This window comes from Patagioenas fasciata, chromosome 8, assembly GCF_037038585.1.
Source record: "Patagioenas fasciata isolate bPatFas1 chromosome 8, bPatFas1.hap1, whole genome shotgun sequence".
Lineage (NCBI taxonomy): Eukaryota > Metazoa > Chordata > Aves > Columbiformes > Columbidae > Patagioenas > Patagioenas fasciata.
In genome coordinates this window covers 42,434,361-42,563,966 of record NC_092527.1, presented here as the reverse complement: position 1 = coordinate 42,563,966, position 129,606 = coordinate 42,434,361, and the positions used below count along the sequence as shown (strand labels likewise).

General features: G+C 49.1%; 3 protein-coding genes and 1 long non-coding RNA gene across 25 annotated transcripts in view; 1 reads left to right on the top strand and 3 right to left on the bottom strand.

Moving 5' to 3' along the window:
- Positions 1 to 1,266, bottom strand: part of LOC139828582 (uncharacterized) — a 2,798-nt gene extending 1,532 nt beyond the window's left edge. Inside the window, exons 1-2 of the long non-coding RNA XR_011740368.1 lie at positions 983 to 1,266; positions 1 to 464 (exon numbers count right to left, since the gene is read on the bottom strand). The exon at positions 1 to 464 is cut by the window's left edge and continues 1,532 nt beyond it. This is a non-coding gene — a long non-coding RNA (uncharacterized lncRNA). The remainder of the gene's footprint in view (positions 465 to 982) is intronic.
- A 10,934-nt stretch (positions 1,267 to 12,200) lies between these two features.
- Positions 12,201 to 75,090, bottom strand: JAKMIP3 (Janus kinase and microtubule interacting protein 3). Of its 22 annotated transcripts, none has more exons than XM_071812262.1 (25): positions 74,987 to 75,090; positions 74,382 to 74,487; positions 48,423 to 48,564; positions 46,385 to 46,596; positions 42,787 to 43,284; positions 35,611 to 35,826; positions 33,478 to 33,597; positions 33,140 to 33,286; positions 32,255 to 32,386; positions 31,785 to 31,820; positions 31,117 to 31,176; positions 29,170 to 29,298; positions 27,648 to 27,740; positions 26,500 to 26,583; positions 25,962 to 26,024; positions 25,538 to 25,636; positions 24,558 to 24,656; positions 24,409 to 24,468; positions 22,441 to 22,506; positions 21,960 to 22,028; positions 21,806 to 21,883; positions 14,420 to 14,623; positions 14,015 to 14,080; positions 13,028 to 13,069; positions 12,201 to 12,476 (listed from the first exon to the last, which is right to left on the bottom strand). In XM_071812262.1, the coding sequence occupies exons 4-25, from the start codon at positions 46,517 to 46,519 to the stop codon at positions 12,318 to 12,320; spliced, it is 2,655 nt and encodes an 884-aa protein (XP_071668363.1). In that variant the 5' UTR covers positions 46,520 to 46,596; positions 48,423 to 48,564; positions 74,382 to 74,487; positions 74,987 to 75,090; the 3' UTR covers positions 12,201 to 12,317. The 22 variants fall into 22 exon arrangements, 21 of the variants coding, with proteins under 21 accessions (XP_071668363.1, XP_071668358.1, XP_071668365.1 ...); XM_071812257.1 differs by having other exon boundaries at positions 27,612 to 27,740; positions 74,987 to 75,089; XM_071812264.1 differs by having other exon boundaries at positions 14,420 to 14,581; positions 27,612 to 27,740; positions 74,987 to 75,089.
- Positions 75,091 to 82,738: 7,648 nt separating this feature from the next.
- On the top strand, positions 82,739 to 90,231 carry BNIP3 (BCL2 interacting protein 3). The gene is made up of 6 exons (XM_065843831.2): positions 82,739 to 82,916; positions 85,343 to 85,520; positions 86,339 to 86,423; positions 88,523 to 88,629; positions 88,777 to 88,926; positions 89,033 to 90,231. Exons 1-6 carry the CDS (start codon positions 82,754 to 82,756, stop codon positions 89,082 to 89,084), a joined length of 735 nt encoding a protein of 244 aa, XP_065699903.1. The 5' UTR covers positions 82,739 to 82,753; the 3' UTR covers positions 89,085 to 90,231.
- Positions 90,232 to 92,663: 2,432 nt separating this feature from the next.
- PPP2R2D (protein phosphatase 2 regulatory subunit Bdelta) lies at positions 92,664 to 116,017 on the bottom strand. Its single transcript, XM_065843494.2, has 10 exons — positions 115,873 to 116,017; positions 115,475 to 115,564; positions 105,292 to 105,389; positions 103,639 to 103,804; positions 101,929 to 102,041; positions 98,595 to 98,772; positions 97,625 to 97,789; positions 96,060 to 96,229; positions 95,880 to 95,971; positions 92,664 to 94,522 (listed from the first exon to the last, which is right to left on the bottom strand). The coding sequence occupies exons 1-10, from the start codon at positions 115,877 to 115,879 to the stop codon at positions 94,243 to 94,245; spliced, it is 1,359 nt and encodes a 452-aa protein (XP_065699566.1). The 5' UTR covers positions 115,880 to 116,017; the 3' UTR covers positions 92,664 to 94,242.
- Positions 116,018 to 129,606: the final 13,589 nt, after the last annotated feature.

Sequence of the window (129,606 nt, the reverse complement as noted above, 5' to 3'; positions counted from 1 at the left end):
TGAAATTGCAGACACACACACACAGTGTGCAAAAGCGCGGCTGAGCAAACAGCGATGGAATGGATCCAGGCCCCTTCCAAACACCCTCCCGGTCACTTGGCATTTAACAACCTTTTAAACATGAAATATAGAAGTAAAAATGTAGCTCATCAATGTATTCCCAACGTTAGTATCTGGCAGAATGCGAATCTGTTAAATTACTTTTACAATATAATCATTTGCTGATATCAGAATCCATAACCTTTGACTTAGAATGTCACGTTGCATCAGTACAAATAGAACGCATCTCTGAACAATTCATTTTCTTACGTTTTTGCAGTTTAGCTCCCTTTGCTGTTTACACTGTCCAGCTCAAACAGACGATTGATGTACGAGTGTCTGGAGAGTTTTCAGAATTACAGTGTGAAGGGATTTTCTTTGTAGCTTTATAAACTCAACACGAGCTTTGGAAGCGGTGCAGGTACCTATGGAATAAAATAAATATGAGGATTAACTACAACTGGGATTCTCTCTCTCCAACACGTGATTTTTAGTCCCAAGCACTACAACATTTCCGTTTCATGGGGTTTGCTAGATTGTGTAAATAGCTCACAACTAAGTGTTCCCGGGATGGGGACCCTGGGGACAGCGAGCGCGTGAGCAGCGACCGCAGCACCGAGACAACAGCACCGCTGCAGCCGGGCTGGGAGATAGCAACCAGGTGGTTTGTTTGGTAATTAGTACTATCCTCCTACCAGAAATTAAAGGAAAAAAGGCTGAGACAAATGTAGCTCAATTCTGAGCTGCCAGAGAGCCGGTAAAGCTGCTGCGTTCGGTGGCAGAACTTGTCCTCCGAGCAGAAACGATCCCCCCCCATTTCCACTCCAGTGGCCATCCCATGTGAATATACAGCCCCATGTGGATATATGGCTCTGTATGGATGTACAGCCCCACATGGGTACACAGCCCCATATGGATTAATGGCTCCGTATGGATATACTACCAGGAGAGCAATCGATGCCAAATCGCCTCCCCAGTGCCCTGGGGACAGGGCGGCACCGCTCCCGCGGGGAACATCACCCCAGGAATCTCAATAAGCGGTTCCTAAACAGACACGGAACTTGGAGAAGCCGCGAGTGAGTAACGCTGGGTGCTGCAGCTGTCGCTTTGTTCTCTGCCGGAGTGTGCGGCCCCGGCCAGCGCAGTCACAACGCGTTTGGGTGACGGCACACGGGGTGCGGGGCGCTCGCTGCGCAGCGGCCGCTGCCACCGCAAATGTCACCCGAACGCTGCCCGGGCACTGTGTGGGGGGCTGGCGTTTGCTTCTTTCTAAAGGAGCAGTTATTCTCTCATCATGCAATCTTCTGCCAAAGAGTTTGGTGGTGGTTTTTTTTTTTCAGAAAGCTGTGAAAATGAGTCAAAAAAAAAGGTTAATGGGCGGAACTTGAATATTTGTGCACTTGAACGTTCACTGCGTCTGGGAAACTGCAGCCTCGCTGAACCAGAACAATCCAGAACTGCAGTTCCTCAAAGATTACGGATTTTATACGGAAAAGGAACGAGCACCTTAGTTAACTTGTGATAACACACGGCCTCTCACCAAGGCTGCAGCAGAAGGCTATGTTATCTATATATCTACACGTTTCTTTATTCACAAATGGTACTAAGGGGATTTGCTGGGGGTTTGTCCAAACACGGCAGGCTGAGCGGTAAATCCCGTTCTGCCCGCTGCGGTGGGGTGTCGCTGGCCGGGGGGACCAGCCCGTTCGGTGACACAGCAGACGGGCCATCTGCCCTCGCACCGCCGGCACCACCGACCAGATGGCTGGAGACGCATCGGCGCTGGACCCGCACCGCTCGCCATCGCGGGGGAGAAGGTGGGAAATGTCCAGGGAATAACAAAAAGGCAGCTAAACCACCAAGGCAGGAATTCAACTCGCTAAGTCAATGTTTTACAGCATCTTGCTCTGCTTACGTTAGGCAGAGTTAATAAGCAGTTACAATGCGGGTGCAAGCTTAAGTTGGCTGAAAATGCGAATTACCATTTGATCGAGCACCCGAACAAGGTGCAGCGAAGGTGGAAGAAGGGACAACCTGGAGTTTTGCTTTTTTGCCCTTTTTTTCTTCCCCCCACCCCCACTTTTTTTTTTCCCTGGCGAGAAGAATGAAATCTCTGCTATTTGCAATGACATTACAGTGATTTACAGTAGCTAAAGATCCAGCTAATAACAGCTCCAGATCTTTCAATTCTGACGGCTGCAAAAACGTGCACCTTAATTTTCAGTTCTTTTTTGCTAATATCCGACTGTGCGAGCCAGACGAGAGCTTGAAGACACCAACACAGCCTCCCCACTCTCTTATTCTCTACTGAGCAAAAACGGGTCTCTGCAAACAGTTCAGAATGTTCCACAGAAGCGTCATCCTGCCCAAAGCTAAAAGTTGTTTGGGTTTTTTAAAAAAAAAAAAGTTTTTAAGGTTTTAAGTGGGGAAAGCTGGTTTGGTTACAAAATTCACCCTCCCTTTTGCCCAGTGTTCACCTGTGAGGGCACCAGGGCCGGGAGCCCCCGGTGCTCCAGCCCCGCTGCGGGTACCCCAGGAACATGTCCGTGGTGCACGTTGGTCCTGATCACACCAATCCGGAAAACTTCGGATTTTTTTCCCCCCCTTAAAATAGTCAAATATACAAACTGAAGGGAAGTTACCTGACATTATCCCTTTTGTTGATACTGAACATACACTACACAAAACAACTGTTCATGAGCATAAAAGCATTTCACTTTATAACTACTGATAGGGCTGACATCCAAAAGGCTGTTCCGGGGGCCCTGGGGACCCCTGAAGCTTGACAGCGTCTTCCTGGACTGGGGAGCCCAGAGCTGGTGCTGGATTGGGGATCTGGGCACCACCTCCCCAGCGAGGCGCAGGATGGGGGCTCAGACACCACCTCCCCAGCGAGGTGCAGGATGGGGGCTCAGACACCACCTCCCCAGCGAGGTGCAGGATGGGGGCTCAGACACCACCTCCCCAGCGAGGCACAGGATGGGGGCTCAGACATCACCTCCCCAGCAAGGTGTAGGATGGGGGCTCAGACACCACCTCCCCAGCGAGGCGCAGGATGGGGGCTCAGACACCACCTCCCCAGCGAGGCACAGGATGGGGGCTCAGACATCACCTCCCCAGCAAGGTGTAGGATGGGGGCTCAGACACCACCTCCCCAGCGAGGCGCAGGATGGGGGCTCAGACACCACCTCCCCAGCGAGGCGCAGGATGGGGGCTCAGACACCACCTCCCCAGCGAGGCGCAGGATGGGGGCTCAGACACCACCTCCCCAGCGAGGCGCAGGACGGGGGCTCAGACACCACCTCCTCAACGAGATGCAGGACAGGAGTTCAGACACCACCTCCCCAGCGAGGCGCAGGATGGGGGCTCAGACACCACCTCCTCAATGAGGTGCAGGATGGGGGTTCAGACACCACCTCTCCAGCAAGGCACATGATGGGGGCTCAGACACCACCTCCTCAATGAGGTGCAGGACGGGGGTTCAGACACCACCTCTCCAGCAAGACACATGATGGGGGCTCAGACACCACCTCTCCAGCGAGGCACATGATGGGGGCTCAGACACCACCCCCAGTCGCCGCCGGCAGCAGCGCTGACCCACATCCTCCAGCCGCCACCTCCCATCACCGCGGCTCCGCGAGACCGCGCTAACGAGGGTGACAACCAGCACGCTGAGTTCTGACCCTTTCTGTCCCCTTCCCTTCCCCGTTCTGTGCCACAAACAGCGCCCACGCGAGCGCAGAACGCCAGGGCTGCCACGCACGGCGCGGCTCACCCGTCTGCGATGGAGACAGAAACCCCACACGGATGCGCTAGGAACTGCTGCTGCCACCCCACAAGATAGCGTTGATCTCTTGAGGTTTAATAGCAGGGGTTTAAAAGCTGTTTCCTTCCATTGCAAATGATCTGTGATAAAATCTTTCTGAAACAAGTGGGTAGTCTCACACATGTAACTGTGCATAGAAGTCTATAGCATTTCTCTTGGTGATGGATTTTGAAGCAGCGTGTAACAGACAATGAGAAGAAGATTAATAAGTAAACCTATTTGGTGATGCCTATGCCATCCACAAAGCAGCACGTGACAGCGTGGCCTTGGTTCCTGTACTCCCACCAGAGCCGGTTACACTACATTTATCTAGTTTAATCATGCTTTGTTCTCGAATAATAGCTGATCCTGCACTAAAAACTATTTGTTTCACCCTTTAGAAACCTGGTTTACATTAAGTGCTGGTATCATCCCCCAATTATGTGCGGTATTTCAAATGGAAAATGGGTGCTCATGAGTGGATTTGTAATACATTTCCATGTACTTTCCATGTAATTGGTGAATGACAGAATACTTTTTAAAAAGACAAATCTATTAGAAAACAGTAATTATGGCAGAAAAATATGCTACAATAGCTTTAAAATATATTTCCATGTTGCATAAGTATAAATTGCTGTATAAAATATGAGATAATATCAGTAGTTGTTACATACCCCCCAAAAATTTGTTTTCCAGCTAAGGAAAATAATTTAAAATATTTTTCTTCTATATTTGCAATAATGTGGATTTTAAAGACTGCCTTAGCGCTTGACCCTTACAGAGATCTCTGTGATGTTTAAGCAGCAAGTTTATGGCTGGAATCCCCTATGCAGCATATAGTGTATGGCTGGAATCCCCTATGCAGCGTATAGCGTATGGCTGGAATCCCCTATGCAGCGTGTAGAGTATGGCTGGAATCCCCTATGCAGTGTATAGCGTATGGCTGGAATCCCCTATGCAGCGTATAGCGTATGGCTGGAATCCCCTATGCAGCGTATAGCGTATGGCTGGAATCCCCTATGCAGCGTGTAGAGTATGGTTGGAATCCCCTATGCAGCGTGTAGAGTATGGCTGGAATCCCCTATGCAGCGTATAGCGTATGGCTGGAATCCCCTATGCAGCGTATAGCGTATGGCTGGAATCCCCTATGCAGCGTGTAGAGTATGGCTGGAATCCCCTATGCAGCGTATAGCGTATGGCTGGAATCCCCTATGCAGCGTATAGCGTATGGCTGGAATCCCCTATGCAGCGTGTAGAGTATGGCTGGAATCCCCTATGCAGCGTGTAGAGTATGGCTGGAATCCCCTATGCAGCATATAGCGTATGGCTGGAATCCCCTATGCAGTGTATAGAGTATGGCTGGAATCCCCTATGCAGCGTGTAGAGTATGGCTGGAATCCCCTATGCAGCGTGTAGAGTATGGCTGGAATCCCCTATGCAGCATATAGCGTATGGCTGGAATCCCCTATGCAGTGTATAGAGTATGGCTGGAATCCCCTATACAGCGTGTAGAGTATGGCTGGAATCCCCTATGCAGCGTGTAGAGTATGGCTGGAATCCCCTATGCAGCATGTAGAGTATGGCTGGAATCCCCTATGCAGCGCATGCACCCACATGCTGCTGGGGCTGAGGATGCCGAGGACACAAGACCTGGGGGCAGTGGGGACCGGGGATCGCACCGGGGGCTCCGCTGGGACGTGCAGCCGGAGGGGCCATCCAGCTCCCTCAGCCCACTCAAGGAGTCAATAACAGGGTTTTTGTGCTTTCAAAATCAATCTGCAGGGAATGCAGCAATGGATGCAGCAGGAGCAGGGAATCACCAGCCCCCCCTTCACCTCTTCTGTGCCACATCGGCTCTGAGGAGCAACGGAAACAAATCACCAAAACAGCTCTGGAAGGTGAAAAACAATGACAACGTGACAATCTGTCCAGAAGCCGGTTGCTCACAAGCGTTATTTCTTACTGCAGATCACCAGGGTGCACACAGGGCTGAGCTGCGGTGTCAGTACCCGCCGGTTCAGAAGGTTTTGGGGCGGTGGGAGCCATGAACACAGAGCCAGGGCAGCAAACGCGGGCAGACAACACAGGGTGACAACACGGGGTGACAACAGGGGGTGACAACAGGGGGTGCTTGGGGGCAGCCGGGGCCCACAGCAGCCCCACGGCAGCGCGACGCCGCTGTGTCCAACCCAAGCATTGCGCTCTCTTCTACATGACCTTTTCGCGGCGGTTTTTAGGAAACATCGCTGCAGCTGACACCCTCATAGATCTGTCAACTTACACATTTACAGCCTTTGGGACCCTCCGGTCGCTCTCTTGGTACAATCAGCGTAGGTCGAAAAGGTTGCTCTGATTTGGCGCCGTGTGAATGTTTCACGCCCGGGGCCGTCAGGGCGCTGCTAAGGCGTGCTGGTACAGCCCCGGCGGCCTCCGACACTCATTGCACCAATGTGTTGTACCCCCAGGGTGTGCTTGTTTATAACACGAAGCAAACAGGCCGTTGGGGCCACCTGGCTTTGGAAAAAGCCATTGACAGAAGAAAATCTCCCACATCTGCCTCCACAGATCCACACAAAGCCCTTATGGGTCTTAGCTGCTCGGACGTGTTCTCTTTTCCCTCAACACAGCATCCTAATAGCCAATAATGCTACATAGTAAGTCAAATATTCATTATTCTCACCTAATTACCTAACTAAAAAGTCTTCAGAATTGTGACTCTTCCCAATCCATCTCCAAACAAAATCTTCACGTTTTTATGCTTCTATACACACATAACAGCACTGGCAGGGATACACAATGTCCCTGGCATGGTACTATCTAATACTTGTAGGAGGTTTTTAGGCCTGTTATGTGAAAACTTCATGAATAAAGAGCACGAATTCACAAAAAGCTGTGCCTAACAGCACTTTGAACCAGTCATTACACATTAAGTTCAACCCAGCTGATTTGCATTTACAGTTAAAATTTGATTCTCCAGGTAATATTCACGTGTTTTGTTGTGCATCTCCCTATCAGAAGTGAAAGGATCAGGTCCCTGGCAGGAACCACGAGAAGGTTCCCGCTAATCCATGCTAGAGTATGTTCAAAAATATATCTTTTTTCTTCCTTCGCTATTATATATCAGGATAACCCCTTCCCCAAAGGTTCTGACTGCTGCAAGCCTTGCAAATTACAGCTGTGCATATATAAACGTATTTATGTGTATATATAAATATATATGGGGAGTGCATACACAAACATGTTAATTTACAAATACAATGCATTTTTTTAAAAAGCTCACTTTATCATAGATTTTTCAGCTATTTATTCATCAGGCCAGTACTGAGTTTGATGCATTATAAGAATCTGTGTCCTTGTTATTGACAAGAACTCAGCAGGAATACAATTAAGGGGAAGAACCCTTCAGACTTAATGACAACTGAAGCCGCTCTGTCTGGGAGTAAATGAACGATTAAACGAACGATTACCTCTAAAAACAGCTCTGTGGACCAGGCTTCTACAATGCAAACCTGTACCGAGTTATGCTGAATGCGTATTTCTATTATAATTATGATTTGCTGTTTTTCCCTAACAAAAGCCTCACAGTGATGGTACAGATGAGACACAACACCCACTGCAGAGTGTGCCTGGTCCCTGAGACACCCCAGAGACGGTCGGTTTGGGCAGAAATGTCTCTGTGGGCATCTGTTCTGCAATTTCCCTCCTGAGAGAACCCCCGGGATGGACCTGCCCGGCTCTCAGGGCGCAGCAGACACGGAATTGCTGCTGTGCGCAAATTCACGGCACGTTTGCACTCCGAGGGAGCTCTTTGCCCCTTCTCACAGGTGTAAGAACAGCCATGAGAACCACGCTGCACCCCAGACACCCCCAGAACAAAACAGGAACGTGGGCTTCTCGATCCTAGAGAGGATAACGTGAAGAATTGTCGCAGGTACTGCCCTTGCCAAACCTGCCCAGGGAGCACAACCGCCGCAATAAACCGGATGTTCTGCTCAGAGGGGAAATCTCAGCAGGTCTCCCTCAAATTATTTTCCTGCGGGAGCTGGCAAAACCGTAACCAGCAGCGTCTTTATAAACGGGGACCTCTCCGTGACCAGCGCGCTGTGCCAGACGCGTCTCATCCTGCCCCGTCCCGCAGCGCCCGCCGCGCTGCCCCGGGACCCCATCTCCGCTCATCTGAAAATGCAGACTGACATTGTCACTTCCCTGCATTTCAGTCTGGAACGGCCCCGAAACATTAAAGCAGAAACACTGTGCAACGAGACACCCTGCGCTTTGATAGAAATTGACAACAATTAGTCTGCCAGAAATCACTTTGCTATTGCTGAGCCACATCCTGCTCTTCACTGAGATCAAGAAAGTTACACAAGATTTACACGGCCATAAAAATGAGCAGCCTTTGAGTACTTTCCTCCGTATCTTCCCACAAATACTGTGTGCTCAACCGGAGCTTCTCGATGGCTTGAATTTCCCTGCACAGTTCACTTTAAACAAAGCTGTTTGGGGTCATCGTGCACAGCAAAGACTTGCCAATTAGTATTCTAATAACGTAGCTCATTAGCTTTGCCGCCGTGCCCCTGTGAAGAAAACCATTCGCAACCCCTTTCAAAATGCATGAATGTATATATTCGGAAGGCAGTTGATAGAACATTACAGGAAAATTCAAGCTCCAGTAGCTCGCCAGCTCCCTTGTGCATCATTTCTGGAAAAATGTGCTGCTGACCTCAAAAACCCAACCTGAAACGCATCGACGGAAAAGCACTTCGACTATGGGACCAGTGCATAAAGCAGCGTAAAGAAAAGTGACGGCTGCAGACCCAATGGGTGACGGGCGCTCAGCACCGGTGCGGGAGGAGGTGACCCGGTGGGAGCTCCTACCACCCATGGATGGGCAAATAACATTGTCTGATTCTGGAGATTTGAAACTGGAATTTCCGACTGCTGCCTAGTGTAGGGAATGCATTGTCTATTCTTAAAAATGTTCAGACCACTTCTAAAATGAATTTGTACTGGTGCAAGAAGCACAAGGACAAGAGGATCTGGGGACAGGTGGGTTAGTCTGAGATCATGGTCCAGGCTGAGCCTAAAGCACTGGTCAGCATCACCAAGGGGTGTTGGGAGACCATCTCCCCATGCTCCTTTTAGACTGAGGTATCCCCTCCGTCCTCCTATCACTGACAAAATGTAAACAGTTTCCTTTTAATATTAATATTTTCAATTATCTAATGAAGATCAAAATAATTAAGGCTGTAATTACAGTACAACCTGGTTACCAACAGGAAACCTTACCGTCGGGAATCAAGCCGGATCCTTCTTCACAGAGGGAATTTGTCTTTGCAAGGATAAGCACATGACCTACTTTTGTCATTCCAGTTGTATCTGTGTCAGTGTCAGCCCAGGGTAACGTCACACAACGCCTCAAATGTATTTATCAGAAGGAATTTAGTTACAGACGACATTGTGCAGTCATGATGGGCAACTACTCCTTCTCCTCAGACATTCCCAGGCTCCTTCCCGTGCCGGGCCCGCAGCTCCGTTCCACATTTGTGTGTACACACACGCACACACACACAGAGTGTGGTAGTAGGTACAGCTTTTCAGCTCCCCGAGTTCACGTAGGGTTTGACTGAATATGCGCTTAGACACTGTTGCTGCCTTCCCGAGGTGTGAGCGTTCAAGCACCAGCCCGTGCACTGGGTGCGGATGTTCCCTGTGCAAACCCCGGCTGCACAAGTCACCCCGTGTTCCGGGGAAGCCCTGGGGCGTCTGTGTGTGCTCCAGCTCAGCACACGCAGCAGGGACGCGCTGCTCCCCAGACACCACCCACACGGGCAGGGAGGCAGGGCATTCAACGGCAGGCTTGCAGGAAAATGTGCATTGGCTGTAGCATAGAGCCTAGTGCTCCGTCATTTGCACGTTTCAATAAGGAAACACTAATTACTGCCTGTGCCAGTCAACGGCCACTGCAGCAGAACTTACTTCTGCGTGTGATGTGAAGAGAAGAAACAGCAGGCGTCCGACAGAACAGGCATGGAGGTTCCAAGTAGAGGTCTTTAAAAATGCTACTTATCTTTGTCAGACGTTCTTCATTTTTTTTTGAAAATAGAGTTAAAATAAATGTGTTTTGGGTCTTGCTGTTGTTTGTTTTTTTAACTAAAATATGATAATTGGGGAAAATATTACAAATCTGGGGATGCTCATGCCCTTCAACATATGTAAAAGTTAGTATCAAGAAAAATATCTCTTAGTTTATCTGGCAACTTTTTTATTTGGAAATAAGCCCGTGCTACCTGTTCCTGGGAGCCTCCTATCTCCAACACGACTTAAACACGCAGCAAAAGAGAACTCACTCCCTAGAGGTGCCGAAGGCCGGCGAGCGGCCCCGCAGCAGCGGCGGTGCCGGGGATGCCGCTCCAGAGCCTGGTCCTGCTGCTGGGCTCCACGGCACAGCCCGGCATGAGTCGGCACCACCACATCTGATCGGAAAAGCAGGAATGCCATCCAGAGCAGCAAATCAAACACCTCAACATCCGGGAGAGGTTCAAACTCAGAGCTGATAGACGTTCTGCTTAGAAGAAGTATGTGGGAAATAGAAAAGAAGGCAAGGAAATGGATGGGATGGTGGTTCTCTGCAGCAGAGCCCAGCCCTGTGCGGGCGGCACAAGGGACAGGTGAACAGGAGCTGGGGCAGCCCCAGCAGAACCGCCCTTTGCCCAGCAGATAAGTGCTTGGATTTGCCTCTCGGTTTGCCTGTCCACAGACTTATCCTGAGCGTCATCCACAGGAGCGACTGAATTCTATTCCAGATTCTTATTTTTTGGAAATTGGAGCATTTTCTCCCATTTTGGGACAGAGAGCAGAGTTCAGCAAGCACTGGTCACTGGTCTTTCTGGGCATGACAGACTCCCCGGGCTGTGGCAGTGGTGATTTCTCACCAGCCATCTTGCCGGGTTCTGGTCCCCTGTCTAACATCTCAATATTCTTCAATATTCTTAAATAAAGGAGCTTCAGACAGTGCTGGGGTGACCGCTGCTACTGTCCCATCACGTTCACCAAGTAACTCATTACCAGCATCAATTAGAAAACAACTGAAACTGTGAATTAAAATACTTTTCTGACTACTATTTGACTTTTCAATCCAAATTGAAAAATATTTTCGTGTGCCGCACTTACATATTTTTAAAAGCTGCATGATTGCTCGCTGTTCATACAGATGTGGCAGTGTATTTCATGACCTCCCTGGGAACTTGTTGAGTGACCACTGATCTAAAAGCATAAAGTTAGCATTGTGATCATGTCATACTGAAACTCAATACCTGAATTACTCAAGTAAGATAGGGGTAAATAAATAATGTCTGCATAAAGACTTTGGTAACTGTGTGATCATCAGAAGCGTTTGAACCTGAGCAAGAGAGACTACCAGCCACGTGAAGGGAGTTACATGGTATATGTAATCACATACAAAGGGGTTTCCAGCTGACCAGTGCGCCTCACCTGCCAGGAGCTGGTGTTTTACTCCTGTCCCATGTCCCCACGGCCCGGCAGCTCCTCCAGTGTCTCCTGCCCCTCAGGAGCTGATCCTGCGTCCCGCAGCCCTGGCTCCGTGCTCCTGCACAGCCCGCACAGTCAATCTCACTGGGCGATTTCTTCTGGGCCATTCTTCTTCACCTGTGCTCCCAGGGGACCCGTTTCGCTGCCGGCTCCGGGCTGGGGCTCCGCAGTGTTCGCGCTCCCGGCCACGGTGACAGCACCTTCTGTTCCCTCTCGTGCGTCCCCTAGCCCGGGGCGTGCAGGTCAGGGACAAGGTGTTTTAACATTAATTCTCTTCCCAGTTGAACTTTTTGCTGGGACAATGTTAAGCCTTTTGCCATCATTCGGGGAGAGCGAGTTATAAATCACTATGCCGTCCTTCTCATCGCGCTGCAGGCCATGGTCTACTGCAAACTCAAAGAAAATTTCCAGCTTGATTTCCTGAACATAGCTTCATGTTTTTCCCTAAAACTGGGCTTGTGGGATATTCAACAAACCATCGGACATACGCTGTGTCGTGAAGAAACACCTTGGAACAAAACACTTCATTTTCATTCCCATTTATCTTCTCATGAGTTACTCCCTCTGGAACTCTTCCCAAAATCTTCTTCCAAGACAGATTTTTAAATAACTATGAATAACAAATACAAATGCGTGACGTAGAAAACAGGACACGGTCACTTCTACAGAGAAGCAATTTACTCCCTGCTTAGCAGGGAACCCGAACGTATTCAGCTGATCTGAATAAGGATACCGCTCGTCACGCAGAGCTGAGAGCGACTTCAAGCAGCAGAGCCGGCCCCGGCGGAGCCGCGGCGGGAGGGAGGGGGTTTTTGGCTTTCCTCTTCGTCGGCTTAGTTCTGGCTTTTCCAAAGGCTCGGTCAGCGATTTCAGCGCTGCAGACGCCACCCGTGCAGATGTTCCCACGGACCCGAGCTGAGCTTCAGTCCCAAAGGGTGAGAAAGGCTGCACCTTCCATCGCCAGCAGCCAAATATGAGATATTCGGGGTGTTTGAAACAGCAATGTCTCTTTTTCTGCCTCGGGAATCAGTGCTGTCTTCCTGTTAAGAATGGCAGAAGCAATTCCAGCTTCCTCGGTAGGCTGGAACAAGAACCGAGATTTAAAAACAGGGATCAAAAAAGAGTATGTCTAGCCAAAAATACCACGCATGAAATTTCTGTAAGATTTATATTTATAACTATCTGTGTGAGCCGTACAACTGATAAAAAAGGATTTCTGCTGTGTTCTGTTGACTCTGATGACTCATAGGGAATGTTCCCCTCGATGTGGTAATTTCTGCCACCTCCAGAAGCGCAGATTGGCATTTTATCTCTTATTTACATGGGAAAAAAGGTGGGCTTGGGCAATATCTTAGGGTCCTAAGGTGTGACGCAGGGAGAAACACATTTATTATAGAAATGACATGTTGTCCCCAAGCCATTCTGGCTTTGCAGCCTGAACACAGGACAAGCTAATGCGAGGGGTTTAATCCAGCTGTTAGCGAGTCAGCCCAGCTGTGCGGCAGAGGGAGCGCTGGCTTTAGAGATCTCCATTTGGGTGATCTGGGGCACCCAGGGAACCCCCAATGCTGCAGAGGGCTCTGGTGCCAAACAGGATGAGGAGGGCAGAGCAGAGGTGATCCGAGCACTTACCTTCCGTGTGTGGCCTGAGGGGCTATGACCAAAGAATGAAAGCTAAAGAGAAAAATAAAAACAAAAATAAAAACTGAAAAGGGGGCGGGGGGAGGAGAGGAAAAAATGGAAGAGAAGAAAGAGAATCAGAGTTTACAGTGTGTTGAGCTGAGAAATAAGCTGTGGTTACAGACAGAGTACAACAAAACTTGCTGTTGGGAAGAAACACGGGGGTGCGGTGAGCGCCGGGGCTGGGCTGGGCTGGGCTGGGCTGGGCTCTGCAGAACCCAGCAGCTCCTGCTGCTCAGTCGCCCAGCCCAGCAGAGCCCAGCCCAGCAGAGCCCAGCCCAGCCCAGCCCAGCCCAGTGCCCCGCAAAAACGGGGAGGAAAATGAACAACAGCTGCATTCTTCTGATACCTCAAAAAATACCCCAAACCTGCACTGCTAAGGTTTGGGTTTAGTTTCAGGTGAAAGTCCAGCTCAGCCCCTGTTGTACCAGAACAAGTTCTCCCATGGAAATGTCACTAGATGGCTGCAGATGAGGGTCATTTTGGGGTGAAATTCAACAGTTATGGCTTGGCCGGAGAAAGCTCGATGACATTGACCGCGGTGGCAGCGACTGTGGCTGCGGGCGGGAGAGCAGAGGGAACCCCGGCTCCCTTGGGGCGCGGGGCTGCAGGAGGAGGAGAGATCCCGAATCCTCTCCCCGAGCGAGACCTCCCCGGCGCAGCCAGCAGCTCCCCAGCACCCCTGCCCGGGCACGGGGAGCCCACGGCCCTGCAAGTCCTGCGATTAGGACTCTACTGAATGATAACAGAAGGAAAGACTCCATTTAAGCTGGTGACCTTTCCTTCTCAGCGGGACTAATGCAAATGCATGATGGTTTCTTGTGTTAGCTCACTGCACTAACAAACACAAACTTCTTATAAGGTGGTTTTCTTAGCCAAGGTGAAATGAATAGATGGTCACGTGCACATACGAACACTGTTTCATCTGCATTACCTTACCTTTTCCTCTAACTCTTTTATTTGTCTTTTTTGGCCTTCAATTCTTTCTTCTAGCTCTTTAATTCTCTGTCAGATTTCAAATAAAGAAATATTTATTAACCAACCAAATACAGATGTACCCAGAAGATGCATTATTTTTGGAGATATAAATTGTATGTGCTTGTGCTTATAAAACAAAAAAAAAGGGGTTTTAAGCTGAAAATGAATCCTCTGTGAATGTCACTATGCACAACAAATTCATGAAAACCAAGACGCCCTGTTCGCAGGGATCATCCAAGGCCACCGCAACCCTGCTGCAGGACCAGCCATCCCTGGGCCAGCTCTATGAGCAGAGGCCGGTGCCCCCGGGTTCATCACGGTCCCATCCGAGGGCCCGTCCCAGCCCCATCCCGCAGCAGCACCCACCTGCTGTGCGTGCTGAATGAGCTCCATCCGCTCGCGCAGGATCTGGGCGTCCCTCTCCCGCAGCTCACTCATCACCTGCCGCTTCCATTGCTCTACGGCGCTCTTCAGCTTCTCTTTCTCCTCTTCTGAAAGAAGTTCGGAAATTTTGGCTCCAGCTTCTTGCTGCAGGGCATCATAGAGCATGGCTTCTAATTCCAGAATTTGCTAATCAAAAACAATATAAGGCTGTCAGCTGGACCTTGTCTCCGGTCGGATGAGGATTTTGTGAGGAGCTGAAAATCCTCCCCCGGGACGGCCAGGGGAGCAGCAGCGGGTGTGCGCTGGGCATCCCGCACGGGGTGGAGCGGGGAGCTCAGCCGGGATCAACCACCGCGGGCTGACGTGACCCCGCGGGCTCCCAAAAACACACCCGTGTCAGCTTGTCCTTTCTGGAGACGGGAAATGGCCATGGGGAGAAAAGGCAAAAAGAACACAAAAAGGAAAGGAAATACAGGAAAAGGGAAAGAGGTTCATAAGAGACTTATTCCGTGAGTCACAGATATTTTTAAATGTAACGCTCAGTCTCTCCATTCACCTCTCCCGGCTGCTGTATCAGCAGCAGGAGAGGATATGGCACCACTTGATACTCCCGCTGAGCACTTACAGTGCCTTGTACCAACGAGATTAAAATGCCCATGTAAAGGCATTTCCAGCACGTCCTCTGGCAGAGCTGCCAGCTCTAAGAGGCTTTATGCTCAAGAAAAACAGATCTGGTAGCTGCGCACTGTTCTGCAGTCTCACGGTGACGGATGCACCCTCCAGATTTACTGAGATACACAGCGTGTGGGACACGGACTGGCAACGCTTCCCCAGGGGGACCCAGCAGGGCACCCTCCTGGGGCAGGTGACCTGGTCAGACAGCATCTCCTGCTTAAAGTCCAAGGTGAATGTTATTCCTGCAAGCCAACAACACAATAGAATCTTTTTCAGCAAGTTTGATATAGAGCCAGACACAAAGCAGCAACTGATGGTATCTTCGCACACCCTCTCCAAAGCTGGTGGTGTCTTGCAGAGCTCTGTGTCTCAGGAGAACATCACTGCTGCAGTGGTGTGGTTGGAACCCTGCAGGGCTCTGTGTCTCAGGAGAACATCACTGCTGCAGTGGTGTGGTTGGAACCCTGCAGAGCTCTGTGTCTCAGGAGAACATCACTGCTGCAGTGGTGTGGTTGGAACCCTGCAGGGCTCTGTGTCTCAGGAGAACATCACTGCTGCAGTGGTGTGGTTGGAACCCTGCAGAGCTCTGTGTCTCAGAACATCACTGCTGCAGTGGTGTGGTTGGAACCCTGCAGAGCTCTGTGTCTCAGAAGAACATCACTGCTGCAGTGGTGTGGTTGGAACCCTGCAGAGCTCTGTGTCTCAGGAGAACATCACTGCTGCAGTGGTGTGGTTGGAACCCTGCAGAGCTCTGTGTCTCAGGAGAACATCACTGCTGCGGTGGTGTGGTTGGAACCCTGCAGAGCTCTGTGTCTCAGAACATCACTGCTGCAGTGGTGCGGTTGGAACCCTGCAGAGCTCTGTGTCTCAGAACATCACTGCTGCAGTGGTGTGGTTGGAACCCTGCAGAGCTCTGTGTCTCAGAACATCACTGCTGCAGTGGTGTGGTTGGAACCCTGCAGAGCTCTGTGTCTCAGAAGAACATCACTGCTGCGGTGGTGTGGTTGGAACCCTGCAGAGCTCTGTGTCTCAGGAGAACATCACTGCTGCGGTGGTGTGGTTGGAACCCTGCAGAGCTCTGTGTCTCAGAACATCACTGCTGCAGTGGTGCGGTTGGAACCCTGCAGAGCTCTGTGTCTCAGAACATCACTGCTGCAGTGGTGTGGTTGGAACCCTGCAGAGCTCTGTGTCTCAGAACATCACTGCTGCAGTGGTGCGGTTGGAACCCTGCAGAGCTCTGTGTCTCAGAACATCACTGCTGCAGTGGTGTGGTTGGAACCCTGCAGAGCTCTGTGTCTCAGAACATCACTGCTGCAGTGGTGCGGTTGGAACCCTGCAGAGCTCTGTGTCTCAGGAGAACATCACTGCTGCAGTGGTGCGGTTGGAACCCTGCAGAGCTCTGTGTCTCAGGAGAACATCACTGCTGCAGTGGTGTGGTTGGAACCCTGCAGAGCTCTGTGTCTCAGAACATCACTGCTGCAGTGGTGTGGTTGGAACCCTGCAGAGCTCTGTGTCTCAGGAGAACATCACTGCTGCAGTGGTGTGGTTGGAACCCTGCAGGGCTCTGTGTCTCAGGAGAACATCACTGCTGCAGTGGTGTGGTTGGAACCCTGCAGAGCTCTGTGTCTCAGAAGAACATCACTGCTGCAGTGGTGTGGTTGGAACCCTGCAGAGCTCTGTGTCTCAGAACATCACTGCTGCAGTGGTGTGGTTGGAACCCTGCAGAGCTCTGTGTCTCAGGAGAACATCACTGCTGCAGTGGTGTGGTTGGAACCCTGCAGGGCTCTGTGTCTCAGGAGAACATCACTGCTGCAGTGGTGTGGTTGGAACCCTGCAGGGCTCTGTGTCTCAGGAGAACATCACTGCTGCAGTGGTGTGGTTGGAACCCTGCAGGGCTCTGTGTCTCAGAACATCACTGCTGCAGTGGTGTGGTCGGAACCCTGCAGAGCTCTGTGTCTCAGGAGAACATCACTGCTGCAGTGGTGTGGTTGGAACCCTGCAGGGCTCTGTGTCTCAGGAGAACATCACTGCTGCAGTGGTGTGGTCGGAACCCTGCAGGGCTCTGTGTCTCAGAACATCACTGCTGCAGTGGTGCGGTTGGAACCCTGCAGAGCTCTGTGTCTCAGAACATCACTGCTGCAGTGGTGTGGTTGGAACCCTGCAGAGCTCTGTGTCTCAGAACATCACTGCTGCAGTGGTGCGGTTGGAACCCTGCAGAGCTCTGTGTCTCAGAACATCACTGCTGCAGTGGTATGGTTGGAACCCTGCAGAGCTCTGTGTCTCAGAACATCACTGCTGCAGTGGTGTGGTTGGAACCCTGCAGAGCTCTGTGTCTCAGAACATCACTGCTGCAGTGGTGTGGTCAGAACCCTGCAGAGCTCTGTGTCTCAGGAGAACATCACTGCTGCAGTGGTGTGGTTGGAACCCTGCAGAGCTCTGTGTCTCAGAACATCACTGCTGCAGTGGTGTGGTTGGAACCCTGCAGAGCTCTGTGTCTCAGAACATCACTGCTGCAGTGGTGTGGTTGGAACCCTGCAGGGCTCTGTGTCTCAGGAGAACATCACTGCAGCAATGGTGCGGTTGGAACCCTGCAGAGCTCTGTGTCTCAGAACATCACTGCTGCAGTGGTGTGGTTGGAACCCTGCAGAGCTCTGTGTCTCAGGAGAACATCACTGCTGCAGTGGTGTGGTTGGAACCCTGCAGAGCTCTGTGTCTCAGGAGAACATCACTGCAGCAATGGTGTGGTTGGAACCCTGCAGAGCTCTGTGTCTCAGAACATCACTGCTGCAGTGGTGTGGTTGGAACCCTGCAGAGCTCTGTGTCTCAGAACATCACTGCTGCAGTGGTGTGGTCAGAACCCTGCAGAGCTCTGTGTCTCAGGAGAACATCACTGCTGCAGTGGTGTGGTTGGAACCCTGCAGAGCTCTGTGTCTCAGAACATCACTGCTGCAGTGGTGTGGTTGGAACCCTGCAGGGCTCTGTGTCTCAGGAGAACATCACTGCTGCAGTGGTGTGGTTGGAACCCTGCAGGGCTCTGTGTCTCAGGAGAACATCACTGCTGCAGTGGTGTGGTTGGAACCCTGCAGGGCTCTGTGTCTCAGAACATCACTGCTGCAGTGGTGTGGTCGGAACCCTGCAGAGCTCTGTGTCTCAGGAGAACATCACTGCTGCAGTGGTGTGGTTGGAACCCTGCAGGGCTCTGTGTCTCAGGAGAACATCACTGCTGCAGTGGTGTGGTCGGAACCCTGCAGGGCTCTGTGTCTCAGAACATCACTGCTGCAGTGGTGTGGTTGGAACCCTGCAGAGCTCTGTGTCTCAGGAGAACATCACTGCTGCAGTGGTGTGGTTGGAACCCTGCAGAGCTCTGTGTCTCAGAAGAACATCACTGCTGCAGTGGTGCGGTTGGAACCCTGCAGAGCTCTGTGTCTCAGAACATCACTGCTGCAGTGGTGTGGTTGGAACCCTGCAGAGCTCTGTGTCTCAGAACATCACTGCTGCAGTGGTGCGGTTGGAACCCTGCAGAGCTCTGTGTCTCAGAACATCACTGCTGCAGTGGTGTGGTTGGAACCCTGCAGAGCTCTGTGTCTCAGAACATCACTGCTGCAGTGGTGTGGTTGGAACCCTGCAGAGCTCTGTGTCTCAGAACATCACTGCTGCAGTGGTGTGGTCAGAACCCTGCAGAGCTCTGTGTCTCAGGAGAACATCACTGCTGCAGTGGTGTGGTTGGAACCCTGCAGAGCTCTGTGTCTCAGAACATCACTGCTGCAGTGGTGTGGTTGGAACCCTGCAGAGCTCTGTGTCTCAGAACATCACTGCTGCAGTGGTGTGGTTGGAACCCTGCAGAGCTCTGTGTCTCAGAACATCACTGCTGCAGTGGTGTGGTTGGAACCCTGCAGGGCTCTGTGTCTCAGGAGAACATCACTGCTGCAGTGGTGTGGTTGGAACCCTGCAGAGCTCTGTGTCTCAGAACATCACTGCAGCAATGGTGTGGTTGGAACCCTGCAGAGCTCTGTGTCTCAGGAGAACATCACTGCTGCAGTGGTGTGGTTGGAACCCTGCAGAGCTCTGTGTCTCAGGAGAACATCACTGCAGCAATGGTGTGGTTGGAACCCTGCAGAGCTCTGTGTCTCAGAACATCACTGCTGCAGTGGTGTGGTTGGAACCCTGCAGAGCTCTGTGTCTCAGAACATCACTGCTGCAGTGGTGTGGTCAGAACCCTGCAGAGCTCTGTGTCTCAGGAGAACATCACTGCTGCAGTGGTGTGGTTGGAACCCTGCAGAGCTCTGTGTCTCAGAACATCACTGCTGCAGTGGTGTGGTTGGAACCCTGCAGAGCTCTGTGTCTCAGAACATCACTGCTGCAGTGGTGTGGTTGGAACCCTGCAGAGCTCTGTGTCTCAGAACATCACTGCTGCAGTGGTGTGGTTGGAACCCTGCAGAGCTCTGTGTCTCAGAACATCACTGCTGCAGTGGTGTGGTTGGAACCCTGCAGAGCTCTGTGTCTCAGAACATCACTGCTGCAGTGGTGTGGTTGGAACCCTGCAGAGCTGTGTGTCTCAGAACATCACTGCTGCAGTGGTGTGGTTGGAACCCTGCAGGGCTCTGTGTCTCAGGAGAACATCACTGCAGCAATGGTGTGGTTGGAACCCTGCAGAGCTCTGTGTCTCAGAACATCACTGCTGCAGTGGTGTGGTCAGAACCTTGCAGAGCTCTGTGTCTCAGAACACAACTGCAACAGTGCAGCTTGAACCTCTAGATGGGCTGTCTGAAAATGCCATAGGTATCTGTTGTGATAATTCAGGTCAACTCAAAATCATCAAGGTTTTCCACCTGAGTCTGCGGGCGGTGTTTTCTTACTGTGTCAGCAGAGTCAGGACAGAAGAACACAAGCATTTACAACACTAACATCACGTCAGGAGTCACAGAAACTGATGGTAACCGAAAGACAGCAACCATGTGGGGAAGATCACATCAGATCTCAGAAGAAGATTCTGCTTTCACTTTTAAAAATAATGCCAACGTCCTTGCTTATTGTGTCTCGATAAAATGCTGCTATTTGAAACGCGGGTTTCTGTTGGCCCCAAGCCTCCAATATACACCTGTCACCCCTCTCTGATTACACTGGCTGTGGAGTACGAGGAGCGTGGGGAAATGCAGGGTCTCAGAGCAGCAGCAGTGTCCGGAGTCTCCGTGTGAGCCAAATCCCCACCAGCAACCAGAGGGAGTGAAATCCGTGCAAGAAGCTTAGCGGTTCCAGCTGGTAATCGTGTTGGCTGTAGGCAGCGGGGGAAGATTAGTGGCTCCTTGTCCCAAAGGGCACAAAGGAAACGTGGAAGTGAAACACATTACACAAATCAAAAAAGCTTTTGCCACTCGAATTTTGAGGCAGAACAAAACTTCCTTGCTGCTTTCAGGCTGCATTTGTGCTGGGAGCAAAGCCCATGGCTCTGCCTGGGGACATTCACTGATGCCGTTAAAGAACACGGGACAATGCAAACCACCCATGCATTGCATGGTTGAATGCAATACATTCGTTATGCTCGTTCCTTCTCCAGGAGAGGCAGCGCCAAGGAGCTTGTTGCTGTTGATCCTTTGGTAGATCTGGGATCCTGGACCTGGAGATCCACCTCCTGGAGCAGGGACGCTGGCCCAAAGCCACAGGGATGCTGAGGGATGGACGGCCAAGGCTCCACTCTGCTGCCATTGCAAGTTTCCGTGTATTCAGATTTATGGATCCGTTTCAGATTTACGGATCTGTTTCAGAGCTCACCCAATGCCCGAGGACCGTCCCTCTCAGGGCTGATCTGGGGACATGAATCCCCCAAACTGCTGCTCAGAGCAGCCCGAGGCTGCAGGGCATGATCTGGCCTTAGGGCTGACACTGCAGGTAAGCCAGGCCTTGGGCACTTCCCAGGGTTTCCACTGTGCACAGGCTGGCTCCAGATAGAGCTCAGCATTTGGCAAAATCAGTCTTAAAAATCTTCCTCAAAGGACAGAAACCGTGCTGAGTAAAAGCTCCCTCAAATGGTCTGAGATACGGATCATAGGTATCCAGAAAAGGAGGCATAAATACTCATGGCTTCCCAGAAAGTGTAAGATTTAAATGGAGCTGAAAGAATGAGATAAATCAATATGAAAGTTGATGCATTTATGTGTTTCATGAGCATATATTGACCTTTTTCCTAACTGAAGGTAACAAGGCAGCTGATGACTGAAGAGATGGTTTAAATGGCTTAGGATCAGCTAAAGATGAACCTGACCTAAAAAAAGTTTCATTTCAACTTCACACAATGACGGAATATCTGCAGCTTTTCGTTACAGAGGCTGTGATCTAAGACCTAAGGAAATGTCTAGGCTAAAATCTCTCTTTTGGAAGGAAAAGAGAAGTTACTGGAAACATCATTTTCTTATCAGCCATTTAGCGAAACCTCTACAAATTAAAACTCGTGTTAAGTTAATGCTCAGGTCCTAATCCTGCAAGGATCACCCAAACACAAGGAACTCTGTCCATAAGGAGCTCATCATTATCGCATGGTATAGAGGATTTGTTAAAATTCAGCCTGTTCAGTCCTGGGGTGACTCCACGAGCAGTGCTGCCCAAAGCAGAGGGTTTGTCTATAGGGAACAGACCACACGTATCAATACCACCCACGGGAGGTCAGTCAGGACGTCGGCCCGGAGCGGCTCTGCTCACCTTGTGAGCCTGGTCCAGGGACTGCTTCCTGAAGTCCAGCTCCTCGTCCAGGTAGCCCTTCTGCTTGCTGAACAGCTCCTGGGGACACGGCAGAGGTGGTGGGTGCGCGGCGCCCGGCTCGGCCGCCCCTGGCCCCCTCCCGCCCCCTCGGTACCTTCTCGTTCTCCAGGTCCAGCATCTTCTGCTGCAGCGCGGACTCCGTCACCTCGATCTGCTGGAGCCACTGCGCACAAAGCAGAGCAAAGTGAGCCCGAGGAGCGGCCGCCGCACGGGCTGGCAGCACACGCGGCAAGTACTGCGGTACAGTCACCAATAAAACGGGAAAAATTAACTATATCATCATGTTTTCTCTTTTATATGTACTGGCGATGGGAAAACAGCATTATTTCAAAGCCTAGCCACTTACCTTCTAACACCATTTAATTAACATTTTAAAATAAGCAACATCTGCCTGTATTGCCTGAATGTTGCCTTTAATATGACAAGAAGTGGTATAGGTGTAATTCCACATAAAGAATAACGGCAGTTGGTGACTAAGGTATCATTTACATCACCACGGCTTCAAGTGACCTGTTCTGAGAGGGTCGGGCGCTTTCACGCTGCGCGTTACTGATGAGCGATGCAGTTGTTATTACCTTTTCGGCCAACGTGAGGACTGTCCTTGCTTGTATGACAACTACTTGCTCTTCGTTGGTCAGATTCTGCACCAAAAGCAGAGTAAAATTACAACAAATCCCAGTGTCTGGTTATTAATCCACTACTTGGGCCACTGCTGTATTAAATAAATATCAAATTAAGTATGTTTAAGGAACAATAAGGCAAAGAAAACTAGTATTGTAATGTGACATTGTTGTAAAAACAATAGGAACTATTCATGCTGAATTCTTATCATACATATAGTTAATTCTTCTAAAATTCTCACATTTACCCAAAAAAAGGTGACACTGGATCTATTTTCACCTAACAGGGGATGAACATACAGTAACACAAGACAAGATCAAGCTCAGTGCAACGTGCTATTGAGAAAACGGATGCAGTCTCCAGGCCCTAAGTTCATTATATGCACAGCAGGTTAGTACACAAACCTTATTTTGCGCAGCCAAGTGAATGAGTTCGGAAAACATTGGTTAAGATGTTAGCTATTCGATCTATGTCTTCTTGTTTTCCTAAAGAACTGAGGTACTGAAACGATGTTTGGCGTTCCAGCCCAAAGTTGGGTCTTTCTCTGACCACATGTACCGCAGAAGAGGTGACTCCTGGCTGGGTGTTTGCCCAGAGCCAGCGAGGCGCTGGCTGTCATTGCTGGGGGTCCCTGGGAGCGGGGACACAGGGTGACAACGGGGACACACCGCTCCCCGCTGACCCGCTCCTAGATGTACTGGCTCCAGGGTTTGGCTTCGTCGGAGCAACAATGAACTCACAACAGCTCAGCTTTACAGAAACAAGTGAGGAAACGAACAGAGCAGCTGGAATCCCGGGTGGGACACGGGTTTGCTTGCCCAGACTCCCCGCAGCCCCACAGGACAATGAGGACCCCGAGTCCGCCAGCGGGGCTGAGCCCGCCATGTCCAACACGTGGAAACAAGAAAATAACACGCGATAACCACAGTGCACGGGCAGCTCAGAGCTGTCGGGAACTCCGCCTGGGGTCGTGTCTGCAAGTTGGCTGTTGTACGGAATGGGGAAAAATACCGCAGGAGGAAATAACACTACAGAGATCATTCGTACAAATAAGGAAGCCAAGAGGAAAGGAAGGGGAATAGAAACTGTGAGAAAAGCTGTCGCTTCCCCTGCTCCTCTTTCACTCCAGTCGCCTGCTTGGGACCCTGCCCGGGACTAACCTGACATTAATCATTTCACTGAAGACAACACTAGTACAGGGATTAATAGATGAATGGGTACTATCTTTCTACACATTAGTAGGGTCAGTCCTAGCTCTCAAGCGATTCAGCTTATGTGTATCTTTTCTTTTTATTCTTTGCATACAAAAGATTGTAGGATTCCTCACACTTCTGCCAGTGTTAACATCATAACTGCAGCAATGGTGGAGATTATTAATGGTTTCAATGTGTTCCAGCTCCTCCTCTGACTGCTGGCTTGACGTGTGGAGCAGAGTGTGCAGACATACAAGGGCACATATATCTCCCATATACGTACATTTCTTCTGTTGTGGTTCTTTTCATGCTGCTGTTGTGACTGTTTTTGTTTACTATCCTGGTTACTATCAAAGGCATATAGGTCATTAGACAAAATTAAAATACACAGCTGCCAAAACGCAAAAGCAAAGCAAAGCAAGTGCAGAGTAAGCAAATAAACAAACCGTGCGTGAACAGTGACCAGGAAACAAACCAAACCCAAACCAAAGTTTCAAAATATTTTCCAAATAATTGAAACTTTAAAAGCAGCACAGTGGCAGCAAGGTCCGGCACGGTGCTGCCACAAGGCTGTAACAAACCCTCCCAAGCCAGCCAGGGCTTGGCCGGCAGCGCCGGCTCTGAGCACAGGCAGCACAGGCTGCGCAGCACCACACCAAGAAGGCTCTGCTCGCTTCACACGAGGACAAATATCCACCAAAGCATGCACAATTTATTAAAGGAACATACACTTACGGCGTTATCCCCTAAAATGTCCAATTTTTTCATCAGCTCTGCTACTACTATGTCCTAACAAGAGAGAAATGGAAAACCAGGAGTCAGAAGAGAGCGGCTGGGTTCGTTTGCAGGGAGGAGAGCGGGAAAGGAGAATCCCTTACGGTGACACCTTCTGCCTCGCAGTACACCTGGAGAGGGCTCTTCCCCTCGGGGAACGGGCCGTGGTGCAGGTTGATGGCAGGCGAGCGTCTTTCTCTCTCCTGAAACGACAGCAAGTGCTCGGGATGACACAGCGCAGCTCCCCAAGAACTCGAGGGGTGCGGTTTGGAAACGGCCACTCTGACAGCAGAGCTGCCGCAGGGTGGCTTTGTTTGGGTGCAGAGCACAGAAACCCTGCCCCTGCAGCCCACGGCTACCGGCACAGCCGGGAGCAGGGGACAGTGCTGCTGGGGACGGCCCCAGCTCACTGCAAAGCAGGGCAGACATACAGACTGACAGCACTGGCGTTATCCACCATGTGTCTTCATTGGGCGCCCATCATGGTCACTTACCTACTATTTTGACTACATAATATATTTGAACAAAACTAAACACTTGTAGCTAGCGTAATATAAACAGCATTTAATTTTTTCTTGTAAGTGGTTGCTTTGTTAATCTCTCTTTGAGAATTTGGAAAACAGTTTCCAGGAGCTTATGGATTCTGTTCATCCAGGTAACGATACAGAAAGCAGATGGCACGGTGGAGTCAACAGAGCGGTCCAGGCCACGCGGTTCCTGCTCTGCAGGTTCAGCGAGAGATGGAACACGGCGATAAGAAAAAAGTTCCTTTTTCTTTTTGCCTTCCCATGTGTGATCTGTTCTGGTTTTATCTCTCTGCATGTTCAGAACGGATGGAGTATAGTGAATCGTGTACCCACGTCATGAGCCAGCCTCCTGGATTTTAAAATCACTCAAGCAGTAAGGCTGCCAGAACAACCTGTCGAGATACCACATTGACCTCTGGGTGTTGGTCTGCTTTTCTCTCTTATTAGCACTTTGTCCCAAACCCTGCGGTGTCCTCAGTGCAATGTGGGTGTCCCAGCCTGCGGTGCCCCCGTCGCTCCCCACCTGGGGCGGCGCTGGCCCTGCAGCACCTGCTCACCTCCAGCTCCAGGATCCTGAACTCCAGGAGCTCGTTCTGATCCTTGGCGTCCTGCACATCGTGTTTCAAGCGAGCTTCCTCGGCTTCCATCTGCTTTATCTGCAAACAAAGCAACGCGTTAGCCCAGGCTCTGCCGCGCTAGACAGCCGGGACGGCAGTGGGGGCAGTGGGGACAGTGGGGGCAGTGGGGACAGTGCGGGGAACGCGGGCTCTTCCCCCCAGCCACATCCCCACAACACCGCCCACTTCATGGGGCGGGAGGGAACGCCAGCAAACCCCTTGTTCTGGCACGTTTACAAGGATCTTGTTATTATATGTGAATTATTTCCAATAGGTCTATGGGATACAGATTAATATGCTGTACTTTCTGCATTGCTTAAGCTACATATATTATTTGAATAATACAAATAGAAACATTGAGCACCTTCTCTACCAGCTCTTGGTTTCTTCTGTACAATGCTTGCTTCTCTTCAATCCACTTCATGTCCTTGAAAAAGAAATGACCAATATTGTAGGTGAAGCACAAACACAGCAGCAAGTATTCCATTAAATCACACATCTAAGGAGGGACAGGATAATATTGCATATGAAATTGTAATTCCATTATTTCCTATGTTATGAAAGCTCACCCTGTCTTGTTTTAACAGTTTGTTGTATGCAAATAGAATAGAAACACCACAATGATTAAAAGAACCCTTTAGGATATAAGATTGGTTTGCATTAAAAGGGGATATTTCTAGCTACGTAGTTACTATTGAATTGCAATTATACTGAATGAAAATTACATATTTTGGAACACTAGGCAAAACAAATCTCATTTGGGAGCTAATGTCTTTGTTTGATGGACACATAAAAGCCAGGAGCTCAGACATTGTCCATGGGCAAGGCCGACGGGCAGCGCGGCGCGGCGGGGAGAGGACGGGAAGGGTTCCTGGGCCAGGGCGGCTCTGCCACGGCTTTACCTGCCCCTGCTCAGCAAGGGCCTTCTCCAGGTCTTCTATCTGCGCCTGGGAGCGGTGGATTTCTGCCTGCAGCTGCTCGCGCGTCTGTAGGAGAGCAGGGAGACAGCAGAACAACACATCAGACTTTCTCTAAAAGACGGGAGCTAACGCGGGTACAGGAAGTACTTAAAGCATCCAATACTTCTAACGAATAAGTTTTAAAGTTCTTTGGCAGAACAACACACAGCACACAACACTGGCCACCAATCGCAAACAGGAGCCTGCAAGAAAGGGCGGTAATTTTGAGACGTGGGTCCAGATTAACACCAGCAGCATCCTGCGAGCTGGACGGCAGGACAGCAACGGGTCAGGGGCTCCTGGAGAAGGGGCTGGAAACAGAGTCACCGCCCCATGGACACAAAGGAAAACTACTATGCCACAGTTCTGGGCACACCTGATTCCTTTACATTTTGGAAGAGTTGAAAAGCTCAGAACAGACTCTGCACATGTAACGTTACAAACGGGCAAACTGCGCTCCTCCATACACATCCAGTACCCTGTCTTAGGCTCTTACTGCACTGTGTGCAATTTTTCACCATTGAAATAGATATCGCCTTCCTACGCGTATTTACTGGAACAGAATTTGTCCCTTGATTTACTGTATTTGCCCTTGCATTCCCTGCACAAGTCCTGACAACTCCTTGCGATATACAGCATACTTACGGCAAATGTCACATCTTATGCCGTGTTTGAAGCCACATGGGCCGGGTGAGGCAGTAACACAGGCCACTTTGCAATTTAATTATGAAAGAGAAACTCAGCTTAAGCCTTCTAAACATTTCATGAGGAATCATGTAATCTCACAGAATGCAGAAGGAATTAAACACCGAGGATTATATACCTAAGGCTACCTGTCCCAGATTTTTGTAGAAAAAGAGCTCAATTGTAAGGATTTCCCGTACAAATTCCCCCTGGAATCTCCGTGAGGCCGATCCCAGGCGCACAGGCTGAGCGCAGCACGGCGGTTCCAGCCCGGCCGCCCTTCCCGGGGACGGGGGACACGCGGGAGCCCCAGCCCCAACACCACGCACAACCACGCTCCTTTATTGCCACGTAATATAAGCCATTTAGACCTTAACTTCTCGCTCTGCATCCAACGTTCCTCCGACCTGTTCTTGCAATAGGGCGTAAGCTCGTTGCAGAGCCTGGTACTCCATCGTCAGCTGCCGAAACCGCAGTTCTGTCTCTTCCTTGGCCATGCCCTGCAATTAAACACAAATATGCATTGCACCGGTTGCTTTCTTCCGCAATGAGAGTATAAAAAAGTATAAGAGTGGATGGCATTTGCTTTCTCTAAAATGTGCCAAGATTATGACTTCCAACGTGCACTTTGGGAAGCGCAGCACTACAGAACTTGTTTATGTGCCCTCAGACTAATTCTCTTTTGTTCTTCAAAAATCTCTTGCACACACTTACTTCAAGAAAAGTCAACATAGAAAAAAAGAGATGATTCTCCCCACCCTGGAAAGATCAGTCTTGCTGTCCGTATAACACGCTAATGACTGAATCGCCCTTTATTGCAGTAACAGGCAAAGTCATCACATTTAAAGGTGAAAATACAACTTTCTTCAAACAACAAACGTTTTTGAATCTGGAGAATAAGCCAAACCTGACAGTCTCACTCCATTATTAATAGGCTAATCTAGAGTTAATACTTGTAGAAATGGTGACATGGACATGAAAAGAGCCCTTCATCTTCACTCTCCTGACAACGCCCAGCATTGAGTGCTTTATGATCGGAGTAGTTCATTCGACATGAAATGAAATGCTACTGCTGGTTGCACGCATAAACTCCGGACTGTCTGAACGGGAAAATCGTCAAGATAGGAATGAAAAATAGATAGGTTCATACATATAAAACCGCTTTCAGATTTCCTGCAGCACAGCACGCACCTGGTACCCAGCCATGGATCTTTTATGATGGAGAGCGGAATCCTCCAGCTTCCCTTCTAACAGATCTAATTACAACCCATGGAACAGGTGATAGAGCAGATGAAAACTCACACGCAGCAACCTATAAAAAGGCTGCAAGTCTTTACGAGCAATTTCTTGTTTATTACAGGATTCTTGTTAAAGCCAGAACCATGTAACGGTTCAGAGACCTGACACACACTCGGGAACACATTTACAGGGAATAATGTTGATTTGTACTACCGGCTCCCTCGTGCACTTGGCATTCAAAGCCTCTGGAAAGTCCCAATCCCGACATCCCGGCGAGGAGCCGGGTGCTGTGTGACCACGCCGCTTCCTTCCAGAACACAACCGTAACACCCAGGGCCGCGCTCTGCCGGGGTCACAGCACCAAACAGAAGCACCTGAACCAAACTACACGTGCACAAACCTGCCGGAAATCTCTGTGCGAATAGATCTTCCCAGCGTTGTCCAACTTCATCGTCTTTATAGACCTATACGCTCATTATAAACCCAACATTCTTAGGATTGAATATTTCCAACTCGGCTAAAAGTTGTGAAATTACTGAAGGCTTGAAATCCAGAGATATCAACCAACACACACAGTATGAAATTTAACATAAGTTTCAAATTTTCTGGTCAGAGGTGACAGACCAGGAATTTAATTAAAAATCAGTAGCGAGGTTTCAAACCAAAATAACCCGTATTTTTCATGAATACCTCTTCCAAGTCATCCTCAGGAGTGCAAGGGGTTTGGTCTGTCCGGTCAGTTTGGTACGAGATAGAGGAACCGTCAGACTCCAAGGAAGCTTCTTCGTCGTAGCCGAAAAACGTCTCCACAACCGGCTTCTGGCAGAGACAAGGGGTCAGCGAGCGCAGCTGTGACCGCAGCAGCGGTGCCAGAGGTGCCATCGGCCGTGCCACCAGTGGTGCCATCGGCCGTGCCATCCTGCGGCAGCAATGCCAGCAGTGCCATCAGCCATGCCACCAGCGGTGCCATCGGCCGTGCCACCCTGCGGCAGTGATGCCAGCAGTGTCATCGGCCGTGCCACCCTGCGGCAGTGGTGCCAGCGGTGCCATCGGCCGTGCCACCAGCAATGCCATCGGCCGTGTCACCCTGTGGCAGCGATGCCAGTGGTGCCATCGGCTGTGCCACCCTGTGGCAGTGGTGCCAGCGGTGCCATCGGCCGTGTCACCAGTGATGCCACCGGTCATGCCACCCTGTGGCAGTGATGTCATTGGCCATGCCACCAGTGATGTCATTGGCTGTGCCACCAGCGATGCCATCGGCCGTGCGACCCTGCGGCATTGCAGGGATGGCAACACCTCTGGACACACGGCAAGACCCCGCGCCTCTGTAGGGCCTGAACATTTGTACCTTTGGAGGAACCTGAACCCCAGATTACTGGTAATTCTCGCTCTGTTGGTTTTGGAAAAGCACCTGGTTCTTTACACGCCTTGGCAAAGCTCTCTGCCCGACGGCAGTGCTCTAGAGACAGCTGAACCCATCCAAAGCGGGAACCGCCGTGTTTGTCAATGCTGTGCAGCCCCAAAGCCCTTGCCTTGCTTTAACGTATTTTCCTCCCAGTTTCTCTGGCCAAGGCACATCGCCCCTTTCACTGCCCTGTGCCCTCACCTCCCAGGAGGTGGGACACATGCATTCAAATGTCTCTGTTAACCCATCCTCACCGCCACCACGTCCCTCCTGTCGTTACCATGACTGTCACATGCAAAGTCACATTTTCAAGAAATACTCTGCTTGGAAATGTGGAGCTGGTCACCACAGCAGTGTTTTTGCAATTTGGAGAAATTAATTTTTCCACTCAAATCTGCTCTGTTTAAAAGAACGTGAGGTAGCACTGGCAAAAAGAAGATTTACTGTCAAATGCTTGAAAGTCAAAGATGACATTTCAAACACAGTTTTTAAAGATATTTTTATTGTTGATGTACAAAAATACCCATTTCTAGACTTGGGTTTTTAAATTTTTTCGATTTGCAGCAGATAACTTTTGGAGACAAAGCCCAATTCTCCTTCAAAGGCCCCGCTGCCATTCACAGGCTGCCAGGAGCCGAGCATTTACCTCACATAGCCCACAATTCATTGTCTATAGATTCATCAGCTCCATCGCTGCCCTAATTGTTCATATGTAGAGCACAGCTTTCTCTCGGGCCCCTGACAACATACCTTACGGCATCATTTCAGTGATAATATTTATATTAACATCCCGGCCAGTATTCATTAGCTAACATTTTCTTTCTCCCTGAGCTCCTTGTAACCAGCAGTTTTTGCGTGTTACTAAACTCTATAGTGAATTATTTACAACCTACATGTGTTTTCAGGCAGTGCTGTTAGAAGACCACTCAGAGATGGGCTGAGTCACAGATTCTGTCTCGCTTGGGCAGTCACACACCATGGAGGTCCCACGGGACAGCGGGAGCGCTGGGGTAACCGCAGAGCACACAACTGCTCATAGTGCACACTGCAAACAGTTCCCCTGCTCCTGCCCGACCTGGTCTGAATTATCCTGACGCTATCTCTGAATGTCCTCCAAGCCAAACTTCAGCTAGGACCCGTTTCTAGACCCCCGAGGACGTCCCTGCGTCACTCAGAGCATCCCGAAGCCAACATGCCCATCACCACGCCATGATATAGACTTTTTTTTTTACCTTAGGAATTCTCGTCATTTTTTTCCTTTGCTTCCTATACCTTAACAGCTTATCACGTTCCTGAAAGAATCAGAGACATACGTTAGACGTTTTCAGAGAGCTCTGACTTTAATTAACTATGTCAGTACTAGCAGTCATTAGGCAATCAAGACCCCCTCTATCTTTCATTTTAAGCGCTTGGTAGAAGGACGCGATGGCTCTGTGGGACAATGACAATGTGTCACCACCACCCGCCCCATGGCAAACCCTGATAACAGCAGCAGCGACAGCAGAAAACGAAGCGCTTGTTTTGCTCGACAAGACAAGCTTTGCTGCACACCTGGCAATGAAGAACAAACCGGTGCACGTTTTATCAGCACACGTTAGCGGCTTAACTTCACAAATCTTTCCTGATACGAGCGAAGGGGTGAGATGGTGGAGGGCAGTGACCGAGAACGTGCCCGTGTGGTGAGACAGAGCGGCGCTGCCGCCAGAGCTCTGCTCCCCACCATCACTACGGTTTTCTCTGCTGAACAAGCTCTGACAAACAGCCTTTGATAACGGCTACACGGAGAGCTCGCTTGCTGTCTGAATAGAGATGCAAGTGGTGATGAATACTAGTACACCCTGCCTGCTTTTCGTCAACAGCAGTTCAAAGCTTATGAAGATAAAGTTAACTTCGTTCTTACCATGACACTCTTCACATAGCCGGCAGTTTCCAGTGTCTGATAAAAAAAGAATGAAATAATGTCAGTAAATGTAAAGACATTAAAAACAAATGCTTGAGGTGTGTTATGATTTCAGTATTTGCTCTTTCCGAAGGCTGAGAACACCGCTACAGAACACTGCTACAGAACACCCCCCGTACACAGCGACCTTCAGCCCTGGTGCTGCCTCCAGCTAGAGCAGCTCTCCTGGTCTCTGGCAGGTGCAGGATTGGGTACCAGCACATTTACTGGCCACGCTGCAGTGCTCGTCATGAAAGTACAAAGTGACCGAAAGGACTTTTCCAAATGCTGTACCACAGATGACTTATATTCCATTCAATCTCTGCTGATCACGGAAATATTTACCATGTTTCCACGGCTGCGAGCTGTGCCCGTTAGCCCACCCCTTTCCTCCATCGACCTCCCATGGGAGCGGCGGGGCCACATCTCACCTTGGAGAGTTCATCGATGATGTTCTGCTGTTCGATGACTTGCAGTCTCAGGATATCCACTTCTCTTTCTTCCTGGCTGTGGTCGAGGTCATTCAAAGAGCTCGGTCTCCTTATTGTTCCAGCTCTTTGCCTCTACAAGAAACGCGGAGGGGAGCTGGTGCGAAGGCTTTGGGGCAGGACGGCGCGGGGACGTGCCCGGCTGCGGCGGTGCCGCCGCTGTCCCGCTGCCCTACGCTGGGACACGTGCCAGCTCCTCCTGCTCCACCGCCTGTAACTTGTGGCCATGGGGGAGAATGGGGGATATTAGGGGGAAAATAGGAAATTTGAGGGAGAATGGCCTGGAGGCTTGCTCTGGGCAGAGGGGGAATCTGGAGAGCTGGGACCACGGGCGCTTCCCCTGGGTTCCCCTGGTTGGCTTTGAGCCGCAGCACCACGGGGGCGACCTCAGCCCCGTCGCATTAATACCAAGCCATAGGTACTTGCTGCCAGCTTTTGCCCACTGCCAATATTCTAATGGAAAAAAGGATGAGTCACAAGTGCCGATTTCCTAAGGATTCCGAGGCGATTCTGGTAAAAAAGTCCCAGGCAAAGCGGGTGATTTGTGCTCATGGGAAGCTGAGCAGCCAGCGCCTGACCAACACATGCAAAGCCCACACGATCTCTTTTCTTCAGGACTATTTCTTTTAAAGGTAAAGCACTTTATGTAACACAAAGCCCGTGGAAGGCACAAAGCGCTGGGCAGTGCGCCACGGAGCACCTCTGCGAGCGCCCCAAGGGGACGGCTCCTACGGACCTCGCAGGTTCGGATGGCGCCCGACCCGACCCGACCCATGCCGTCCCGTCCCGAGCGGGACCTGCCCGTCCTCCTGGGCACGCCACACTCACCATCGCCAGGTTTTCTTGGGTTACAAACTTCAGTTTGTTTTCCATTCGACGTAAGGCATGTGACAGTTCTTCATTCTTCCTGCTAAGGCGTTTATTTTTGTCCAAAATGGGCTTATACTGACTCTCAGCTTCTCTAAGACGTTTTAACTGAAAGATAAAGAGAGAATTAACACCTTATTTTTCATCAAATAAATTAATCATTTTTGTTTAACTATCGTGCTAGCGGTATTTTCTCTGCAAAGCAGAACTGATCAAAAACTCCTGGTGTTTTCCATGGGGAAGCATTTCCAACGGGCACAGGGAAAAGTGCCGACGCTTGGCGCCCCGTGCGCACTCACCAGCTCGTTCCTCTCCTCCGACAGCAGCGCGTTCCGGTCCTCCAGCTTCCTGATGATGGAGCTCAGCTCGGCGATTTTCAGTTGGAAACGCCGGGCGTCCTTTTCATCCAACTGCTGCTCCTAAAACAAAGATCAACTGCAAATAACTGCTCGTAAGCGCACGTGCAGCATCAGCATTTTTCAAAGCTCAAGCGTTTTCTCATCCCACGTCCAAACATTTCACAGCACCGTAGGGCAGAGTGTGACCTGTGTGGGCTGACTGACCGCTAAAGCTGCGGGACGAGACCAGCGGGAAGTCAGGAGTGCAAGTGGAACAAAGTATGCAAATGCAGGAGTATGGATATGCAGATACAAATGGTGAACTCGGAAATGGAAAAGAAAACACCAAAAATTAAGGCAATGGTTCCGATGTATGCCGCTGTTGAACTGAGTGCGTCAGACACAACACCCGCTCTGAGGACTTTGTTATAAGAAAATGATATTAAAATACAGAAGTATAAATGGGGAAAATCCATGCAATTATATCATTGCATAAGCTCTGCTTCCATAAAGCTGTGGCCCTTGTTGGGTTCTAAAGGGTCACTCACAAAGCCAAAAGAGTAGCACTTTATCCGAGTTAAAATGCTTAAATCAAATTATAAATGGAGATATAGGTAGACATTCTCATCCAGAATCAGAAGTTACAGCTATTCACAAATGTGACACTTTTTCCCCTTCTCTGGAACTTGTTCTGGTGTTTGGCAGAAGTTGAGTACAAATCAAACGAATCAGTGTCTGTGGTGCTGGTGGCACTTTTGGGCTGCCCAGGGTTCCTCATTCAACAGGTGCAGGAGAGGCTCGGGGCAAAGAATAAAATGCATCGCTTGGCTCGTGTGTAAGTGTTCACACTTCTACGCGGGAAATTAAGGCTGTTGCAAAAGCAATCTTGATGAGAACCAGCAATGGAGATAATCTGCGTACGTCAGATATACGAGGTCAGTTAACTGAGGGGTTTTTAATATTAGCAAATTAAGGCAAAAGCAGAAAGGACCCATTGTTATAGTCAAAAAAATTGTGAAAGGTTGACTAAAATTTAATGTTCTGGATATTGCAGTGTAAAAAATATAATAGGAGAGAAGAGGTTAACAGGTGTTTAATTTACTTTCTGGTGCATGGAAAGCGAGACAGCGGCAGCAGGAGATCCCGAGCCCGCAGCTGTGTTTGGGGACGGGGACATCCCAAGTCCACAGCTGTGTTTGGGGACAGGGACATCCCAAGCCCACAGCCGTGTTTGGGGATGGGGACACCCCGAGCCCACAGCCGTGTTTGGGGACAGGGACACCCAGAGCCCACAGCCGTGTTTGGGGACAGGGATATCCCAAACCCGTAGTGGTGTCTGGGGGTGGGGACATCCCGAGCCCACAGCCGTGTTTGGGGACGGGGACACCCTGAGCCCACAGCCGTGTTTGGGGACGGGGACATCCCGAGCCCACAGCCGTGTTTGGGGACGGGGACATCCCGAGCCCACAGCCGTGTTTGGGGACGGGGACATCCCGAGCCCACAGCCGTGTTTGGGGACGGGGACACCCTGAGCCCACGGCCGTGTTTGGGGATGAGGACACCCCGAGCCCACAGCCGTGTTTGGGGATGGGGACACCCCGAGCCCACAGCCGTGTTTGGGGACATCCTGCGCCTCATGCACTGTCACTTCCCCCAGCTCCCTCCGAGCACTGGCCTCGTACATCTGCTCCCAAAGCCCGGCCTCAGCGGTTCCGAAAGCGAGCACACAAACGTCACTTGGGTTAGAAATGCATTTGCATCATTTGTTGGCAAAGGGTGTCAGTGTCAAATCAAGGCAGGTGGCAGCAGCACGGTACAGTGAGGAAAAGGAAGAGATAAAGAACAGAAAAAGATCCCCCACCAACAAAATCAAACCAAACCAACCAGAACACAAACCAACAACAAAGCAAAAGCTCTCCCATAACAAGGTTGGGTTCTAAATCTGAGTTTTGGCTCACAAACGAGAGCAAGACCCGGGTGTGCGGCTATGGGAAAGCTATTGCTCCGGGGCGCGCTCATCAAGATTCTGTCACTTGGTGCCATTTGGTCACTCTCTGCTCGTTTGTGTAGGTGAAACCACGTGAAAGTGCTTACGGGGCTTCCCGAGTGATCTGAGGCGTCTCCTGCACCACTTGGATAAGGAAGTTCCCGCTTGGGGCTGCTCAGATGCCGATCGGCCTCTTTGATCTGGGACAGCTGTTCATCTAAAGCCTCCTTTTGGAGCTGCAGTCTCTGAGCATGCCCGGCTCGCACCCCTAACTCTCTCTCCAGCACGTAGACTGCTCTGTCTTTAAATTTAATCTCCTCCATCTACAAGGAGAACAGAACACAATCACACAGGCAGCAGCGGCTCGAAACAACACAGCATCTCCCGACCCCACCGGAGCACAGCACAGACCCCAGAGCCCTGGGGACATGGTGTCACTCTGTGACCGGAGCACAGCACAGACCCCAGAGCCCTGGGGACACGAGGACACTCAGCGACTGGAGCACAGCACAGACCCCAGAGCCCTGGGGACATGGTGTCACTCTGTGACCAGAGCACAGCACAGACCCCAGAGCCCTGGGGACACGTACATTATACGTGAATATAGAGCATTAATTACACTCACACACCACAGGGCTGCCCAACGTGCTTAGACAGTGATTCAACGGACAGAAAGAAATCACATACACCCCTAAAACGTCTGGTGAGCTGGTTTCACACACCATACACACAGAAGATTTTTGGCACGAGTTTCTGAGACTTTACACATTTAATTTCAATGATCAGTTTTTAAAATGTGGCCTGCTTGAAATAAGAACATCTTGCCTTGTGAGAACTGCGTTTGGTACTTTTATCTTCGCTGGTTTTGTCTGTGAGCCTGGAGAAAACACGACCTGTGAATTAACACCAGGTCCCTCAGAGTACTTTGCTTCCAATAACTGCAAAACACTGCGAAAAAGGGCAAACCCAAGCGCTGGGTGTCATGCGCAGGCAGCAGGAGAAGTGGGGACAAACCGGGGACAAACGCGGGGTCCCACGGCGCCCGGGCACAGCCAGCGCAGGACAGCTCAGAAATACCCGCACAAGAACAGTGCTTGAACGTCATGCAAAATCGAGATTCCTCTAGTAAAATGGAGCAAATCTAATGCACTTCGGGTGCTTTCAACAGTCTCCATTAGGGCAACAGTCTACCAACTTGGAATGAAACAAAGAGATGCCCACTGAGGTCTTTCTGCTAAACACCTATCAGGTAGAAATCTGAATGGGTATATAGATGAAAAGGTAACACACCATCTAGTGGAGATTTGTTTAAAATAAACAGAATATTGGGTAGTTGATCCCTATTTACATGAAAACAAAGACATGGTACAACACAAGCAACACTTCAAATTAAGAGGAACAAAGAAACTGGAGGAAACACAGAACATTTCACAGTATTTCATTAACGGCTTGTACCTCAGAAAAACCCCTAAACATAACCTTCATAAGCAACAAAGGAAACATCAGTATTCACATGATTAAATATCAGCCTTTATACGATTAAATTCACGAAACATGCACAACAGTTTGGTGTTTGCAGCGCATTATTAAACAGAAATGCTGTAGGGACAGTATAAATTTAAGGAAGTATTCACTGAAAAATATTATTTAGCACATTTCTTCCTCGCATTAGTAACGTTAAGGAAACATAAAGACGAGAAACAACTTGCAACTCACTGGCAGAGGCGCCGGTCCCCAGGTGCTCCCCCCAGCCCGGTGCCACGCACCCCGAACTCATCCTGCACGGGGAGCGGGGCTGGTGGGTGTGGGACCGGTGGGTGTGGGACCGGTGGGTGCAGCAGCAGTGGGAGCGGGACTGGTGGGAGCCGGACTGGTGGGATCGGGACCGGTGGGTGCAGCAGCGGTGCAATCGGGACCGGTGGGTGCAGCACTGGTGGTCCCGCTTGTCCCCACCCATGCCTGCCGCTGCAGACACGCAGCGCTGGGGAAGGCGTCACCGGAGCATCCAACCCCCGGAGCGGCCACCCTGCTGTGGATGTTCCCCCCTCGACTTGGGATGAATATTTATGTGGGAGCGCTAATTAACAGCCAGCCCGTGAGCACAGCTGATGCCAATTATGCAAACATCACCCCATGCAAAGTTACGTTTGTTATTCCTTCTTTGTGTTATCCAGCGCAACGCCTAGCACGGCATGACATGCAGCCAGTTTGAAGCTGTGTGATTATTATTTTAAAATGTATTATTTCCATCACGTAGGTTCCCTGGTTGGGGAATTTCTCGTTGTGCTGTTCCTGGGGTCTCTGCAGCCACTGGGCCATGGTCACCTTCCCTCCCAGAAATGAATGTGATCGCCTCTTGGTCCTGCTGACACAGCACTGAGCAGCAGAGCCAGCTACGCCAGGTTAACCAGCTTTTGCCAAATACTCCACAAGAATAACTGGTCAGTGTTCTGATCCTGAACATTGATATCAGCTGCCATGACCGATGTTTACACAGAATCCCAGAATGTCAGGGGTTGGAAGGGACCTCAAAGCTCATCCAGTGCAATCCCCCCATGGAGCAGGAACACCCAGCTGAGGTTCCACAGGAAGGGGTCCAGGCGGGTTTGAATGTCTGCACAGAAGGAGACTCCACAACCCACCTGTGCAGCCTGGGCCAGGCTCTGACACCCTCACCCCCAACAAGTTGCTTCTCGTATTTAAGTGGAACCTCCTGTGTTCCAGTTTGCACCCATTGCCCCTTGTCCTGTCACTGGGTGTCACCCAGAAGAGCCTGGCTCCATCCTCCTGACACTGCCCCTTTCCATATTGATCCCCAGGAATGAGTCCCCCCTCAGTCTCCTCTTCTCCAGCTCCAGAGCCCCAGCTCCCTCAGCCTTTCCTCACACGGGAGATGCTCCACTCCCTTCAGCATCTTGGTGGCTGCGCTGGACTCTCTGCAGCAGTTCCCTGTCCTTCTGGAGCTGAGGGGCCACAACATTCAAGTTATAAAGATTGAAAGACTTTTCCCGCACTTGTCCTATTTTGCATTCCTCTCTTTCGCTCTACTTTCACAAAAGGAAAAACTGAGAAGTAGGAGGATTATTCACCCTCCAAAATGTAGGAACAGTGTTGTACAGTTGTTAATATACAACAAAATCCTCTGTGGTCCGGGTTTAGTTGGAATAAATACTGCTGTAAATGAGGTTCAAACCACAAATGATGAAAAAACTCCACATTTGCAAGAAGGAATTATTCACCTTGAATAGTTTATCTACCTTTCGGTATAGGATGACTGCTGAGATACCTTTATAACACCAAATATGGTATATTTTCACCATATAAGGGAATAAAAAGGAGAAGATAAGGACTAAATCAGTCACCAATAAAATTAATATTTTAAAAGTCAGCTTCCTCCAATTTTCATCCCCCAGCTTCCTTTAAATCAGACATTTTCACTCATTTGCCACTGCCTGACAGGGAAATCTGAGGACAGCTGGGAGCGACACTGGACCACTGGTCCCTGGGGTGCTCATTGCCTTCAGGAAGCCACAAAGGTCTCGCCATACAATGGTCTTATGTGAGGCATTAGAGCAGGTTATTGAACCTTTTGGTCACCATCATCAACTAAAGTTGGTCTTAAATTGAAAACAAACACTTTCCAGCCTCTAACAAATCTCATCTCTCCAGTTTTTCTGATTTCTGTTATATTCCCTTTATAAATGAAACAGAAGAGAGGCTGCAGTGGCCACTGCTGGTCGGCACTTCCATTTTTGACCCATCTACATTTAAGGAAAATTTAAATGCTCTTTTCCACATGGAATTTTAGTGCCCATTAAGTAAAAAGGAAGGCCAGCTAATGTCGGGGAGTTCTGACCATGGGCTGTTTTCCCTGGACAGGCACACACTGACACAGGGAGCGCAGCTATTAGTGGGAGATCATAGCAATGTAATTAAATACTTGTGTGTAGCACTTTAAAATGCACAGTTTTTTAAACAATAAAATTAAGAATCCTTTAGAAAGGAAATAATTGTCCTGTTTCCTTGTTACCATCTGCCAGGGACCTTCACCTTTGACACCAGCGTTTCTCAAGGTTCTGAGCCAGGGACAGCGTATCGGGTCAGTTGTGCCTCTCTTGCACTTTGCGGACACCAGCAGCACAAGCTGTGTGTGCGAATGGAAAATGCGAGGCCAGAATAATCTGAGCACAAACACGTTATTTCCTCTCCCCCGCTGCTCACAGGACCGGCAGACGCTGGCTCTGCTGGACAGGATGGCACCCAGGGCACCGGTGGCACCCGGACAATAACCAGACACCTACAGCTTTGATTTGCAAATGCTAAGCGGGGGCTGTCTCTACCAGAGCTTACACCTTGCCAGCTGTTACAGCCTGCAAGGTTGTGTGCCCATAGTGCAAAACTCCCCCAATGCCCTCTGAAAACACCACATCCCCGCAGTAACAGCTGTTTGCTGTGTGTGTAGGGTCTACCGTAAATGTGCTGTGGCACAAGAGCCCAAGCCGGGGAGAACCCTGTGTGCAGTTGCATTTGGCAGTGTCCTTTGGAGCACAGGCACATTTTGGGTTAATTTTGCTGCTGCAGATGCACACAATGCACAGACAGGCACATTTTGGGTTGATTTCGCTGCTCTAGATGCACACAATGCACAGACAGGCACATTTTGGGTTGATTTCGCTGCTCTAGATGCACACAATGCACAGACAGGCACATTTTGGGTTGATTTCGCTGCTCTAGATGCACACAATGCACAGACAGGCACATTTTGGGTTGATTTCGCTGCTCTAGATGCACACAATGCACAGACAGGCACATTTTGGGTTGATTTCGCTGCTGCAGATGCACACAATGCACAGACAGGCACATTTTGGGTTGATTTCGCTGCTGCAGATGCACACAATGCACAGACAGGCACATTTTGGGTTGATTTCGCTGCTGCAGATGCACACAATGCACAGACAGGCACATTTTGGGTTGATTTCGCTGCTGCAGATGCACACAATGCACAGACAGGCACATTTTGGGTTGATTTCGCTGCTGCAGATGCACACAATGCACAGACAGGCACATTTTGGGTTGATTTCGCTGCTGCAGATGCACACAATGCACAGACAGGCACATTTTGGGTTGATTTCGCTGCTGCAGATGCACACAATGCACAGACAGGCACATTTTGGGTTGATTTCGCTGCTGCAGATGCACACAATGCACAGACAGGCACATTTTGGGTTGATTTCGCTGCTGCAGATGCACACATTGCACAGAGAGGCCCAGCAGCTGCTTCCCCAGATCCCTCTGCTGGGAAAGGGCAGAAATGCAGGATTCCCCTGAGAACCTGGCGAGGACAAAACCGCAGCCCCTGGCATCAGGTGTGGCCTGATGTGACAATTGAACTGCCCTCAAAGCTGGAGCGAGTCCCCCAAACAGGAGGGCCCTGGTAGAGCCGGTTCTTTCAAAAGCCTGAGCAGGTACCCCCTGCACCTCCCTTGGCAAAAACCCCATGAAGAGGGTGATGCTGAAGAGCAAATCGAACTCCACCTGGCTTGAAGCAAATGTGACGCTGCACAGCTCCTTTGGGCAGAACGCTGTCTCTTTCTGTCACGCCTCTTACTTTAAAGGCCATTGAACATTGTTCCAAAAATCTGAAGTGAGACACTAACAAATGCATTCCTGTCTGCCCAGTTAAAAACATCCCAAAGAAACCAACCAACCAACCAACCCACACCAGCCAAAAAAACCCCACAAAAAAAACAAAATAACCCCAAACAAATAAAACCTACAAGAGCTAGTTCTAATTTGAAAGGAGAATCATGGATAGTACTAACTCACCTTTGTAAACCAATCTTTCTTTGACTATGTATGGAAGCATTTTCCATAAGCCAAGCCTGCATAGATGGACTTGACTTGGAAACGAAAATCTGTACTTTCAGAGATAAATAACTTCAGTAAATTACTTCATGTTAAAGGACTCGACATCAGTGCAAAGCTGAACATGAATGAGTACAACTTGCCTTTCTCTTTTCTGGCTCATCAGAAAAAGCAGGCGTGAAGTGGTAATTTTTGCATAGGTTACTGCCCCCTTGGCTAAAACAGCTCAATAATGCATGGGACGGGAATCACAGAAACTCCCCGGGTGAGCCCGCTACCAGCTCAGGGCTGGCGGGGCCACAGCTGTGCCTGGGGGGGCGGCCCCTGCGGGGTGGAGCTCCTGTGTGGGGACACCCAGAGACGAGGGGACACCCAGAGATGCTGGGGACACGCAGAGACATGGGGACACCCAGAGATGTTGGGGACGCCCAGAGACATGCAGAGCTGCAGGGACACCCAGAGATGCTGGAGACACACACAGGCATGGGGACACGCAGAGACACCCAGAGACACCCAGAGCCATGGGGACATGCCGGGACACGGTGGACACACCAGTTCTGCCGGACGGATAGATGGACCCGCTCCCCTTGGGTCATTCTGTATTTCTCTCTCACGGCAGCCCCAAGAGGGCTCAACAAATGCACTGTATTGATGGCCTCTATCTTAAACAGGGGAAAAAGCCCTGGTTTCTAGCACGAGGTGAAGTGAATCGCGTCATTCCCAGGCAGGAGAGCCCACGCACAGCCCCCCCAGCCAGGTGCCAGGGGCACACAGCGCCCACCAAAACCAACTACAGTCAGCCAGAACTGCTGAGAGCACCCCGAGCCACTCAGGAAGCACTCAGGGCTGGGTAGAACGATGGCATCATGTAATTTCATTAGTACAGTTAGATAATGTGATTCTTTCATCAGGAACTAAAAAAAAAAGTTTGATTTTTCAAAGGCAATTTAGAAAACATAACATCAAACCACCCTATTCCTTAGAACTAAGAACATACTTATTTTATAGCTTCTACATTAGAGGCCATTAGCGTGAACTTTTCACGTAATGCAGCAAGTTTATTTAGGATGTACGTTATCCATCCTTTCCTTCTGATGTATTAAATCAATGCATCTAGTAATGCATGGTTAGAGAAGAAAGTACTTACACTGCGGGATATTTGAACAGTATCAATCCATCAGTTGGTTATAAATTATGTTAATATCCTCTTGATAAAAATAAAATAATCTATGAGGGGGAAAGAACCCTTAACAACCTACAGTCTGAGAGAACGGGTGGGTAAATGAAGGGTGGGTGACACTAACTGAATCATGGGGTTGTCTGAACACCCGTCCTCATCCCCTCACCCAAGGCCAGCACCGAACTTCCATTTCCTATCAATAACACGAGCGTTAACAAATGCGGATGGCAGCACGTACCAGTCTACGAATTTCTCTCTCGCATTCCCTCTTAATCCTGCTGATTTCCTCCTGGTGCAGGTGATACACGCTCCTTATCTCGGCTGCCTTGATTTTGTCGGCCTGGATGACCATGGTTAAAGCCTCCTCCACTTGTTTCTTAGCCCCCTTCAGCTCCGAGATTTCTTGCTGCATTTTGATTTTCTCCACCTCGAAGCCCCTCTTGGCCTCCTCCTTGGCCTCGGTGAGCAGCACCGTTTTCACCTTGTCGGGAGCCCCATCGCGTACAGCGTTGAGGAGGGTCTGGAGTCTCTGGATTTCGTTATCTTTGATTTTTATTACTCTAAGAAGTTCAGCTTCGTGCTGTCTCAAAAGCGCCTCCCGAACAGCTTGGAGCTCCTTCATCTTCTCCTCATGGAGTTTGACTTTGAGCTCCGTTACCACCACTGTACTTTTATGCTGTTCGTGCTCCTTGATCTGCTTGACTTCCTGATTTTTCTCTCTTTCCAACTTGCTGACCTACAGGGAAAGTCAAAAAATGTATTTTTAATCAACAGAATGATTAACACAAGTTAGAATTTATCCCAAAATGATATAGATAATTTTATAGTATTAGACCTTAATGTTGTATGTCCGCGCCTTAGAGCCTTAGTCAATTAGTATCACCTCACGCAGAACTACATATTCGGCATTTTGTTCATTCTTTATGAGCAAATACTTTATTACATTTTAAGCATTGCTTTTTTTAAAGAGGTTCTGGGTGAAACCAGGGTCACTGAGCTCTGCCACAGAGCTTCTTGCTGTAGACACAGAACAAGGAAACTTCCTCCCTTTGACGAAAATACACATTCTGCTTCACAGGAAAAGGTGTTTGGAAGTTACAGCCGGTTCTGTCAATGCACGGTCACGGCTGCCCTGGACTCGCGGGGTCCCCAGTGCCGCGGCTCATCCGGCGACGCAGGCGGGAGCACTCGGGCTGTGCGAGCCACTCTGTGATAAATCTGCCACAAATGCTCTGGGCACAGCTCTGCCTGAGCACAACAGACCCATCCTCGCTCCGGAAGCACCGGTGAGCGTCCACCTCGTCACCGGTGAGCGTCCACCTCGCCACCCGTGAGCGTCCACCTCGCCACCGATACAGTCACTGCAGCTCTGCGTGGCCACAAGCACCAGTGACAGTGACTGGACGCCTTCTGATGCCACCTGTCCCCAGCGGCCGTGGCCATGAACCCCCATGCCGAAGCACCAAGGCACGGGTGCTGTCTGTCATTCCGGCCACGGCTGCAGCGCCTGCTCGGCAGCTCACACACAGCGGCAGAGCTGGCGGGCAGGCACCGCTCATCCCTGGGCTACAAATGAGAACCCTGTGTCTCAGGGGAAAATCTGGCCCGCTCCAGCTCTTTCTTGAAGTGTTTGCTGCATAACAGCAGGTGCTGCACCAGAAAAGACCCCCAGCAGGTATTTGCGGGGCACTTGCAGCGTCCGCCTGTCTCCTCCGGGCAGGTTCACCCGCGGCAGGGAGCGCACGGCTGTTCGCAACACCTTTTCTGCCCTGTGGTGTTTACCGGAACAGACTGCACACACATTTAAATGCTAAAACCGGAAAGCGGATATTCACTACATGGTAATTAATTACTGAAGTGTTCATTGGGAAAAAAAACCACGTTCAGGTCAATTCTGCTTGGTAAAGATGCGTTTTTCTTCCTCAGTTGACACAATAAGGTTTCCGTGCTAAGAATACAGCTCAGCCTGCCTCCCCAACGAGAACAGTCTGCAGAACCAGAGCCTGCAGGTGTCAGGAAAACGTGTGACATGATGGGGAGCTTGGGGGGTTCTCCTAAGGAAAATGGAATTTGTGAAAATAAGGAAGAGAACCCTGAGAAATTTGTTGAAAAGATTGTAGAAAAATCTGTTTTCTTTCACCGGAGATCAGCACAAGCAGAAACATCTGCGTATTTAGAAAAGGAGAAACAAAAACATATCATCGTCATTTTGCAAATTATTGATATTGAGGATAAAAGTCTAGACACCAATGCAGATTTCAGCATCATATTTTGGTTTTATAATTAAACAATAAGCCCTTGCAATCTTGTGGGCTCTCTCAGTGCCCTAAAAAGCTCAAGTTAACACAATGTAAGTATCATCAACGCACACAAGAATCAAAGCCCAGCTCTACAGGACGGACGCGCTCAGGACCCGGGCTGGCGTGAGTGGGGCGGAACAGCCCGGTGCTCCAGCCAACACACAGTTCAGAATTAATCTGCGTATCCTGGGTAGGTCTGAGCCCTTTATTTTTCAGGTGGGTACCTGCAGCCGCTCTCGTACCGTCCCCAAAACCCTAAGCCATTATTTGGCACAGAGATGCAATCTGTGCCGTGCGCACACATACGCAAGACATAAAAAGCTCTGTGCAAGCTGCTGTGAAGCCCCAAGCAACTGCATTTTATCAGATGCTTTTTCAGCCATGAATTATGCATTACAAATAACTAACTGAACCTGGCCACAGAAGGGTCAAATGATATTTCAATATAAAACCGTACCATATGCTCAAAAGAAGCCACGATGTTGTACCAAAAGGACTGGGGAGGACAGGGGGATGGGAAACAGGGTCCTCAGTCTTAAAGCTGCAAATGCTGCTTCACAACAAAAGGATTAAGAGATGTTCTATTTAAATGTATATACACACACGCCCCTAGAAGCTTTCTTAAAAATTAAGATTCACAGTCTACAATGCCTAATGATGATGCAAATGAATGGCAAAACGCAGAATATCATTCTGTCCCTGCACGGTAATGCACGTCTCCATTGGCATTCCGGAACCAAAAAGCCCCGAAGTTTATCTATGGAAACTAATTTGGGGCTTAGGGAGCAGCAAATGAACGTTTCCCGCCGTCGGTGACAAGCGGCCTGAAGGATGTGCCTGGAAGCGGGGAAGCTGAGGCTGGAGCTGCACCGAGCCCGGTGCTGCACACCTGGAAGTCCTATGCAGCCAGTTTGAAGGATTTTGAGCATAAAATCCAAAAGAAATCAGTGCAAATGTGCAAGAGGAGAATCAGCGAAGAGAATTTCTGAGTAACATAACATTGCTAACAACCCTTGAGTGCAGACATCCTCGCAAACAGGTGAATATTTACTAGAGAAAATTCCAGCCAGAGAAACAAAGGACACAAACAGCTTTCAGCCCACCGCTATGGTTATGCCATCTGTTCTGAGCGGATGTTTGTTTTTCCAGGTCCCTTGCTGGCATTTATCTACGTGACGTCTCAACTTCATCTCCCAGGTGCCGGGAGCCAGCGCGCTGCCCGCAGCCCAGGACCGGCCGTGGAGCATCGCTGGGCAGCATCGCTGGGCAGCACCGCTGGGCAGCACCGCTGGGCAGCACCGCTGGGCAGCATCGCTCGCAGGGGAGGAATTGCTGTCCCACACGTGTTTGAAACACAAGGAGAACATTTACAAATCTACAGTAAAGGGGCTGCCCCGTTTTGCCACACCAGGCTAACTCCTGGTGCACACGCTCTGCTTTCCAAGTCACGTACAGATCAGCTACAAAGAGTGCCTGGCAGTCACAACCAAAAGAATGTACTTTAACTCCTGGGGAAGGGAAGGAATGGATGCACACCTTACTCTTTTCCTGCTGGAGCTCTATCTGGATGTCGGTGAGCTTGGCCCTGAGCTCCTCGTTGGCAGCTTGCAAGGCGGCCAAGGCGTCCGGCTTGTCCCCCCGCGCGCGGCCGCCGGGGCCCTTCTTGGACATGGTGAGGCCGTGGCAGGGACGGGGTCTCGCTCGGGGCGTCTCGTCCTGCCCTGCGCCCGCTACATCTTCTCACCTGCCTGGGGAAAGCACAGCCCGTCAGCGCCGGGGGGCAGCGGGGACGCAGCTCCCGCCAGGAGCAGCACGAGGCGCTTCGCACTTCTCCAAAGCACCGGGGCACGTTGGCCGGCTCCAGCAGCTCTTCCTGCATTAAGTAAGGGCTGACGGCATTCGGGTGCAATAATATTCTGTATTACACCTGTACAGAGCAAGACATTTAAATGACAAACTGTAAGTGTTTTCTGTCGCTCCGTTTGCGCTGGAATCCGCACGGAGCAGGGACGGGATGCTCGGGAGGGACACCCAGCACCACCCGCTGGCAACGCCACGGCCTGGGGACAGCAGCAGCTGGGAAAATCGCTCTCAGCACCATCAGAATGCTTTATGTGCTTTAAAACAAAGTCTTGAGAGGAAAAAATGCTTGGTTTCCTATCAATACTTTCCAGATATTCATGATGGAAGTAATAAAAGTGATAAAAACAGTAAGAAGCTACAGAAGCAAGCGGAGGTGACACAAAGGCAACAGCAGCTTTCCATGCAGGAGTGTGCCGTGCATCATCAACACAGCAATTGAGGCTTCATTTACCAAATACAGGTTTATGTAAGTCTGGTAGCAGTATCAGAGTTTTGCTCACACTAAGAGGTTTTGAGTTAAATCTAAGAAAAAAATAAAACCTGAGACAAGCCAATCCATTCTATTAAACGGCAGAGCACTGGGCAAAAGGGGATCCGAATTCACAGAATTCATGTATTAACAGATTATAGTTTGCACTCTATACCAGCCCATTAATCCCAACACATTTAAATTATACAACATAGACAGTTTATAATGATAACTTCAGATTTGTCAATAAAACAGATACTGTACTACTAAATATAACACTAAAAGCTATATGCACTTGTTGATTTTTATCTCAAAAGCCTCCAACAGAGACTTTGCCCAAGAATGAAGAGCAGTGTTCTGGAATGGGGAAGCATCACTGAGGTCTGGAGAGACTGTGCCCAAGGTAGAATGTCAATGAAAACCAAAGGCCCTTCGTAGTCAAAGAAAGAGCATAAGGGTTATTAAAGACTCATATCCTTGAAAAGAACATATTCTAGCTTACTATAACCTTCAGGTGCAGGTAGCCTAAGAACAAGACAAACTCACTCCAAAGAAATTGCAATCTGAGACAGATAAAAGTAGGGAGAAACATAATATTTTTGTCTGCTAATGCTGTTTCCTCGGTGGTTTTGTCGGTTTGTTTGCTTCCTGAAGGGTGTCCTCACCACTTTGTCAAAGCGCTATGGCAGGAGAACCCACACTGCTGCACAGGCTCCTTGGGAACCACCCGGGGACCTTTCGGTCTGCGGGTACGGAGCGTGGCTGCGCAAACCCAGTTCCTTCCTACCCAAAGGACAAACAGCAACGCACGCAACGGAACCGCTGCCGCTGCTTCTCTAGGCAAAGCCGACCCCTCTATCCAAGGTTGGTTGGGTTTTTTTTTGTAATGATCAATGGAAAAAATGAACGGGAGCAAAATAAGGACTGAAATGCCTAGAGAATCAGCTACCAAGCTCACACAAGAGGTACAGACAGTAACGCTAAGTGGGGAAACACCGAAGAGAAGGATCGCAATAGCGTTCAGAGCGCATGATGGTCCTGAAGACTTGCTTAAACAGAACTATATCCTGAACAGGTTACGTGTACTTCACACTCAAAAACTTATTTGGAATCATTTTTAATTGTCACTGCAATACCAGCTTGAAGCAAACACTTGTTTTAAAGATCTGTTTGATTTATACTGTGAAAAATGAACAAAAAGTTCTAAATTGGAAAAATATTCCCAACCTTGTTCATACCGACCTCGTTAGCGTGGGTAACGATCCTCCCGGATGCCGACCTTCAATGCGCTGCTCTATTCATGCTGCCTCGTGGTCGCAACCGCACCAGAGCAGCGCTGTTCCCTGTACAGGCACGGGTGAGGGGGCTTAACGCTCCAGAGCAGCTGTAATCATAAAACAACCGTATGATAGAGTAAAACAGCAACACGATAATAGTAAAATAACAATATAATGACAGCAATAACAATAATAATAAACCAGGGCTGACTGGAGTTCTAAAAGCAAAAACCTGCATCCATTAGGGAGAAAGGAGCCGACAGAGGCGGCTGCCGCATGGGACGTGGCAACGGGACTCGGAGCGGGAGAGCCGAGGGTTTGGGGTGACAAGGAGGACACGCGGGCACCACAAATCCCCCTGGGGTCAGCGCGGGGAGGCTGAGATTGCAGAAAGAACATGGGGGGAAAAATTCCTGGTATTAGTCGATCAAAGCAAGGTAGTGCAGTCTTCATTTTGTTGATTCCCGGCCATGCTTGACAACATAACCTTGAGGTTTCTATAAAAAGAAATGTGTTTGGTTGGTCAAAGAAATAGGAACAAATGAAGTTTTACAGATATTGTCTGAAAAACCTCTGAACAGGAGTAGATGTTCTTAGTATTTACAATTCTTGCCTCATACATCAGTGATTGTTCTGCAATGGGGGTCTCAAAACCCTCCTTACAGATAAAAACCAGGGCAGTCTATAGCCACAGGCACTGGATTCTATCTACCACAATGAATGAAGGATTTATGTGTATTACGATTATTTTCTTAAATCATGTATTACAAGGGCAGACGTAGTAGGTGGAGTCAGGATATTTCACAACCAGAGGAAACGGGAAGCAGCGTCATACAGGCTTTGAACTGCTTGCCTTCCAACGTCAGACAAATAAACTGAATGACACGGGCATTCGTGAAAATCATCTCAATCAGAAGGTTTATTTTGACAGACAAGGGCTATGATAATTTGTTTGTTTACTTGCAGAAAATAAAACTAAGGAATTGATACAAATAAACCACTTAAAATGTTACCAAGGTTTAACTGTACGAGTTGACACTTCTCATGCCAAGCAACTGCCCAAATCTGATTTTTCTCTGCTAAACTACTACAATTTAAAACTGCTTAGCTGTCAAGAACAAAAGGCCTGTATAGCAGCGCTTGTCCTGAGCGGGTCTACAGAACCTTTGTGGAAGGTCTGAGATGCTATGAGCCGGGCGATCGCTGTTGCCCGTACGAGCACCTTGGTGCAGTGACACAACAGCTGCTGGAGCCCGCAGTGCTCGCCTTAAACCTCGCACCTTACACCTTAGACCAGGCTTTGCTAAGGCTTCACCACCAAAGTCCCCGCCTGGAGCTGGTGTCCACCCGCAGACACCAACACCAGGGGACTCTGCCCTGCAGGCTGCGCTGTGGCTCGTGTCAGCGCGTCCCACCTTAGGTTAGAGGTGACAAAGAATGGGACAGCAGCGATGGTTGGGTCCTGCAGGGTCCCATTGGCACAGCGTGGGCAAAGGGGCCGTTGTTGGAAACATCTTCCCGGCAGGAATGCTGAATGAAGCCTTAATGAGCTTTGCCCGCACAAAAATCAGCTCCCTTGCCACCTCTTAAAGTAATAAGACCGATTCAAAAAGAACTTCATGGGAATTAGCTGAGGATTTCCCCAATTAAATCTTTAAGGAGGAAAAGGGACAGAATGATAAAACTTGAATGTAGTCAAGAATAACATCCAGGGATTAAGAGATCCAGACAACAGGAATGTGATGGGCTCTGGTAAGGGTCTGTCTGCACAAACACGCTAACAGTACAGGACCTGCAGCGCGATGGAAACCGGCTCAGCAGCCGCACCTCCCAAATCCGGGGAGGATGCTCAGAGAACACCTGAAAGAAAGCAGCACGTTTCCCTTCCCAAGGCAAACCAGGCTACGTCAGCTGGAGATGTGCTCACACAGAGAGGATGGAAGGCAGGGAGCAGTGAAGGGAACCCTGGCTCGTGGGAAGGGCTGTTGGGCTCTGGAACAGGCTGCCCAGGGCAGTGGTGGAGCCACCATCCCTGCAGGGGTTTAAAAGGTGTTTAGATGAGGTTCTCAGGGACACGGTTTAGTGCTGGGGTTGGTTTAGGTTACGGTTGGACTCAATGATCCTGAGGGTCTCTTCCAAACGAAACGATTCCGTGATTCTCGCTCGCACAGACGTGTCCTGCTCCAGGTTCACATTGAGCCCGCACGCTGCAGCGCGTCAGTGGGGACACCGCTGCACATCAATGGGGACATCGCCGTGCACCCATCCCGGGGCAGGTTCTGACCAAACATTCTGAAATGCCTGGGCTGCTGCATAGACCGAAGGACAAAACCCAAAAGCAATGGTTTTATTTCCAAAAACTGGCTCCCTCCTGTGTTCATTGTCCTGGAGAACAGGAAGGGATTTGCAGTTTGGAGTCCTCGGTCCTTTTGCTGCATGCTGGGTAATTATTCCCAGGGATGATAACGGCAAATCAGGCTGGGCGGAGTAGGGCAGCTTTCTAGTGACAACCACGAGCTCCTGTGTGCGCGCTGGGACAAGCGTCGGGAACCATGAAAGTAGTTACTCGTATTAATAAAGTGCCGCTCTCGTGGTTCAGAGGCAGCCGTGTTCCCACAGGACTGCGGGACAGACACCGGGCTTCGAACAACATTGCTCCCAAATACTGGGAGAAAATCTTCCTGCAAAGGACGTTTCCGAGCCAACATCCCTGTGCTGATGCAGCCCCGCAAAGAGGCGGGAACGCAGACCTGACAGCCTTTTCCTGGGAAAACACTTACGGTGCCTTTGGATTTCTGTCTCTTTTCCTTCCCCAGTGAGTTATGCGAGGGGGGCATCTATAAGACACGTTTTAATAGAACAGAAAGGTCTTCACATTTTTGACTCTGGAATAATATATTATGCATATGATTCCTGGCATGTTTGATATTGAAAACAGCATTAATAATGCATCATAAGCTGCCTTTCGCAGGGCTCATCATTCTTCTTGCTCCTGACTTGCAATTCAGACATCAAGGCTAATTGGAAAATGTGTTTTCTAGATAGTAGTTTCTGAAACAAATGAATAAATCCCTACCCAGAATACCAATATTTTAAGCAAAACATAGCTTAAGGAAAACGCCATTCTTACAAATACTGACAATTTCTGAACACTGAACACTGGTGTTTTCTATTTTTGACAAATTGTTATAATTAAGTAATTTAGACAAAGGTTTTTGAGCCCTTGGTGCATCTCTAAATATCATAACAGAAAGCTAATGTAATATTGTCTACAGCTGAGTTCTCATTTCCTCACACAGGGAAGCTCTTCTTGAGAAATCTCAGTTTCCCACTCAGGATTCGAGCAGCCTGTCGATCCAACCGCAAGAAAAGGAGTTTTCCTCTGCAAAGGTGTTTCATGCTAAGCCAAAGCGCTCTCTCTGCCAACGGAACCACATCCCGCGCTGCTTCCGCGGCTGTACAGACATCTCTCACAAATAGGGCGTTATTCACCCAGCCGCAGCGCGAGGAGAAGAAAATCTGTTGGAAATCACATGGAAAAGTACAGCAAGTAGGAAGTCTTGAAAGCACTGAGATCCGTAACCGCCAAGACACACTGTCACGCACATGTGGTTGTGTTGCGTATTTCCTGTATACAGCCCAGGAGGGTTTTCATCTCTGCTGGGTAGAGAATGGTTAAATTGAGATGAGTTTGATACAACACTTGGGAAAAAGAAATCAAACCGAATGTGGGTAAGCGAGCTCGCAGGCCCAAAGGAGCGCGCCTGTCCTGAGCTCGACCTGTGCCGAGACCGCTCCGCGTCCAGAGCAAAGCTGCTCCCCAGAGCAGCAGCGACACCGTCCCGAGGACACGGGACCCTCCAGCACCAGACAGGGCTCCTCTGCAGGACTCCTGCTTCACTCGATGAAACAATCAAACACCAAACACCACACGGCACCGGGGCTGCGGATCAAGCGCACCCAAAGTTTTGCTGAGGATTAGATGGATTCCAACACCGGCTTTAACAGACACATGTCAAACCCTGACTGACCTGAATCTTCCCTCAAAGATTAATCCTTCCACCACAGCTGGCTTTAACTCATTGCTGGGTGGACCGTGCTCACAAACCCCATGCAAGCTCCTGCGCCTGGCAAGCCGCGCCAACGCAGCCCGCATGGACCCAGCGCACGGGGCCGCAGGCGCCTGTTTGCACCACACACACGTACGCGTCTAAATCACAGCCCCTGATTTGTCATCTCAAGTTTTACAAAGCTTGCCTTTTTGTTTTATTAACACAAAACATCGTTGAGTGTCAATTATGTGCATAGTTAACATTTACAGTACAACAGAATTGATTAATAGGATTTCAGTACTGCAGGACGTAATTGCTACTGAATCTCAACACACGTATTTTCACGCCACAAGTTTAATGTCACCTTAGCACGCCACCTGCTCAACTGCTATGTTTCTTATGGCTAAATTGCAGAATGTGAAATAACCAATGACAAACAGCAGCTATTATGCATGAAGCTAATTTTTCTTTTCTCTCAGATACCCCACAACGCTTTAGGTACAAAAATACACCGGAGCTATCGCAATAATATTACAACAATACACCTATGCAAATTCCCAGTTAAACTGGAGCAACTCAGAATAATTCCACTGATTTGCAGAGGATTATTAGCAAGGAATGCATTTCAGATTTAATTCCGTTGGTTTAATATTGTGTCATTCCATTATCTTGATCACAAACAAACTGTTTGAGTAATGCCATCCATTTTCCCAAGGAATTCATGCCTGTATAATTAACTACAATCAAGTGTAACACAGATGGCATCGTATGATCCAAAAGCACTTTCTGGAAACATTATAAGCGTGTTATTAACATCCCTAAATAACTGTTTAACACCAGCCCTCCAGCCCCCTTCTGCATGAACACACAACACAGCTGGGTTTGAGTGGGAAAGGCAGCACTTAACTGCACCACTCTCACAAAAGATTTTCAGTTCTTGGATTTATTCAATTTATAAATGAGCTTGAAAATAACAGACTCTACCGTGGCAACAAAAACAGTGCCTCTTGGATCTCAGAACTCAGGCTGATGTCCGGAGTGGCTCATCCTCGCCACGCTGGGCTCCGGGGAGCGGGGCGGCGCGGCAGGACGCGGAGCCTTTCTTTGGGCTGACCGCGCTCCTCCAAACGAGATCTGTAGCCGGCAGTTTGGTTCATTGCAGTCGGAAGAGACCTCGGGATCACCAAGCCCAACCACAACCCACTCCAGCACTAACCCGTGTCCCTAAGGACCTGCTCAGCAGGCACGTGCCGATGTCTACAGCGAGATCAAACCTTGCACCTCACAGCAACTGACAAGAGTTTGAATGGAAAGTCACATAATCTCCCAAATCAAAATATTCACAAATTTTTAGATGCCCATCAAGCTCTAATAAAAAACTGCTCCTTCAGCCTGAAAAAACTGAGGATTGGAGTGTTTCAAATCTGATCTTTCGTTGCTAAATATCCTAGCTGAAGCAACCTGACAGCTATTGAGACTCTGGCAAGAGCATCGCTAGAGAAGATGAGGCTGGGAGAGACATCCAACCCCGAGATGACAAAGGGGTTCAGAACAGAGCAGCTGTTCAAATACCACATCAGCATCGCTTCGTGTTCAGCGCTCGGCGTCGCACAACGGGGCTTTTCACTCGTGAAGCGGGCGGCACTGAACTAATCCTGGGTGTGGGACGTGGATCTAGGGTGGGAAAACCATCACGGACCCAACGATCCTTGGGATGTATTGGCACACAGTGATCTGGAATTGCTGTGGGTACACGCGTTTCTATCACATGATAACGTGACAGCACATGGAAGGGAAACAAAATCCAGTTCTGGAAGTGATTGTGTGCTCCGGGGGTTATGAGCTCAGCCTTACATTCCTCCCTGAAGGAAGCTGGTAATTCGGTGTATCAGAGCTCAGCAGGGTTCATCCATGGACCCGTACAATCGCTCATAACAAATACAGCAAAGTTTGCTAGAAGTTCCCAAGGGAGACAAGGACGACAACAAACAAACCAAACATCCACTTATTTGTAGATCTTGCTGAAGAGATCAGAACCGGTATAGTTAACTCACACATTTGGCCACAAAACAACAGGTTTGTATGCTTGTTTGGAACATGAGAAATGCCATGGGATTCCCCGGTGCTGCCCTGGGGACAGCAGGTCCTGTTTCAGATGAGCTGACAAAGAGCTATTTGTTCTGTAAGTGGTCAAAGATTTCACAGCAATCAGCACCTGAGCAGGGTCTTCTCACATCTAACCAACATTAGGGAAAAACAAGAAGCCAAAATATCCAGCTCATTTTAGGTTATCCACTGAGTAAAATACATTTTAAGAGAAAACATAGAAATATTTAGCAGCAAGGAAAGGATTTGAAAAAAAGGAAAGGGGCAAGAATACTGTTATGTCTGTTAACACAGAGCTGCGCTGCATGTTGAGAAAGAGCCTGTGTGCAGGAACGGGGGTGCTGGGGAGGGATGCAGCCATACCCCAAACCTGGCTCTGCACAGCTCCTCCTCGGGATACGAATGAGGCATTGAGCCAAGTTCCACTTCAGCCAGCAGGAAACTTTCCATCCAGTGCAATGATCTGGTCATTAATATACCCAGGGGTTAAAAATCAGTGCCTAAAAGCCACTTCTCTAGAGTTTCAGTCTGAAAGCAGAAGATCCTCTCTCCAGAGATGGACCAAGGAACAAGGACAGCAGAGCTGGCCGAGCGCTTTGAAGAAAAGCGCTGTGTAAAGCTTTAAGCATAACACTCAGTCCTCGTAACACCAAATAGGATGAGTTTATTCCCAGATGACCATGAAAAAAATATTGCCACCTTGAGAGAATTTTTCATGTGAAAGCAAGTTTATATTTAGCCGTGGTTGTAGTGAACCTCAGCTAAGCTCCCTTGGACACATTTCTTGTGTTTGCTGTTGGTACATAGAGGGCCCACTCTGATCAACCATTTCTTGGCAGGTAAACTGTGAGCAGAACTGGGACCACTGCTGTAAGCTCAGACTGACCTGGCACTGGGACAGGGACCCACTGACACTCACGCTGCGAACACCAGAGCAGGAACCATCAGATCCCACAGCCGTGACACGAGCGCAGTACTGGCGTAGGAAGGGAGGGGTACTCCAGCTGTATCTGCTTAAGTACGTATTTCCAACCACAAATATCCACTTTTCAAAAGATTTTATAAAACGCCAAGCCAGCCCGTGGAAGACGAGCGAATGAAATCCTAAAGGCAGAATGGTCTCCCAGATAACAAAACACTGAAAACCTTGCTGTAACAAAGCTCGAGTTTCCCAAAGGGGAGACAGAGCAATGAGCAGGAGGGAAGGCGCTGGAGTCACGCAGGAGAGGACACAAGGAGGAGCAGGAACCGTGGGTGCGACGCGAGCCAACCCTCCTGTCCCCGCGGACGGAGTCACGGCCGCGTGAGGACACACGGACGCGCTGGTGTTTCGCCGACCTTGGCAAGGTGACGGTTGGTAGTAGGTGCCTTGTGCATTAACCAGATGCACATGGCTGAGAATTTTTAAGCTATAATCTGATTTTTTTAAAGCTGATTTGATTTGAGATGCTGCATCAACCTTCCCATTCGATTCGCTTGGCGTGCGGATCGGCATTTTCCTGTAGTTTCCCAGAACAGCTCCGTTCCTTTCAGCGTGGCACGACCAAACCCGTTCTTCAATACTTCAGGCTTTTAAGGGAGATGAAAAGGGTAAGGGTTGTTTCAACCCAGCTTTAACGTTTGAAGTCAAAGGATTAACTCCTCTGGGAAAATCCTATTTTCAACATGAGAGGTCTGTAACTTTTTTTAACCAGGACTAACAACCAGAAGACTTCCATGGAAAACCACAGTTTGGACGCATTATCATACTCAAGATACAATTTCAGTTACTAACAAGAGTAACATAACCTGATCCCTCTAATGCAACACTTGATATAAGCAGCATTACCTCGAATGTAAATATAATTGAAATATTTTTAAAAATGTACAAATAATTGGAAGGAGCAGCTCAGGGCAGACCACCCAAACCACGTGTGTATGTGATGAAAGATCATGAGTTGTAATGTGTTAGAGAGCTGCCTGCTATCAGCACCAAGAATGACAAATGTACACAGAGAACTGAATCTCCAATAGCAACGTGCGGCTCAGGTGGCCTCTACCTGCCTACAAGAGAGACCCAGGGACCAAGATACAAATTATTTTAAAAACAAACACAAAACACCCCACCACAACAGCACAACTGCTGCCAGAGCAGGTTCATTGACTAAAACTGAGCAGAGGTTTGGAAAGTTCTCCCGATCTCGGCCGCTCAGCAGCTGCGGGTTACACAGGACAGGACCCTGGCAGCACCGCCGCACCAGTCTCCATTGGCTCAAGTTCAGATTGGCTTGCTGAGGGACAAAACCGGGGCAACCTCAGGATCTGTACGTGTTCGGAAAAGTCTCATTTCTCTATTGTGAAGGGGGGAAAAAAAGGAAGGAAGTGGACCTCGGCAGCTGCTCGTGCTCTCTGTTGTGTCACTAAACCAGACTTGCTGGAGTTCACTGCTGCGGCCAAGCCACCCAAGATGGCATCTTTTGGCAGCTGCGCCTGCTGATGTCTCACTCGGGAGAACTTCCTCCCCTGCACGTATCTCCATCCCAGAGCTGTCCTGATGGTTCGGAAAAGCGCTAGAGGAAAGAGCTGGGAAAACATTCTCCCAAACATCTCCATTTACAGATGGGAACAGCCAGAAGGAGCTCTGCCCTGGCTACCTGTGTAATGCGGCATCTGGGCCATCCGGGATTTGCATTCAGGATTTTCCCATCTTTTAGCCCCTGCACTTACTCCTTCAGAGAAAGTGGCTTCTCACATGGGCCGCACCATCCCGATCTCAGGCTGAAAGGATGCGTCCATCTGGCTCCTGGCTCTCCGGTTGATGGTTGCTCCCAGAGGCACAGAGCGGCCGGCACGGGGAGCGGAGCCACCGGCTTCTGCCTGCACAGCAGGGCACCCGGAATGCTGCTGCCAGGCCCTGTCCATTCCAGCTGCTGGGGTCCCTTCCCTTCCAGCTGCTGGGGTCACAGCTGGGCACGTTCTCCAGCAGCGGCAGAGGCTGGAATTACGTGACCGCAAAGCTCCAGAAGGCTGGAGATACACAACATGATGTACACCAATAGCCATGGCTGCTCTGCTCAGGGGAACCTGAACTTCTTAAAGGTTGGACAAAAAAAATACATAAGAACTGTGCAAATACACACAGAATATTAAAGCTGTAAGAGAAGTCCGTGCCCAAGCAGACGGGCTGGTGCTCCACCTGCACAGACACCTGCTCGCCAGCAGGCAGGAGCGTTTGACAGCCTGAAACACGAGCGGCTCTTGGGCTCCAGACATGACCCCAGTGGAACCTGGCATGTCAACCTGTACAGGACGTGAGAACATAAACGAGAACATCAATGAAACCTGGCACGCCAACCTGTGCAGGATGCGAGAACGTAAATGTCAACATCAGTGGAACCTGGCACGTCAACCTGTGCAGGATGAGAGAACGTAAATGTGAACATCACTGAGACCTGGCACATCAAGGTCTAAAGAACGTGAGAATGTAAATCTGAATCTCAGTTTCACAGCATATACTTGAGGGTTGGACGCTGATGTCATTAACCGTATAAGAAGATTTAGTAACACGATGTGTAAGACAGTCACAGATGGGGACAGAGACAACGGGGCAATTACTACTAAAACATGGAGATGTGCAGCTGCAGGCTCCAAGGAGCAGAGCAAGGGCTGGCAGTGATTGATATTCTGCTAGCGACCTGTAAAAAACAGTAAAGGGTAGGATATCAAAACCTCCTGATAACAGAGGATTATTTAGGTCAATCAAAACGAGTAAGGAGTATCAAACAAGGAAAAGGAAGAAAAAATACAACAATAACCTCGAACTAGAAAATTAGGTAACTAAGCAACATGAAATTCAGTATGGGAGGTACAAGATAATCTATATTTAAAAATACAGTTTGACATATCCTCCACACAGAGATTTAGAAGCAATCACGGAGGACATCTGTTGTGCACGCAGCCAGGTAAATAAGATACTAGATTGTAATAGCAGGAGATGGGAAATAAGACCAAAAGCATTATAATGTTGCAGAAAGATAAGTGGTAGGTACTCGTTATTGTACTTGTATTCATCTAAAAGAAACATAATAGGTACAGCCGGGTAATAACGGAATCAGGATCTGTGATTTTTTGAAGAGACATTAAACAGGCATTTATGAAATGATTGACATTGTGTAGGCAAAAAGGGTTTTCATTCAGTTTTTCGTACTAACGCCAAGAACAAGAAGCCACCCCGCAGCGCACGGGCGGGAGGCGCTTACAGGATTTTCCAGCGGAAAGATGAACCCTCCGTACTTTGCCCTGCACAGCACACACCCGGGCGGCCCTTCTGCCGCTGCTGGGGCCGAACCAGCACAGGTTAGAAACGCTCCACCGAGTCACCGCGTGCAGCCGCAGCACTGGGAGCAGCCAGCCCAGCACCAGCGTTTATACCACAGCTAACAGGACTATTCTGGGGTTCAGTCTCAGTAACTAACGTGGCAGCACAAGAGGTTTTGCTGCCGGTGCCTCCCGAGCACCGTCGAGAGCAGCCCCGCACTGCCTTGAAACCCCTGCCTAGAGCATCCACCCTTCACCAGAGATGCTGCTGGGGCGAGCGCTGGAGCCTCCACCACCCCAGTCACAAATCAGCCCACCCCATAAACCCTGTGCTGCGACCTGCTGCAAATAGTAACGCACAGTATGGAATGGACACCTGCCTTAGCTGGCAGGTATGGCACCCCCAGCAGCCCTGAAAGGCACAGCTCTAGCAGATCCTCGCTTCCCCGATCTGTTCCAGCTTTTTACATACACTCCCTGTGGAAGGATGCTAAAAGAAATCAAAGAAATAGTATTAAAGTGATGCATTCTGCCTTTGTAGCGCACAGCGTTTGGTGGTGCGGGTCTTTAAGAGGTCTATAGTAAAAATATTGCACATTTCGCTTTTGGACTGCGGAGCTCCATGATGGAGGAGAGAACGTGAATATGAACACAATTTACAAGTATTTTAAGCCCATTTTGTTTTGATGGGCTGATGGAAAGGAGCACTATGTGCACAGAATCGGGCTCAGAAGTTTGCCTCAATACTGCCCTGAATCAGCCTGTAATCAGGTGAGAACTCAAATATTTACATGGCCAGGAAAAATATGTACGTTACATCCAAGACAATATTTTTCTTTGGCAACTGTTTGCTACCGCAATATAAATAAAACGATTGTACTGTTTCTACTGATGTCAACTACAAAATCCATCCCCCCAGCAGGCACAATAAAATAAATAACATTGTATTACGGCTGTAACAGCCCCCGGGATGGGCAGGAGAGCACAGCTCGGGACACCAGCACCATCAGGCCCTGTGGATCCAGCCAGCCCCAGCAGATCCTTTCACCCCCAGCAGATCCATCCAGCCCCCAGCAGATCCATCCAGCCCCCAGCTCCACTGCCCTCCCAAGACATCGCTCTCAGCTTCAGGTCGGTCCCCATGCACCTCTGACTTTGCTAAAACAGGCCAGCTGCTAAACATTTTTTAAAAGGCAGCAAAACATAGAAAACCATGAGTGTCTCCAATGGACTTTCAGAGAGGGTGGTGGTTCCCAGTGCTGCTGGGCAACCCTGGGGGGCAGGTGCAGGAGAGATAATCACGGAATCATTTTGATTGGAAAAGACCCTCAGGATCATCGAGTCCAACCATTCCCCAGCCCTGCCCCATGTCCTGAGACGCTCATGTCCGTCTGTCCAGCCCTCCAGGGACGCCGGCTCCACCGCTGCCCTGGGCAGCCTGTTCCAGCGCTGGCAGCAGACGCGCTGCGTCCCGCCCGGCCAGGGACCCGGAGCAGGTGGGACACAACTGCAGAGCTGCAGGTTCCTGTGCTGCAGCAGCCGCAGCAGAGCTTGCTTTTCCAGCCCCTGAGCCAGGCCTGGATGGGTCACAGCCCCCCTGCCTGCACTGCGCAGCCAGACGGACACACAGACGGGGCAGGAACTTCTGCTCGGGGGACCCTGCTCGTGCTGCGGAGTTTGAGCTGGGTCGATCACCCGGGCAGCAGCAAAACCACGGCCTCTAAAGGTACCGCTGAGCTTTTTGTTTACTTGGTAAAAACCTATTAAAAAGCAGATGGAAAACAAATAGTCATAGATTCTGAAGTTCAATATTTGCTTTGAAATGTTCTTATTCTTAAAACACAAATCTGCAATTTACAAGTAAAGTGACCACAAATTAGATGTCCATGTATATTTCGATATAACAGCAAGAGATTATTTTTCTCTCTAGATAATACATACTTCAGCAGCATTTCAACAAACCCAGAGTGATTTCAAATGCCAAATGCTCCATTTTAATGGTGACCAGCAAAGGCTGCTGTGCTACCTGCAGCTTCCCTGTTGTAAGGAAACCCGGCCGGCTTCCCCCGCCAACCACAACTCCCTCCTTCCCATAGAAACTCGTTCTCTGGATTTGACACCCAGTTCTGCAGACTTAAGAAGAACAAAAAGCCTCAGAAAGCAAACAATCTTTGATTGTGCATCTGAACCACTAAAACACCGTATAGAAGCAAGAATAAATAAAGCTGTTACAACTACAGCAAATAAACAACAGTGCAGAGCTTGGAAAAGTACCAGGCCTTAGCTACGGAGAGATTTATAAACGCGAGGAAAGCAGAATAGACTCAGGGCACTAAAAGATAATCATTGCCTGCTTTACCGCGACTCTGTTAGCAGGGCAGGAATCAATGCACCTGCCTGCCCACCACCTCACCACTGGGAAAACAAACCAAATTTCCCGCTCCATCAACCAGAAACATCCCCAGCCACGCGGGTCACCCCCCTCCCCAGCAGAGTCGACCCACGGGCTGCTGCCTCCTGGCCTGGCAGGTCTGGGCTCCCTGACCACAGAGGTAGCGCCTGGGACAGGGACAGGGGACGTGCTGCATCCCGACAGGAGCAGGGACACCACAGCCCATTCTGGGACATGGGGACACACAGTGCTGCATCCCGACAGGAGCAGGGACACCACAGCCCATTCTGGGACATGGGGACACACAGCGCTGCATCCCAACAGGAGCAGGGACACCACAGCCCATTCTGGGACATGGGGACACACAGTGCTGCATCCCAACAGGAGCAGGGACACCACAGCCCGTTCTGGGACATGGGGACACACAGTGCTGCATCCTGACAGGAGCAGGGACACCACAGCCCATTCTGGGACATGGGGACACACAGTGCTGCATCCCAACAGGAGCAGGGACACCACAGCCCGTTCTGGGACATGGGGACACACAGCACTGCATCCTGACAGGAGCAGGGACACCACAGCCCATTCTGGGACATGGGGACACACAGCGCTGCATCCCGACAGGAGCAGGGACACCACAGCCCATTCTGGGACATGGGGACATGCAGCACTGCATCCCAACGGGAGCAGGGACACCAGGACATGCAGCACTGCATCCCGACGGGAGCAGGGACCCCACAGCCCGTTCTGGGACACGGGGACATGCAGCACTGCATCCCGACGGGAGCAGGGACCCCACAGCCCGTTCTGGGACACGGGGACATGCAGCACTGCATCCCGACGGGAGCAGGGACACCACAGCCCGCTCTCCGCCCAGGGATGCGCTCTGCCTTCAGAGCCCAGGGTACCACCGGGATTTGCCTTAGAAGAGCCATGCAACCCCCAACCCTGCAAGACAAATGTAGCTGCACGCTTCGACATGCCCGATTTAACTTACAATATACTTTGATGAGATTTTGAAAATCATTTCAGACAAGAAAGGCACCCGAGAAGGATCCTGGACGGCCCTTCCTCACCTTTGCTTGGACTCGGCAGCGCGGCGGCTCCCGGCTCGTGGCGGCTCCAGCTCCGAGGGGCTGTGACTCAGCAAACGGAGCAGCTTTTTATTTTTCAGATGGAACTTACCAAACCGTGCCAGCGCTACGGGGAGGATCCGCTTCCCAGATCCACTGCTCTGCCAGCCTCTCCCGAGATATTCCCACTGAACCCTCCCCAGCTGGGTACGTTATGACAACAGGAAACAGTTTATTTGGAGAAAAATCAAACGCAAGCCTGCACAGGAATCAGGCTGAGCAAGAAAGAGAAAAATCCCAACCTCTGTCTACGCTGTATTTAAAAGAAAAGCTGGCGTCTTATCATTAGCCCAGGAGTTATGCTGCTCCTGGCCAAACACCCTCAGGTCTGCGAGTACCTGCGGTGCAGCTCAGCCCGGCACCGCAGCCCCAGCCCCAGCAGCTGCCCCATCCTGCCCTGTCATCCTTCCTGCAGACGCAGATGGGCTGGAGGGTCGCAGGGCACCCCATTCTGTGATTCTGTGATACCCCACGGCTGGGTCTGGCACCCTGCAGGGCAATGGGGTGCACGGAAAGGGCTCCTGACCCTGCTCACGGGCCAGACCCGCTGCCTCTCTCTGTCCTGCGCTCCCAAAATCACGCAGAAACGGCATGGAAATCTCTGCGTAGAATTTCAGGCGAGCCGTGCAGACTGAGATCGCTCTCCGTTAGGCTCAGCCTACCCAGGGCGCCAGTACTTTGTGCTGCAGGTACAGGGCGTACGCCCCAGCCGTGCAACCCGCAGCTCTCACTGTTAACTGTGAGCTCCAATGGCTCGGGAACAAAAAAGCTGATTAACACCTTAAAATCCAAAGCTTATTCCAACGTAAAACCCAATCTCTTACACCAACCTCAGCAGCCTAGCTCAGCATCAGGCGATACACGCAACACATATTCAGGTACAATGAAGTGTCTCCAGAACCGCTGAGCACCCCCAGCTCCCGGCCAGCCCCGCTGCCAGCCCTTCAACGGGTCTGGACACAAACCTGTGATCCCGGTCCACGTTGGGTTTCCTGTCCCTGTGCTGTCCCTGCCAGGAGGACGCTGCTGTTTGGGATGCGTAGGGCTCCCCCAAGCCTTGGGAACCCACAGCAGCTCCAGCAGGATCTGGGGTGCTCCCAGGGCCACTGTATTGATCCAGCAAGATTATTTTCCTTGTCCAAGATGTCCCAGTGCCCCATTACACCAGATATTAGAGGACTGAATTTTTGCTTCCTCGGGGTTATTTTCCAATTATTTTCTTACTATCTCACTTTAAAACAGAGACAAGAAAGATGTTGTCGCTGCCACTATAAACTCTACTTGCTAATAATTCACAAAAGCAAGCGCAAGAGAGAAAGCGAAGGCTCCAGGTCCATCCCGTTCAGCCCTGGCGCAGCAGGGGTTTACGGGCGATGCTCAGCGAGGTGATGGGGACGTCCCCGCAGCCCCAGCCCCGCTCGCACCGTGACCCTGGGAGCCCTGGCCCTCGGAACTGAACACGGGGACAGGCGCAATTGCTCGGCTCAACCATCAGCCCGTTACTATGGAGAATGACAGCTGAAAGTCTGCATCCAGAAGCATCTAACCAAGAAGCGCTTGAGAATTCAGCCCCTGACAAATGATCAAATGTAGTCTAATTAAAGTCTTTCCCTTCAATTTTTTAATTAGAAGATAGATGTCATTTACATGCAAGGATGTTCTTGTTTTCCTTCCACTGCTGGCACAACTGAATCCAAATCGCACCCTGTGTTGGGAACAGGCTGCCTTCCTTATTGAATTATTTGGTATCCTGCTTCTTACAGAACTTGTTTAGAAAGGGCTTGTACAGAATTTGCTTAGCGTGAGTCTGCGCAGGCTGCGAGCTCTGAACTTCTGAACTTTCCGCCTCGTTAAGCAAGAAAGGCCTCAGAAGATAAGGGGAGCTGGTCCCTGGAGATAATCAAAGGGAGCAGAGCATCTCAAAGGCAGCAAAACAGAAGGATTTTCGGTTATTGCCAAGAACTGCTTTTTCTCCCCAACTACAGGTGCGAAATAACAAGGGAAGGTCAGGACTTCGACTGACATTTGGTCTGTGAATGACAAACAGCTACTGGTAGAGATAAGAAACCACCACCTGGTGAAAACGAAGGAATCCAATGAAGAAGTGGGAGACTCCAGGCTCTAATTTTACAATTGGTCGCAATTGATGTGTGAGGGGTGGGGAGCTTAGGGTGTAATTGCCTGGAGTTATCTGTTTGAGGTCCTTCAGGAGGCATCGGCTCGAGCTGCTCTACGCTGTACCTTGCAAATCAATTGTTCCCTTAAGAACCGTTTCTGGAACCTGTACCTGAGTCTCCATCGGGGAACCTGGGGAAAGGAAACTTCCTCAACACCCTGCACATCTCAATGGGTTTATTCAAGTCCCTGGGTTACAAACGCCCGACCACCAGGCTTTTGAGGCGCAGGGTGCTCCAGCAGCAGCCAAAAATCGGTGCAGAAAACATGAGCATGCGAGTTTTAGATCTCTCTGCACCCATTAATCTGCTTAAGTCATCAGAATAATAAAGGTCATCGGCTATAGTTTGGCACATTTTACCAGTGGGAACTTCAAATATTTCTTCTAAGAAAGAGCCTTGACCCCATCCATCGCATGGGAGAGCCCATGGAGGGGGATGTGGGGTGAAAAGCAGCACGAAGGAAACCCCACAAGCCCCTGAGAGCCCTGGATCCCAAACCTGCTGCTGCTGCCCTGGGCCCTGCCCGGAGCGCCTCCAGAGCTGGCACTTTGTCCCCTGCCCCACCGCCAGCAGCGTCACAGGTGACACACCAGGGCCACGGGCCAGCAGGGGGATGAGGGGCAGCAGGAAGCCATACAACCATACAGCAGTTTGGGTTGGAGAAGAACTGTAAGATCCAACCATTAACAATCTTGATATCCAGCTGCTAGAAGGATGGTGCCTGATCTCAATGGAAAATGGTGGCTTTTCTCTGGAAAGCATTAATTACATTCACACAAATTGAAGTTCAGTGCTGGCACGTCCATTACTATGAAATTTTAGAGCCCCTGTTACGCAGGATTTTTAAATTGCTTTTAACTTCACGATTCCGAGAAGCAAGTACATGCATTAATATGAACTTCAGCTAGGTGAAACTGCTACATTCATCCACATTCAAGTTGGAATTAAATTAGTCAAAGAAAGGAGACTAATAGTGACTTCGTGCTAGCAGTACAATATTGATCTAGGGATGAAGCTGGGAGTTTTATTGTTTGTAATGCTCTTCCGTTATTATAAATACAGCGCAGTGAAAAAGAACCCATAAAAGCGAGTCCACGTTCAGGGCATGGTGAACTCAGAATCTGATGCAGGTGAGAAGCATCTGTGCACTCAGCACAGCACGACGGGGAACACCAGGAGCCAGCGCAGCGATGGGATGAACAGGAGGAGCCTGCTGGTGCTGACTGGTCCGTACTGGGAGCAGTGTCACCCGCTGTCCCCGGGAACGTGACACTGCAGCACTGAGGAGCTGCTGGTTCTGTCACCAGCTGTATGGCCAAACAACTGCATAGATACAGAAACACCGGCCCAGAGCCGGTGCAGGCACTGGTATTAAATGAGAAATAAAAGGTGCAGCTGGGAATTTTAGAATGAATTCAAGCAGTGAATGAGGAAGAGAACAGAATAAAACTCTCATGGCATGCTGGAGACCATGAGGTGAACGCTTCAATAAAAAATAATAATAAAAAAATCAATATCAGCATGGAGTGCTATAGAATCCCAGCTTAAAACAGCAAGACTCAGCCCCCCGAGGAAGCGGCAGGAGCTCTCGGGCAGCCTGCTCCTCCTGCAGGAGGTGCTGCCCACAGCGCTCAATGCACCAGCACCCCTCAGAGCCACGGGAACCACCGCCCAGCCCTCCCAGGGACAGACCCCACCGGATTCACCCTAATTACACATTAACTATGGCAACGTCTCTGGGAGGGAGGGACGAAGATGGGAAAAAAGGCCCTAACATCTCCATTTCTTCCTCAGAGATTCTGCGTGCAGCCTGGCTCCTGATCTCCACTGCTCTGTTTGTGTTACGATATCCTTAAGATGCAAATAAAATATCCTCTTTTGAGCTAAATAGACATGCTCTATGATCCAAGCTTGCTTTGTCTCACCCTCCTGCCCTTCCTGCTTTTCTTCATACTGCAGGTTAAGGAAAATAAAAACATTTTGGTTTGACCTACAGTTTGACAATTTCTTTAGCTCACAGCTGTAACCATGGAAAACAATTTTTCTCACGGGCTCCTGCAGACACAAGTGTTTGTGCCTTATTGCCAGGCGAGAGTTTCTATTCCCTCCCCAGCTCATGCTTCAGGGCCCCAGACGCGAGCAGGTCCCGTCCTGCGGGGCTGTTTCCTCCCCAGCAGAACCGTTTGGAGCCGCAGCCCGGGGGGACACGGCCCGCGCGGGGACATCACCGCCCGTGCTAACCGGGTGTGGCGATGACGCTGTTCGCGAGGCTTCGAAAACAGCTCCGTGCTCGGTCGGGACGAACCACGCAGCGGCTCTAACCCGAGCAGCAGCAGCTGGGGCCGGGAGCAGCTCCGTCGCCATGGAGCCGGGATGCCCGCCCTGCTCGCTGCGCTCCGGAGCACGGGCACTCGCTCCTTCTTTTCCTCTCTCTCTAACAGATCAGTAAATGGTATTTACAGTCAGATCTCAAAGGGCCATAGGCAAAAGGCAACATCTGAAACACACAGCTACCGTGATGAACTTTGCTGACTGAAGAGTTTTCATGATGGATTTATTTCTCAGTCATTTTAGTCAAAATATTAAGATAAAAATGTGATGATTTCAAAAAGGAAGCTAAAATATTTGAGGATTTTTTTTATAATTGCTTAGTTTTATTTTTTTTTTTAGAATAGTTTAAAAGCTCTACTTTAAAATCTTTTCCAAGCAGTGTGAATTTGTGTCAAGTCAATCACAGAATCCCAGAATATCAGGGTTGGAAGGGACCTCAAAGCTCATCCAGTGCAATCCCCGCCCCGAGCAGGAACACCCAGGTGAGGTTACACAGGGAGGGGTCCAGGAGGGTCAAAATCAGAGAAAATCAGTTTTTCTTTTGTACAGTTTGACTTCCCTTATCCTAAAGGGTTTATACTCTTTATAGACAGCTTAGATAGCTATAAACTTCTGTGCTTACGTATCCCAAGTTATTCCAGCAAGTGCCACTGAAAACACCTGTCCCACCACTACACTGTCACATCCACACGTGACACGACGTGCCTGGAGCGGTGGGCACAGACACAGCAACCCCAACACGGGATTCACACCTTGATAAACAGCCAGAAGAGCTTCCAGTGCTCTTCAAGCACACCCGGAGTTACCACGTACACCCCTAGAAACCGCGGTATGTAAAGAAGCCATAGAGAGCTAATGGATGCTCAAAGGGAAGGATGCGCGTTCAGCCTGAGGGCTGCCTGGAGGCAGCAGTCATGTCTTTCACCATTTCCAGGAGAGCTTTTATTAGTAACCAAACTACCTGCTTTCACTGAGTGCTGGTAGACAGTAAGATCTTCAAACTCGGTCCCAAAGAGGCATCTGCTGTTCCCTATCTTTCACTCGGGATTTGCAGCTGTACGTGTACATGTATTTCCACGCAGACATTCCTTCCCAGGAGGTGCATCTGCTCCCGAGCTGACTAACGCTACTTGATACCACCGCTTGCTGATTGACACAGAAATACAAGCAGAAGAAACAACATTCGTGCCTGTATACTATTATTCAGTGTCAAATGCAGTTGTTGCGTGACTTATTTTTAAACGACAGTAATGATATTTTTAGCAGAAGCACCTATTTTTCTTTAGTTTCACACATTTATTCATGAAGCTGAGTTAATCAGCAACTTTCCCCACCCCGTATAACTGTTACTGCTCTTACAGTAAAACACATCCGAACATCTCTGATGGCATCAGGGCACAGAACACAGCTACTATGCTGAGGTGGACAACGAAACCGGACCCTTTACTGATGCCCAACCCCCTGCCAACACCAATAAACAGACCAATGCCAATTAATACGTGCCTTGCTTGTTGGGAGCCATTTCAGACTTTTCCTCCACCGCAGCCTCACTTTCCACAGGAAAAAATATTTCTCCCATTGTATTTCTCCCATAAGTGGTGTGTATTTTACAAGTAAACGAGGGAAAAAGTTTCATGCTAAGAGCTTTTTCCCAATTTTTACAAGACATTTATAGCATGGCACACGACCCAGCAGCAGCGCCCGTCCCAGCCGCCCGCGGGTGCTCTGAGGGGTTCACACAGCATCTCCCGTGGGCTTGGACGTGCCATCGCTGCCCACACCAAAGCCATTCTGGCCATCTACTGCCATTTCACACACTCCGTACTGTGGATTTGCCCTTTGAACAAACAGAATCATTTTAAAAACCCAACCAAAACACTCTAAAACCATCAACAAATAAACAAAAAAATGCCACCGCCACCAAAGTCAGAGTGAAAAGGAACATAGTTCTGTTTCCTGCCCCCAGTCTGGCAGGAGCTGGGCACCCTGGACACCCAGCCCGGGCGCCTGTGCTGCTGTGCCCATCTGGCCCGGCCCGGCCGCCCTTACCCGCTGCCCAGTTCCTGCAGCGCAGCTCCAGGAGCAAACCAGCCGCCCTGCTCTTCTCCATCTTCAAACCTCTGCTAACTCCCGTTTGCTGGGTTGCTTCCTTCTCCGCTTTGTTCTTGCTTAACTTGTGCTTATAAAAAAATCTTAATCAGGCCAAAGCCATAAGCTGGTCTTAAGCAACATGCAGATATTTTAGTAAGAGAGGAAAGCAAAAAAACAATCACCCCACCCAAAAAAACACCAAACAATCAACCGAACTGCCTGTATTTCTGAAGAGACACCCAACACAGCTCCTGCGGGCTGTGCCCCGAAGCAGGTCAGCCCTGCTGGGCTAATTGACAGTGTAACGAGGGGCACCTGGAGCAAATCACCAGGACCCCACTCCTGCTGAGCTCCAGCGCGTCCTCAGGGCAGCTGAACATAATGAGATTTCCCTTCCACTACAAACTTGCAAACCAGCAAAGTTCAAAGCTTTGGCAGCAATGTTTTGTCCCTGTAAATCGCATGAAGTGGCATCAGCAGTATGTGCAACTGGAATTTCGGCATGTGCAAACCCAGGAACTAGGCACGTCGTCAGGAAAGCTTGGGGAAAGTAGAGAGAACTAAACTGAAACACCTCCCTTCATTTCAAAAGGTTGCTTTGATTTTTCTCTTAACTGTGTTGCTGAATGTTGTCACCCCAGGAGATAAAATCAGCCTTGACCGCCCTTCTGGAAGTGAACTATTTATCAATGCCTGATCCAGGGTTATCTGAGCCGCTCAACAATGAACGTGCAATGAGTTTGCAGTGTGTGCTATGGAGCAGGACACAAACAAGGCGGGAGGTGCGGGGACAGAGGCGGCACAGCCGTGTTTGGGGTGACAGGCGCACCCGCCTCCCCCTGCACCCTTCGCAGCCACCGCGGCCAAACCCAGGAAACAGGGGAAAAAGGAGGCACAAGTAAGAGGTGAAGCTGTCAGACTGTACAGTGAACCCTTATCCGAGCAACAGCAATAATCACCAATTCACCGCAGCGCGACAAGGCTGCCCTGGCCCTCCTGGACCCTGCAGGCACCTCCGCGCCCAAGGGGCGTCTGAACAGCAGAGCTGGGGCCGTTGTCACACAAACAAAATCCGTCCTGCTTCCTGCAAGGACAGCTGCTCAAATACAGAACTTATGCAGTAAGAAGTGCTTGTCCACCCGCAAAGGAAACTTGTAAGTGGCCATTCAAAACACTAGAAATCCCAAAACTGCTTTGGTTGGAGAGAAAAGGCTTTTAACAGCTGCAAGCATTGTTTGAGCTAAAATGGATTAGTAAGTCAGTGTATTTTCCATTTACTTATTATTACTACAGCTCAAGCTAACAAATTTCCCTGTAAGACCCTTTGCGTTTTCTCTTTACTAATTTCTTGCTGCCTCTGACGTTGCTTTGAATGCAAACTGGAGATCCCGAAACTTCGGTGGCCACCACACATCACCGCAGCAAGACCTGACCCGACCCTCCCTCACGCAGCATTTACTGTCAGCTACATGTATATATATCCATATATACGTATGCATAACCTGCCTCCCCATCCAGCATTTCCCAAGGAACACTGTCAAGATGATCTGGCCTCACCCAGCACGCAAGAATTAATCATGATATTAGACAATAATGAAATAACGAGTCGCAATTAATCATTTCATTTTGCTAACAACAAAAGCAACATGTAAATATAAAAATGCCGACAAGCGTCCCGTAAAAGCTACGGATATTTACCAGGATGGGCCAGACACTCAGTGCTTGAACCACAGCAAAACTCTGAGATCACATGCGGTGCACAAATCTCTGCAACTCTCCAAAGCAACAAAGGCCCTGGCTATAAATTATTGTCACTTCAACATATAAACATGACCATATCAACTATTTTTAGGGATTTTTTTTTCCTGCTTCTGTGAAAATACGAAACTTTGTCTTTGATGTAAAGAAAAATCCGTGTTTTGCGTGGTTTAGATTGATAGCTTCCCTTCAGGTTTCTCATTAACTTATTTTCCCAGTATTTCTTTACAGATAGAGTAAGAAAATAGAACATTCAAGAATGAACCTGGTATCTGTAAAAAGCCAGCATTAGGGAACATTTTGATGGAACTTCAAACTCTGGTGTTACGCTGCAGTGTGAGCACTGGTTACCGGTTGGAAAACACCTGGGTTACTTTTATCCAAAAGGAATCCGGGTTGTGGATGCTGAGACCATAGCATGATGCAAACCCAAGCGCAAACAGCTTTCGTCAAGAGATCTGCTCTAAAAGCACTGTCCTCCTCCAAACCAGACACGTTCTTCCTAGACACCATGGCTAGAATTCATTTGTTACGGAGGCAGCAATCCAATATCAAATGAATCTAATCATTATTTTAAGATAGAATTAGTTCAAACACAAAACCTAGCAAGAACTTTTCTGAAAGGCCGTGGGAATATGAGTATGAGCCCTACTAGAGGGTAAAGCAGTAAATCCGCAGGCTCTTCGGATATTTAGCAAAGTTCTCCCTCTGGGCATATCCCGAGTCCCTGAATTCAGTAAGGTTTCTGACATTGACTCAGTGGCATCAGAATCAGGCCCTTGGAGTGCAATTCCTATTTCAATTCAGCACCATTAATACAGATTTACAGCCCAGTAAAATACCCTCTGTGCCATCTGGAGCTCATGAGCGCTGCCCTTCACCTGCACTGGGTGCCAGGGGACACACCTCTCAGGGTCGGGCGGGACAGAACAGAGCAGTCAGCGAAAACACGAGAAGTCTTTCTGGTATTAAAGACCCAAATTGAATTGGTTCCATCTCTGATGATTGTCGAGGGGTTGAAATAGCACCCAGCATGGTTTGGGCAGCAGCTTTCCAGAGCAGGTGCGGGTTCCTGTTAGTGCTGGGACACCCCATCCCAGCTGGGCTGGGAAAGCTCCGGCGCCAGAACCCAGAGAGAGTCACTAAAATGATAGAAAAATACACATTCTGCACCTTAAACTGACTCTTCTTGTCACTCAAGCTTCATGAAAAATAGGGTCTCCGTTTGCATGTGACCTTGTCAAGGTGAAATGACTGTGGCCCCGGTGGAATAACTCAAAGCAGCAGCACATCAGGACATTCATTGGGCTCAAAGGCAGACAGCGCTCCCCACCCTGCCGCTGCGCCCCTGCGTGAGGAGCCAGATTTGTCCTCCAGACATGGTCCCCAGCCTTCCCAAGCTGCTTCTCTTCAGCCGCTGCTCTGCTTTCCCAGAGCACAACGGGAGGCTCGGGATGGGGATGTAAGAAGCTGCACAGATGGAATTTATTGAACCTGCATCTTGATTCCGCATCATCGGTGAATAACAAATCCCTAACCACGTGTTCCTGGAAATGATGGCTTGTGGATTTGCACAGAACTGAAGAGTTTTAAAAAATCTACATGGATGTCATTCTCCATTAGAATAATTCCTACAGAACTATATTAAATTCCTGAGACCTTTTCGGTTTTAGGTCTATTTGACTGCAGAGCACTTGGCTACAAGTGCCAAAGAAAAATCAGGGAATGGCCTTTCTAGGTTGGACAACTGGCACAAATTGCTTAGTATTACTATTTTGCCACCAATGAGAGCCAGCACTTGATGCTCTGGGGACAAACTCGCTCCCCTTTCCCTTCCCATGCAGACAAACGCCACTGGCCAGCTGGGGTCAGATAAAGAGAGGATTACGGGAGTGATTTAGGAAGTCTGAAGTATCAGCTAAAATTTGCCAATTTGCTAATTTTGTACAATCACTCAGGGATGTTAGCGTCTCACAACCAGAGTACTTGGACAGAATAGCTTTGTGTCCAAACCCTACATCCCCGGCACTTGTCTGTTTAAGTTTTTAGAACCCTATGAAGCTGAAGCTCTGCTGCTGATTATCCATGGAAAGATGCACTGGAGAAGATCATAAACTTACAAGACGTGTTTTAAAGAAAAGTGTTAAAAAAGGTCATTAAAGGCCTTCACTTGTAAACATTCATTTGCTAGCACCATTTTGAAGTTGAGCTATCTTCAATAAGAGGTAATATTCCAGGCATGCATTTGGGGGGGAGTGAAGCAAAGTATTATACTTCATTGAAATTGACAGTGCGCTGGGAAACTTCCTGAAACTTCCCCAAGTAGGAGGTGTTGACAGCTGTCACTCCCAGAGCATGTAACAGAGAGAGATCTACAGGCACACAGGTCCACAAGTATGTTCAGGACTCCAGTTTTTGAAGACAACCAATGGGCCTTATTCACATTCTTCAAAGACACCTTAAAATGGGGTGTCGTTTTTTCCATCAGGGCCCTGGTGACACATGCAGCTTCCTCTGGCCGAGGCGCTCGTGTTTCCTCATTCCAGTGCCATTTGCCTTCTAATTCACCACTACACAACTAAACTTCCTACTGGCCTGATACAGCCAGGTGAAGAACAAGCAGTCACCACTGGGGAGCTGACAACGGCCAATACAAAACAGAAAGTCCACTGCAAAACTAAGGTATTACAACAGCCCCACACCAAGGTTTCCATTTCTGAGCACACTTTGAGCACCTACCATGCACTTTGGCACAGAGAGAAGAGCGAAGGTGCAGGGCAGGTGGCAGGTTCAGGGCGCTGTACGGCAGCTGGGAGCTGCCAGCAGCGAACGGGTCCTGCAGGGAAGGGTTGGTTTATACTATACACATTGCTCTGGAAGTGTCACGATGTGAGGAATAACAGACAGAGCCAGCCTGACTCCAGTGTGTTTGTTTTCTAATTCCTGATTTTTAAACAGTGTCAGTAGGGGTGCAGCCGCATTAACTGCAAGGAAAAGAAGTCTTGATGAGATAAATGACTCTTAAAAGCAGCAAGGGAGCAAGCAGCTGGGAAAACATGAACTTGCATTCTTCAGTTTAACAGGTTAAACAGAACGGAATAGGAAGCAGCTCTCAGGATACGTGGTATATGCATTGGAGTTAGAAAATAGAAAATGTCCAAATCAATTAGTGAGCAGAGAAACCAGATTACTTTGTTACAGAAATGCATCATAACGTGTATTGCCCTGAAACGCCATATTCCTGGCTGCACAGGGCATTTATCAGCGATTACAGACCCTGATATTTCAGCTCAGTCACATATGACGGGGACTGGCTGAACATGCTGAGGAGTAAATGGAGCAGGAAGGTGCAGCCCACGTAGACGATGGAGGCAGCGCCGGAGCGGGGGCCCGGCTGCCGCAGAGCAGAGCGGGCTCAGAGCTCCTGCAGAGGCACCGGGGAGATCCCAAACACCGAATGCAAACCAGGACCTTTGGAAATGGATCATACAAAGCCTTCAGGCAGATGATTCATGCGGAACATACAGAGATATATATAGCACACATTATGTACATATTGGTACAGGCATGAACACATATAGAACTAACCTCACAGGCACGCTCCATCATGATGCACACTGCTCGTCTGCTCTACCTGAGGACAGCATCGTTCCTTGTACGCAGTGCACTTCATTTTAAAACCTGTAGGCTGTTCCTAGCAGACAGATTTAAAAGGATGTTTACGATTCATGCTGCAAAAGGCTAAAAAAATTTAATCCATCCCTGCTGCACAAGATTATATTTTCCATCTCTGTCCTCTGAATAGTGGAATCGGATGAGAAATGATTCATCAGTCAGTCCAGGGAAGCATTTAGAGGACAGAGAAGGAAAAAAACAAGCGTACAGTAAAATCAGCTCACCATGTACACACCCCCAGTGAAGAACCAGAGCAGGCTGAGCAGGGAGAGGCTGGAGCCGCGGTTCAGAGCAGGTGCCGGTGCAGGCGGCGGCTGTGATGCTGCTCGGGGGAGGGTGAGCTCAGAGCGCGGCTCCGCGGCCGCCCCGCAGCCATTGCGGTTCGCTGCAGCTGCAGCTCCGCAGCGCGTCAGCACCCACGGACGGCCCTCCCTCCAGCGACCCACGGCCTCCCTCCAGCAGCGCCCGAGTCAGACCCACGGCCTCCCTCCAGCAGCGCCCGAGTCTGAGCCGCTCACCCCTCGGAACAGCAGCCAAGTCAGAGCCGCTCACCTCCCCGGCACCGGGATGCTGCTGGGACTTGCATTTTCAGCTTAATTATTAAGCCAGAGATTTGCATCCAGCACAGACTGAATCTGAAGGGAACTCCTCCTGAAGCAGGGGCTAAATTACTGAAAGGGGCAGAGAAAATTGAAAGGCTATTGGGATTTAAAACCAGCCAGCAGCCTTTGCACTTACTCCTAGCAAAGGAGACAGAGCCGAGTCATCTGGAAATCCTTACATAAGCGCAGGGCCGGGGACTGGAGCTTATCTCTGACAGCAATGTCATTACCGAATCAGAGAATCAGAGAATCATTTTGGTTGGAAGAGACTCTCAGGATCATCAAGTGCAACCATAACCTAATTCTGGCACTAAACCATGTCCCTAAGAACCTCGTCTATGTGCCTCTTAAACCCCTCCAGGGATGGTGACTCCACCAAATAATGCAACCCCTACTCTGACACTATGTGGAAATGGTGGAAAAAGGCAGGTTTCTTTGCAAACTCTTGTAAGGTATGATTTGAGATGAAAAGCTCATCTTTAACGCCCAGCTTGCAGCCTCCCGCTGCTTTTCATCACTGAAGAATTATTCATCTTCAATATTCAAACTCACCACACTGCAAATTCTCCTTTACATCAGAACCGAATAGCAAATCCAGATAAAATGCATTTTGTTAAAAACCTCACTTATACTAGCCCCATACTGCAAAATTATCTAGAAGTAAAGAGGATATACAGCCTATCTATTTATTTCTTCCTGCCAGGGAAGGCTGGGACCCATTCCAGTGAATGCCAGGGAGCTGCTGGCGGGCGTGGAGAGCGAGCTGAGCACGGGCTGCAGAGCAGAAACCTCCTCTCAAGTATATTCTCAGCTTTCAGAAGGGAGGGAGGGTGTGAGGTTGTTTCCCCTTAAAGAACGGGAATGCCTACATATCTGGAACTTTCCATTTAAAAACCTAGTTTTCCCCAGCCCAAGGCCCTCAACTCTGTGCAGCACTTGAATGCAAAGCCAAGAAATTTGTGTGATTTCTAGCTAAATTCCTAGAAAGATGTGTCTATGTTTGTGGTTGCCCACTGCTGTGTTTCTCATGGCCCTGCTCTGCAGTTTAATTATCGTTTGACAAACGTACATGAAGTGGCACTTTGAGAAAATCATTAGAACAAGTTTCTATTGGCTTCATAGAAACACCTAGAAAGAGAAAAGTATGACGAAACCTGTAGGGATAGGAAGCTGCAAGAACAGAATCACTTTGTATTTTTTTGTTATCAAAGCCACAGAGTCAATTTATTTCTTATTTTCTGTCCATCCATCCTGTGCTGCGTGACGTGAAACGGTGACGTTATTCCCAGACACGGACCCCTTCCCAGGGCGGTTTATCCTGAGCCCCAGCCCTGGCTGTTGTTGGCACCTGGGTTGCTGTCCCACTGCGGTCGGTGAGGCTGGGGACACGGGGCCAGGCTGCAAGAGGTGCTGCGGGATCAGGGCTTAACTCTGCAAACAGAGCTGCCAAACGTAGTGCCAAATCTAGTGCCAAACACGGGCAAACGCGCTGCCCACTCCAGAAATCGCTGTCTGCAGCTCTGGCAAAACCTCAGCACTTCTTCTTGCTCCTTTATCACACAAATCCTTTTGAAAATCAGAGCATCTGGCTACAGCTCAGCCCGCTCCACGCTGGGCAGACCAAGTCCCCACGTTCCAGTGCCCCAGCTTAGGCACGAACCAGCTCCCCAGGGCGCAGGGCCGGGCTCTGGCTCTGACCAGAGCTCTGCAAACAAAGGCTTTTCAACCCTTGCATAAAGAAAACTATTTTCTATTTTTAGAGCTGAATTGCAACATTTTGTGGGAGTAAGTAAACCAAATAACATTGGAAGCAGTGTTGTAAGCGATATAACGCAAAAGGCCATCATTAGTTTACATCACTCGAAGAATTGGGTTTTGTTTTTCAGCTGGCAAGTGCTGGGCAAAACATGTTCTTCTGGCGACTTCCATTTTCTGAGCTTGTCCAAAGCCCTCCATGCACAGTGCTTTACCGTGCAGAACAAAAATGCTAATGATCGTTAAAAACTCGAAGTTAGCAAGTCAATGAGAGAGCTGAAAAAAACCGTATTTGCTCCACTTTTGTGATTCATACAAGATGCAGTCAGTATCTCTTACACTTGAGCGACTGAAAAGCAAGCCAACAGAGGTCTGGTTTTTGTTTCAAACACTCTGATTCCTGTCTCTCCCAGCCATGGCAGCACACTGTTTACAGCTCATCTGTAACGCAGATCCGCAGGTCATCCAAGTGAGTGTACACAGTGCAGGTATCTCCAGAAACTGGGCAGGACTCTTGTCCTCAGCCTGTTCCTCAGCAATTGCTGGAGATACATGTGCAGGACACTGTACAAGTGCATGGTGAAAGCCCAGGATTGCAGCGGTTCTGCCAGAGGCAGCTTTGCTTTATTTTTGTGCTCTCCAAATGGAACAAAATGAAACGTCCTTAGTCGAGACAACCCTGCGATGGGTCCTGCTTCCTGCACCTGTCCAGGCTGCAAAGCCAGTGGATGATTCTGTAAGGAATGAATGATAATAATGACCAGATTTTTGTCACTGGGCCATCGGAAATCGCTGTAGGAAAGAAATAACACATAGAAAAGACAGCACATGCAAGAAACAGTGATGCACGCTCATAAGTTAAACTTGAAGAAATCAAATCTTGCAAAAAGTAACAAGATTGGCCCAAACAGAAGACTCAGGCTATTTCGCTCTTCTTTCTTTTTGCTTTATTTCACCCATAAGAGGATCCCATTTCCTCTGTCCTCGACTCCCGTAGTCCAAATGCCTTTTAAAACTTAACATTAAAGATTACACAGAAGTGTATCTGTTAGATCTCCTCATGTCAACAGCCTGGATAAGCATAAGCTCAGAAATGAGTATCTGCGAACATTTGGGTAGTTAATGATGAACACCATTCCCAGAAATGCTCAGCATAAAACCGTGCACGCTGCTTTGATCTCCAGAGGCAGCCCGGGAGGTTAATAACTAACCATTGTGGGCAGTGAAAAAAACCAGATGGAAACGGGTAGTTCTTGCATTTCAGCAGCTTTTGAGGAGCTGAGTTTTGCAGAGGTGAGCAGGAGGCAGTACCGCGCTGCAGAGAGGACGAGGGCTGCGAGCGTGGTGCCTTGTGATGTGCAGAGCGATGTCACAGTGATGTCACCGTGGTGTCATAGTGATGTCACAGTGATGTCACAGCTGCTGTCACAGTGATGCCACAGCTGATGTCACAGTGATGTCACAGCTGGTGTCACAGCTGCTGTCACCGCTGATGTGGGCACACGCTCCCAGCTGGGTCCTGAGGTTGCTCTCTGCTTGCACCAGGTCTTACAGCGGATTCATTGTAAAGTCGGCACAGATTACTTTGATTTATAGCAAAAAGAAAACAAGAAATCTTAAATCAATGTTATCCACTTTAAAACTAATTTAAGATTATAATCAGTTTGGGACTACAGACAGTTTTTGTGTGATGCCTGCCGTAAGTGTCCATCACTACTGTTGCACCCTGCCACAGCAGCACGAAACACACGCTTAGAACTAAACAGAGCTGAAGTTGTCTGAGCAGCAAGTGAGACCTCATCACTACCCCAAATATTGCCCCTTTGCTCAGGGGAGCAGCTGCCTCCCTGCCTCTTATGTAAAAGGAACTGATCAATACATGTTTGTTCTGTTACATGCAAGTAAACTAAATTACACGGGGTTCCAACCCGAAGGAGGACGGCAGCTTAACAAATCGATAAGCTTTTCAAGATTTCATCCGATACAGTTTGCCATTCTCCAGGATCACAGCAGAGTGCTTTTCTGGCAAAACCCAAATATCTTTTACCTTGAAGATTTATATGAAAATAGATGCATCCATCCAGTTCCTAATGAAAGACCCCAGTGGCAAGCTGTCACAGCTGCACTGTGTTTTCTGCTAGTACAGAAGATTAACTTGACCCTGGTTTATACCTGCCTTGAAGCAGAAAGGGCTTCTGGTGAATCAGTTTCCTGAAGAGAAGATCTGTCCACAGAAAACGGGACAGGGAGATGTATATTTGTTATAGCTACCTACATAATTACACCTGCTACACCCACAGCAGTCAGGTTTTTCCCATTAACTCAGGATGACCCAACTCAGAGCAGACTCCTACCCACGCCTTGCAATGTTAATTATTTTTCAAAGGTGAGAAGCGTTGAGAGAAAAAGTCCTGAAAATTTAATTTGAACACTTCAGTGTTTGGTATCCAAATGATACCTTTCTCTGCAATTTATGACATTTTCTCTTAATGTATTTTTTTTTTAATTGAAAACTCTTGTATTTCATACTTAGGATAACAAACTGTAAAATCCCAGATGTGCATTCAGAGGTTATACATAATGCCCTTTCCCTGGTGCTTTGTTGTTATAACTTTGCAACATTGTAACAATGTTGCTCCTTTTGTTTCAAAAACAAATCCATTTCCCTTCCTGCGAGGTGGAGAAAGTGATTTTATGTAGAAAGAAGCCCTGGCAGGATGCGCTCTGAGGTCCCCGGTCTGCCCAGTGTGCGGGTCCCCAGCGCTGGCCCGGCCAGGAGCCCTCGCGGGGACACTGAGGGAGACCTGCCCAGTACTGGCAGAAATGGTAGATGTTGTTTAATTATGAAGGAAATGCCTGCTTTGGAAGAATTTCCCCCACAACCCGCACCTTCTCACGCCAGAACATTGCTGGACATCCTTCAGGGGTCTCTGTGCTGATGGCAGCGGGCAGTGCGTGGCTCAGGTTCCCTATTACACCTCTGTCCCTGCACCCAGTGTGCCTGGGCAGCACCTGGAGCACCTCGTGGCCTGTAGGCAATTTCAGTACGCGGGACACCAGCTGGACATTTCCACCATGCTGGAACAAACAGTGGGCTTGAAACTACAATGCTTTGTCTTTCTAACCTTCTCATGCAGCTGCTCAGTTGTGAATCGTATCCTGCAAAGAGGATGAGGTGGGGTCAGCTCCAGTCTTCATCCCACAAGAACAGGAGGAGAGCGACTTCATCTGGAAACCTTAACAGAGCTCTGTGTGTGCCCACATTCCCCCGGAGAAGAGCCCCTGGCTGCCGAGAAGCCAGTAACAGAGGAAGCCAATCTGGAGACAATGTGATATTTGTGTTGCCCACAGCAAGCACCCTGCTCCGCATGGGACGTGTGCAGGGTTTGCACAGCACCAGAGGATAAAATAGTTGTCAGGGGTTTTGTGCTAGAGCGAGACACTGTCAGAGCACATCTCCACTGCCACGAGTATCGTGGAGTTACTGCTGGTTCCAGAGCAGAGGAAAACGCTGCTGGTGACTGGGGGAGATCCTGTGGCTGTAAATCTCCCCAAGGAGATTGCTTGCAGTGGGAGAAGACTGAAAAGGTGGTTGTGTTAGCGGGGTCACAGTTGCTCTGGTGCCCCCTTCTCCCTCTGAGCCAGTCAGCCCATGTCTGTGTGAACACAGCACTGAGCTGCCTGTCCCTCAAATGCTGCCATAGTCCCCGAGGCAAGTGAGTGTAATTTTCACACGGAGAAGACAAACACTTCCCTGGAATGATGAACTTGCTCTTTGCTGGAGGCTGCCGGGCTTTCCTTTCCAAGCGAGGTGCAGAGGGAGGACTGCGGGGCAGCAGAGAGCAGCAGTGAGCTGCAGCGTGGGCACCAGGGAGCTGCAGCGTGGGCACCAAGGAGCTGCAGCATGAGCACCAGTGAGCTGCAGCGTGGGCACCAGTGAGCTGCGGCATGGGCACCAGTGAGCTGCAGCATGGGCACCAGAGCTCTCAGAGCCGTGTCTGTGCCCGTGTCTGTGCCGTGGCACACAGGGACACCATAAATCAATGCACAAACATAGGGAAATTGCTTCTTGAACAGTTCTTCAATTTAAAATTGTTTTGTTTCGTTTTTTTCTGACGAGGACAAAATTGCCCTGAGTTCCTAAGCAGAACAAAACTGAATTTTAATCATGCGAATTAAATACAAATTTCTCAGCAGATTTCCTGCGGTCAGGCGTAAGAGAAGATGCTTGGGGCACTGGCGTGCTTGGCGAGGCTGCTCTCTGAAGGGGCTGCATGCACACAGTGTGCCCCGGCTCCCACAGCCACCCTCCAGCTGTGCCCAGGTGTGCGGTGCCAGGACAGGGCTCTGCACGGTGCACGGCTCCTGGGCTCCTCTGAGAGCTGCTCTGTGCTTGTGCAAATGAAGGAGCCCAAGTAAAGTCCCACCTAAAGCTCCCTGCTAGTCGCAGTAAGTCTAAGACTGAGGTGTGGAAAACTCCTGTGTTAAGGATGGACTAAAAGCTGGGCAACTGACCCCAAAAATGTCTTTGCTCCACTTCGTCTGATAATCCATTGGCTGTACTGAGTATAATGCACATACAACTAAAATCCTGACCTCACCTTCCCGGGAAGGCTGCAGGTTGTCACTCCTTGCTGTTCCAGTAAGTCACTGAAAATTGACCAGAATGTGCATTTACTTGGCCTGCAGAAAGGCACAAATGAAAACAATTTCCACCTAGAGAAAATGCCTCTAATTCCATAACCAACACTTCACCCATCCTCTGGCTAAATAAAGTTTTATGTATTTGTCTTCATGAACTCGCAGCAGTCAATCAGTATCTGCTTTCAAATGGCGGCACCAGTCTTTACAAAGTGGTTTTCTGTATGGAGAGCCCCTGCTGTCTGCTTGGACAGCAGTGCAGCCTCAGTCAACATTAAACAAGAGAATAAATTAATTATTATCTATTTTCAGGGCCTGTGCCATTGGTTTAAGGGCTGTTGGGGTCTGGTTTTGAGGCCAGCGCTGGTCCTTTTGCAATCAGACACGGTTCCCCTTGCTATCCAAGGGCAGTTTTCTGCTCTCTTGTGTTATTCCATGGGGCGGTCACCCCGTTATTCAGCTCAGGCTCTCCGGGGTCCAGCACTGGGGGATCTACAGTAGGTCAGAGAGGTTCTCCTGCCCCTCTGCTCTGCCCTGGGGAGACCACATCTGGAATATTGTGTCCAGTTGTGGCCCCTCAGCTCCAGAAGGACAGGGAACTGCTGCAGAGAGTCCAGCGCAGCCACCAAGATGCTGAAGGGAGTGGAGCATCTCCCGTGGGAGGAAAGGCTGAGGGAGCTGGGGCTCTGGAGCTGGAGAAGAGGAGACTGAGGGGGGACTCATTCCTGGGGATCAATATGGAAAGGGGCAGTGTCAGGAGGATGGAGCCAGGCTCTTCTGGGTGACAACCAGTGACAGGACAAGGGGCAATGGGTGCAAACTGGAACACAGGAGGTTCTGCTGAAAGAGGAGAAGCAACTTGTTGGGGGTGAGGGTGTCAGAGCCTGGCCCAGGCTGCCCAGGGAGGTTGTGGAGTCTCCTTCTGTGCAGACATTCAAACCCGCCTGGACACCTTCCTGTGGAACCTCAGCTGGGTGTTCCTGCTCCATGGGGGGATTGCACTGGATGAGCTTTGAGGTCCCTTCCAACCCCTCACATTCTGTGATGGATTCTGTGATCGCGCTGCTCCGGGAGCTTTGGGGGGATCCTCCGAGCCGCAGCTCATCTGCCCCGGCGGGTCCCGCCCCCGACTCACCGGGAGGGAGCACGGGGGACCGCGACCGAACGGGGCCGAGCGGAACAGAACGTGACGGAACGGGACAGAACGTGACGGCCCGTGAGGGGACGCGAGGTGCCGTGAGGGACCCGACGCACAGCTCCGCCCCCCCCGCCCCGCGGCGGCGGCCAATGGGAACGGGGCGGCCGCTGACGTCACGCGGCCGGTCCCGCAGCCGCAGGGGCGGCGGAGGGCGCGGGGCGGTCAGTGCGCGTCCCGCCGCGGCCGCAGCTCAGTGTCCAGAGTGTCGCTCCGCCATGTCGCGACACAGCTCGCAGGACGAGAACCTGCAGGGTAAGGGCGGTGGCGGTGTCCGGGCTCCCTCCCTGCGTTCCCGCCGGCCTGCGCGGCGCTGAGGCCGTCGGTCGGTCGGTCGGGCCGCCCCCTGGGCCTGTCCAGGCAGCGTCTGTCAGCGGCCCCGGGAGCGTGGGCCGGGCCGGGGTGTCCGGGGTGACGGGTTGCGCTCCGTTAGCCCCTGACCGCGCACCCCGGCGGGGATTGCTCGTTAAACCGAGTGCGGAGCTGCCTGGGACCGCGGAGGTGAGCGTGGGGAGAACGGATCGGTTCGGCAGCCGCGGTGCCGCTGCCGAGGTCTGTGTGCTCCGGGATGGAAATGCCCTGGGGGCAGACCAGGCTCAGCCGCACGGATCGGGTGTTCAGCAAGGGCTGGAAGGGAACTCACCCCGAGAGATCTGCGTGCGGCGACACAAACTGTGATTTACACGGTGGTGTTAGCATTGAGGGAGGCGTTCTCATCTTCCTGGGGCATTTTGCTTCTTTGTTTCCAGTTTTGAAAGCCATCTGTTAAGAAATTCAGATTTCCAGAGGTCACTGAGTGCTTTTTTTAATGCTGATCTGTACTCCCACAGTGTGTATCCTGGGCTGGAACATCATGTAAGATCATTCTCCCCAAAAATCCATCCCTACAACTCAGTCTGTTCTGTTTGCGTTGCCACGCTAGACGTGCTCTTATCTCTTTATATTTCCAACTTCATAAAAATATAGGCTTTTTTACCTTTAAAGATGATACAAGAGCATATTCCTGGTGCACTGGCACAACCTGACCCTCAAGAGTGCCTAAAAGCAAAGTGTACTGTGATCCTTCTGTTACAGTTTTCATCCTCTTCATGTTTTATCGTGCATTTTTCTTTCTTTTTTTCTTTTTTAATCAGAAGTGAGGCTGAATTTCTGTATTCACCAAACAGCAACAGCATTTGAGTTTTCAGGGTCTGTAAAGCCCATTTATGCTGGATCCAGTAGGATTGCGGTCGGCAGCGCTGGTTTGCTGTATGAAGTGGTTCTGTTTGCCTGTAGTGCTGATGATTGTTGCGATGTGATGGTACCTCCGGTGCTGTGTGTCATTCCAGGAGAAAACAGCTCCTGTAGTGCAGCACATGGGGTTCTTGTGCTTTGGGAGCAGGGGGGATGTGCGAGGAGCAGGAGCCACAGCTCCAGTTGGACACTGTCTCCTTTAAACTTCAGTGGTCGTGATGGTTCTTTGGTAACAACTTGGGCTTTCATCAGTTTGCTGGGGGAAAAGTAGGAAAAAGTTGGTGTGGGTATAAACACATACCCAGCCACATACCATACACGGTCACGTGGAGGGGAAAACAAAACAAAACAGTTGTGAAATAAAAGAGGCTATCTGGAAAAATGCTGCTTCAAGACTCAGTAACCCAGTATGTTTCCATTAAAAAGATACTGTGGTTATCTGGCTTTTCAGAAGAGAAGAAATAACTTTATTAAAGTAGATTAAGCAGTTTGGCTTGTAGCTGTTTCCATTTCATTTGTGAACCTTCCCAACCAGAGTATCGCTCTTCATTTGATGTTTCTGTTTCACGCTACATCTCTGCATTGGCGTCTCCCCCCGCACGCCGGTAAAACCTCTCCTTTCTCCCTCGTGCTGTTCTAACGTGGTTTGCTCCCCACGCTCTGCCCCTGTCTGTGCGTCTGCCCCTGTCTGTGCATCTGCCCCAGGCTCCTTCTGCTCTGCACACCAGAATCCCGGGAGTTTCCCCTGCTGGCTTGCTCCTGCAATAACTGTTGTTTTTCTTGCAAACTGCTGTTTACACACATAAGCATGTTACATAGGTAAATTCCGCTGACGTGTATAATTCAGATATTATCTGTCCCTTGAGCTGGTTTGTAAACGAGACAGCAGATACGTTGTGCATGGGTTGCTTGTAGCCCAGAGAGAGTTGTTGTTGAGCACGCTCCTAAAAAAACAAAGCAACATGTGACCCCGTGTTAAATATACTGCGAGTAGCAAACACGTGATCTGGTCGTTGCCACATATCCTCTGTTGCCTAACGGTGACACCTAAAAACGCTTACTGAAAAAAGGCTGAACAAAACGCAGTTATGGGATTCTCGAGCCTAAAATACTTTCGATAAATGGATAAATAAACTTTGGCAGAGAAAGTCCTTGAGATTATTTTATTTGCCTGCCGCCTATGCTGAACAATAAAAACGAGGCTTATCCTGCAATAAAAGATCTTGAGCTGCAGGAAGAGACACGATGTACTGCCCAGCCTCTCCGCCGCTCGCACAGCACCCCGCGCTTTGGCACTGCACCGTGTTTGTGAGCGAGGCGTCAGCGCTCCTGCTTCTGCCTTTCCAACTGGCCCGTGGCGCTGGGGCGGATCAGCAGCCTTGCGGTTTAGATGCCTTTCACACGAACCCCTTGGTTTATTCTGGTTCTGTTTGCAATTCTGCCACCAGGTTCCTGGGTAGAGCTCCACTTCACCAGCAATGGCAATGGCAGCCCCGCCGCCCCGCCGGGCCAGGAGCAGGTGCCTGCCTCCATTTCCATTCACAACGGCGACATGGAGAAGATTCTCCTCGATGCTCAGCACGAGTCTGGAAGAAGCAGCTCAAGAGAAAGTTCTCATTGCGACAGGTAAGCAGAACGCTATTGCACAAAGCCATTTTCCTGCACAAGAGGAAAAGACAATAACAGAAGTGCTGACATACATGTATGTATATACATACACACATGCATGTACATATATGCAGAGAGAGGAAAATTTCATGCTTAAAAGGCTGGTATTTAAATACCAGAGTAACATTTGGGTAGAAGCCTGTCCTGAAACCAGAAAGAAGGTGCAGGGAGGGGACGCTCAAAGACTTCCCGCATCTCGTGGAGATGCCGTGGCGGGCTTTTGGTGCCATGGCGGGCTTTTGGTGCATCTGGGTGGAGTCCAGTGGCAGCAGCTCACTGTGCATGGGTGTGCTGCGTGTGTGCAGGCAGCAGCCTTGTCCTAGTGCATTAAATACTCCTGGGCCGTCATTAATTCATGTGTCTGATTGTAACGGGCTCTGAAGTCTGCAGCCTAAAGTTTAACAGTAGGATGCAGAACTTGCTAGTTTGAATTCAAACCAAACCCCACTTCCATTCCCCATTTTCTGCCCATTGTTATTTAATAAGTTGCACTGGCCAAATCATACATCTCCCCAGGCATATCTGTGCACTGCTGAAAACCAGCCCTGTGCAGCAGTCTGCTTGGCAGATTGTTAGGAAATCAAAGATTAATTGGATATGATGGCTGGATTGTGTCACCCGCTGACAGATTAATCTCTTAAGGTAGGGTCAGGGCACTCCAGCTCTTTGGGAGAACTCTTCATACAAGCTTTATTGGCTGGCTTTTAGTTCATACCGCAAACACCGTCACACAGAACGTAACGAGTTGTTTCTTCCTTGCTCTGCTCTTTATCAAGCCCTCCTCGTTCCCAGACGCCTCAGGACAGTCACCGAGCTCTGGAGTTAGAGAGTCACAGCAGCGGGGAGAAGAACAGCTTTCAGGTACACAGCTGCTAATATAGAGACTTCAATAACTTAGTAACTTTGAATAAGGTTTGCAGAATCAGGCTTTGGGTGTTTGCGTCTGACTTGCATGGAGTTTGTTTTTTAAACCAACCTGAGATATTTGAGAAGGATTGAAGTGCCCTGATTTCTTGTCTCTTCAAATGGGTGGGTTCTCAAGCGCCTCTTGCCCAGCACAAGCTGCAAGCGCCAACCTTCAGATCCCACAAGTAGCTTCTGGAGCAAAGCTGCTCCGGAGCACAACGCTGAATGAAACGGTATTTAAATGCACAACCTGTGCATTGTGAATGTAAAACGGGAATTGGCAGCAGCAAGAATGTCTGGAGTCACCTAAACACGACAGCGAGTACTGCACGTTTTCATAGCTTTGTGATTCCTGTTCATTTTCACAACCAGCACTGAGCATTTCCCCGTGCTGCTTTGAAACGCTCACTGGTATCCTGCTTTCGCTCTGTGCCTTTGTTTCCCTACGTGCAAAGAAAGTCAGTAAATACATTTGGGAAAAGAACAGGGAAAGGGATACCGTGCATTAACCATGTTTTGTCAATGTGTAGCTTACCGCATGATGACGGGCTAAAATCTCAAGTCTTCACTGTAATTAGATCCTAGCTTTAATATGAAAAAACACCTTTTGAGCAGTGAAGTATTAAAAGTATTTAAGTGCAGTGCTGTGTTATCTTGGGTAAGCCACTCTGCCTGCGCTGTTTATGTACAGAGATACTATTTTCTCCTTAAATTGGAGTATCTTTTGTGCCTGTGCCTAATGGTTACAGGGTTAGCAGCCAGCAATTAGAAACCAAGAGAATATTTTACTTAGAGCCTCTGTGTGAAAAGAAATAGCGATGTACAATAAACTGGCAAGAGTCAGCAGCACCAGGTTATGCTCCAGTGTGTGACATTTTTTAATTCTAGGAAGAACTCAGGCCCTTTGCATTTTCCCTTAAAAAAGCCTGGTTTTTTTCCATTAACTCCCATTTTCAGCGACAATTGTAGCTCTGGTGTAGCTGAGGGGGCGCTGGGCCTTATCTCAGGGTCTCCTTGGCTGTTAGTTCAGGGCTTGTCTTCTTCTGCCCAGTCTTTTTAAACCAAGTCTGTGTGTTGGCTGTTTGTACGGCATTTACAGGATTTTATGGGGGTTTAACTTCATGCAGTTTGTAGGTTTTACAGCTGTACCAACAACACGCAGGTGTAGTCGGTTCTCAAAACGACAAGAAAAGCACTTGTTCCCCTTGCCTCGTCCTTTAGCTGCAACTCCATCATGGCTACAGCCCCCACAGGAATCACCAGCTCCGGGTTGGCTAAATACATGGCCGGAAATCAATTCTATTGCCAAAGAACTCCTCAAAGTTTAAAGATCATTATTTAAGCTTTGAGAACAACTGATCAGGAGTTAGAAAACCATCAGAATTCAAGTTCCCTGGGCAGTTTCTTTTCCATTCCTACGTGTGTACGTGTGCATGTATAGCTGGTTTAATTCTGTGATCAGATGCTATTTTTATCGCAAGGCCCCGGCTCCATTGAACGCGTGTGTAAGAAGCGAGCAGCTGTATTGTGATTCAGCTTTTCTGCTGTAACTCATGGGATGGAAACGGAGCCCCGGGTTGTCCGGAGCTGATCTCCGCACAGATAGAGCTGGGCTGGCTTACCTGCTCCAGCGCCGGCCCAGCAGCTTTACCAGGCTGGGATTAGAGTATTCACAGTTTCCCTGGCTCGTATCCCGCGCTCAGGGATGGTCAGAGGCACGGCGGCCGGTTCCGGACACAGGCAGAAAGCTTCTTGTGCCAAACGCCGGGCAGATGCGTGATTGGAGATATTTTCAGGTCCTAGATGGAACAATCCAATGCGGGGCTCTGGTGTTTGATGCCCAGGGTGGTCTTAAGCAAATATGGGCTGTGGACGTGTGGTACAGACTTTTCCCTTCGCATCTGCTCTGAGGACAGACCTCCCTCGGCCCCATCCTTAGGGGGAGATACTTGAGAACCAGGGGTCTGGAGAGTCCCCAGTGGGAGGGGACGAGAGGGCCGAGCGCGGAGCTGTCCCGGTCCAGCCTGCCCTCTGACAACGGCTCTTTGTTTCAGTCTGAAGAAGATTTCCTGGAGAGGAGGAGGGAGGTGGAAAGGCTCCTGAAGAAGAACGCGGACTGGATATGGGACTGGTCCAGCCGGCCCGAGAACATCCCCCCGAAGTGAGTGCTGGCGCTAGGCAGTGGGTGCTGGCGCTGGGCAGTGGGTGGTGGGTGCTGGCGCTGGGAGCTCGGCCGCAGCTCCGCCGGTCTCGGCGCAGCACAGCTCGGTAACGGTAACGCCGTCACTGTGTTTGCTCCTCACACCAGGGAGTTCCTCTTCAAGCACCCGCGGCGCACGGCGACCCTGAGCATGAGGAACACCAGCGTCATGAAGAAGGGAGGGATATTCTCAGCCGAGTTCTTGAAGGTTTTTCTCCCATCTCTGCTTCTCTCTCATTTGCTTGCCATTGGACTAGGGTGAGTTCTAACTTAAAAAAAATAATGTGTATTTTTTTAGCTGTTTTCTCTGGGGCCTCATTCTGACTCCCAGTTCCCACACTGAGTGTATGCTGTTGATCCTCAGGGTCTACATCGGGAGACGCCTCACGACCACGGCTTCGAGCAGCACGTTTTAAAGGCCCCGGCGTTTGGAAGCAAAGCAAACGCTGAGCTGGGAGCACAGGAGGGCAGAGCAGAACGGTCCGAGCCCGCGCTGTGTGATCTGCAACTGCTGTGTTGCTGGTTCGGGAAGAGGGAAAGAGACAGCAGAGCTGAGGGATCAGATGCAGCCTCCGGCTCAGTTCACAGAGCGTGGTTTAGATGCTGTAACATCCGCTGTATTGCTTTGTAGTGAAGTATCTTTGAAAATTCAACCGCTTGGTGTTTCAGAACAAGCCTGGCTTTAATAGAGCAGTTGTGCTTCAGCTGGGTATTCACCTGCGCTGCTGTCCCGTTGTGCTTCATCCGGGTGAGTGTTCGTCGCTGCTGCTGTAATCACGACAATAAGGGATTAGCCTAAACAATGTGTGGCCTTATGTATCTATAGGGGAACCCGGAGCCTTCCCCTCGCTGGGGCAGCTCCCCGCTCGGTTCTGCGCGGCTCCTCGTGGCCGTGGCACCGTCAGCCGCGCGAAACAAGCGGAGCACAAACTTCCCTCGGTTTCACCAGTTCAGGGTGTGGTGCACAACAGCCTGCGTTCAAATTGGGACTTTAGTGCCTAATAAGTAGTTTCTTTTGCAAAGACACTTAATTAACTCCCCAATTATTAGACGTTCCTTCTGTTGTACCTACTTGCAGACTCCCGCTTCTCAAGTCTTCTCGTCTGTAAAGTAATAACATTTGCATCTTATATTTGCCTCCTCCTTGTATAGATTTAAAAAAGGGTTGCTCGCTTATTTGTTTTTACTAATGGAATGCTTTTTCATTCAGTGATTTTACCTTATTTAATGAGAAGAAAATGAACGTTTGCCAAAATATCATGTTTTATATATTTAAATAAAAAGGTTCCTTGTGGATTCAGAGTTCTCTCATTCCTTTTTCTCTCATAATTGTTGAAAGCGGCTGACAATGCTCTTTGTCTTTAAACGAGAGCTTCACCCTGCTCACTTGCATAACTGACCTAAGTTTCTGTAGAAACAGCTTCGTTGCTTGTTCTTGGAGCGGCCGGCGGCTCGGCCGGCAGCAGAAGCCACTCGGTGAACACAAATCACTGAATCCGCAGATGCACATTTGGCTTTGTACTGTCACCATCATTTACAAAATAAATTTGCTACTTTATCCTTGTTTCGCAGTGCTGACTCTTCCTTCTCTGCTTGCAGCAGAACCCCCAGTCCCACAGGTACAGGTGCCCGTGTGCTCCGAGCCGCGGGAGCTCTGGGCTGCAGCGCTTGGGCTCCTTGTGCCCACTGGATCACACGCCGTGTGAGCAGGACCAGGGGCTTTTACTGTATGTGCAATAGAAAACAGGTTTTTAGGAGTATTTTAATTCTGAATAATATTTCTCACACGTGACATAGGACACAGGCAGAGCTGAACCTCAGTGTCCCACCCCAGCAGTATTAAAAACATGGGTGTTGGGGTGACGGTCAGATCAGCAGCTTCCACCTCCTCTGGCAAAGCAAAGGTTTTTAAATACATTGCATCCAACTGTAGATGGAAGATTCCCCATCCGTGCTGCTGGGGTGGGTTCCTGTCTGACCGCGGGCAGGGGGACCCCAGAGCTCCCGCGTGGGTTATTGAACCTTTTCCTGCATGTAGCGTGGTTGTTGCATTCACAACAAAGATGAGCCAGGGGCCGGCGCCCCTTCCAGGCTCTGCTCCTTGGGAACCGCTGTGTGCCAACACCAAACCCAGCCCCAGGCTCCGCTCACTCACCCACGGCTCCGCTCACCGCAAACTCAGCCCTGGGCTCCACTCACTTACCCACAGCTCCGCTCACCCCAAACCCAGCCCTGGGCTCCACTCACTCACCCACGGCTCTGCTCACCCCAAACCCAGCCTGGGCTCCGCTCACTCACCCACGGCTCCGCTCACCCCAAACTCAGCCCCGGGCTCCGCTCACTCACCCACGGCTCCGCTCACCCCAAACCCAGCCCTGGGCTCCGCTCACTCACCCACAGCTCCGCTCACCCCAAACCCAGCCCTGGGCTCCGCTCACTCACCCACGGCTCCGCTCACCGCAAACTCAGCCCTGGGCTCCACTCACTTACCCACAGCTCCGCTCACCCCAAACCCAGCCCTGGGCTCCACTCACTCACCCACGGCTCTGCTCACCCCAAACCCAGCCTGGGCTCCGCTCACTCACCCACGGCTCCGCTCACCCCAAACTCAGCCCCGGGCTCCGCTCACTCACCCACGGCTCCGCTCACCCCAAACCCAGCCCTGGGCTCCGCTCACTCACCCACAGCTCCGCTCACCCCAAACCCAGCCCTGGGCTCCACTCACTCACCCACAGCTGCGCTCACCCCAAACCCAGCCCTGGGCTCCGCTCACTCACCCACAGCTCCGCTCACCCCAAACCCAGCCCTGGGCTCCGCTCACTCACCCACAGCTCCGCTCACCCCAAACCCAGCCTGGGCTCCGCTCACTCACCCACAGCTCCGCTCACCCCAAACCCAGCCCCCGGCTCCACTCACCCCAAATCCAGCCCCAGGCTCTACTCACCCACGGCTCTGCTCACCCCAAACCCAGCCCAGGCTCCGCTCACTCACCCACAGCTCCACTCACGCCAAACCCAGCCCCCGGCTCTTCACCCCAAACCCGGCCCTGGCTCCGCTCACCCACCCATGGCTCCTCACCTCAAACCCAGCCCCAGTCTCTGCTCACCCACCCATGGCTCCTCACCCCAAACCCGGCCCTGGGCTCCGCTCACCCCAGCAGGTTTGGTCTCCAGCCGCTCCTCATGTCCACGAGGCGGTCTGATCTCAGTCTGTGTTTGTGTGCAACAAAACAATTCAGTTTCGTCTTAAATCCCATTCCTGGCACACGCAAACCCACCCGAGGAAGAACTGGACCTTTGAGAGGCGGGTCCGTCTCCTCCCAATATTTTTCATCACGTAACCGGGGATCAGTTGTCACAGACACCTACACTGCTGATTGAAGAACAACCGCGCTGACAATTAAAAACACACGCACAGGACCTGAGAAGCGAGGGTTGTGCGGGAAACTCCTGCAGGTTTACAGAACAGCGTTGGATGGGCCACATCCAGCACAGCCCCGCTCAGCGGGGTGCTGGGGACTCGGCCCAGCCAGACCGCTGTCTCTGCAAAACAAGCTCCAAAAATCTTACCTCTAATTTCTAGCAAAACCTTTGCTGTGCTGGTGATCTCCTGAGTGAGCTCAGCGCCAGGCAGCGTCCGCAGCGCTGTGGGTCCGTGCCCACGTACCCTCAACCTGCCTTTGGACAAAATGAAGTGATAGAAGTGTCACGAATCATCAAAAACTATTTAATTGGAAGTGGTACAAGCAAATAATCTATATAATAGAAGATTTCATTATATGCTTTTCCTTTTTCCTTGTATCCCACTTACATTTGCTGAAAAAATAGCTGAAAACTAGACAGCACTAGAATATTCAGCGAGTGTGAGCAGACGGGCTCCGCGTTAGAGGTAAAGCGTTCACAACTGACCCTGGAGAACCGAGATACAAACACCTTCGGGTGCCCCTTTGGCCAATTATCTCAAACACAAGAAATCGTCAAAACACACAGAGCAAGTCCAGGTAAACATTTAAAATTTATTAAACTTTTTGGTCAAAATAATTGAACAAGTATGTACAATCCCACCGTATTAGCTCTAGTACGTATTTGAGGAACGAGGTCAAATTAACGCTTTAGCGACCCGGGAGTTCCACAGTTTGAGACTTTCCAACAGTGTCACAAGCAACGCACAGAACGAGTTGCGAACCCCGTGTCCCCGGCTCGGCCGCTCGCACAACGCACCTTCGGTTCCAGAGCCGCACGGCTCCGCTTCCTCCGGAGAGCCCAGGGGACCTCGCTTCCCACGAGAGCTCCCGATTCGCAGGCACGTTTCAGAGGGACACCCACTCGGTAACGCCGCAACGCGCTGCAACAGCCTCACGAGTTTGGCAGCCAGGCCGGGGCCAGCGGGTTCGTGGATTTCAGGCCTCTTTTGGGGAAAAGAAAAAGAAAACAAGGTACCCAAGGCTCAAACCAAAGCGGAGTCCCAGCAAAGGCAGAGCCCCGACCACGGGGCTCGGCGCTCCCCACGTCCCGCTCTTGGAGCCGGAGACCACAAAACGCGCTCAGCAGAACCCACAGTTTGTTTGCTGGCCGGAACCGCAACGTGAAATACAATATATTATGTCGAATATTTAAAATAAACTGTATCTTCATGACAAACACTAAAAAGGTTAAAAAACGTAATGCACATAAGGTATGTCTCTATCTAACATTGAGAGGCATCAGATAAACCGGATTTCTCCTCCGACTGTTTTTCCCCTCGTTGCTGTTAAGGCTGCGGATGGCTCTGCACTAACCTGTTCCTTCGGCCTGGGACACACGGCATTTTACAACAAAACCAGTGCAACTCAAACTAAATGACAATCGAATGGAAACTCTAAATTTAGAATTGGAAACACTACACAAAAAAGTTTGTGTTAGTCCGTCAACGTTTTGGGGCAAACATTGTCCAATCTGCCCATCAGAATTGGTTTGCACAGTCTCAGTACATGCAATAAAAAAATAAAAAGACTGAATACATACCTTCAGATTTAAAAACACTTTTTATAGCTTGTTATTTTATTAAGTGGTTTACACCAGAAGGTGTGGTTATAGATACAGTTGGTGAGTAAATATCCATGGAAACCTGTCTACGAACCCAACTCAAGACCTACCTAAGTGCTCAAAGGTAAAAACACCTAAGCCTAGATACAGGCCAGAGGAGGAATGTTTACAGGCATTAAGCACAATATATGTTTGAAAGGCCCAAATATTACAGCAGAGAAAGAGCGCGAGAGATAGAAATTACATTTTTATGACAATTTGTCTTCTCGGGTGTTAATTTTTTGGTCTATAAACTGGAAAGGAAGGCTCAGACTTCAATAAATACAGGTGTTTGGAGACTGGCCTCGCTGAGCACCGTCCATGGGCTCTGCCGGGGGTGTCCGAGCGCGGCGCACACGCTGCCCCTGGCAGAGCCAGCGCCAGGCCCGGGGCAGCCAAGGGAGCGAGGGCACCAACGATCCGACTGTGGGACAACAGGCCTTCTCTTTCACAGACAAACAACTCAGCTCAACTATGCAAGACGACGACTCGGTCCTCAAGTCAGGCATCTTTAGTTAATTTTGTCCTGGAATATATACAAGTTATTGGTGGCAGCTACGGCAATGATGTTCTCCATGGGATGCCATGCTGTATGGAGAATCTTCTTGTTGAAGTCCAGACTGTCAACGCTTATTTCATCCTTCTTCCTCTTGCCCCCCGTACACACTTTGCGCGGCTTTAGGATGGCACGAGGTTTGCTGCTCTCCCTGGACGCTTCCAGAGTGATGTCCCGCCGCGTGTTTCGGTCGAACATTCTAAAGAAATTGTTGTAAGATCCAGTCATGATAGCGCTGCGGGAAAGCAGAGAGAGGCAAATCTCACTAGGTTTCCAGAAATGGCATCATCACCCATCATCCCCCTCTGGCCCAGCGCTTCCCTCCCTCCCTCCTCTCCCACGTGTGCCCCGGCTCAGATCAGTTTGGAATTGCTGTCCCGGCTCTTCCCGCTCCCCCAGTGCTCAGGAGCGGCCTCGGGCTTGGCTCATCTCGCTGTGAGCAGAGTGCCTTGGTTCCCCCATTGCTCCTCCATCCCTTTGTTCCCCCATTGCTCCTCCATCCCTTTGTTCCCCCATTGCTCCTCCATCCCACTATCCCGCAGCAAGGACAGGCCACTGTAAACCATTCCAGCAGCGTCACCAACGAACGCGCCCTCCTTGGTGCTGTGCACACGTTGGTCAGGAGCACGGCAATGCATCAATTACAAAAAAGTATCTATAATTGGCAAAAGAAACCCCTTGGGTGAATGTCTGATGCAGCCCTGCAGGAACGAATCACTGTCTGTACAGCATCAAATTCGCTTTTGGACAAGGCAGAAAACCTGCACCCGAAAATGCTTTCACATATTTAACCTCCAAACAGCTTGTTTGTAGCTCACAAAAAATATATTTGAGGTTGAGGGCAAGTTGTCCATTATTCTCTGCACTGAACACTTCTCTCCACTGCCTGGAGGTGGAAAAGCCGTTTCCCAGGTGGCAGAAGTCCCGCAGATGGTTAAAATCACAGCCACCTCACTTTGTCACCTTATTTGCTGAGACACATTGTCCTCACGGCATTAGAAAGTGAACGAGCCAAGGAGAATGAGATGCTCTTGCCCCACCACACACCGCTCGGTCACGCTTGTCAAAGGGCGGTGAGCAGCACAACTGCCACGACAACTTCTCTTCCTATGGATATGTTCAAATGAGATGCCCTTGCTTTGACTTCTTTTCCCCCTTCAAAAAAAGACTGACCAGAGTTGCTTGGGAAGAACAGAGAGAAGGGGCAGTTTCTTTGCATTTTTGCATGGTTAAAGACATACAGCACTTTTTAAATGCACCCTATGTTAGGTATTGTAAATACTGCTAGCGTTTTTTCTTTTGTAATGTGATGGATACGGTACGAGTTCTCCCCTCAACACCTCCAAGCCAACCTGCAACCCGGCATTCAGAGTGCCCGATTTCCTTTGGCGCTGTTCACTTGAGCACTGGGTGCGGCAGCAGCACGCAGCGATACCTGCGGTCTCAACTCCCACCGCAATAGCGCCGTAGGGAGTTTTTCACTTTCTTAAGTAGTTCAGTACTGCTTATGGCTTTTGAGACTGGAACTCAAATCCCTAAAGCCGAGGGAAAACAAGGAAACCAAGGGAGCCAAAACGAATCCCCCAACTTACCTATCGGAACCGTTCCAGCAGCATTCAAACTTGTCGAAGATGCAGTCATTTTCGTACAGAGAACAAAGTTTGCTTCGAAGATACTCGTGAACCTTTTGGAACATTTAAATGGGTATTAGATATAAAGAAAAAGAAGAAAAGGGGCAAAAAGGGATATTTAAGAAAGCTTGACCGCCATACTTGATATGTCTCTACGGGCCTGTTCTCCATGTTGAGGTCCCAGACCTTGACTGAAAGGTAGTCTCTTGTCATCATGTATCGACCGCTGTGACTGAATTTTACATCAGATATCGAGGATATTATTTCTGAAAAAAATGATCTGCTGCTAGGATCTTCAGGTTCTTCGAAAACTGCAGACAGAAGACACAATTACCAATGAAACCAACACCAAGTTTTACATTTTGAACATTTTTTGGTACTTGGAAAATTTTAAACCAATATACTGGTTTGTTTTTAAAGAGAGTTGCTGTTAAGTACTTTTAAAAATAATCTCTTTATAGACAAGGCCATACTCTTAGTGACCAGACTGCTAGATGCCCATCTCCAACGTTTTCAACTGGAGCACAGCATCAGCAAACTGCAGTTCACAGCTCTTAGGGATGAATCAGAGAAAACACCTTAAAACCCAGCATGTGGGTCCAGCAAACACTGCAACTGATCTACACATCGTGTTGAACAAGAGCCCATGCAACCAGCAGCATCCCAAACACCGCCTCTTAACGCATGACCCATGCATTGAGACTGCTGCACAGCATCCTTTTCTTTACATCCAAACACGAGTTGTACAACACAACCTGCTGGAATATTAGTAGCTACATTTGAAATGCACTTGGTGTGGCTCGATAGAGCAGATAAAGAAATGCATTATTTAAATTGAAGAGTCAAGCTTTGAAGTCAATGTTTCATGATGGAATCTACCCAGAACTATTTCTTTCAGTTTTGAACAGACCCCTTTCAGCAGGACATTATTCAGTGAAAGTGGTTAAAAAATACAGTGCTTCTAATAATTTAATGCAATACTACGTCCAACAGCTGAAGTGGCCTCACATTCTATGTTTCCTATTGCGTATTTCCTTCCACCACCAAGAAAGCCCCCTCTGTGCCCCAGAAAGCTCAGCTGCGGGTATCGGTGCAGCAGCTGACCCCCCAGGACCCATCGCACTGACACACCGGCCCTGTTCCACCAGCCAACAGAAGGCAGCGAGGCAGGGCAGCGATCCTTGGGAGCTCAGCACCACCGCTCCCTCCCGACGGGATGGACGTGGCTCAGCAAACTAAAGAGCGTTCACCTCTCGCCCCTGGAAACTCACCTCTAACGCAGCGCATATTGAGAGCTGCAAATGCTCACAAAGTAAATGGATTCTGGCAGCATCAGCCCAGCTTCTAACACACAAAGGTGAATAAACTGCCCTGAACTGGCATTTGATAAGCAGATACCTTTGAGAAGCACCAAGACTGAGTGTGGACAGCAGACAGGTCCCACTGGTGCCAAAAGCACTTGTTCCCGTCAGTTTATGATGCATAAATGGGTAAACAGGAGCAGAGTCAGATCATCAATTGGCTCATGCTACACTTCTGCTTGTTGATGGCCTAGAACAAGACAATTAAAATGTTCCATTCTACAAAACTACCACCCCTTACCTGAACGCTCTTTCCCGCCAAGCAGAGCTCGGTACGTTTATTTACACCTATAGGCTCTATGGGTACGAACGCACAGAGGAACCCGGCAGCGCGGCCCGACTCACATTTGGAGTGGCGGTCGCAGAGCGCCGAGGAGCGCATGTCGCACAGCCGGATGGTGCCCTTGCTGCTGCTGTACACGAACACGTTGCAGTGGTGCGGGTGGAACTCGGCCGCCGTGATCACTTCTGTCAGCTCCTCCATGTTCGCAGGCTTGATATCTACAATATCTGGGAAGGGTTTTGTAAAGGCACGAACACGGCACATTCAAATTGCTTCCAGCGGACAACTATTAGAAAATACTACAAATACCACTTCGAAAAGCAGTACATTGCCATCTACAATCTATACAAAGTGATCTGAGCAGATTACACCAAATTCTAGATGGTACAAATCAGCTTTAACAGATACAGGAGATAATTTCAGACTCCCCCCAAGCCTCCTTCTTAACGCTTCCCATTGAACACTGAATACACTTCAGTTATTTCTCTACAGCTTTAGAAAGCTTCATAATGACCCTATTTAATATTCGGTTTCTCTGCAACTTCTATTGCACTGCAGATTTGCCAATATAGGATATACTATTAGTTTTGGATACACGCGGTTGCAAAAAGATTGGAAAATTATTTCTGCAGTCGATATCTTTTGACATAGAAAAACCCCTGAAGTTTGTTTTCTTTAAGAGAAGTGTCACTTAGTTAAGAGACCTTAAATTCTGGAAAGAAGCACCTACAGTAACAAACAATCTACTTTTCAAACCTTTCAAGTCCTGTTTAAGTCACCTGAACTCCACAAATAAAGGGCACTCCCAAAACTCCTGGACTTCTTTTTAGCAATCAAACTACGCTGTTTCCAGTGGCACTTTTCCACGGAGGGAGCGCCTGCACTGCCGGACGAATGAGAGCATCCTCTGAAATCCTGTATTTTAACACCTACATTCAAAAGCCTGCTCTAAATAGTAAAATTGAAGTGATTCTCTGAAACGTCCACAACGCGGATGTGCCCCAGTGTTTGCAGAGAACAAAAAAAGGATACTAAAACTCCTATCTGTGATTTCTAAGTGCCATAGGTTAATTCTTAGGTCATCTGCAGAAAGATATGTTTCGTGATCACTATTTACTGAAATGGAGTTTATGTGGTAAGTATGTGCATTTGCAAATATCCTTCTGGGACTTGCTTCTACCATTAGGTCCATGGGTTTCAATATTGGCACCTGAAACATGAAAAGAACAGTCAATTTTGGCATAGAACTGGCTTCTAATTCAGGAGATATTAATTAGTTGCACATCACAGATTTCTGGTTTGATTTAGTGACTAATTTTTGAAATCTACTGAGCAAGAAAAGTAATCAAATAAGCTCTGCATGCTACCTTTGCATGCTACCACCCCAGAACCTCGGACGCCCGCTTCTGTGTCAGGCACCTGCCGTACCCAGCAGCTTTGTCCCTCCTCCCCCAGGAAAAGGGGGTGCGTGTGGAACGACAGCTGAAGATTACGGTCACTTGAAACAAGCCCCCCACACCTCAGAGGGGTAAGAGTGGTTTGCACAGCAAGAGCCCGATTTGCTGAGGGAACTGGAGGAAGGGCTGGGTGCCACAGCCCGCTCGGGAGAGGGTGATGTGGCTGTTGGGGTGCAGTGGCCTGAGCCCCCCGGTTCGTGTTGGTGACCAGCATGTGGCAGGCTGAGGTGGCCCAGGGACGCCCTGCAGGCCACCAGGCCACCGACTCACATCGCCACCCAGAAAAGAGCTACGGCAGCGCCCAAGGTAACCACCTCACCCCAGAGCTCTGGAACTGCTTTCGCAATGCTTCTATCTCACACTGTTTATAGCAAACTGTAATGATTCAAGTTCATCCATTATGTTTTATTAGGTAATTTTCCTATCTCACCACGAGTGTTCCTGGCCTGGTTGTGAAATCAAACATGCATCATCTGAATTATAAGGAATGGTATTTCTAAATGCCATGGTCTCTATGCACAGAATGCAGCTCTCAAGTGCTGCTTCTCCTCTGTGTCTACTTCTTTATAAACAACTGGGGAGTAACTTTCTGTAACAAAATACATGAACAAAGCCCCACATACATCTGGTCTAGATGTCCAAAATCTGATCATTTGAACATACAGAGGTAACTCCAGGCCAGGGGTTGTCCCCTCTGCCAGTGGTGGCTCAGCCTTGGTTCCCTCCCCGCTCTCGGCAGGGTCTGCAGCCCAGCCCAGCCCAGCCTGCCTTGCCCAGAAAGCCAGCACATTTACAACACTACGTTTTAACAGAGGCTCTTGCTTTTTATTGCTTCCCCCCATTCAGCCTGATGACTCGCAAATGTATTTTGGTGTCTGAAGAAGGTGCTGACGTGCTCCTCTGCAGGTACAGCCAGTGGCAGGTAAAACCCTCAGGTCACATTCTGGACTCTCCATGTTCCCAGACGGCTTTGAAAGCGGTGAGAACCTCAGTTCAATTTCTATTTATGGTAACAACAACAACACAGAAAAACCCAAGAAAAACCCCAGCCCCACAGAATTACATTTCTCGAGCTCATGCTTAAAATGATGCCAAGTTTGGAGCACTAACCCTACCGCTTCATCACTGTGCAAGTGCAAAAATGTCAAGACTATTCAAGTATACATTTTACAAATTCTCAGAATTTGCCTCTAACAAAAACACATTCTACCTAACCATGGAACACCCAGCACCCTGCTCAAACTGGGGAGTCTTGTTCTTAGATAAAAACACCAAGCATGTCCAACATGAGCATTATTGAGGGGAAAGAAAAAATATATACCAACACATCAAATCTGAACTCCTCCTAAATTCAGAGGGGCACGTGCTTTACAGCACCAGAACGCTGGAGCTGGCAGTGCCACAGGGCAGCACTCGGGGACATGCGAAGGTTCCTGCTGCTCCTGCAGTAAGCAGCACAGACCCACACACCCCCAGAGCAGTCACTGTGTTACGGGCTGCTCAAACCAGTGTGTGCTCCTGCACCCTTCTGCAGGGTGCTCTGAGCCTGCCCCGGTCAGCGTGTCCCTGCACCCTTCTGCAGGGTGCTCTGAGCCTGCCCCGGTCAGCGTGTCCCTGCACCCTTCTGCAGGGTGCTCTGAGCCTGCCCCGGTCAGCGTGTCCCTGCACCCTTCTGCAGGGTGCTCTGAGCCTGCCCCGGTCAGCGTGTCCCTGCACCCTTCTGCAGGGTGCTCTGAGCCTGCCCCGGTCAGCGTGTCCCTGCACCCTTCTGCAGGGTGCTCTGAGCCTGCCCCGGTCAGCGTGTCCCTGCACCCTTCTGCAGGGTGCTCTGAGCCTGCCCCGGTCAGCGTGTCCCTGCACCCTTCTGCAGGGTGCTCTGAGCCTGCCCCGGTCAGCGTGTCCCTGCACCCTTCTCTGCAGGGTGCTCTGAGCCTGCCCCGGTCAGTGTGCTCCTGCACCCTTCTCTGCAGGGTGCTCTGAGCCTGCCCTGGTCAGTGTGTCCCTGCACCCTTCTGCAGGGTGCTCTGAGCCTGCCCCGGTCAGCGTGCTCCTGAACCCTTCTCTGCAGGGTGCTCTGAGCCTGCCCTGGTCAGCGTGTCCCTGCACCCTTCTGCAGGGTGCTATGAGCCTGCCCTGGTCAGCGTGTCCCTGCACCCTTCTGCAGGGTGCTATGAGCCTGCCCCGGTCAGTGTGCTCCTGCACCCTTCTGCAGGGTGCTCCGAGTCTGCCCCAATCTCCCGCACCCTTCCGCAGGGTGCTATGAGCCTGCCCCGGTCAGTGTGTCCCTGCACCCTTCCGCAGGGTGCTCTGAGACTCTGACTATTTTAAGAACACAGCCGGGCGAGCCCACGCTGTCTAAGAACGGAGCAGAGAGCAGTGCAGCCCCACAGATACTCAGAAGTACCGTTTTTGAATATCCTGAGGTGGAGCAATGCTGTCTGTAACAAAATACTTTATTTTAAAAAGCAGTTTAAATTTCAAATCAATTTCAACAGGAGCCACATCAGCCTTGTGGTTGCCTTCAAAGGGTCCAATGTAACTTTAGGACTGTATAAGTGTAACTACTCCCACATTTAAACAGTCCTAAAATTACACTGGGCCCTCTGAAGGCAACCGTGAGGCTGATGAAAAGGAGTCTGATATCCCTGTGCTAGGATGTTCCAATAAAAACAAACTATTGGGAAGCTAATAATATAACATTCTAATAATGAAAGTTTGCCTCAGGATTTCCAGAGGAACAGTTATAGATGTATAGATGTATAATAAAGTGTCTCCATGTTCTATGAAAGTTTTCAGTGACCCTGACCAAAACATCATTTTTAATCTGCACACGTCAGTTGACAGCGTTGGTAGTACAAGAGTAGAGAAGAACATGCACAGAGATATTTGAAGACAGAGCAGAAACATACCCGTAGTGCTGTGATTCTGAAAGGATCCCTAAGTCTTCCATCTTCATCTTTTAAATTATAACCTTCGGCTCTTTTATCCCTTTCACTTATTTTCCATAATTTAATAGTTTTATCTAAAACCAACAAAAATTCACATGCTTGAGAATGCACTGAATTCAAAACAAAATCACCAAATAACGGAGTCAGCAGAGTGGATATGATCTATCTGTCTGGGTTTCCACAGCAGGACCCTGCGGGAGCCCTTTGCACAGGAGAGCCACACTGAGCACAGCGCTCCCTACGCACACCAGAGGGGTCTGCCTTCCAGCTTCTTGTTTAGCAGAACTGATACGGGAAAACCAAACAAATTATATACCAGACACATAGAACTGGAGGCTGTGCATGGGAAATGCATGAAAACATCAGGAAATGGAGAAGACAGATTCCATCTTAACTCCAGTGTCAGGTTCAGTTTCAATAGCACACAAGTTTCTGCCCGTACAAGGTGCTACCACCCCCCAGAATGACCCATCGCAAGGAAAATTCACACACCACTTACCAGAACTCACCAACCGGCCCTGTCTGGCCATCTCAATTATTTTTAACAGGCAAATGCTAGGGAAAAACCCAACAAAGGCAGGAATCCCTTGCACTACCCACATGAGGAAAGCCCAGGCTGTCCCGGGTGTGCGCCAGGGCCAGCGTGGGCCTTGGTCCAGGGGCCGTCCCCAGCTGGTGCTGGCCCAGTCTGCAGGGCAGGAAGGTGTGACCGGAGGGAGATCCTGAGCTAACGGGAACAAACCTCCCAACTGCTGCGTTCTTTAAAGCTTTTCAGATCACACACTTTAAACACTGCTTTAAGTTCAGTGAGACTTAGATCAAAATAAGATTATTTGAATTTCAAAGTCCAGCAGGCAGAAGTCGTTCCCACTTTTACAATTCCATACAGCAGGGAGGGGATCAGCCCTTACATCAGGTCATTGAAGTACAAGGCAGAAAATGATCCCAACTGTTAAGAGCGAGCACATCCATCCGACAATAAGTGCAGGTTTTTCCACGCACAGCTCTGCATCTACATTTACAGCTTGTTCCATGATGCAAAGCTAAACAGACCCAACATCCAACAACCACTGCCAAAAGAGTGGAGGAAATTTTTAAAAAGCCCATGAAAACTTGTCATTTCCAAGTTGTCACTTTTACTTTTCTGTATTCTAAGGTACACAGTAAAAATAGTACAAATATACTCCTCCTAGCGTGACTCTCTTCTCTTAGAGTTGCTTTTCAAAGCACACAGGATGTTTTGGTGTTGGAAAGGCAAAAAGAGCATTGTAACCACAGTGTTCCAATTTCAAATGCTTTTATTAAAAATTCATCCGGGATCACAAAAAACCCCTTTTGAACATTAGGATGATCACGTCAAATTCAAACTTCTGCTCCAGTTCAGCACACTGGGAACCCATTTATCCACGAACTAGAAAGCAGAGTAAGGGGTATGGGAAGCACCATCAGGATAGCCACAGAGCAGAGCTCTCTGTGCCTATTCCGTTGCTCTTCATTGTTTTTACATTCATAAATCAGGTATTTACAGAGTATTATAATCAAAACATATTTTGCACATAATTAGAAGACATTAAAACAACCCCCAAACATTCCAGAAAAACCCCCACAGTGGATCAGAGGTGAGATTAAATAAAATCAAAAGCTCTTTGTGCAAAAAGAAAGTGTCCTTACCATTCGTAGACAGCAGGAAGTGAGCAGCGTTCTGTTGTGGTAACCACCTAATTTTATTAATTTTTTCCTCAATTTCTAGGCTTTTCAAGTAGTCAAACTCAGGTTCATGACTCTGAAAGGTACTGTAAACGTTGTATTCTCCCCTAGAATGAGGACGGCTCTTATTCTGCAAGGAAACAGAATATTTCTTGAAGCTGATATTACTCGGTTCATTAGGAATTGTACATACAAACTAATGACTAAAAATCATTAATTACAAAGTAAAAGTATTATGTATTTTTGATTTTTTTCCTCCACTCCCGAAATTCCATGGTTTTGCACAAGAAGATAAACGCCCCTTATGCCCAACTCTTCCCCCAGTTTGCGTGAACTCCAAGAAGCCCGTTAATACTGCTGTGTGAACAGTTAGATTTTCTTATTTACCACTGCGGAAATGACGTGACAGCTGGGTCTGACTTACAGACCAAGTGAGCTCTAACAGCTGAGCGACAACCCAGAATAGCTCTGAGCGAGCCCGGAGAGGCCAGCGAGCCCGGGCAGGCAGACACTCCTGACCTCGCTTCAGTCTGTGCAGCAGACTAAATGATAGATGAGCTCGGGCTGGCTCGGTGCAGCAGGATAACATTTCAGCTGCTTTTGCAGCAGTAGGATTTTCATTTCACTACTTCTCAAAATCCTCCCAGTAAAACCGATAATTCACCTTCGGTGAAATGTTTTATAAATGGTATCACAGTGAGGATGAAATGCAAAACGTTGGATGACTGCTTGATAAGTGAGCATCATCTGAACCACAGCATGAAAGAACTGGGATTCTGCTGAACAAAACCACGGCACTATGCACCCTGTTTGTGCAGAGTTCATGCACAAACACGCTGAATTTAAATTCCATGGCCAATGTAGGTATCTGTGACCCAGCAGAAGGCTCTTCCAAGGCAAGGACAAACACTCCTGGGTGGCGGGGAAGCAGGAGCACTGCCATGTGAACCCTGGCTTTGGAAAGAACATGCTTCCACATTTCTCCCTGACATGACAAGGCATGACAGTGATTTTCCAGCATACAGTGCACTTTTCCAGTACCTGCTACTTCTCTGGATATAAAAAGCTCAGTGATGTATCCGAATACATCACAACGTTATCACGCAGTTGAATACCATTGCAAAGGGCCTTCCGAACTGAACACGCTCAAGCGTTTCTAGAGAAGTAGCTGTTCCTGCTGGTTTTGACTGGGAGGATCCAAACCACATCAGAAGCTCAATCCTTTAATTTTCATGCTGCTGTCCTTGAAGTTTAACATGTATCCTTTTTTAGAATATTTTCTGACATTATCTTCAAAAACATTACAATTTGTTTTCGATCAACCTGACCAAGCGCAAAGCTTCGGAGAAAGTCTGCAAAGTGATAGTGAGCATAGCAGGTACGTATATAAACAAGTCATTGTATGTTTGTGACTTTTCATTTTTCGAAGGTGGGAGGGGAACCACCAAACAAACTCCACAAGTTCAGCACAAGGCAGATATTTGGAAACTTGGTTAACTTAGTTTTCTCAGAAAACCCTATCTGACCATTTAAATCTCCCGGGATGAAAAGGTGAAGTGAGACTGTGCAACACAAGAACAGTGTAGTAACAGCACTTTTGTTTTTCAAGTCACTGACCTCTTGTTCCCTTTGAAATATAACCACTCTGCCACCTTTGTCTCCTGTTGCAAGAAGATCACCAGAGTAATTAAATTCAACTGTTGAAATAATATCAGCTGTAAACAGAACAGAAATAAAACAGCACTGTCACGTGGAAAGCAAATCAAGATGTTTCAAGACTTGAACACAAAACAAAATTGCAATTTGTATTAATTTAACAGCACAACTTCTTGATTTACATCATTAGTATCCAGAAATTCTGTCATGTTTTAAAGACTAACAAAACTTTATTTACCATCTAAACCACTTCCTCAATTCTCATTTTTTAAGCTCCTGAGTACCTCCCATGCCAGAAGAGGAGACACAGGGGCCTGTAACGCGAAGCCGAGCTGGGGTGCAGCGCTGCCCGGGGCAGAGCCGCCAGAGCGCCCTTGGGACCGAGCCTGCCACACAGCCATGGGCCACAGCTCAGCCTTGGAGCCGGCACTAAGGAAGTAACTGCCATCAAAACACCTCTAACCAAGGGGCAGAGAGATAAGGGGCTATAAACATCTGTCACAGGTTTTCGGTGTACAGTAACCAAACCAACAAACCGCTCGACATGAAACTGTAAGCAGACATTTATCCATACTGGTGCTTGCTGGCCATGCAAGTATTTCGTTCATGCAGGCATAAGAACTGTACAATTTGAAGTATACAGTATCAATTAGTTCAGAGTTTTTCAATCGGAGACTAGATGAAAACTACTTTCCTGTATTGATTCTGACATGCTATCTTTTACATTCCCTTCAATAATCCACCACTCTTATGAGGAAGGTGATTAGTGAGTCTCATCAGTTTTCCCAATATATAATTCATATTTCATCTTTTATTAACAGATGCCCTTTAAGTAGTTTTTTCCTAGTGTATAAATATCATTATTTCCTTTCTTTGATTTATTAAAAGAAAAAAAATTAAAAGCTTTTATACGGACTTATCCCAGCCTTCAAATATCACACTACCGACCTGCTTCTGGACACGTCTATTTTTATACTCACCCTCCTTTAAAAGGTTATGAAAAGATTCCGTTTCAGTAAAGAACAGGATGGTGGCTAATCCCAAATCCCCAACAGAGCCAGAACACGAGAGCGCAGCCCAGCCCCTCGCGGCAGGTACTCCAGACCCCAAACACCCACCTTTCCTCACCCCTCTACCGTTCCAATGACACTGCTGCTGGTTTCTCCCCAGTGCCCCCAGCCGGGTGACCCTCACCTGCCACCACCTCCCAGCGTCCCCAGTCACCCAGCTGCTCGCAAACCTGACCCTTGTTATCGGCCCCTCCCAGGTAGCTCAGAAGAAAACTCCTCTGGCTTTTCACCGCACACACCGGCAGAACAAACATCACTTCCCCTGTTCTCCTGACTCCCATTCCACACTCGGTGGGCAGTTCCTGGCACAGGGACCTTCACCTCCGGAACAGACTATGGAGAAAGTACTGAGAACACACCCCCCAACAATCCTTTCCCTCTCCAAACCACCCATGTGAATTTACAGCAATAAGGACACACACAGAGAAAACTGCATATGGGATAAAGGTTTCACCGGTACTAATGATCTCTTACTTCAGAAATTGTCTTAGAATTATGAGCTTCTAGGAGCACACTGACAGAATTTTACAAGATATATATATACACACACAGATATACACACACGACCTTCAAAATATTTGATACATATTTTTATACACACACACATATATAAATAAGACTCAGACCACAGAGAGTGGTGCAACGTGTGCTCAATCAAAACGTAACTAGAAAAGCTACTTATTTCCACCTGCCACAAAGATCCACTTTGTTAAACTCTACAACATTTCACTCAACCTCAGCGGTGAAATAAGCAAAATACTCCAGTTTAAACAATGATCAAAGATCCGTCAACTCGCATGTGAACGGATCTCTGTGCCTCTCTTTGAAAGGTTCTGATACACTAAAACCACATTAGCAATATGAATACCTGCCCTTCCCATGCTACAAATCAATGGTGCTCAAGAGCTGATGGACAAAAGGTTTAGATGGCTGTAAAGAGACCAATTTGTAGTTTACTAATTTCCTCGTGAATCACAGATCCTGTTCACACTTTTTACTCCAAGTAAGTAAAAAGAACATACAGGTTATCTTGTAGTTAATTTTAACCATTTCTTAAATACACTTTCTATCACAAATAAGAAAACAATCTGTCCACCTGTAACACTGACACGCTATTTCACTTTCCAGAGTTTGCCACGTTTTCTGATGTGAAGTCTCATGCCCTGCTTAGGTTCTCAGCAAAGAATTCCTACATCAAACAGAGTGGATGAGCTGGTCCACGTACAGCTTTTTGTTCATGTGGAACTTTTTGCTTTCTTAAGAAAGAAACACTTGACCAAGGCCCTTTCCTGGCCATCTGTAGAACATATGGATATGGTAATCATGAACGTGTCTTATAGCCAACTCATTCTTCCTGCCCGATAATCGTGGGGAAAACAAGATGCATAAGAATTGAGATTCAATTTAAAAGGAATCCCTGTGTATCTGGCTAATACTGCTGTTGGGCTTTAATACTGATCCATGCTAATTATTTTCACAATTAGATCTTTCCTTTGTGCCCAAAACATACCTAAACTGTGTGAAAGTACAAATTACAAGCCATGACAAATGCCTGGCTAAGAGGTTAATAGTTTCAAATACCAAATATCATGACATAAGCAAGGCATTTTGTACTAAGATGAGAAAGCGAGTGAACTGGCTGGCCATGTCATCTTAATGAAACTTTAATCCAAGACCGACAATAGTGGGAGAATCCAGAACAAATTCCCACAGCCCAGTATCACACAATCACACCAGGACAAACCAACCCAGGAGTGTCCAGAGGCACCAGGGGAAAGGGGGAAACTGAAGAACAAAGAAACACTGATCACCAGCAGATTAATCAATTTGCAGCTGTAGCTCATGCTAGCAACTTCTCCCTCATTCTTCTAAGCTATGTAAAGATTTGTGTCAAAAGCCCACTCCTGAGACACTGAATGAACAAGGGAGTCAAACAGCCACTGGTTTTGAACATGATCTAAAACGGGCTGCTCCAGCTTCTAGGGGATTCCAACTTAAAATTTCTAAATATGTAACGGACAACATAACACTTCAGATTCAGTAGGCAGACTGACAAAAGAATGTGTGTCTGCAAACCTGAATCCCATCCCTCGCTTTGGAAAATCTTTTGACTGCGCAGCACCTTCGGCCACGCTCTGCTGCCGAGTGCTCCAAGGAGCAGAACCAGCTCCCGCGCTGGAGCCCAGCCAGGGCGCTGGCACCGACCGCCGGGAGATACACATAGCAACACCACCTCTGTGCCTGTGAGCAGGATGAAAGGTGACACACCTTGCCCTCCACCACACACTGTTATTCTGGCTAGTGTTTTATTCTACAGTTGCAGAAAGCCGCAGGAGACACTGTGTGGTCTGCTACAGGTGATGGGAACCAAGCAGAGACCAGAGAATGGGGCTAAGCGCAGGTTACACACTCCTAAATCAACCTGGAAATCAGAAGCTGTGATCTCCCCCTGACGTCGTGCTGAACTGCAAGACATGACACGAGAACAACCAGAACAGGCAGTGACAACACAGCCCTCCCAGCGCCCACTGCTGAAAGCACAGGCAGGGCCCAGAGAACAGCAGGAACCAGCAGTGGAGAGCAACCAAGGCTCTAGTGGAGTCACATAAATACAAGAGGTGCAAGTGAGATTAGTGATAGAAAATAAAGATATGGAGACATGTGAGGGGGAGCAGATTATCAAAGAGAATGAAGAAATCCATTATTTACTGCTAAACAGTAAATAACAGAAAAAGCCTTTGAAAAACCAATGCCATGTTTGAGCTTAACGAGTTACTGACACACAGGGCCTTAGAACATGTTAATTGATTTGCAGTAACTGCCAGAGAACTCTGGTCAGCCAGCCCAGCGCTGCCTGCTGGCCCTGAAGGGCTGCTGGGCAGGGAGGGGGCAGCCCTTGCTGGCAAGTGTGACACCTTTGTTTTCACTGTGCAGTTAGGACAGACTAAGATGGGCATGTCTAAGCCCTCCTGAAGCATTTCCTGAAACACTTTCTTAATTTCTATCTCTGAACTGTACTGAAAGGTGAGCTGAACTTTTATGCGTATTGTCAAGTGGTTATTGATAGCTCTGAGGTTACTCAAAACCAGCTATTTTTCAGAATATGCCACTTCATGTAGTCAATTTTTAGATTTCCACTTTGATGGTTTGAAGTTAACTCAGAAGTGAGATATATTAGGAGCCAGGAGAATAAAGCAAAGGTGGTATAGTTTTGCTTAGACCAAATTTCTTCCAGCTCGCGCTGCTCAGCACTCTGCACACTGTAACTATCCACCAGCTCTAACAACTTCTTTATGCCCTAATACTGAAAAAACTTGCACAATGGTTTGAATTGTCTTGAAGTAGCCAGTATAGTTTAACTTAGTCCACAATAACCGGCAGGGCACAGCTCATCATTTGATGCTGTAATTCCTTCAAATAATATTAAAAAAATCCTGCCTTCCCCGAGTTTCAAGCGCAGGTCGTTGTCTGGCTGTGTTAGCACAAAGGGTAAAGCAGCAGCAAGAGACTATCAAAGCTGCAGTTCAGTGAGACAGAAATAACATCACCTTCATGCTTGCCAAAGCTCACCATGCCTCCTCTTACAAGCAATAAGGACTTATGGATGCTATTTATAATATTCAGGACACAAAAGTATTCGGTATGCAAATCTATTGCCTCAGTATTATTTATTTTAACCTCCGCAACAGTAATTCCAATAACCTGCCTCCTACTGGAAGCATATTTAATCAATTTGTGATATTCTGTTAATTTTTCCTAAGCAGTTAATTGTCATGCCTTTTTTTAATTAAGTGTTATTAAAAGTCTTAACATGATGGGTAAATATTTTCTTCGTCTAGGTACGGTTTTCACACTTAAAACAAATTAAATAAAGGGTTTTTTGTCTTTTTTTTAAAGCTCTTCCCTGGCTGTTAAAACACCCAAGAAATGGCCCAGCGGCAGCAGCTGGTGCCGCTCACACATCAGCGGGAGATGGAGAGACCGGGACCACCTCCCGTACCGCACGGCTGGGAACGGCTCAGCACGCAGCCCCAGCTCTCAGCCCACACTGCCCGCTTACCAGGCTGCGTCACTCCTGCGTGTGCTACACATTCCTGCAGCTTCACATTTTAATCAAAATAGCATCCAGCTACATCTACTAATCTGTCTTCTATTGTAGCACAGGGGCTGCTTTTCTTTTTAAAGCATTTTCTTATTTGTTCTTTAATATTTCACTTGCCATCTTTTACTGGTACTGAGAATTTTTTCCCCCTTAGTGCCCATAAACCTACACCTCTGTAGTTTTTTTTGACAAGATAGGCCTAACTTTTTTTAATATATCTGTACCTGGAAAAAGATGCTAGATACAAAGGCTATGGGTGAACTCCAGCAGTGAAATAAGACATTTATGAACCACTTCTCACTGCCTTTAAGGTCTCCCCCTAGGTCCTAACTTTCCCAGTCTCCTTTACAAAAACAAATAGATAGTATTTTTCAAAATTCTCAGAACACTAAACATTTTTGTGCTTATATTCATACTCCCCATCTGCACATGGAATTCCATTAACCCATCATGTGCATGTGCCAGAAAAAAAGAAGATTTGATACCATAGTGAAGATCACCAATTTAAATGCACTGTAAGTATGATCTGGCAGGACAGATTCTCTTCTCCACAGACGACCAGGGAGACATCACTTGCCATGACCACTTCTATGAAGCCTGAAGAGCAAATGGAGCTTTTTAGCTTTTTAAAGCCCAGGTAAATCTGGGCCCTCTCACTGTGAGGGATCGTACTCTAAAGATCATGAGAAACTTCAAAAAACTCACTAATACAGCATTTCTCAAACACAACACCTTTTCTTAACAGTCTCCAGAGTTACTTATACATCAATATACAGTGGCATAACACACTTTTTTTTGTCTGACAGAATTGGAATTCAAAAGAACACTTATTATTAAATACTGCTCCATGAGAGTACCATTTTTACGGAATGAAGTGTTGCAGAATAAAAGGTAAAGAAATTCTTGGTCCGTGGGTTGTATGAAGACTCGGGATTAAGGTGTTCAACCTGAAACACTAAGACAACTTTCTCCAGCAGGAAACCACTACATAACATGTACTCAGGTCAAAACTGTTTGCAAAATATGACTTCTGCCCACACTTAAACACCCCAAAACATTTCCCAAAGTTGCTATTTGTCGCCATATGTATTATGCAGAATACCATACACAACACACAGCATGAGCAAGATCAAGTCCTTGGGGAGCAGAGCAGTGGTGGAGGTGCCAGAGCACAGTGGGACAGGGACCAGGGACCGTGCAGGATGGGTCAGGAGTGCAGCAGAGCAGCCAAGTCCTGCGTGTGGTCAAACACCGCTTGTCATGGCAGAAATCCAGCCCACAGCCCATCTTCTGCCCCTTCAGATAACCAGCTATGTACCATGAGAGGAAACAATACACAGGACTGCAGAAGAGAGAAAAGGTCTTAGCGATAGCAACCAATTCTATCACTTCTTCTATGCAATTTTAACCCCTTTCGGGCTTTTTTTTTTTAAAGAAGCTGAAACCATGCCAGAATTTGCTTTAAAAAGAGAAAGGCCAGTTAAATTCCTGAACACATAAGAACATTTTTAAACCCCTGATTTGTAAACACAATGTAACACTAAGAGTGTTTTTAAATCACTTGTATCCGGATTTGAGAACAATTACAGGATTATAGTCCAATATGTTTTTATTAGATCATGGTTTTCTACTCACATTGTACATTTTGACAAACTTCAGAGGGGACTCATTTAGCACTGTAACCACCTTTAAGAGAGGGAAATAATTGGTTGAACTGATGATAACAACATAACTTTTAGTTTATCAGTGCTGTCAAGGCCAATTACTAGCTGGAGAATTTGAAAACCAGTACTTTTCTCTGATCTTTACACAGAGATACAAGATTTCTTCACAAGTAGAAAATCCAACACAACAATACAAGTCTTCTGGAAGCCAACAACAAACTCATTTCAGGAAGAGAAGTTCTGCTCACATGAAAGCCCTTCTGAAGGTTCATCCTCAAGCGAAGGAGCCGGAGCTTCCAAGGAACTCCCATCCACCAGGAAAGGGCACCACGGGCAGCACTTAGGGGCAAGACTCCGCTTTACACTCAGCTGCTCCAAAAAAGGTTCCAAGTACCACATTTAAACCAGGTTAAGAGTTGAGCTGACGAAGCTCCACTAGAAAAGTATCACTCATTTCATTTAGGGCAGTAACCATACAGAACATCCGGCTCAAGGGAATTTGGGCATACCTGTACATTAGGGAATAAACTGGTTCATCTTTCGCTTGCAAAAATAACCCCAAACTTTTTGAACAAGTAAAACTAATTAAACACTGAAATCACAAAACCGATTAGGTCTCAGGCGGTATTATATAAAAAAGTGCCTATATTTAGAAAGCTGCTTTCTACCAAAAAAGGTAATCCAAGAACAATAAGTTTCACAGGCAATCAGTATAATGTAGTAATCACACGGTTTCACACTAACAACAAAATTACAAACCAATTTTAAATGACTTTTCATTAAAAATTAAGCTAGTTGCCACCCTCCATTATCAACTCTTTCATTCAATACCTGCTTTATCCTTCAACCCTCCTCCTGGATCCAATTAAACTTTTCTGCTTTAGAAAACTACGTATTTCACTAATTGGCATATATTCCTGATCTTTTTGAAATAGGCAGATGGGTCATACAAACATTGCTCTTCTGCTCATTTAAAGAGAGCATTGTACAGATTGCAAATGGTACTCACTGGAGAAAGGGGAAAACACAGGAAAGACAAAGTGATTTTCTGTATTAATTACCCTGTTAGAATAAGTCCTGGGAATGGAGGCAGCAGTTGTGCATCTAACTACAGCAATTTGTCATAGCCACGTTAATAGTTTTATTAAAGCAATACACATGAGAAGCTGTTGAATATAAAATGTATTCCGGAACTGCACTGCAAAAAGAACTGACTTTTGGGTTAAGTTGCCTATCAGGCTCTGAAATTTCCACTACCGAATGAACTGTTTGTAAGAACACTTAGCAAAAGAATCCACGTTTAATATGTTCGACAGCTAGTTTATGTTGTTGTTTTCAGATTTCCTCTATAGCGCTTATTTTTCACAAAACAGAAACGTACCTGAAATTCATAGTGGTTTTATGGAATATTTGCAGCAAGGCTATTTCAAGGCAACCGTCGCCCAAATAGGTTTAGATGTGCAGTTCAGTTGAAGGAGTTTTAAAAAAAGGTAATAAGTAAATAGTTACATAACAGGGGCTAAAAATCTAGCAATGTAACTGCACTCTTATTGCATACTGCTGCATCAAATTCAGGCAATTATTAGCAAATAAATTGTATGTTTTCCCTATTTAACTCCAAGGTAAAAACTAACAGGAGGGGAAATCCACAAACCAAAATAAAGACAATAAGTCACAAAAACTGTGAGCAGCTCTCGTATTCCAGTAGGAAAACCAGGTGCTGAATGATCACTTATATTAATTGCCCTATGAAGAAAATTAAATTCCTCCTATGTAGTAGTAGCATCACACACAATCTGCAGCCCTGACTCCAGAAGAAGCTGCATTAATAAGGCACATCTAGGAAAATCCAGGGTAAAAGCGTTGAGCATCTTTGCCAATATTTCCCTTTCCCCCTCCTGGAGCGCTCCCCTCTCAGACGGAACTCAGCCCCGGTCAGTGTGTCTCATCTGAAATGGAAGCTCCTCTGTGAACAGTCCTGCTCTGTACTTCGGTAATTCACTGAGTCTGAGACACTTTGGTGTTTCAAAACCAAGCAGCTCTCCAGCTCTACACAAACTCCTGTTGCTCAGGAACTGCCTGAAGAGTAAGGTGCTCACACAAGTATATTTTTTGCAACATGGAGAACTGACTTTTAGTCTCACAGATGGTAGATCCTGAGAAAAAAAAGGACCGTTTGGCCATAAAAGTTACTTAAACACATTTTCGTAAGAATTGTAGGAACTTCAGAACAATACTACAAGTTATAAAATATGTTTAGGCGGAAAAAAGGAAGAAAACAACAACTGAGTCTCAGTACCAGTTGCTCCAGCAGTTTAAGTCTGTTCTTCCCATAGCTATTATTTCAAATGGAATGCCAAACAAGTGGCATGAAAATGAAAACACTGTCAGCATAATTCCCCTGTGGCAGACAGTAAGAGAAAATATTTACTGCATCCAGTAGAACAAAATCCAAAAGCCAAGACGACCACACACTGACACTGCAAGTTACTTCACTTAACACAGTAAATACAGCTATTTCAGTTAATGCAGTAATGATCAAGTAAACAGCACAGAATCACGTTTCACACACATTTCACAACTTCTTTTCTAAACAGTAATGCCAGCCTGAACAGTTTGAACACAGAAAATTTAGGAGAAAAAAAGTCACTCCCTCATCAAAGTTCACCAAAACTTCACATTGTTTCCACACACCACACCAACCCTTTTTCTAATTAAAAGACTTCTACTCATTCCGAAACACGCTGTGCTTAGAAAGTTTCAGAGAAATGAAAGGTGTGCCCATTTTCCTTACCTAAACATCCCTATTTATAGCTTCCAAATGGTAACAAGCAGGAATAAGATCTCTCCACAGCTGCAGGAAGCCTTTAAACTCTACTTTTTAAATTAAGCACAAATGACAGACCTGCACACTCTCTCTGTTGCTCTCTTTGCGTCAGAGTGAAACTTGACAAGCCTGACAGACTCCATTTGTGTGGTGTTTTTTTTTCCCCCCCCTGTGTTTTATCACTGTCATTACCTCTTCTCCCCAGCGATCGGAATTAAAGAACAGAAGGCAGCCACCGTGCCTTGTCTATTGTGCTCTCCCCGGCGAGCAGCACACGGCGCTGGGAGCCCAGCTTAGTCATGGCCACGCACACGCGTGCCCGCCCGGGAGCCGCTGCAGCTCCGCCGGCCCCGGCTCCTCCAGCGCACGGATGCGGAGGGCGGAGAACGGGCCGCAGGTGCCCGCGGAGCGGGACCGGGACCCGGCGGCTCCAGCTGCGGCCCGGCCGAGGCTGCGCGGCCCGGCCCGGCCCTCCCCTTACCTTCCGCCACGTCCTCGTCGATCGCCCCCTTCACCTGCGAGAAGCACCACTGGAAGTCGTTGCTGCCTCCGCCTCCACCTCCTGACACCCCTGCGGAGGGACGAGAGGGCGCTGAGGGGACGGAGGTCCGGCCCGCGGAGCCCCCGCCGCCCCCCGGCCCCACCGCCCCCGGCCCGGCCCCTTCCCCAGCGCGCCCCGCTTCGCCCGGCCCAGCCCAGGCCAACCGCCCCGGTCCCCGCCGCGGCTCAGCCCGGCCCGGCGCCCCGCGGGGCAGCCCCACTCCCACAGGCCCTCCCGCCGCCCGGCCCCGCGCGGTGAGGCCCGGCCTGCCGGCCCGGCTCCCGCGGCGCCTTCCGCCCGCCGACCGGAGCGGAGCCGCGGCCGCAGCGCGGCCTCACCTGCCATATCGCCCGGTACCGCTGGGGCGGGGGCCCGCGGGGGGACGCGCCGGCCGGGAACGGGTCGCAGCCGCCGCCGCTCGGAGCTGCCGCCGCGGGAGGTTTCGGGGTTTCAAAATGGCGCCCATTGCCGGTCGGCCTGATCCGGTGACGTCATGGGCCCGGCTCTCCTGACGGGGCGGGCGGGGAAGAGTCGGGCCGGGCGGCGGCAGCGGCGGCTGCTGGGCCGGGGGCGGCCGCTCGGGCTGCGGCGGCCCCGCCGGGAGGGCTCGGAGGGGCGGCGGAGGAGCCTCCCGGGCAGCGGGGGCTCCAACCTCACCGTTACACCCTTTACGTGAAGGGGCGCGGCGGGCGGGGCTGCCGAGATAACCTGTTGATAACCTGTTGATAGCGGTGCGCCTTCCGTGAATCGGAAGTTTTACTTCCCCCAGCCGGGTGTCCAATTGTGATGTTTCCCGCAAAGACGAACACGCTCTCGCTTGTTCGCGCTGTGGCTGCGGGGGCTCCGGAGAGCCGGGGTCGGGACCGGCCAGCCCCGTTTTTACCGCGCCCTGGCGGGGGCTGAAGCCGCGGGGGTGCCGGGGCTGTGGGGGCGCGCAGCCGGTGCCTCTGAACGAGGGTGGTGGTGCGCAGCCGGTGCCTCTGAACGAGGGTGGTGGTGCGCAGCTGGCGCTGGAGCAGTGCAGCAGTCCGGGGAGCGTGTCCGCCTGGCACCTGCGGGGCCGCCAGGATGCTCTTCTGGCTCGTAAGCTGTGAATAGTGCTGGTGCTTTGGTTAGTTTGGGCCGCTTATGCTGATTGTGGTGGTTTTTTTTGTTTGCTTGTTTGTTTTTCCATAGATACTGAAGGCTGTGAAGATGCAATTTTTGCCCCTAAACCCCAATCAAAATTCCTTTTGTGTTTTTCCAAAAACTCCTGTCTTAGTGTATTTTTGACCTATAAGTCCCTCAGAAGGCGGTGCAACATAAACTTTAAAGCCCTTATCGTTTCCAGGGAGGTGCTAAGTGCTTAGAGAGGTAACAGGTCCGTGTTGTTGTGTCTTAGATGTCGGGTGTGTTTCCTAAGTCACGGCGGTTGTAGGAAATACAGGCAAAGCCGTTGAACAGGGACTTGGTTGTGATCTCGACGGCATATGACAAAAGAAGTATATCCTCTGACGGAGTAGGAGGCTCGTTAGCGATAACTAACACTCACTAACGTGCTCTGCGGAGTCTCCATCTCTGGTTGATCTGATGCCTCAGGATCCTGCCCAAGGGCTCAGGTGCAGCCTGAGCTCCGTGAGGTCCTGTCCCAGGTGATTTCTGCTCTGGGCTTGCAGCTTCTGCCTGGTACCTTAGATACAGAAATGTGTTTGACTTCAAAACGTTCTGAACTTCTTAGTCTGATATCTCTGTTCGTTTAAGAATTCATTGCTTGATTTGTGTTGTTTATTCCTTATGCAGTGTGTTATGTATTTAGGAATTTACATGAAATTATTTTCAGCTTAGCCCTTTGGATGTGTCTCCTTTATAGGTACAGGAAAGTCATCTTTTAAGACAAGCGGGTGTTAGCTGTGTGTTATTTGCTGTTCAGTCTCTTGCTCTTCAGGAGCAAGTTCTGTAATTAGCAAAACTCGTCTGGTGAAAGTTTGTCATTTTATTTTTTTTTAATTGACTTGCATATTTGCACCATAGTGATTGGCCAGCTATCTCCTTATATAAAATTTATCCGTGTGTCATCATTTTATGGATACCTGAAATTTCTGTGTTGAAAAAATTAAGAGCATTTCACTAGTGGAAACCCAAGTGGTTTTAATTTTGTTTTTAAAGGAACTCAGTCTTGAAGTTTTTGTCTTTGAAGGGTCTTTTATTGTTTTGTATTAGCAACAGAAGCATTTCAATTAAAAAACGGGGTTTCTGCACGCTGCGAGCGGAATGGACACAGCCCAGCTGGCAAGGGCTTTTATGTCACGCTGCTGGAGCTCGATGACAGCCGCTGCTCGTCACTCAGCTCTGGGACGTGAGCTTCGAGGACGTTTTAACAAGATATAACGATTTAAAAGGAAAAACGTCAGCAGAAACTCTGTGTTCTTACAAGCTCTTCTTGCCTGTGTCACGTTGGCACGATGGTGAGCTGTGTGTGCGATGGTAAAATTAAAAGAAAGAAATAAACCTGTTGGCTGTTTGTCTGTGTTTTGGATGTCGCAGCCCTCTTGGGTGCTGGGACAGCGCAGGGACAGGGACGGGGACGGCGCTTGCAGCCCAAGTCCATCGGTGTGAGCTGCAGCGAGGGAAATTTGGGCTGGATGTGAGGAAAGGAGGTCGGCCGGGCTGCCTCCAGCACACTGCGATACACAGCACTCTGCATTCTCACCTGAGCGCTTTTGTATCTCTCTAGGGGATTTTCTCCACTCTTTTGTGCACTGATGTACTCTTGGAGCGAACTAGATGTCTTTGTGTGTCGTACGCTCATGCAAATCAATGAGTATCTGTAATCTGAGGGAGAATTCAAAAGTTGACAGGTAAATTGTTTTGAGGGTATTCTGCTAATTGGAAAACTGAAGTTAAAGTAGCTATTAATTAAGTTAGTCTCTTGAAGTGGGTACATGGATTTGTTCATTTTCTTATGTATGCAATTTTAATGAGCAGGATCTTTTTAAAAGCGTTGTTATATTGTGAACTACTTTAAAAAGAAAAGTTGAATTCATGCAGAATGCACCTGTTGTCATTGATTATATTCAAATAACAGGTTAATTAGACTGAAGGAACTAGTTAGTTTTTACAAGCTTTCTGAAGCTTGTAGCTCAAACTCAAGAGACTGTGCTGACAGAAGACAACTCACCCCGCGGTGATCCTTGGGGTACTTCACAGTTTGTAAACCTGTTGTGCGACACTGGTGTGGGGCGCTCTCATGGTCTGGCTCAGCTCCTGCGGGGGTTTGGTTGGCGATGTGTTTGGGGTCCTGGGGGGTATCCCGGGTGCTGGGGGAGACGCTGTTGCACAACCTGCGGGATGGGGGTGGACGCGATAACTCCAGCGTGATTCTCAGAATCGCAGCGCAGCGCCTGCAGCGGCGTTTCCAGGGCGGTGGGTCCGTGTCCTGCCCTCGAAGAAAGGGACGCTTTGCTCTCGCCGCATGCAGCAAGAAAAGCCCCTGGCAGCGATGTTTCCAAATGTTCTCCCGAAATAGCATCTTGCCCACCAGCTGCCTCGTGCCCCCTGACATATGCCGTGCGAAATGTTGCCAACTCGTCAGCAGTTGCTTCTCATCGTATTTCCCATTATCTGTTTATGATTAAACAAAGCCCTGAACTCCGGTGGTCTGTAGTAGCCTTTCCCCACTGTTGCTTGGAAAACAGAGCGTGCTGAAAGTGTATTTATATTTTCAAAAGACACCGTGCGAGCCATAGAAAGAGCATTAATCATAGAGTGAAATACGACTGGTTGGCATAGAGGATCAATTTTCTCTAATAGATGCATATCAGATGCTAATTGACATAAAAACATCTGATTATTCTTAGGTGAGAACAACAACAGAGTATTTTTTTTCTCATGGAATTTTTGTCAGTTTTCCAAACTTCAGCGAGAATCTGTGGGTTAGAAGTTGGCAAGGTTCCTTGTTCGCCCTGTGTTTGGTTGTATTACCTGTAGTTTTTTACACTGTGTTTATCAATATGGTCTATAAACGTATTCTGGACTTGAGTCCGTAACCTCAGGCTGGTCTGTGTTTAGCAGGGCACTTTGCTGCCCTGTCTTTGCCCCCCACCCTGTCCCAGGGGGTACCTGCTCTCAGACCTGGCCCAAAACCAGAGCACAGACCCCGCTCCCCCTGAACGTTGTCAGCGAGGCTCTTTCTGCACCGCGATCCTCGCATGCAGGCTCCTCAGGAAAGCAGATTTCTTTCTTTATGCCCAGCCTAATGTCCTAAAGCCAGCTGCTCAGCTCTTGTCTGGCTCCTGCTGTCCCGCACCCCAGTCCGGGCAGCACCGTCCTGTCCCCGCTGCCGCGGGCCCGTGTCCCGGGGCCGTTCCAGGAAGGAGCAGCACAACCTTTATTCCTGGCACTGCCCGTGTGTCCGGGACAGCTTCTGTGGAGGGACGGTGCCACGAGCTCTGCTTACAGCCGCGGGGGCCAAGCCTGCCCTAGTTAGTCACGGTTTCTTGTCCTGTTTGCCTTCCAGGAGCGTCGGCAGGCGTTTCATATGGCTGTTCAGAGGGGAAGGAATCTGAGGAGAAGGAAAGAGCTGCCGAGAGCTTTGCTGCAGCGAGCAGTCGTGACCGCCGTGCCTTGGGAACCGCAGCTTTACGCTGCTCAACGCAGGGAGTTTTCACAGTATCACAGTATCACAGTATGTTTGGGATTGGAAGGGACCTCAAAAGATCATCTAGTCCAATCCCCCTGCTGGAGCAGGAACGCCTAGGTGAGGTCGCACAGGAATGTGTCCAGGCGGGCTTTGAATGTTTCCAGGGAAGGAGACTCCACAACCTCCCTGGGTAGCCTGTTCCAGTGCTCTGTTACCCTCACTGAGAAGAAGTTCTTTCTCAAATTTAAGTGGAACCTCTTGTGTTCCAGCTTGATCCCATTGCCCCTTGTCCTATCATTGTTTGCCACTGAGAAGAGCCTGACTCCATCCTCGTGGCACTCACCCTTTATATATTTATAAACATTAATAAGGTCACCCCTCAGTCTCCTCTTCTCCAAACTAAAGAGCCCCAGCTCCCTCAGCCTTTCTTCATAAGGGAGATGCTCCACTCCCTTAATCATCTTTGTTGCCCTACGCTGGACCCTCTCCAGCAGTTCCCTGTCCTTCTTGAACTGAGGGGCCCAGAACTGGACACAATATTCCAGATGGGGTCTCACCAGGGCGGAGTAGAGGGGAAGGAGGACCTCTCTCGATCTACTGACCACCCCCCTTGTAATACACCCAAGGATGCCATTAGCCTTCCTGGCCACAAGGGCACAGTGCTGGCTCATGGTCATCCTGTTGTCCACCAGGACCCCCAGGTCCCTTTCCCCTACACTGCTCTCTAATAGGTCATGCCCCAACCTATACTGGAACTTGGGATTGTTCCTGCCCAGATGCAGGACTCTACACTTTCCCTTGTTAAATTCCATCAGATTATCCCCCGCCCAACTCTCCAGCCTGTCCAGGTCCCGCTGGATGGCGGCACAGCCTTCTGGCATGTCAGCCACTCCTCCCAGCTTAGTGTCATCAGCAAACTTGCTGATAGTACACTCAATTCCCTCGTCTAAATCGTTAATGAATATATTGAATAATATTGGCCCCAGTACTGACCCCTGAGGCACTCCACTAGATACTGGCCTCCAACTGGACTCCGCACCATTGACCACCACTCTCTGGCTTCTCTCTTTAAGCCAGTTTACAACCCACCTCACTACTCTATTGTCGAGACCACACCTCCTCAATTTAGCTGTGAGGATGCTGTGAGGGACTAGTTTTCTAGCTGTGAGGGACTAGTTTTCTAGTTTTCTTTTTTCCCCTCCCCAAAATAGAAACCAAAAAAACCCCTTTGACAGCCGGATCACCCCCTGACTGAAGAAAATGTTCTCTTGTGTTTCTCACGCTGTGATCCAATAATTGCTCGCTGGCACTATAAGGAAAGATCTTGAGCTAAGCAAAAAATTCAGGTGGCTTCTCAGCACCCTGTGAGCGCTTCTGTATAAAACACCTTTTTAGTAATGTCAAAACTATTGCTGCTGGGAGAGCATCTTGGGGATGGTTGCTTTGGATTGAGGAGCTACAAGAGTTTTCTGCTAAATTGCATTGCTGTGGTTTTGAAAACGGTTTTGCGTCCCCTCTCTCCTGCCCGTGGTGCCTCTCCAGGAGCAATGCTGGTGATGGTGATGGGGAGCAGTTATTGCTGATGATCCCTGAAGGTGAGTTAGTGCCTCAACGGTGGATCGTTCGACATTTAGCACAATCTTCTTACAGCAATTCCCTGTGGTTTTGCATGTTTGCACTCCTCCTGGCCGATTCGGCTCACACTGATAGTTTTAGAGCACAGAGGACATGAAGTACGGCTGTGGATGTGCTCTGTTTGATTGTAGTGAGCTTGTAATCGCTTCCATCAGAGCCACCCTTAATTTTCCGTTCTCAGATGAGTTCAGATAGTGTGTTCTGTGAAGATGCGAATGCGTTTCTGCATTTCGGCTTTCTCCTGTGCCAGCGAGCCCCGGATGCCGTTTGGTGTTTGTGCTTTCCCCGGCAGGTAAAGTCCTCTGCAGACCCTCCTGTGCGCGCTGCTCGGTGCTCAGCACTGCGGAGGGCTGCGTGCTTTATTGGTATGGAAGTCAGGAGTTCTGTCTTGTTTCAAATGAGATTCGTCTCTGTTAACTTTAAGGTTAATATTTCCCTTGACCCAAGCGGATCTTTGCTTTGTCCTGCCCAAGCCGGTCCCTGTCATTTTGCTTTGGGGCTCATTCGTCGTGGTTCCAGACATGGCACTGCAGAGGTGCCATCCTTCAATTTCTCAACCGTAATAACTAGCAAAAGGAACCGGGGGTGTCATTGCGGTCTTTCAGTTTAAAATGGGAGCTGGATGTTCACCGGCTTGTAACAAAACCCAAATAAATCTCTGCTTTGTCACTTGCTGGTTTTTCTACATGTGGTGTAGAAGCTGGCTCCCCTGAACACACGCTTATCTGACTAGAACTGGTTTGGGGGACAGTCACTGTCACTCTGTGATGTGCCGCACATCTAGAGACGGCCCTTTGTGCTATTTTAAGTCCTGTGCAGCTGGTGAACTATGAATGTCTTGCTAAGATATTCATTTTCAAGTTATCTTTGAAGGGAACGTGTCTTATTTGGTTTGAATGGAATTGCTCATCCCTCTTCTCTCAGATTCAAGTAGAATTTCCCAGGTTGGAGCAGATGGATGTCAGACACAGAAGCGAGTGAGTCATATCTGTGATAGCAAGATTCCTGTTCCGTGACACCTTCCGAAATGTTGGTGTCTAATTTTCCCACCCGGCCGCAGCTGCTCCACTCTGGGAAACTGCCGCCTGGAATAATTCCGAACATTTTTGGGTTTGTCCAGCCTCACCCAGTTTTTAATTGTAACCTGTGCATTTTCCACTGGAGCAAGAAGCGTTCAAAGCCTGTGAGAAGGCAGCTGTGAGTCAGCCCCTGCGCCAGGTGTGGCTGCAGATCCTCCCGGGGCCGCCAAGGGTTCCTCCATACCTGCATCTGGACTGCATCGCAAATCAGCGTGGGATAGCACTTATTCACCTCGGAAGTATTTCTTACTGCGTAAAACTGACACAGATACCTAAGGGGGGTATAAAGAGAGAAAGAAACGCTGCTCTCTGAAAAGGAACTATTTGAGTTCTACTGTAAACACTCCAGTTAGGAAAACCCCTATTTACTGAATGCTGGAACAGGCTGCAAAGAGCTGCACTGAAGACCCGTGCGTGGGGATATGCATGAATGTAAGAAATTATGGGTGTTTTCTTGATGCAGCTTTTCTGTTTGAGACACAGGAGGCTTGAATGAAGACTATTTTCTCCCCTCTTACCATGCTGATTGCATCGTATTATTTCAGGAGGGTCAAAAGACCAAAGGGCCACAAGGACCAAATTAATGACCTGAACACAAACACAATTCCCAAGCCATGCCCCGTTTGCCGTGAGCTGCTGCAGGAGATGCGTGTTCTGGTGGCAGTGCTGCCGTAACCCTGGGCTGTCTGCCCTGGGGCCTTCGAGTTGGGAAAAGCCTCAAGCAAAACTCTTCAATGTGGGTTTTTAAGAGAGATGGGACCAGATGAGATATTGAAACCTCTTCACAGCCAGACGAGTGTTCTGCCCGCTATTTGTCCAAAGAGGTGGTGGTGTTTGGTTGGCTGCCAGAGCTATCGTCCTCTTAAACTGATTGACTTTTCAGTAAGAATTAAAAGTATACTGAAAATAGCGTCAAAGTGTTGAAGTCATGGTAAAATAACGGGGAAAATTCACTGTTGGAGTGAGTAGCACTAACATATACCAGAGCTAAGTCTGTTTGGAAGACTTAAAAAGGGTATTTGAGATGCTGGGGAGATTGGTTGCACAATATGCGCTTGACTACAGGATCAATACGCTGACATTTAAAATTATTGTCAGATTCTCCTGTCTTAAATCTGTCTTGTGCACCCTTTAGCATTAGCGGTGTGTGAGGAGGAGGAAATTCCAAGCCCGTGGAAGCTGTGTCCTGGCAGGTTTTACGGCCCCGGCTGAGGGCTGCTGCTGGGACGAGGATGCTGCTCTGGTGGCCGCTGTAGCGCCCGGAGCTGGGGCGTTGAGGGTGCTTTGTGTGCGCGCAGGGGACGAGGCCGATTGGTGCCCCGCAGAGCTGCTGTCCCGGCACCAGCTGCGCTTGGCAAGGCTCCTCTCTGCCGTCTGTGGACGCCGGCAGAGCCTCCAGACTCCCTGCTGTTCCAAACACACGTGCCAGCAATGCACCGGTCTGCTGTGAACCTCACACACGCGTCGCAGGTCTTCCGCAGGGCTAACCCTAAGTTTCTGTCGAAAAAAGAGAGGAGCTTTTTGTGTACGATGGTTGCAGTTTGTCCGGTAAAACGTGCCAGGAAACTGACGGCTCCTGGGGTGTTCCCGCCGTGGACCGCGGGTGATCTGAGCAGGACTGGACCGCAGGGGATGCTGTTGTGCGCTGGCCACGGGTGTTGTTGGGTGCAGGTTTCTGCTGGGACCGGTGGGCGGGAGGAAGGGCCGGCAGCGTCTGTCTGAGCGGCGGCTGCTCCGTCCTCAGCCCAGCGCGCGGGCTGGGAGGAGGGGAACACAACTATTTGCTAAATATCCATCTCCAGTGTTTGAACTACCCCGCATCCTTACCACAAGCTTGTAAAGTGTTTATAGCCACCTCCCGACTGAGGATTACTGACTGAAATGGAATATCCTCATTGCATAAGAATACAAGTTTTGTTAGTAGTCCAAGTTGTCTCTACTTTTGAACTGTTGTTGTTTTTATAACTCCAAGTTCCAAAATGGAGCCTTTTGGACTGATTCATTTCCATTTCGGTGTCATAAACGCTGCCAACAGAGGCAAACACATTTTAAACAAAAATTCTTGTTTTCTCGTATTGCAAGCAGTGGTCGGTTACCTGGGCAGGTACCTTTGGGGAGGTTCGCTGTGTCAGGAGTTGCTGTGCACATGTTCAGCTGCCTCTGGTTTCCTTTTGCTGCCTCCCTGACAGACGATTTTTGCTGCATTTCGGCTTATTCCAGTGTTGCAGTACGCGAATCATTAATGCTTTGAAACTTTGCTGCCTTTTGTACAGTGTTTCTAAGGTTTGACCTTTCTGCTTTATCCACATGGCAATATTTTTGTCACTTCTTGTGGCTGGGGTGCTGGAGCCTTCCCCTCAGCCGTGACCCCTCTAACAGGCATTTATCCAAACCGGTTCATGTTCCTGCTGCCGGCTCCTGCTTTCCTGCTCTGATAAAAGTGCACGAGCCCCTTCCCAGGTTCTCCCGCAGCAGCACATCAAAAACAGGCATCGTACTTTCCATTGTGCAAACCTTCCCTGGGAAACCTTTTGTTATCTTAGCCATGTAATAAACAGCAATTCTTGTAGCACCCCAAGAAACCCCCGAATCCCTCCCGAGGGCTCCAGCCCCACACGTGGCCCCGGGGGGCGAGGAGCCCAGGGCCCGTGTTCCTTCAGCCTCCCCGGGCCATGCAATTGTCTGCATTGAAAGGTTATATGGGAAACCATCTTTCTGTTGGCAGCGTGAGAGCTCTGCCCTGAGCGATGTCAATGCAGTTCAGTTTGGAGCTGCTCTTTGCTTTTCTCCATCCCGAATGAACCTCTCCATGACTTGTCTTGCACACATCTGGTCCCCATCCCAATCAACATCAGGTTTCAGACCCCTAACAGAAACAGGGAGAGAGGTGTTTTTCATTTGCTCAAAGCAAAGTTGTTCTCTGCAGTGATTTAAATATCTGTGGAGAGCTGGGCTTGCTAAGAAGCTGCTGGTCCAAAAGTCTCTCTGTGGCAGACTTATTTTTTTAATAGGAGATTGAGGTGCTTGAAATTCAGAGAAGGGAAGTTTATTTTGAAGTGTGCAGCCACATAATGCATTTCAGAGCAGGTGCTGGCCTGGGGAAGATGGTGCTTGCATGGATGGCTTGCAGAAACAGTCACGGTGCTGAGTTCCTGGAGGGCTGTTCCTCCTGCCTGTGAACCAGAAGTAGATCAGTGGTCCTGCCCCGGAGAGAAGATGATGGGGCTGGAAGAGCTGCTGGAAACTTGTTGTTTCTCAGGAACGGGATGAGTTTGGTGTCTCGGTGAAGAGAGAGGTGGTGGGGCTGCAGGTTTGTGGTGGTGATGGGGAGGTCCCATGTGTCTGCTCAGCCTTGTCCCCTTGCCCGGGTGCCTCACCTGCTCTGCTGTGCTCTCCTGGCTCCTTTGCCTCCTGGGTTATGGAGCTTTGCGCTTGTCCTTGTCTGGAGAATCCAGGCTGCGGTAACTGTGTCCAAAGTGCCCCGTACACTGACGGTAACAGGGACAGATGCTGCATCCTGATGCTGCCAGACAGAAAATGCAGCCGGCTGCTGGGAATGAGGATGAAATGCCAACAGATTCTTCCACATTCGGAGCGTTGTTCAGGTCGTTTGTATCAATTCAATAACGTCTAGGCTCAGTGAATTGCGGACGGTGTGTTTTGGAGTCTCACCTGTCGCGGCGCAGCAGGAGGGGTCAGCGGGGATGAGCGTGTCGGTCACGAGCGTGTGTTTGCACAAGCAGGGGAAACCTGGCCAACCTGTGCTGTGCAAAGCGAGCGTGAGGTGTTATCTACGGCGGGGCCGTAGAGTTTTAAATACGGATTGAAGCTGTAACGATTGCATTTTGATTTGTTTTGAGCTAGTTAGTAGTCCGCAATTAAAAATTCTTACAGATACACTGTTTTCTATCCAGCAAATTTAAAACTCATGCAGAGTTAAAATAAACTTTTTGTTTTTTTTTTTTTCTTTGAAGTGCTGTACTTGATTTTTAATAGAAGTGATTACTGACTTGGACCATTTGGCTGTGATCCCTTGGATTCCCTTACCAGTATTGGGATCTTTGGCAGAGCAGAGTTCCCTGTGCCCAGGCAGCTCCTCCTGTCTTCTCTGAACAAAACACCAGGCTAATTCTAAGCACTAAATGAAGTTCCTGTGAAAGGTTTAGCCCTTAGGCTACCCAATATTCAAATACACATTGTTTTCCCAAAGTAGCACCTTTTAATATGTTGCAATTTATTTTTTTTGATGCGGTATAATTGATAGTGTTGATGTTGAGCTATTGCATGTTATTTGCTCTTTCTGTACAGTGAGAAAGCGCTCTGTGGTGTTCTCTGGTGATGCGCTTGGTAGACGTGGGTGCACAACCCTCATGTGTGTGGTTTTCTGTGTACACCAGTGCTCTCTGCTGCCCTGGGCTTCCAACTGCAGCCGGGAGCTCAGCGTCTTCCTGCAGCTTGGAGGGAGCTTCTGGATGATGTAGAAAGGACATTTTAATTGACGGCCAAAGCAGTCACATTTTAGGTTCTCATCGCTCAGTGTTCAGAGCTCTGAACCAGCGCTTGAGAGCTGCAGTGAGAACCCAGCTCTGGTTTTCACAAAAGCAGAGAACGGAGCGTCAACAGAACAACTCATACGAGAGCCGCAGCAGAGGGCGAGAGGTTGAACGAGAGGCTGCGAGGGGCACGGAGTGAAATGTCCCTTGCAGTGTGTGCTTGTCCACGAATTATCCCTGGTCAGCAGCTAACGGTGCCCGTGTCCGTGTGTCCATCACTGTCCCGCTGTCCCTCTGCACAACCGGGGACGTCCCCAGGCAAAGCAGAACCCTCTGAGGCGCTTCCCCTTGTGTGTGTGGACAAAGAAGCTGGGACTGGGGGGCGGAGGGGGCCAAGCAGGCAGAGCCGTGTTGGGTGGGCTGGTAAAGGGGGTCTGCGAGGGGCTGCTGGGGAGACCATGGATTTCATGTGCTGTGCCGGCCGGAGACACGACCGGGCTTTCTCCTTGGATTTTGCTGTAGGTGGGGCCTTTGGGTACCCAGCCAAACCTCGGATGAGAGTTAGTATTTCTTGGGGAGCTCTGTTCTGCTGGGAGGACCGTCTGTGCTGCTGGCCGGGACACACACGACTTAGAGTTGTCTCTCTGCTCTCTTACCCTTCCAGCCAAATGCTGCTGAGGGCATTGTCCCTTCCCGAATGAGGTTGTGCTTGACACTAGTGGATCTGTTTGTTTCAGTTGGTTACAGAGAATTCATTATTTTCAGTGCATGTGTTCTTCAAAGATCCCGAGGGAAACAAGCCGTGCTTTGGCTTTCACCGTTTTTGAATCATTTTGAGCTACTTCCACATCGCATCTGTGATCTCAGCAGTCTCTTTAAGGTCTGACCGTTACCTTCCAAGCTTGTGACAGCTCAGGATCTTCCCAGGCCAAGCCCAGCGCTGACACCGGAGCCTTGGCTTGGTGCAGTGGGAACACCATGGGCTCCCAGTCCCCACAGTGCTCGCAGGTTTGGCACAGGGGGCTCAGCCCTGCAGTGTTGTTATATTATACTAAACCCTATCGCTTGTTCTAGAGTTTTGGGGTTTTTTTGGTCTCTCCCCCCTGAAATTAAGGAGTGTTACTAGAACACACGTATTCTGCAGTTTGTAAATCCTTGGCATGCCATGCCTTTCTGCTTGTGGAGGGAGACCATGTTTGAAATGGGAAAGACTTCTCAAGCAGTTTTTAATTTAATTTTCTCAGCTTTATGGTGCTTAAAAATATAAATAACAAATGTATAGCCTTCTAAAAGTAGGAGAAAAGTCAACATAATGGCTTTCGTTGAAAACGCTGTACTTGCTTTTCTATGGCTTTCCATCAAAGCCGTGAGTTAAGCCGGATTCCTCCCGCTGCGGGCCGTGGCCACTTGGTGGCACCGTTGTCCTTGTTGTGCCACCCGCACTGCTGCGTTTGCGGATAAAAGCTGTTCGAACTTTCGGGGACTCTCAGAAACAGCTTCTCCGCAGGAATGAGAAGAGGAACAAGTAGGATTTTTTTTTTAATGACTACAATATTATGGAGATTTATCATAATGGGCCGGCTTCTCTAGGTCATGGGTTTTCATCTTTCTTGAAAGTGAAAAATGTGTAAAATGCTCAGAAACGTCTCTGAACCCATTTTCAAGTATTCACACAGTGCAAGTCAATGGATAGAATACTAATAAAAGAAAAGTGATTTGTATGGAATGCTCCATCACAAGCTAAAGGTTAAGGATTCATTTCTATACTCCAAAAGAATGAATGCATAATTGCTCTCTGCTAATTCAGGGAAACGAATGATGGATTAATAGCTACAAGACCAAAGGCACGACAGAGAAGACAGATGGCACGGTTGCTTTAGAAAAAGGAACAAAAGCCATCCCTGGGACATCTTCCATTCATATTCCTCTTCTCCTTCCCGACACTTGTCGTGTTTCCTTTTCTCGTGTGCAGTGACTGAGGGCGGCTCGGCCCCGCACAGCAGTCGCGTACTGCACAGCACCGACCGGCTCCGCTGCAGCTGCCGGGGGACGGTGTCCGGGGACGGTGTCACTGGGGATGGTGTCTGGGGACGGTGTCACAGGGGACGGTGTCACTGGGGATGGTGTCTGGGGACGGTGTCACAGGGGACGGTGTTGCAGGGGATGGTGTCCGGGGTTGGTATCGCAGGGAACGGTGTCACAGGTGATGGTGTCACAGGGGATGGTGTCCGGGGACGGTGTCACAGG

Coding starts and splice junctions, on each gene's coding strand:
- JAKMIP3 (XM_071812257.1), bottom strand. CDS start 46,519: ATGTCCAAGAAGGGCCCCGGCGGCCGCGCGCGGGGGGACAAGCCGGAC. Junction 27,741..29,169: donor CTGAGGATGACTTGGAAGAG/GTATTCATGAAA, acceptor GTTTAATTGCAG/GGCATGGCCAAGGAAGAGAC. Junction 13,070..14,014: donor TAAAAGAGTTAGAGGAAAAG/GTAAGGTAATGC, acceptor TTTTCTCTTTAG/CTTTCATTCTTTGGTCATAG.
- BNIP3 (XM_065843831.2), top strand. CDS start 82,754: ATGGGAACGGGGCGGCCGCTGACGTCACGCGGCCGGTCCCGCAGCCGC. Junction 88,630..88,776: donor CCCGAGAACATCCCCCCGAA/GTGAGTGCTGGC, acceptor TCCTCACACCAG/GGAGTTCCTCTTCAAGCACC. Junction 88,927..89,032: donor TTGCTTGCCATTGGACTAGG/GTGAGTTCTAAC, acceptor GTTGATCCTCAG/GGTCTACATCGGGAGACGCC.
- PPP2R2D (XM_065843494.2), bottom strand. Junction 103,805..105,291: donor TATTTCAAAGGGAACAAGAG/GTCAGTGACTTG, acceptor GTTTCCTTGCAG/AATAAGAGCCGTCCTCATTC. Junction 98,773..101,928: donor TCAGAATCACAGCACTACGG/GTATGTTTCTGC, acceptor TTCATGTTTCAG/GTGCCAATATTGAAACCCAT.